Genomic DNA, 143,163 nt, shown 5'->3' with positions numbered 1-143,163 from the left:
CCTACTGCTCAATCAATCTCTCTCTCTCTCTCTCTCTCTCTCTCTCTCTCTCTCTCTCTCTCTCTCTCTCTCTCTCACACACACACACACACACATACACACCATATCTCTTGCTAGACTCATGCGACCGTCCCTTTTCAACTGTCTCACACCCAGCTGCTTAGGAACAATATTTTGATTTATAAGCTGTGTTAATTAATACTTCTTTCTCTGAAACCTGACTCCCTCCAGGAAGGTTTTCTGTTTTTACTTTTCTAGACAGGGTCTCTTTGAGTAGGGCCTGGTTGTTTTCTGGAACTCACTCTGTAGACCAGGCTGGCCTTGAACTCAGAGAGATCCACTTGCCTCTGCCTCCCTAGTGCTGGGATTAAAGGCGTGCGCCACCACTGCCCGGCATTCTGTCTTGAGACAAGGCCTTACTATGCATAGTCCAGGCTGACCTCAAACTTGCAGCAGCCCTCCTACGACACCCGTCCAAGTGTTGAGAATGTCGCTGCGTGCTACCATGGCTGATTATGCGGGAGACCTTGTTGCACCTGGAGGCACACAGGCACAGGCAGGCGAGACGTCATCAAACTGTCCCTGAAGGTTCAGCTCTGACTTTGAGCTTTGCTTACATGAGGATGACAACAGCTGAGAAAACAGGCTTAAACAGATTTGGGAAGGAGTCCAGGAAAACCAAAGCCTGTTTCCTGATTCTTTAGTGTATGCTGCAGAGAGAGCACACCTCCTAAGTGTGCATCCTAAGGCTACAATGGTGTGCAGAGGATTGTAAATGGAGCTGGGTGTCTCACAGGGGAAAAAGATTGCTAAGGAACCTGAAGTACAAATGTTTGTTCATGCAGACTTCTTTCTTTCTTTCTTTCTTTCTTTCTTTCTTTCTTTCTTTCTTTCTTTTTTTTTTGAGACAGGGTGTGGGAAGGATTGTAGGCATTATCCCAGGTGAAGGCGCTTGGAAACACCACGGATACCCCACTGAGACTGACATCATCATAGACTGAGTGGAGCCATCCTGGGTTCTGGAATTCACGAAAAGGACACCAGACTGGGACTCTGCCAGGTTATTGTGTTTCTAAACGAACATCGATGGGAGGAAGGGTCCTGAGAGGAGACTGGCCGTTGTGCCTTAGAGAGAGACTCAGACGGAGAGGAGAGGGGAAGGCTGTAGGTTCGGAGCAGGAGCGCCTGTGGATCCTGGAAAGGTTGAGCGTATAGGCCGGACCAGCATGCGGGCGAGATACACCTGGGGATCTGTCCCGTGGAACAGACTCTGGAAGGTTTATTCTTGTTTCCCTCCAACCTTTTCTCCCTCTTGTATAGGATAGTTGGGTTGTATAATAAAGTCTAATTGTTAAGAAACGGAGCCAACAGCAGGGTCCTACTACGTAGCCTTGGCTCACCTGGAACTCACTGTATAGGCCAGTCTGGCCTCCAACTCACAGAGCTCTGACTGCCTCGAGTGTGCAGATTTCTTGGATGCCACAGTCATCAGGGTCATGGCCATATCTGTGGCTCCCGGCAGTGGTTTCCTGAATGATGGCCAAGTGGTTGAGTGGTCCAAGCCGTGGGATAACCCGAGGTACAGATGCTCAAGGTCTAAAGAATATAGTTGTGGTGGCACTTGGTTTTTAAATCCTTTTGAGGGGACTGGAGAGATGGCTCAGTGGTTAAGAGCACTTGTTCTTACAGAGGACCTGCGTCCAGTTCCCTAGCACCCACGCAGCGATTCACAAGCGTCCATTACTCCAGTTCCGTGAGATCTGGTACCTGACCTCAGTTCTGACCTCTGTGGGCACCAGGGATGCATGATCATGATCCGGCGCAGACCAAGATGCAGGCAAAGTAATGATACACACAAAATAAAAATGGATACATTTTAAAAGGCTCTATTTAAAGGGATTAAATTGAGAGATAGTACAAGAGAGAGCACGGGGGGGGGGGGGGGTGTGTGTGTGGGTGGGGTGGGGGGGTGGGGGGAGGGAGCAAAGGAGGGAGGAACAGAGGTGGGGAAAGTGAGAGAGAAAGCGAGATAGGAGAGAGAGTGACACACAGAGAGGATACAGGTGCAGGTTACGGGAGTTGATTCTCGCCTCCTGTCACGTGCGTGCGTCCTGGGGATAGAGCTCAGGTCATAAGACTTTACAGCAAGTACCTTTGCCTGCTGAGCTACCCTGACAGTCTGATGATTAGGTTTGTTGTTGTTGTTGATGGCTTTTTTTTTTTTTCGTGACAGGGTTTCTCTGTGTAGCCCTAGCTGTCCTGGATCTAGCTCTCTGTAAAAGACCTGGCTGGCCTTGAACTCACAGCGATCTGCCTGCCCCTGCCTCCCGAACGCTGGGATTTAAAGGTGTGCGCCAGCACACCCAGCCTGATGATTAGGTTTAATTGCCAGTTTGACACAAGCCCGAGCCACCTAGGAAGAGTCTCAGTGAGGGATTGTCCAGATTAGGTTGGCCTATGAGCATATCTGTGGCACATTATCTCGATCGTGTGGATTGCAGTAAGAAAACCTGCTCACTGTGGGTGGCATCATCCCCTAGGCAAGGAGATCTTGGACTGCATGAACTTAGAGAGGGGACCGAGCACTTGCAGGCATTGCTTGCACTCATTTTCTCTTTGGATGTGACTAATTGCTTCCAGTTCCCCCGTTGGCTTCTCCACGGTGATGGGCTACAACTGTTGTTTAGTGATTTATTTCAAGATTACAAGCGCCCATCTTGGAGCGGAAGCTTGTTAAGACACAGAGAATATTAAAAGGGAGGTGAAGCCACAGGGTGGCCTAAGATAGTAGTTCTCAACTTTCTTAATGTGTCCTTTTAATACAGTTCCTCATGTTGTGGTGAGCCCCCTCCCCTCACCATAAAATTGTTTTCAGTGCTTCTTCATAACCGTGTTTTTCGATACTGTTATGTACATATATGTAAATATGTGATATGCAGAAAATCTGATACACAACCCCTGTGAAAGAGTCATTTGGCCCCTAAAGGGGTCTCAGCCCACAGGCTGGGCATCACTGGTCTATGGGGATGTGAAATATTCCATTCTGCAGGGGGGGATACTATTAAGCCCATGAAGTAAACTACTCAATAGCTTCAGGAAGTCACTGGAACTTACCAGATTCACTAGGCCCCATCCTCTCCAAACATATATGACCAATAAAGACTGCCAAGAGACAGTCTCAGAGAAGCCAGAGTTCCCGGGAGAAGCACAGACCAGCCTCATTGCCAGTAAGAGGCTCAGACTAGCTGAGCTAACTGCAAAGAGACAATCTCCAGACTATTGGGATTGCCCGCAGGCTGTGTGGCGGGCTCCAGGTTCCCAGCTTTCATGCGCTCTCGTCATCCATGCTGTGGTAGACTTTCGTAATGAAACTGCCTTTGAGTCATTTCTGTCCCTGAAAGTAAACGCTTACCCATACTCCTGTAAATAAAGCCAGTGAAACAAATTGGTTCACCAAGATGGACTTTGGTGGTATTCTTCCTTTGATCTGTCGATGGTTCCCTAACTGGGGTGAGCCGATGTTTGTTCACGTCTCCCCAAGAACAGAGACACGCAACAGAGACCTGGTTAGTATAGGCCTGACAAAACCTTTTCTCTCTTAAAGTTGCTTCTGTCAGGGTATTTTTCTTACCGCACCAGAAATGAAACTAGGACAGCATCTTTGAGAAAATATGAACTCACACCTTTATGATGTCCCAAGGGTTTAGAGTGCCTTTCTCTGCCGCGCTAGGTGTGAGGGTAGGTTGTGAAGGCTTGCAGGTTAATCAATGAGGAGTTTTACAAGGCAAGGTGATTTGACATTGAGAGCGACCCCGGGATTGGTAGTCAAGTCTTCTCTCCCCACACCTGGTCCTTGGATTCTTGCTGGCTGTTGTACAGCTGCCCAAGGAAGACCTCGCTGGGGGTCGATGGCTTCTGAAGTGTTCGACTCTTCACGTGTCTGCCAGGGAGGGTAGCCTACTGGGGCCGAGTCACTCCATGGCTTTCAGCTCTTGCTTTCCTTGTCTCCTCCCACTGCACCAAGAGAGACTGGGACAACCCACTGTGTCCTATGTGGCAGAAGTAGGGCTCTCCGTCCTGCCGGGGGACTTCTACCTCCACCCAGGATAGGTAAGTGCCATTTCCATTGGGGAAAACACCGCTTTCTGACTCCGATGCCAGCATCTTGCTGGCCCGGTTCCAGTACAGACTAATTCTTGGTGGGTAGAAGTCATAGGCCAGGCATCTGAATATCCTGTTTCCTCCTGGGGCCACACGGCTGGTGAGTGTCACAGTGGGAGGAGCTGTGGAGGGATAAAGTGTGGACATTGAGAACTTAAGGTGGGCTTTTTCCTGTCATGCCTTTTTTTTTTTTGTCCCTAACTCCTTGGATGACCATCTGGTCTGAATCTGCCAAGAGACCTTTGTGAAGTCCAGGAAGGGCTGAGGCGACTCTTAAGCCTTCCCTGCTGGGTTATATGGCATGCCCACAGCTACTTTCTTACTCCCTGCCTCACCTTATGGTGTATTGACATCTGATGGCCACTGATTGGAACTAGGGTTGGGGAGCTCGCTCAGTGGGTAAAGGGCTTACTGCATGGACATCGTGATCTGAGTGTGGCTCCCCAGAACACATGTAAACGTTGGATGCAGTCATGCACGTCTCTAGTCCCAGAGCTCATGGGTAACAGAGACAGAGAGATTCCTGGAAGTTGGTGGTGGGCAGGTTAGCTTTGTGTCTCAAACAAGGTGGAAGGTCAACAGCTGAGGTTGCCTTCCAATCTCCACACATGCACCAATCATACAAGTATACCCATACATACATACATACATACATACATACATACATACACACACACACAGAGATAACAAAACATAGAGACAGGATGCACACACACAGCTAAAATATAGAGACTATATAGCTTAGGCTGGCCTTGAACTTGTGATGTCTTCCCCTGAGTGCTGGGATTACTGACTTGTCCCACCATGCCCAAATTTTGAGTGTCTTGCATGTGCTTTAATAGGCCAACCCCGGTCACCAGAATCTCAGCCCAGCTTCTTAGTTCTATCCACATCTCTGTCCATCAAGTTTTTTCCTGTTCTAAATAGTCTTTCTTGCTGTTCTCCAGTGGAGGCCTCAGTGTCTAGAACTTCATTCTGCTCCTGCTTCTTCATCCTCCCTAGCCAGATGTTTTCTACTCTCTCTCTCTCTCTCTCTCTCTCTGAACAAGACATGAGGCATCACTGTATTGAGGAACCACTTTGGAGTTTGGAATCTGAAATATGGAATTTGAGTGCCTGCTGAAGCCAAGTGCCAGTTCTTTCTTTCTTTGTCCCTCCCACCCATCTTTCTGAGATAGGGTCTAGCTGGCCTGGTGCTTGTCATGTAGGCTGGCCTTGTACTCAGGACAATCCTCTAGCTGCAGCCTCCTGAGGGCTGGGATTATAGCATGTTCTGCAAAGTGAGGGTTGTTTATGGAACCTTGCAACTGACCCAATTTTGTTCCTGACTTTTTCTTTTAGTGCTGAGGATTGAATCCAGACTCCTGTACATCCTAGACAGTGCTCTACCACTGAGCCACGCCCCCAGCCCCTCACTGGGGGGTTCTAGGCAGGGGTTCTACCACTGAGCCACGCCCCCAGCCCCTCACTGGGGGATCTAGGCAGGGGCTCTACCACTGAGCCACGCCCCCAGCCCCTCACTGGGGGATTCTAGGCAGGTGCTCTACCACTGAGCCACACCCCAGCCCCTCACTGGGGGATTCTAGGCAGGGGTTCTACCACTGAGCCACGCCCCCAGCCCCTCACTGGGGGATCTAGGCAGGGGCTCTACCACTGAGCCACGCCCCCAGCCCCTCACTGGGGGATTCTAGGCAGGTGCTCTACCACTGAGCCAAACCCCAGCCCCTCACTGGGGGATTCTAGGCAGGGGCTCTACCACTGAGCCACACCTCCAGCCCCTCACTGGGGGATTCTAGGCAGGGGCTCTACCACTGAGCCACACCCCAGCCCCTCACTGGGGGATTCTAGGCAGGGGCTCTACCACTGAGCCACACCCCAGCCCCTCACCGGGGGATTCTAGGCAGCTCTACCACTGAGACACACCCCAGCCCCTCACTGGGGGATTCTAGGCAGCTGCTCTACCACTGAGCCACACCCCAGCCCCTCACTGGGGGATTCTAGGCAGGTGATCTCCCTTTGAACTAGACCTTCTAGCTTTTCCAATCTAAAGTTGGTTCTCACATTCTGTGTTCAGAAGGAATGGATCCTAGTATATGAACCCTGGGGAATTAATGGACTAACAGGGTTGATAAGGCAACCTGCCATGATCCCCTACAACCGAGATTACCATGCTTTTTTAGTTAGTTCGAGGAGCAGATCATAAAAGCAGTGCATACCTTTTCGGTCCAGGTAAGAGCTGCTGTAGTTCAGGTACCTCCTCAGCATGGCAGGGCACTCCTCTTCCAGGTACGCCTTGGCGCGCTGCGTGTAGACCCTTTCTGCCTCCCACTTCCGCTTGGTGTTTGCAGCTGCTGGGTCTAAGGGGATCCAGGCTGGGATTTCTTTGTTGAATTCAATGAAGTCCTGTCCGTCGTAGGCGTACCTCCAGAATGCCCCGCTGCTTCTGTTGTTTGAGATCTTGCAACCGAACATTCCCTGAAAGGTGTGAGACCCTGAAGCCTCCCCGATCCCACAGGGAGTCAGTCAGATGGATGCCAACTTCAGCCGAGTGACCTTCATGCTTAGCACATCTAAACACTCAATTCTTTTTTGCTTTTTAAAATATTTATTTATTTATTATGTATACGGTGTTCTGCCTGCATGTAATGACTGGACCTCAGAAAAGGGCATCGCATCTCATTATAGATGGTTGTGAGCCATCACGTGGTTGCTGGGATTTGAGCTCATGACCTTTGGAAGAGCAAGCAGTGCTCCCAACTTCTGAGCCAACTCTCCATGCCGAACACTCAGTTCTTTAACTTGGCAAACAGGTTGCTAGCCAGGCACACAGCAGAGGAAGAAACTATGCGGCTGGGTGTTTCAGACCACTCTGAGAGGAAACACATTCTCCTCCCCACCTTTCTAGACCAATCTGGCCTCGAACTCACAGAGATCCACCTGACTCTACCTTCCAAGTGCTGGGATTAAAGGCATGTGCCACCACACCTGCCTGGAAACCCATTCTTTATAGTTAGAGAAGTTAAAAAAATTATGGACAGATTTCAAGTCTACATCCGTCTGCATCTGAAGAGCTCATGTGATAACCTCAGATAGTCTAGGTACCAAGGATTACTTTGAATTTTTGACTCTCTGTCTTCATTTCTCTAGTGCTGGGATTAGGGATGTGTGAGACCAGTTTTATGTGCTGCTGGGAACTGAACCCAGGACCTCTTGTGTGCTAAGCAAGCACTCAGATTTCAGAGTTTTTTTTTGTTTGTTTGTTTTTGCATCATCTCATATAGTGAACCTATAGGTGTTTTAGTGGATGGTGAATTCTTCAGAATTAAACACAATCACACTGGACTCCATTTCCAAATTAAACCGGAATTGTTCATGGTTTCTTATAGATTATAGAAGTTTCCACTTACTGCTTCTATGTTGCATCCAAATCATTACTCTCTACGTGTTTGGATCGTTTCCTACCTTTCAGGGGTTAGCATCTTACTTATTTGTTTGTTTGTTTTTTCGAGACAGGGTTTCTCTTCTGTGTAGCCCTGGCTGTCCCAGACTCGCTCTGTAGACCAGGCTGGCCTCAAACTCACAGTGATCCTCCTGCCTCTGCCTCCCGAGTGCTGGGATTTATAGGCCAGCACCACCACTGCCTGGCTTATTTGTTTGGTTTTGAGACAGGGTCTCACTTTGTAAGAAGATGTGAGATCCCAGGTTGGCTTGAATCTCAGTGTGTGTAGCCCACATAGTGACAACCTCACAGCTTTCTCACTGTCTCAGCTTCCTGGGTGCTGGAGTCACTGATAAGTCACCCCCCTCCCATGTTTACCCCAACCCTCTCTAGCCTTAGCCCCATTGCCCACGAACAGCGACTCTTACAGAGGGTGACCCACCTGCCACAGGTCAGTCCGATTACAACAGCAGATGTTTACTCAGACCTGAGTGTTGCTCTTGGCACATGCTCTAAAAGCTCTTAGGATGTCTGGACTTAAATCCCAGATCTCGCCCTGGCCCACCTGCCTGCCTTGTTGCATGAACTATGAAATACTGTTAAGTTTAAGTGAAATACTTAAAAAAAGAAAATCCCTGAAATGACAAGAGACTTAATTTCTTTTTTTTTTATTAATTAAGTAATTGTGGCACGAGTGTGTGTGTGTGTGTGTGTGTGTGTGTGGCTCTCTCTCTCTCTCTCTCTGTGTGTGTGTGTGGTATAAGTGCATGAGTGTGCATGCAGATTTGTGTACCCATGCATGCACACTCAGACCCCAGAGGATGATTCTAGGAGGTTCTCCTCGATTGCTCTTGTCCTGCACAGTGTTGCCTCTGATACCTTCTCAAGTGGGTGGGGCAGGAAGATGAAGTCTCAGTGATGCCTGGGTAAGAAGCCACTCGGGTACCACTTCCCCGCAGTGGCTCTCACCCTTCCTCATGCTGTGTCCCTTTAATACAGCGCCTCCTGTTGCGGTGACTCCCCCACCCCCAACCATAAACTCATTTTTGTTCCTACTTCATAACTGTAATTTTGCTACTGTTGTGAATCATAAGGCAAATATCTGGTATGAGACCTCCCCCCACCCCCGCCTCCCCACATCCCTCCAAGTGGGTCACAACGTGGAGGTCCAGAACGGCTGCTTTAGGAGTTGAGGTCTGGAGAGAGGATGGAGGAAATCATGGGGAAGGAGGAGGCAGATAGATGAACCTGTCCACTTCTACCGGTGCTTCCCGCCCCTTCTGTGTCCGTGCACGAGGGCGTGTGTGTGTGTGTGTGTGTGTGTGCGCGTGTGTGTGCGCGCGTGCGCACGCGCGCTCGTATATGTGAGTACATGCGCGTGCATATGTGTGTGCATGTGCATGTATGCGCGTGTCCGTGCATGTGTGCATGCGTGTGCGTGCATATGTGTGTGCGTGTGCATGTGTGTGCGTGTCCATGTCCGTGTGTGTGTGTGTGTCTAGTTCTATCCTTTCCACTCAGGCTCACCCGGTTGCCCCAGGTAAGACAGTCCAACTCATGTGTCTGAAACAGCTCACTGACCTTCAGTGTCGTTGTAATAGTCCATGATGTCTCTCAGCGTCACGAGGAAGATTTCCTCCCTGGCCCTCTGAAGCTGGCTCTCCCTCCCCCACTCCTCCATCCTTTCCACCTGACGCCACGGCCCCACAGGCTCCGCCTTCCCGCTGTTGCTGTTGTAGTGGAAGAAGGTGTGGTCGTTGAGAAACGCGGTGGCCTGAAACCTTGGCGTGCCTTTGCTCGGCCTGGACAACCCGGTGTAGAGGAAGACCAGAGAGTAATCTCCTGCGGAAGAGGAGAAGATTTTGAGGAGCGGGGTTTCTGCATACGAGGCCCACCATGGAGCTGCAGAGCCCCCGGAGGGAGGGCTTGGGCCGGGAGCCTCTTCCTCCCCTGCTCTTGCCTGCAGCCCCACACCGTGGGAGGTTCACGCACGTGAGAGGGCCCTGCTTTTACTCAGGATGGCATGCCAGAGATTGTTTTGTGTTATCTCCACACTGTATTCCTCTACTTCGCGTTTAGAATTATTTGTGCGGTTGTATGTATGTGTGTATGTGTGTGTGTGTTGCATGTGTGTGTTGTATATATGTGGGTGTATGTGTGTTGTGTGTGTTGTATGTATGTAGGTGTGAGCATATGTGCATGGTGGAGAGCTCAGATGTCAAATTGGGATGTCTTCCTCTTCACTCTCCATCTTTTTTTTTTTTTTTTTTTTTTAGTTTTTCGAGACAGGGTTTCTCTGTGTATACTTGACTGTCCTGGACTCACTTTATAGACCAGGCTGGCCTCGAACTCAACACGATCCACCTGCCTCTGCCTCCCGAGTGCTGGGATTAAAGGCATGCGCCACCACCGCCCAGCTTTTTTTTTTTTTTAAAGATTTATTTATTTATTATGTATACAACCGTATGCCTGCATGTGTGCCTGACCGCTGGAAGAGGGCACCAGATCTCACTACAGATGGTCGTGAGCCACCATGTGGTTGCTGGGAATTCAACTTAGGACCTCTGGAAGAGCAGACAGTATTCTTAACCTCTGAGTCATCTCTGCAGCCCCCTTACCTTATTTTTTAGAAATTATTATTATTATTATTAATTTTTTTATTGTATATCTGTTCTTGTGAGTTTGAGCCCATGTAATGTACATGATGTAGAGGCCAGGGATGAAATTGGGATGTCTTTCTTCATCGTTCTCTTATTTTTTGGATTATATTCATTAGTGTATGTGTGTGTGTGCATGCGTGTGCATGTGCGTGTGTGACTTGTGCTTGCACATGCATGCATATGCCACTGTGTGTGTAGCAGGTAAAGACAACCTGTAGGATCTGGATCTCTCTACCATGTGGGTCTCAGGGCTCAAACTTAGTTATCAGGCTTGGTGGTAAGTTCTGTTACTGCTGAGCTATCCCTATGGTCTGCCACTTTAGTTTTTCAAAAATATATAGGGTCTCTCACTAGACTTGGAGTTCATCAGTCCATCCAGGCGTGGGCCATAAATGAGCTCTAGGGATCTGCCTCTGTCTGTCTCTGTCTGTCTGTGTCTGTCTGTCTGTCTGTCTGTATCTATCTATCTATCTATCTATCTATCTATTCATCCATCTATCACACACATATACATATATACATATGTACATATCTATATCTGTACTGCCTGGTTCTGTGTGTCAACTTGACACAAGCTAGAGTCATCAGAGAGGAAGGAGCCTCAGCTGAGGAGATGCCTCCATGAGATGCAGCTGTAAGGCATCTTCTCAGTTAGTGACCAATGGGGGAGGGTCCAGCCCACTGTGGGTGATGCCATCCCTGGGTTGGTGAACCTGGGTCCTATAAGAGAGCAGGCTGAGCAAGCCATGTGGAGCAAGCCAGTGAGCAGCACCCTTCTATGGCCTCTGCATCAGCTCCTGCCTCCAGGTTCCTGCCCTGCTTGAGTTCCTGTCCTGATTCCCTCCAGCGATGGACTATGCTCTGGAAGTATAAGCCAAATAAACCCTTTCCTCTCAACTTGCTTTTCGATTAAGGTGTTTTTATTCCAGCAATAGAAACCCTAACTAAGGCACTATTGCTCTTTCCACCCAGCATATATCCATCCACCTCTCCTATCCTGTCTTTATCCATCCATCCATGTATTTATCCCACTAGTTCTGTTTCTCTAGAGGCTCATTACCAAAGCAGATTTTTGGTATAGAATATACTTAACACTTAAATATATTTATTTTAAAAATCCGTGTGTGTGTGTGTGTGTGTGTGTGTGTGTGTTGCATGCATGTATGTGTCTGTGAAGTGCCCAAAGAGTCCAGAAGAGGGCGTCGGATCCCTTGGCACTAGATTTAACAAGCAGTTATAAGCTGCCACATGGATTCTGGGATTCAAACACAGGTCCTCTTCAAGAGCAACAAGTGTTCTTAACCACTGAGCCGTCTCTCCAGTCCCTTTAGAATATACTTAACTTCCTAAATACAATGCTTTATGATGAAGCAGACATAAATGACTATGTAACATTCTGTGAGCGTACCAACCAATGTCTTTAAGCTGGCACAGTCTAGAAATCGCCACCCATTCCCTGGAACTGGCTGTGGCTCTCCCTGGCATCCCTGCGCTCTTCCCTCTTAGGGACTCTTGCCTTATCTCACTGCTGAGGAAGGTCCTGGTTTCCTTATGGAGCCTTCCAACCTGCCTCTGGGTTTTCCCCTGGCATCCCTTTCGCTGTCCTCCATGGTCAGACAAATGTGTCCAGCCCATGGAGGAAGAAGAGAAGAGAGAGCAGAGAGTAGAGTGGTCCGTATTCAATTCCCCCGTCTGACTCGTCTGTAAGAATAACACACTTTCCAGGCGTCTACCGCCTACTTACCGTACAGACCTCCGCCCCACTGACGGCTGGGTGTAGTTCAGTTGGTAGGGGGCTTGCTGCACACGCATGAGGCCTACAATAAAGCCAGGTATAAAACACCCCCCCGCATGTAGCGTATGCTTGCCTTGAACTTTTAAACCTCCTCCCTCCAGCTTCCTTGAGCTGGGATTACAGGCGTGAGATACTTGGTTTATGTAGTGCCGAGGGATTGAACCCGAGGCTTCATGCATATGTGGCAAGCACCTTACCAACTGAGCCACGTTACCAGCTCTCTTCACATTCACGTTTTTTTAGGGTCTTACTTAACACAAGTCCAGTGACTCCCCGAATAAATCCCGGAAGGATGAGCTAAATTAACCGGCAACTTCGCAAAAACCCATTATTACTGGACATATGGAAATCCCAGGTACATGAGGGGTTTCTCCCGTGGTCTAGCGTTCTGTTGGCTGCTTTCACTTTGTTTCTCTCCCAACCTTCCTTTGTACTGACCACTCACCAGTCTCCTGAAGAACTGCAGGACCCAGCAGGAGAGGCAGGGACAACAGAACAGGTATCATCGCTGCGATAGTGCCCGGGTGGACAGTCTACACTTGGAAACTCGGCTCTTTCCCTGAGGCCTGGCATCCTGCCCGGGGGAGGTGATTCCACAGCCAATGAGAGTGCTTATAAGGGAATTCCTCCCCACACGGCGCCTGGAAACAGGCGTACAAACTGGCCGGGCAGAGGTGTGGCCACAGGTTTCACACACAAGGAGCTGCTAACTGACACCGGAGAAAGCCAGTGTAGGATTAAGACCCAGTGTGTCCCTCTGAGAGGACATCAGTGGGTGGAGGGAGGTCTGTATAGTAAGTGGTAGATGCCTGGGAGGGTGTGGTACTCTTACAGCGTACTGTGACATCCCCACCCTGGTGTCAGCAGGGGGACTTGGGTCTTATAAGACCGCATTGTAGGAATGAGTTCTTTCTCCTAGGTTAAGTTCTGAACACGCCCAAAGCGTGGGCCTGCTAGGCTACATCTTGTGAAATCGAGAGGAAACCTAAACCCACCCTTCAGCTTCCCTTGCTTTTAGCAGACTTCACTGATAGACCAGTTGAGACAGGATCCCACAGATTCCAGGCTGGCCTTCAACTTCACCGTGTAGCCGATTAATGATGCTAAACGCGTCTCCTTCCCAGAGGCCGGGGATTATAGGCATGCGCCACCACACTTGGTTTCTGCGGGCCTGGGGATAGAACCCGGAGCTTCAGGCATGCTAGGTGAGCACTCTGCCTACTCACCCTCCACCCCAGCCTCTTAACTGACTTTAAAGGTCACCAATTTCAGAAGTCACGTGGTGGAGCAGTGTAGTCTCCAATTAGTTTTGCTACGAATGCTAGAAAGCCATTGAAGGTGGAGGCTACGGCTGGCAAAGACCACCCCGACTAAGAGCTGCAGGGAAGACAGCAGGGAGCTAATTTACTCCAGATGACTGTGGGACACAGAGAAAAGCGAGTTCCCCCCTGGAACACTCTCTGCTGGCTTCAGTCAGAGATTCATCTACAGCTAAACTAGCAGGAAACCAATAGTGTATTTCTACTGTGTGAGCTGTCAAACCAGGGACTTTATTCCGGGTTTCTCTTGGTAGCAGGTTTATTGCATCCAGCTCCGGGTATTTGTTGGATTCTTAGGATGATGTCATGGTTAATATGATTGTCACTTTGGCAGGTATCGTGGAGACAGGCCTGTGGCATCTCTGTAAAGGGTTTTCTAGACTGGGTTAATTGAGACGCGGAGCCCAGCCCTCGACATGAATGGTACCATCCTATGGGCTGGGGTCTCCAACTCAGTGGAAAAGGAGAAAGTGAGCTGAACCCCAGCCAGTGTGTCTTTCTCTGCCCTCTGACCGCGGATGCAATGTGGTTAACTGCTTTGTGCTCCTGCCACCGTGCCTTCGGCACCAGGAGGGCGTGTGTCCTTGAACTGTGAGCCAAAGCTGACCCTTCCTTCCTTAGGTTGCATTTGTCAAGTAGTTTGTCACGTCAATAAGAAAAGTAACTAATACCACATCTAATCTATCTATCTAGCTGTCTTCTATCTCCACCACCGCCATCAGTCTCTCTCTCTCTCTCTCTCTCTCTCTCTCTCTCTCTCTCTCTGTGTGTGCGTGCATGCGTGTACATCCCACTGTGTCAGAGAAGACCTTGCAGGCATCACTTCTCTCCTCCCCCCATGTGTGTCCTTGAATATCAAACTCAGGTCTTCAGGCTTGTAGCCGGGCCGTCTGGCTGGCCTGATTTGTTTTTTTTTTTCCCCAACTTTTAGAGACATGGTCTCATTATGTAGCCCTGGTCTGACTGGCACTCTCCGTGTAGGCCAAACTGTCCTTAGATTCTCAGAGGGTATGCCTGCTTCTGCCTCCACAAGTGCGGAGATTAAAGGCATACACCACCATACCCAGCTGAAATGCATTTTTTAAGACAATGAATTTTATTATGTTTGTTTGTATGGTGTACTTGTTCATGTGTGTCCATGTAGGCATGCCATGGCGCACATGTGAAGTCAGAGAACAACTTTATTAATATTTTTTAAAAACAAACCAAAAGTATTTATTTATGTATTTAAAATAGTTTATTTAATTTTATTTTATGTGCATTGGTGTGGGGGTAAGGGTGTCAGATCCCTTGGAGCTGGAATTACAGACAGCTGTGAGCTGCCATGTGGGTGCTGGGAATTGAACCCGGGTCCTTTGGAAGAGGAGACAGTGCTCTTAACCACTGAGCCATCCCTCCAGCCCCAGAGAACAACTTTCAAGACTCAGTTCTCCCCTTCAACCATGTGGTTCTCAGGGATGAAACTTGGGTTACCAACTTTGGCAGCAGGCCCCTTTACTCCCTAATGCACTTTTTTTTTTTTTTAGGATCTCAAATATGCTTTATTTAAAGAATCAGTGTGGACATTTCTCAGTTTAAGTTGGTTTGACTTTCAGAGACTGCAATGGCTTGCGCTTTTCATTCAGAGCTTGAGTGAACTAAATACAGCTCTGTGTTTACACAATGTTGAGAGGACAAGGATCTCAGAGTTATTAACCAGGATGGGAGTCACTGGCTCACGACCACAGCCCCACACTGTATATTCTTGTGAGATTTTTTTGCCCATCCTCTCCAGAGTCTGGATCGTACTAAATGTATTTTATCTTGAATAACAGCGAAGACAAATATCCTTTTAGTAATAAGTTTCACCAGGGCTGTTTTTTGTGTGTGCCTGTGTGCACGTGTGCCTGTGCGCATGTGCGTGTGTGCACAGGCATGTGTGTTCGCGCGTCTGTGTGTGTGTGCAGTGTGTCATGTAGAAGACAACACGCAGGAGCTGCTCCTCCCCTTGTGGGTCCTTAGGTGTGGCATCACAGGTGCCTTTTCTCACCGAACTATCTCCCCGATTCTTCCCAGGTTATTTCTAGCAGGCAAGTAAACAAAAGCAGAGTACGCCACCAGAGTGAAGGGGCCTCAGCCGAGCCGCAATAGCTAGGGGCTGCCCTCAGTGTCCGGAACTAAGAGCCTCACTTCGCTGTTTCCCCTTTACCTGCTCAGCCTTGAGATGGTCTCCTCTTGGAAAAGGTGGAGAAGTCTCCCTCCCTCCCTCCCTCCCTCCCTCCCCCTCTCTCTCTCTCTCTCTCTCCCTCCTTCTCTCTCTCCCTCTCCCTCTCTCTCTCTCCCCCCTGCCCCCCCCCCCCCGTCCCTCTCTCTCGTACCGCAGCATACACATGGAGGTCAGAGGACACCTTGTGGAGTCAGTTCTCTCCTGCCGCTGGTTGGGAGGACTGAATTCCGGCCGTCAGGCCTGGCAACCCTTCCAGCTGGACCCTCTCACGGGCCCATAGCTGGAGGATCTCTCAGCGGTTGTCCTTACGTACAATCCAGCCTATTACAATGAGGTACATTAGACACAAGGTATGTATGAGAGCCTGGCAGAGGTAAGTGAATCTCTGAGTTCGAGGCCAGCCTGGTCTACAAAGTGAGTCCCAGGACAGCCAAGGCTACACAGAGAAACCCTGTCTCAAAAAACCAAAACGAAAACCAAGCAGACAAAAGAATGTGTATGAGGTATGTCTACACACAACACAGAATCAGCTTTACTAGGGGAGAGGGCAAGCATTTGTTGGGAAGCCTGCCGAAATGGGCTTTGATTTTTTTTTTTTTGGTAGAGCCCCGTCTTTCCCCTCATTTAGCTAGTGTGGCTACCCCATACTCAGCCTTAAGTCCTCTTATATGTCTCAGTGTTCACAGGCGTGTTCTTTTAATCCAGGCATTTCAGATCTTCCCCGCCTCGACCCTTGTCTGTGTGTGAGTGGGTGATGTGCACGTGCTCACGTGTGTGCACATGCTCACATGTGTGTCACCGCTTACATGTAGCTATCGGAGCACAGCCTTGTTTTGTGCCGGTTTTGGCTTCTATCTTGTTTGAGGTAGCGTCTTTCTCATTTGCCAGTATAGCCTCTAGGCTAGCTTTTGGGGGGGGGTGTCTCCATTCTGACCCCCCATCTCTCTGGAGCTAGAAGCACCGAGAGTACGGGTGTGCACGACTGCATCTGGCTTTCTGTGGCGTCTGGAGATCTGAACTCAGGACCTTGCAGTTGTGCAGGGAGCACCTAACCCACCTCCCCCAGCCCCCAGCAGTTATTTCAGGGGTAACGCTCTCCACTTCCTTAGAGAAAAGGGGGAAAGAAGGGCTGTCTAAGTACGGAACCAAAGCCGGTTCCTTCGAGACATTTTCTTTTTCACTTATGGATAAGGCATGGACCCCTATCACCGATAAAGCAGACTTTCATGTTGTTGGCCTTAGTTGACCTTTAGGCAGGAGTCGGGATTTCTTCTGGAATCCAGGCCTGGAGCTGAAGACAAGTGGATGCTGCTGTTTCCTCCCCTCTCCACCAGCAGATAGCACAAGTGCCAGGAAACCTGCTTCGCCCTCCCCCCACTGACCTTTATGGATGTGGCAATTGTTGTTCCTTTAATGTTTGTTTTCACTAGTTCATCCGCATGACTGGTTATTTCAGGAGGGTGTCTGGGTTACCGTGTCAGCTGCTGGGGACTGCCAGTTCTCTCTCTCTCTCTCTCTCTCTCTCTCTCTCTCTCTCTCTCTCGTGCATGTGTGTATACATGCTTATGGGGTCCAGAGGTTGAGGTTGATGTCTTGTGCCTGTCTCAACTGCTCCCCACTTTATGTTGAGACAAGATCTCTCACTGAACCTGAAGTTCACAGGTTTGTCTCGACTGGTTGGCCAGCAAGCCCCAGGCCTCTTCCTGTCTCCGCCTGCCCAGCCCGGAGATTACAGATAGGTGCTGTCTTGCTTGGCTTTTAAAAAATTGTTTTTACTTTTAACATTAAAAAAAAAATCAGACTTGGGCCCTAAAGTGTGCACAGCAAGTACGTTACTGACTGCGCCGCCTCCCCAGATGACAGTTTATGCTTTTGAGCATCTTTTGTGCCCACCTACCCACCCACTCTGCAGTTCACCTGGGAGAATTCATCCTTCCTACCTCCCAGCCATGACCAAGGTGCTTCAGAGACAGAACAAACCCCACTGGCCAGACTCTGACTCCAGCACCCGATGGGCCACCCACAGCTTCCCAGGGTCAGCACGGATAGCATCCTTCATCCTGCCCCTTAGAGGTCACACAGAGATCTTATCTGTACACATCTCACCTCAGGAGCCTTCTGCCACACCCGGCACACAGCCCAGAGTTGGAGGTTGGTGTTGGCGAGCCTGCCCTTTCCGGAACTTAGCTGTGGACCATAGAAAGGACACATCAAAGATCAATGACATTCTGATGCAACCCTGTTTTAGTCGATGGGAACAATTGATTTCCCCCCCCCTCCACTCACTTAGACAACAGATCCACCCAGCACAAAAGTGGAGGTGTGAGGGGAGGCAATTTGCCATGGGTCTTAGGCTCCCCTGCACGTTCTTGCTGGGCGTCTCAAGAACGCACGATCCGGGGCTGGAGAGATGGCCCGGTGGGTAAAGTTTGGATTCGCAGCACTTAGATAAAAGTTTACAGGTGGCTGTGTACACCTGTAATCCAGCACTAGATGGGGCTGAGTCAGGACCACCATGGGAATGGAGACAGGGCACTAGGGCCTGTTGGAGGCTTTCTAGGCAGCCACGTTAGCTGGTCAGCTCCAGGTTCAGTGACAGAACCTGGTTTAAAAACCAAGCAAGGAAGCTGGGCTTGATGGCACACACCTGTAATCCCAGCATTCAGGGAGGCAGAGGCAGAGGCAGAGGCAGAGGCAGAGGCAGAGGCAGAGGCAGAGGCGGAGGCAAGTAGATCTCTGAATTTGAAGCCAGCCTGGTCTATAAAGTGAGTCCAGGACAGCTAAGGCCAAACCAAGTAATCCTGTCTCAAACCAAAACAAAACATCAAGCAAGGAGCCAGGTGTACACCTTTAATCCTGGCCCAGGGAGGTGGAGGCAGGCAGATCTCTGTGAGTTTGAGGTCAGCCTACTTTATATAGCAAGTGACAAGCCAGGAAGGGCTACACAGTGGATCCTGTTGCCCAAACCAAAACAACCAATAAGGCAGAGAAGTGCTTGAGGAAGACCTTCTGACCTCTGCCTTCTACAAATGCCTGCATGGGCGAGTACAACCCGCGCACACACATGTGTATATTCATAACATCACACACACACACACACACACACACACACACACACACACACACACACACCACACACGAAAGCAAGACCCTCTCTGTCCGTCATCCAGGTCATTTCTCAGAGAAAGGTTTGCAGTGGAATGTTTCCAAACGCAAAGAAAATGCTGACTCCCGTTGCAAAAAGAACAGGTGTGTTTACCATTGTCTTCAAGCACGCTATTTAACCAAGTTTGGTATTTCTCCATTGCAACACACATCTTTCTCGTGCCCTCTTGGCTACAGAGGCACAGTATCAGGATTTCAGAAACCCAACGGAGCTCTGGCCAAGAGTGACCCACATGCTGCAGTTGATGCCTCAGTCCACAGGTCTTCATTTCTCAGCCGTTGTTTTCTTGTCTTGGGCTGTTGTCTTGCGAACACCAGCAGATTAACTTATTGGTTTGTAATTTCAGACCTCAGGGAGCACCTATGTCCTCTCTTGCTTACCTGCAGGCTTTGGGGTTCCTGCTGGTGGAAGGAGCATTGACTTGAATCAACCAGCTCCCTGTGATGGAGCACTAAGGGTTAACAAGGCGACAGTCCCTCCCCCTGCATATAAGTGAGGGTGAAATTTCAGGAGTAGACAAAGGCACTCTGGCCTTGGCTTGGCCTGGGCTTGCTGTAACTGCTAGGCAAACTGCGCAAATTTCCTGTGTAATTCTCTATAAAGCCACTAGGTGGCGCCAGATCGGGGGGGATGGGACCGGGTCAACTTCAAGGCCTGAGCAAAGAGCACTGTGGTGCAGTTTACCTAAACTGATGCTCTTAAGGTGCACCTGGGTTTTCTCCGATAAAGGCCTCGTGGGGACATGGGGGTGGCGCAATGACTTGATTTTGCCTGACTTTATGCTTCCTGACTTCACCGTAGACGAGTGCAGAATCTTTCCAAGTCCAGCTATTCGGATGGAACCTAGGGCCTCAAACAAGTGAGGGGAGCCGCCCTCTAACGCTAAGTTACATCCTTAACCTTTCTTGTTTTTCTCCTCCTCCTCTTCCTCTCCTCCTTTTTTTGTCTCCCCCACACCTTCCTCCTGCTCTTTCCCTGCCTCCCTCATCCTCCTCTTCCTCCTCTGTGTCTTTCTTTTGTTTTGAGCCTTAGGTAGCTCAAGCTGGTCTCCAGCTTGTACTGACCCCCTGCCTCAGCTTCCTGAGCAGCTGGGTTACAGGGCTGCACCGCCAGGCCCTGCTGGATCCCTCTAGGCAGCCTGTCTTCCAAAACACGTGCCGCAGAGAGTTTTGGTCCTGGGGTCCCAATGCTTCCGTGCTGGGCTCTGCTCAGTGTGGGAAGAGGAGAGTCCAGACCCTGGATTCCTCTTGGATCTCTGAGGTGGCTTTCCTAGAGGAACCATCCTTTCATGTCCCCATGGAATCCACCCTCAAACCCACTCTTTGCCCTCGGTTGGAACTGAGGTAGAGAAGAATACTCCTGACATCCCGTCGTCACTGGTTTCTAGCAGAATTGTCCCCAGCTCTAGTTACTGCAGCCCAGCTGGGAGGCAGGCTTAAAAAAAAAATACAGCTCTTCCCCTAAACATTTGTAAAATTGCTGGAGCTGGGGCTGAAGCTCAGTTGGTAGAGTACGTGGCCCCGGGTGCCAGCTTCCCCCACACCTGCTCTGTATAAAATAAAAATGCCCCCTCTGTCGGGGGAAGTAGGGGGCAGGAGTGTGTGTGTGTGTGTGTGTGTGTGTATGTGTGTGTGTGTGTGTGTGTGTGTGTGTATGTGTGTGTGTGTGTGTGTGTGAAAGCCAGAGGTTGGCATCTCTCCCTTTCCATCTTAATTTTTGAGACAGATCTCTCACTGATGCCAGTGCCCCACCCCCAGGCTAGTCTGACCGATGAGTGAGCCCCCAGAAATCCTGTAGTTTCCTCCTCGGTGCTGGGACTATAGGCTTGCTCTGCCATGCTTAGCTTTTTAAGTAAGTGTCGGGGATTGAACTCAGGTCCTCACGCTTGCAATGGGAGGTGCTTTACCAGCTAAGGCATTTCCCTAACTCCTTAACTTTTGTTGAAATAAGCCTATAAATCAATGTGGTTCATTATGACACTTTTCACATGAGTTGCTTCTGTTGCTCCCCCTCCCCCTCCGCTCTTTCTCTCCCTTCCTTGATCTCGCGCATGCCCAGTGGTTCTCTTTGCACTTGTGTCACACACACATTCTTTCACCTCCCGCTTTTCTTCTCAAAACCTTTTCTAGGTTCATGACCTATACCAACATTTATATCCACATAAATACATGTGTGCACGTGGGTACACACACACACATACACAATACATGTGTGCACACGGGTACACACACACATACACAATACATGTGTGCACACGGGTACACAAACAATACATGTGTGCACACGGGTACACACACACAATACATGTGTGCACGCGGGTACACACACACACACACACACACACACACACACACACACACACACACGCTAAGAGCTGGGGCCGCATATAAGAGAAAGCACACTGTGTTTGTCTTTATGAGTTGGGGCTATTTTGCTTGATCTAAGAATTTCCAGATTTCTGTGTGACGATAGGACCCGGGCTCACTGGAACCTTTTTCTAGGGCTAGGTCCCGGCACAGTTGCTATCCACTTCTGTTTATAGATATTTCCGCCTTTTGCTGACTGACCCTCCACACTTTTCCCTCCATGTGTCTGTCAATCTCCTTAAGTGCAAAATCACTCCTGGTGTGAGAACAAAGAGAAACAGAGAAGATCCCTCGTTCCTTTTGTTGTTGTTGTTGTTGTTGTTGAGATGTGTGTGTGTAGACTCTAGGGCAGGGCTTCTTAAACTTTCTAATGCCATGACCCATTAATACAGCTCTTCATGTTGTGGTGAGCCTCCCCCCACCCCCCCACCCCCCCCTGCACCCCTCACCATAAAATTATTTATGTTGTTACTTCATAGTTGTAGTTTTGCTACTGTTACGAATTGTAATGTAAACATCTGTGTTTTCTGAAGGTCTATGGTGGACCCTGTGAAAAGGTCACTCAAATCCTAAAGGGGTCGTGACCCACAGGTTGAGAACCTGTGTCCTCCGCGGCAGCGCTCCCTACCCTTGGGTGATGCTGTTCCCCTTGAGTACCCAGTTACCTCAGGCCCTGGCACACATCCCTACCATCTGGCTGTGGGAGGAGGCTGGTCTCATCTAGTGGGAAGAGGAGGGACAGTGGGGACATTATTGGTGGCATAAAGCCGTGCATTGAGAGCTTCCTGGCACCCAGCCTAAGAAAGTGACCATGAAAGAGAAGTTTGTCTTGGTGTTTTAACATCTCGACAGCAGCTTAGAAATAAAGAGGCAGGACGTCCCTCCCTCCAGCCTGCGGTGCCAACTGTGGCCTCCTCGTCTGATACCCACACTGACCTGGGCTGTGGATTTATAAATAGCGCTATTGAGGAATCAGGAAAAATTCATGCATTATTTAAAAACATGCTTACTGCCTGGGCCATAGGCATCTCCCTACTTTCCACCCCCAGTGCAGACATTTAAACTCTTTGGCTGGGCCATCCATGTCACCCCAAATGGTGGGGTCACAGCTCTTGGTTTCCACGTGCTTGCTCACCACGAGCAGAGCTGCCGATGTGCTTAGGACCCTTCTTCCTAAGAGGCGGCGTAGCAAGCGGGGCGGGGGGCGGTGGTGGTGGTGGAAATAGGAATCCTGAACTCTTCTTTGTTTACATTTTGCTTCTTCCATTCACTGTTTTAGTGACTTCTTCAGGTGATTTTTAACCTCCGCTATATTAGTTTTTGATAGCCTGAGGGTGGCGCATTAAGGTCCGCTTTCTGGACTTGGAAAGGGGGTAAAATGAGGTAATATTTGTGGCTGCTTAGGAAGGTGTCTGGTAAGTTCCTCTTATGCAGCCCACTCCTCTGACTCCCTCTCTTCCTTGTGATATCTTCTCCCTCCCCTCCCCTCCCCTCCCCCTCCCCTTCCCTCCCCTTCCCTCCCCTTCCCTCCCCTCCCTTCCCCTCCCTTCCCCTCCCCTTCCCTCTCCTCTCCTCCCTTCCCCTCCCCTCCCTTCCCCTCCCCTTCCCTCCCCTTCCCTCTCCTCTCCTCCCTTCCCCTCCCCTCCCCTCCCCTCCCCTCCCCTCCCCTCCCCTTCCCTTCCCCTCCCCTCCCTTCCCCTCCCCTTCCCTCCCCTTCCCTCTCCTCTCCTCCCTTCCCCTCCCCTCCCCTCCTCTCCCCACCCCTCCCCTCTCCTCCCCTCCCCTCCCCTCCCCTCCCCTTCCCTCCCCTCCCCTCCCCTCCCCTCCCCTCCCCTTCCCTCCCCTCCCCTCCTCTCCCCACCCCTCCCCTCTCCTCCCCTCCCCTCCCCTCCCCTCCCCTCCCCTCCCCTCTCCTCCCCTCCCCTCCCCTCCCCTCCCCTCCCCTCCCCTTCCCTCCCCTCCCCTCCCCTTCCCTCCCCTCCCCTCCCCTCCCCTCCCCTCCCCTCCCCTCCCCTTCCCTCCCCTCCCCTCCCCTCCCCTTCCCTCCCCTCCCCTCCCCTTCCCTCCCCTCCCCTCCCCTCCCCTTCCCTCCCCTCCCCTTCCCTCCCCTCCCCTCCCCTCCCCTCCCCTTCCCTCCCCTCCCCTCCCTCCCCTCCCCTCCCCTCCCCTCCCCTCCCCTCCCCTCCCCTCCCCTCCCCTTCCCTCCCCTCCCCTCCCCTCCCCTCCCCTCCCCTCCCCTCCCCTCCCCTCCCCTCCCCTCCCCTCCCCTCCCCTCCCCTCTCCTCCCCTCCCCTACTCTGCTCTCTCCTCCTTCCTTTTCCTTTTCCTCCTTCTGTTTTTGACTTTTTCCTGTCTCTGCTTTCCAAATTCTGGGATTATGCTCAAGAACACACTTGATTTAAGTGTTCTTTTACATCCATCCATCCATCCATCCATCCACCCATGTGTGTGTGTCTGCGCGTGCGCACGCGCGGGTGCAGGCGTGACTGTACACGTGCCTTGACATGAGTGTGGAGGTCAGAGAACAGCTTTTGGCAGTCAGTTCTCTCCTTCCTCCATGTTGTGCAATTTACAATCTTCAAGATTTATTTACACCAAATTCACTAACATTATTTATTATAGAAAAAAACCCTACAGGAGATGGAAAAAATAAATACACATAGAGTCACAAAATCAGACTCCAATTTACTCAGTCTGTGGACATTCAGAGACAAAGAGTGAACGATCGGAGCTATAAATGACATGAAATGTCGGTGCTAGCTCACACACCTGGGACCCATTCACACGTGTGCACATGTACGCACGCACCCTTGAGAGAGTGTAGTGCGATCACACTATTTCTCAGGGAATCTTTCTTTCAGTGGCTGGATCAGAAAGATGAGCATAATTAAATTTTATGATCGATATTTCTCAAGTGCTCATCAAAGGAGCTGACTGATTTGCATTAAAATTGACTATGTATTTATTTACTTTGCATGTATGCTATCACATAGTCTCACTAGACTTAGGAAAGTATTTATGATTCAAAAATTCTTTGTGAGCCAGGCATGATGACACGTGCCTGTATGCCCACTATTTGGGAGGTGGAGGCAGGAAAGTCAGTTCTGTGAGTGTGAAGCCAGCCCGAACTACATGAGGACAAACAAACAAACAAACCAACCAACCAAACCCAACCCAACCCAACCCAAAACTGGGCATGGCTCCTGCACAAGTTTAAACCAGATGTGTTCCTAGCCCCAAGATGGGAATGTGAACGTGGGCACCTTAACCAAGAATTTATCTTCAACTGGTACTCACTGGCAAAGGAAAAGTTACTTTTCTTCAATCAAGTATATTAACTGTACTTTAGAGTAGGCCCCATACTTGGAAATAATTGGCCACCTTAAAATGAACTCAATGGTATCTGTGTGTGTGTGTGTGTGTGTGTGTGTGTGTGTGTGTGTGTGTGTATTTTGGTTTCTATGTTTTGTGTTTGTTTTTGTGTATTTCTTATTTTTGTTTGGTTTGGTTTTGAAAAAGAGGGGAAGGGTATGGAGTTGGGTGTCTGGGGAGGTGGAGAGGATCTGGGAAGAGTTGGGGGATGGAAAGTGTGTGTTCAGGATATATTGTATGAATTTTTCAATTTAAAATAAAATAAGCAAATCTTTTTTTTTTAAAAGATAGAGTTTCTCCGTGTAACAGCCCTGGCTTTGCAGACCAGGCTGGCCTCAAACTTACAGAGATCCACCTGCCTCTGCCTCCCAAGTGCTGGGATTAAAGGGTGCACCATTACCCAACTCAAATAAATCTTTAAAATTAAAATTTATTTTTATTTTTTGGTTTTTTTTTTTTGGAGAAAGGATTTCTCTGTGTAGCCCTGGCTGTTCTTGAACTAGCTCTGCAGACCAGGCTGGCCAGAGCTTAACCTGCATCACTTTCAGAGTGCTGGGATTAAACACATGTACCACCACACCTGGCTAAAATACATAAATGTTAAAAAAAAAAAAACAACCTGGTCACACTGGGATGTGTTTGTAGCTCCAATATTGGGGAGACAGATGGGCTGTTGGCTACTTGATGAGTTACAAGCTAGCCGGAGACCCCGCCTCAAAAAACCAAGGTGGATAACTCCTGAGGAATGACAGACACCTGAGGTTGACCTCTGACCTCCACACCCAAACAGATACGTGTGCACACACATGCACTCATGCACACCTGAACATGCACATATCAATATTTGTAGTTTATATGGTTTCTTGGCTAAGAATTACCTTAGACTACAATAACCATCCAGATATATCAGTGGCATAAAACCAGATATGGTTATTCTCTTCCCTACAAAAGAAGTCAGGGTGTAAGCCCCCTGCATGCCCAGCTTTGCCCTTCCCCTTGCTTAGCTGTCTCTCTGGAGTGGGCACCTCAGCCCTCACTGGGGCAGGTGGAGAGGGGTTCGGCTTTCTGAGTTGCTGAGGGGGCAAGGAGCAGATTCCCATGCTGCTTTAAGAGTGACTATTTCTCCCAGCCATGAGGACAATGTGGAGTCACCATGAATTCTGGGGTGAGGGACACTGTTAACTGTTAAACAGACCTTCACATTTGTTTATTTTATGCATGTGAATGTTTTCCTGCAGGTATGTTGTGTGCCACAAGCATGTTTAGTGCCCGAGGAGGTCGGAAGAGGGCACTAGATCTCCTGGAACTGGAGTTATACAGACGGCTGGGAGCCGACTGCTGAGCCTTCTCCCCAAACTCCCTTCTTAGTTTTGTTTTTCTGAGACAGGGTTTCTCTGTGTAGCCTTGGCTGTCCTGGACTCACTTTGTAGATCAGGCTGGCCTCGAACTCACAGTGATCCGCCTGCCTCTGCCTCCCAAGTGCTGGGAGCGTCTCATACTTGCACACATTTAGTTGTGATTGTATTCGCTGTGCACTGTCCGTTCTTTTCTCTCCCCGACTCCTCTTCCCTACCTTCTTCCTGATTTGTCCCTTTGGTACTTCTCTCTCCATCTCTCTGTCTGTCTCTGTGTCTGTGTCTGTCTTTCTCTGTCTGTCCTTCTGTCTCTCTGTCTGCCTCTCTCTGTCTCTGTCTCTGTCTGTCTGTTTCTGTGTCTGTGTCTGTGTCTCTGTCTGTCTGTCTGTCTGTCTGTCCCTCTGTCTTTCTGTCTGTTTCTCTCTGTCTGTCTCTGTTTCTGTCCCTGTCTGTCACTGTCCGTCTGTCTGTCTGTCTGCCTCTCTCTGTCTATCACTGTCTGTCCCTCTGTTTCTCTGTCTGTCTCTCTCTGCCTGTCTCTATCTCTGTCCCTGTCTCTGTCTGTCTGTCTGTCTGTCTGTCTGTCTGTCTGTCTCTGCAAGTCTTGCACAGGTAACCCTGAGTTGATGGTTGCCATGTCATGTCCACAAGGCAGCATTTCATAGTGTTCCTCTCCATCCCCCGACTCCTACAATCTTTTTTCCCCACTTCTGAGAAGTCCCCCAGGCTTTGGAGGAACTGATAAAGATGTCCTGCTCAGGGCTGAGCCCCCAGCACCACTTACTTCAATAGTCATGAGTATCCGTGTAACAATGTCTCACAGCAAGAGGAAAGTTCTCTGTTCTAGGCTAGGGTGACACTAGTCTGTGGGTGTAAACACAAACAACCATTTTTTTTTAGCTTTTTCCTTTTATTAAAAATGGATTATTTTCCTTCATAAGCAGACTGACAGCATGGCTAGCTGGCAAAACATCAGTAGTAGCTTTCAAACTCCTAGGGCCTATGACTTCCCCAACGTAGACTTTGGACTAGGCTCAAGGTACTAAGCATGTTATTTTCTGTCCACACACTCAGGAGTCCCATAAAAGTGCTAAGCTGAAATATATAATATATGTGCAGAAGACCTGGTGCAGACCCATGTAGTAAACATAAACAACCATTAAGCAGCTGATCCTACAATATATCCTGATTACAGTTTCCCCTTCCCCCACTGCCCAGTTCCTCCCCCCTCCCCTCCCCTCTTGAGCCACTCCTTTTCCGTCTCTTTTTTTGTAGAGATGAAAAAACTCCATAAGAAGACCAACAGAGCCAACTAACCAGAGCCCAGAGGGGCCTGTGGAATCTGAAGCACCAACCAAGGACCATGGATGAACTGGACCTAGGTTCCCTACACAGACGTAGCCGACGGGCAGCTCAGGCTTCATGTGGCTTCATGTACTAGTAAAGGGTGCAGTGGCTGCCTCTGACATGGACTCTGTTGCCTGCTTTTTGACCCCTTCTCCGTGATGGGACTGCTTTACCAGGCAGGCCACAGGGGAAAGAGGACGAACTCAGTCCTGATGTGACTTGGTGAACTGGGGTGGGTGGGTGGGGGCTCCTTTTCTGAGGTACAGGGGAGAGGGCATGGGGGAGGGAGGGTGGGACTGGGAGGAGGGGAGGGAGGGGGCTATGACTGGGATGCAAAGTGAGTGAATAGAGAAATTAATTAATACAAAAGAAAAGAACAGGCTTCTAAGAGATAACATTCAAACAGGACAAAATAAAATATAATAAGATAAAACAACAACAACAACAACAACAACAACAACAACAACAACAAAACCCTCCATGACCTTGAGGCTGGACAGGGTAACCCAACAGAAGGAAAACAGCCCCAAAGGCAAGAACAAGGCCCAGAGACCCACTTGTTCCCGCCTTCAGTAGCATGCCTTCTAACACACAGACACACCCTTATGTGAGCAAACTCAACCCTGGGCTGCTTTGGCCCTACTTTCAGTTTTGAATGAGTGAGTTTATTAAGCACATAGCGAGTCAAAATAGATGAGTACATAGAAAGCAGTAGTTTGATGGGGATGACCGTCATCATCGTGGGGCTGACAAACATCCAGCAGGAAGTGACGAGGGAGAGACAGTCAGCTGGGGTTTCCCACAGACACGTTCCTGGGCAGAGCAGGGTGTCTCTTCTATTGAAGTTTTTTAAGTAAAAGAACCACAGGCCACTGGGTGAAGGTGGGCGGGGTGGGGGGGGGGAGAGGCGGTCCTTCCCAGGGAAGAATGCTCCAATAGGTTGTTCAGTGCCAAATGGTCATCCATAAAACCATACATACTATGGACTCAATAGGTTATATTTAAGAAGATACATGTATACACAAACGTGCATAACAATTGACTTAAAAAAAAGGGGCCGTGAATTTGATGGAGATCGGGGAGAGATATATGGGAGAATTTGACGGGAGAAAGAGAAAGGGAGAAATCTAGTTAAAATGGAATCTCAAAAGAAACACTAAAAGAGGAAAGAGAGGAGACAAATAATAGATAGAGGTGGCCTCATCAAATGGGGTGGTCACAAGATCCACCAGACACTGACTGGGGAAGTCGAGGCTGGAATTGTCCATTGAGCGTTCTCTCCCTGGCCGAGCTCCATGCCTGAGCTTCCAGCTCATCTTCTCCCGCTCTGGGTGGTTTTGCTGCTGCTGTATCTCCCCACAGTTTGTTTTCCTTCTAGCTCTTTTGAGGGAATCAATGTTTTTATTCTTTGTCCGTTTGCTATTGTTCCCTTCCCTCCCGGTCACAAGTCTGCGAAGGCAGCTCATCCCCAGACAAGGGGCCTCCGAGGACACTGAGGCAAAACACTCTTGGGTCTGAAATGGTAGAGAATAGCTGTGCTTCCACAGCCGGCCCCAGTGAGCTCAAGCGTCCCAAGACAATTACCCAATAGAACGCACATAATAAACCTTCATTTCCTTTCAGATGATCTCAAAAGCCCCCATTCACTTAGCGAATACATCCCGTGCCCTTAACACCCGAGTCATTCCAGAGCCCGTGCCTTGAGGGCAGGGTCGCCTGGTCCCTTCAGTTGGGAATTCTTTTATGCTGCTGTGAGCCTGCCAGAAATGAAAAGGAGAAGGCGAAAGGGTGGGCGGCTTCAGGAGGCAGGGCCATAGCGAGATCCTGGGCTCTGCAGGCTCCAGGGGGAGGATTCCTTTTGGCCTTTTTTTTTTTTCCTCTGTGGTTGATGCTTCTGCTTGGAGCCGCCAGGCAAGTACAGGTGAGTTCTTGGGCAGAGTGTATGGGCTTTGGTCGAAATCATCCTGGCCTCTGAAGAGGTCCCTCGGGTGGACACGTTCGTGATTGCTCAGGGATAGCTTTGAAATTCACGTAAGATCTAGAAGTCAGGGATGTGGCCCACGGTTCTGCGTCTCTCCTGATGCTGGGTTTGCACCTTCACGCTCAGGCTTTGAAGAGAAGCATCTCTGGATGCTTTCCAGGCCGCGTAAGTTGGGAGCAGTGAGTTCAGGATCGCACTGGCAGGTCCCTCCCCTCCTCATGGGTCCTTTTCTCTGCTGCTCCTTAACTTTCTGGGATGGATTCAGTCATTGGGGAAATCCTTCACCGCCCTCCCGCCTCAGTGTATGTGAGATGCTTTAAAAAAAATTCTCATTATAATCGTGATGGGATTTTAAATTTAGGTACTTGATAATCTGTTCAAATTCCAGGATTTTCTTTCCTTTTCTAATTCTGTGTGTGCTTGTTACTTCACTATCTACCTATTATCCCTCTGTCTGTGTGTGTCTATCATCTATCTATGTACCTATGTAACTATGTATGTATGTATGTATGTATGTATGTATGTATGTATCTATCTGTCAATCAATAACTATCTATAAATATTTATCTATCTGTCTATTTATCAATCAATCAATAACTATCAATATCTATCTATCTATCTGTCTGTCTGTCTATCTATCTATCTATCTATCATCTATTGAGGCACAGTCTCAAGTAGCCCAGACAAGCCCTAAACTCTTCTTTCCCAGTGTTAGATTCACAGGTGTGTAGCACCACACCTGGTTTATGCAGTGCTGTGGATAAAGCCCAGGGGCCTGTGCATGTGAGGCAGGCGTCCTTACCCACTGACCTACGTCCTCAGTCCTATCTGTGTTTTGATAACTAGCGTACAAAGTGATGTGTTTTATCACGGCACCTCACACATGCTTTGATTTGCTGAGATTTCTCCCCTCGCTTCCCTCTCACGCCCGGTTAGTCCCTTTCTCCCCTCATCAGCCCACGTTTGTTCTGCTTCCGTGTCACATCTGCTCTGTTCCCCTTCCCTTCCTCGCTCTCTTACGGCCTCTTTCCCTTCGAGTTTGATGTTTCTGGTTTCTAGGTATACTCCCATTTCTGGTTTTATGACCTACATCCGCACATATGTATATGTCTGCAAATGTTAAAACCCGGGACCTGCCTGTGAGAGAAAACATGCATTAACATGTCTTTTTGGGCCCTGGATACTTTGTTTAGTACGATACTTTCTTGTTCCGTCCATTTCCCTGTTGTTTCAGGGAACTAGTGGTTGATTGTAGCCTCTCACAGCGAATCAGGAGAGAATTCCCTACTTGTGCTATTGTGTTAGCGTTCAAAAAGTTTCAGACTCTGGGGCTGGAAAGAAGAAGCGGGGAGTTAAGTGCTTGCTGTGAGCGCATGAGGACCTGAGTTTAAATGCCCCAACCTCATGGGGCTGGAGGGATGGCTCAGAGGTTAAGAGCACTGGCTGCTCTTCCAAAGGTCCTGAGTTCAATTCCCAGCAGCCACATGGTGGCTCACGACCATCTATAATGTGATCTGGTGCCCTCTTCTGGCATGCAAGTGTACATGTAGGCAAAACACCGTATACATAAATAAATAAATAAATAAATAAAAAGGTGGGACATGGTAGAGCATACCTGTAATCCCAGCCATACTATGCTGAGAGGGTGGGCAGAGACTAGAGAATCCTTGGGCACCCATAGGCTAGCTAGCCTGGCATTCACAGTAGCAAACATAAACTCTGCCTTAAGCAAGGTGGAAGATGGAGGTTGACACAAAGGGTTTTCTTTTTTTAAAATTTTTTATTAAGTTATTCATATTACATCTCAATTGTTAGCCCATCCCTTGTATCCTCCCATTTCTCCCTCCCTCCTGCTTCCCCCCCCACTGCCTTTCCCTATGTCTGTGACTGAGGGGGACCTCCTCCCCCTGTATATGCTCATAGGGTATCGAGTCTCTTCTTGGTGACCTATTATCCTTCCTCTGAGTGCCACCGACACAAAAGGTTTTCTATCTCTGCATTCATACTATGGCAGGCAAATGCACCCTCCACATATCACACACACACACACACACACACACACACACACACACACACACACACGATAGAGACAGTTGCAGTTAGTTGATGGCACTGGTTTAGGGAAGTGGCAACAGCTGTCTCTCCTCACTAGCACTTACCCTGCTATCCACAACTAAGTGTAGCTCTCACCCTTTGTTTATCAAAGGAGCTTCTTACTTGCAGCAGGAGACATCACAGGAAGCTATGGCTAGTCAAAATGTAGAGAAACACCGACTGTCGGGTGCTCAGCCTGAGTTGATATATCTACAATACAACTTGAATACGTAAGGCCGAGGGAACACCTCACTTCGTAGCATATGATCATTTGGGACTGAGGAAGGGAAGATGTGCACGTCTTTCAGATAAACATCAGTGGTTCGAAGCAGCTGCTCAGCCCCAAGAAGGCTCCTAACAGGGTAGAGAGAATGATAGCAAAGTTGGTATTACAGCCAGAGAACTGGGACATTTCTGAAATTTGTGCTCTGTAATGGTTACCCCTCATCATGAGGGAGATAAATATTCAAAGAACAGAGGTGAGCAATGTGAATTTCTACCCTCATCTTGGGTTTGCTCCCCCCAAGCTCTATGACACTTAATCATAGCAAATTCGTGTTCGCAAGCTGGTAAGTCATGAAGAACATCAGACCAGAGTGAGTGCTGACCTCCGCTCTGCTTATCTCATCCCTTTTTAAAAAAAGGATTTGTTTTATTTTATGTGTGTGAGTGTACATTTCACGCATGTATGTATGTGCACCACATGCATGCCCCCACGAAGGCCAGAAGAGGGCGCTGGATCAGCTGGAACTGTAGTTACAGATGGTTGACACCTGCCATTGCAGGCGCTGGGTCCTCTGAAAGAGCAAGAAGTGCTCTTAACCGTTGAGTTATCTTTCCAGCCCCCTGTGGTGATAATTGTAATCAGCTTGACACAGACTAGACCCAGCTGGGGAGTGTTGAGGTCATGTCTAGGTCAGGTGGGCCAGGGAGCATGTCTGTGTGTGGTGTGGGAGGCAGTTGGTCTTGATTTCTTTCAATGACTTGGGAAGGCCCAGCTGGAAGGGGGTGGCACCATTCCCTGGGTTTGGGTCGCCTGGCTGTTCTAAGTGCTGGCTACATATACTTCCCTGCTATGATGGACTGTATTCTGCAATTGTGAGCCAGAAGACATCCCTTCTTCCTTAAGCTTTCCTTTTTTTTCCTTTCAGTACCTGAAATTAACCTAAGACACCGACATAAATTCGTATTATTCTCTTACAGTTCCTTAGCTGGTCAATAGGGGGCTCCAGAGACTTGGAATTAAGTATGGTTTGTGTGGGTGTCCTCACAGAAGTCCATACATAAAGACTTGACCTTTAGGGTGATCATATTAGAAGGCGCTGTGGACCTGAAAGAGCTGTTGTCTCGGGCTAGACAGATGGTGTTGTGGTTAAGTGCTTGCTGCTTCTAGCGGACCTGGGTTTGGTACCCCAGTGTCCATGTCCGGTGACTTACAATCACCTGTAACTTCAGCTCAAAAGGATCTGATGCCCTCTTTTGGTCTCTATGGTTAGGTATGCACACACTCATGGCATATACACAGAGAGACATACCCACATACGCATAAAAATAAATATAAGAGGTGCAGTCTAGTGGGAGGCCTTTAGTTCACTGGAGATCTGTTCCGTGTGTGTGTGTGTGTGTGTGTGTGTGTCTGTCTGTCTGTCTGTCTGTCTGTCTGAGTCTCTCTCTCACTATGTAATGTACACCGGAGCTCAATGCCATGTGTCATTCTTGGGAGCCATTCACCTTGGTTTTGGGACAGGATCTCTTGTTGGTGGAAGCTCTCTAATTGACAAGAATCCTCCTGTCCCTGGCTCCCTAGCAGTGGAGTTTCAAGCGTAGACCACCACACTCAGCATTTTTTTTTCACGGGCTCTGAGGATTAAGCTTGGGTTTTCACGCTTGTGTGGCCCTTTAATGACCGAGCCAACCCACCATCCATGAAAGCATGCTCTTATAGGGACCATGGGGTTCTGTCCATCCTCCCTTCTCCTTGGTTTAAATTTTTTTTTTTTTTTTTGCTCCAACATGCCCTCCTCCTCACTGCCATCCAAGACATGACATGTTCAGTCAATGAATGGCCAACGAATTCACCAAAGTCTGTGCTTATTTCCCTCGGAGTTCTAACCTCCCCAACTGTGAGCTAACTAAACCCGTGAGGTCTTTAAAGGCAGTTAACTCAGGCATTGCGCAGTAGGCATGCAAAGCTGGCTAGATGGTGTCTGATTCACTTCGGAGAGGAACGAAAAGGCTTTGCAGACCCTGGGTTGCAAGTGAACCAGACAGGCTGACGCCTCCTTTAAAGGACAGTGAGACTAACTGTACTAACTGTTCTCTGCTCAGCTCCAGGATGTGTGGCAGGTCCCTGAGGCAGCTATTGGCTAAGGAGAGCCAGCATTCCACCCCCGTGGGGCGCTTCCTGCTTCCGGTGCTCGTCGGGTTCCGCATCCTGATTCTGGTTTCCAGTGGACCCGGAGTCTTTGGTGATGATGAGAACGAATTCATGTGTCACTTAGGGCAGCCGGACTGCAAGACTGTTTGCTATGATATCTTCCGTCCTCTTTCCCCGTTGCGCTTCTGGGCCTTCCAAGTCATCCTGCTGGCTGTGCCCAGTGCGCTTTACGTGGGTTTCACTCTGTATCATGTGACTGGACACTGGGAGGAAGCAGGAAATCAGAGCAAGGAGCAAGAGGCCCGGCTTTGCAAGGACCATCGTGGCAAGGATGTCTCAGGGGCTGGGAGCCTCAAGCTTCTCTGGGCCTATGTGGCACAGCTTGGGGTGCGGCTGGTCCTTGAGGGAGGGGCCCTGGGAGTTCAGTACCATCTGTATGGCTTCAAGATGCCCAGCACTTTTACATGTCGTGAAGATCCTTGCATTGGCAGCACAACCTGTTTCCAGTCGCACCCGTCTGAGAAGACCATCCTCCTCAACGCCATGTTTGGGATCAGCGGTGCCTGCCTCTTATTTATTTTCCTGGAGCTTTTCCTTTTGGGTTTAGGGAGGGTTTGGAGGATGTACAAGCACAAACTTCCCTTCTCAAAGAATGTGCCAACCTCAAAAAGCTCCATAAGATGCAAGGACACAGCTGATGACTTGACAGTGGTGGAGACAAAAGAGCCATTTTGAGAAACAGGTGAGGACCCTCCTGACAGTCATCTGTCCCTGTCTCTTATGTCTTTGTGTTGACAAGCCTTATCCAGGTTAAGCATACATCCTCTGGGGCATACAGCTCCCTGTTACAAAGTGTAGATAACCCGTTTCCACAAAATGCATCCTAAAGATAATTACTCCTTGCTTTAAATTTTATGTATGCATGTGCATCATTGTGGGCTTGTGCACGTGAGTGCAAGTGCCTATGGAGACCGGAAGAGGGTGGTAGATCTCTTGGAGCTGGAGTCAGTTGTGAGAGGCCCAATTTGTTTGCTGGGAAGCAAACTTGGATTCTTTGCAAGAGCATATTATGTACTTTTAACCACTGGGCCATCCCTCCAGCTCCAAGATGTATTTCTTTTAAAAGGAAGAAGTGTTTACTTTGATTCACCAGTTTGAGTACAGTCTCTCATGGGGGAGAAGGCATTCGAATATGTATATGAGCCAGGTAGCTCTGGCTGTCCTGGAACTTGCTGTGTAGATCAGGCTGGCTTTGAACTCACAGAGTTCAAAGTCTGCCTCTAACTCCCAAACGCTAAAAGCATGAACCAGCACACCTGGCTGAGGCAGCTGTATTTTGATCACTGTCCACAAACCACCTCCTGATACCTCTCCCTGTCAGTTGCATGGCTGCTTGCAGTAGACCGTGGTGAGTAAGCCAGTCCATGTGCTGCCTGCCTTTTCATTTGACCAAGTCCTCAGGTTCCGCTTGATTTCTGCTTTGCAGAGCTATAAAGCCACCTGGCCCGTCTTCAGAAAATGCCATGACTGGGTCTTCTTCAGTACATCCAGTAAGGAGGCCGCTGAGATGGTACAGTGGGTAAAGTCGCTTGCCACCAAGCCTCAGGAGCTGAGACCGATTTCCAGAACCCACACAGAGGAGGAAGAAAAAACCAACCACACAAGTTGTCCTCTGACCTCTGATCTCCACATACATGCTATGGTGTGCACGCGTACACACACACACACACACACACACACACACACACACACACGATCATGATAAATAAAATAATAAAAATCTCAGAAAACAACAAAAAATTCCTGCATCAGTTAAGTTTCACGTCAAATTTCTTCTCTCTCCTGTTTCTCTGCTAAACATAAGCAAACACCAAACTATTTTCTGTTCTAATGGATTATCCTACTCTGGGGTTTTTATAGAGATGGAATTATACAACGTGCTTATTGGTCACTTACTGTATATTTTGTAGAAAAGACCAAGTCCTTTGTCAAATAAAATCAGGGTTGTTTATATTTTTGGCATTGTAAGAAGTCTATACATTATGAGTGTTAGATGCTTATCAAATGAGTAATTCCGTAATATTCTCTTCTATTCCGTAAGTTGTCGTTCATTTTTTTTCTGAGTAGTATTCCTTTATCATTATAAGTTCTTTGTTAATTCCATACATGTATACAGTGTAATTTGGTCCAGTCCACCCCTGTACCGCTGTCTAACTCCTCTTGTGTCTCCTGTCATGTCCCTATCCCGATTTTCTGTCCTTTTATTTTCTCTGTAACCCACTGAGTACAAAATCAGAGCTACCCTGGGTGTGAAGCCGTCTACTGGAACACGGTCTACCTACCCGATGCCACGCCTCTGAAGAAAATGGACTCTTCCTCCCCCAGCATCTGTCCACCGCTAACCTTTCCTCAGCTGTACGTAGTTCCTCACGCATCCATGCTGGAGCGCTGAGTGTCTTGAAGTTGTGCAGGCGGCCACTGCTTCTGTGAGTTCATGAGTGCCACACATCCCTGTTGTCGCCCGAGGACATTGTTTCAGAGCAGATCTCCCAGAGCGCTGGCTCTTAATATTTTACCATCCTATTTCCCCATCTTCTCTAATGTTACCTCGAGCTTTGGGGACAAGGGTGTGATGTAGATGTCTCATTTGGGGCTGAGTGCTCTACAGACACATGGTCTGTGCATTTGGACAACTTGTGAGTCTGTATATTGACCACTGTCCGCTGTAAAAATGAATTTCTGTGGTGGGGACTGATAACTGACTTAATCTGTTAGTATAAAGAATCATTTGGAAGACAATTTGATACTATGTCAGTTTAGCAATCTAGTAGTAATAGACTTTTCTTTAGAGCTGTTGAGCTCTCCAAGATGGGTTCTTGGCCAGTTACAGTACCAGGCGTGAATTTTCCTGTAGAATGGATCCCCAATCTAATCAGAAAGCAGTGGGTTACTTCTGTAACTCTATACCACTGTTGCACCCATGGGTATGTCTTGTGAGGCTGACTGTTGTAACTCACAGGATTGATAAATGAGTAAGAGTTTTGATGACTGGAAAGGCTAAACATCAGGGAAATGGCAGCGTTCTTTGATACACAGAAGTTTTTCATTTTGGTGAAGTCTAATTACTCATTTTTCTTTTGGTGTTTGTGATTTTGGTGCTACAGTTAAAAGTTCGTTGTTTCACACAAAACACAAAACTTTATACCTGTGTTTCCATCTAAGCTTTTTATACATTTTTTTTGGGAGACAGGTTTTCTCTATGTATCCTTGGCTGTCTTGGACTCGCTTTGCAGACCAGGACGGCCTTGAACTCATTGAGATCCACCAACATCTGCATCCCTGAGTGCTGGGATTAAAGGCATGTGCCACCGTGCCCAGCTAGAATTTTATACTTTTGACATTTACATTTTTGTCTCTGATCTCTTACTGAGTGGGGAAAAAAAGGGCAAAGATGACATTACCATTCTTATTGGAAACAATGTAAATGAGTAAAATATTTGAAGTGTAAAAAGGGAAAAAAATCCCGTTAATCTATAGTATTACAACGGACAGGAATAGCGCTCAAATATAAAGGCAAAAGAAAGGCCTTTGTCTTGATGTGATGGTATGTATGTACCGGGCTTCATTTTTATGTTTTGTACGCAGTGTTTGGTTGGTGTCCCTTGGAGGCCTGCAGTTTTCTGAGGAGAGGTGGAGGGGGGGCTTTGGGGAAGAAAGGAGGCATGGAGAAGATGCTGGGGGGAAGGAGGAGAGGGAAGAGAAACTTCCAGCAGGATGTAATATATGGAAGAAGAATAAAAAACCATTTAAAATGAAAAAAAAAACCCAACTCCCAATGCAAATAAAGAGCATTGTTACATGGTTACCCTAAAATTTTTTTTTAAAGGATGGAAATGTCCACCAAATAGAAGGGGAAATGTGTATGCATTCACTGTGGAATATTGTTCACGCTCAAAAAAAAAAATAGGATATTCTGTGACATCATGGATGACCCTGGAAGGCATATGTTACATGAAATAATCCAGGTCCAAGGGAAGACACGACGGCAAACACTTCACAAGTGGAACACGGAAAATTCAAACTCATAAACAGAGAGACTAGAGTGTTTATTGCCTGAGGCTGGGACATAGAAGGGCTGGGGAGATGTTAGTCAAAGAACACACATTTCAGTGAAACAAGGAGAAAAAGTTCAAGGGCTATATAGTAGATGACAGAGATTAAAGTCACAGTATTGAGCATTGCTAGGGGGTTCTGGTCACAAAAGAAGTGTAAGTATATTAGGTAATGCACAAAGTAGGTTTATTTTTTACAATCCTACATGTGTACACACATCAAAACATCATGTTGTACATACTAAATACTCAACAATTAATGTGTTTCGAATGATTAGGAAATTTTTTTTTGTTATTTTTACCACATTCAAATGGATACATTAAAAAAGAAAAGCATTTGTAAGTAAAATATAAGGTAAATGTTTATAGGTGACTACAACTTCAGTAAGTGTTGGTGATCTTCTGTTTTAGTTACTCTTTTCCTGCTGTGATAAAACACCATGATCAGGGCTGGAGAGATGGCTCAGGTTAGGAGCACTGGCCGCTCTTCTGAAGGTCCCGAGTTCAATTCCCAGTACCCACATGGTGGCTTACAACCACCTGTAATGAGATCCGGTGCCTTCTTGTGGTGGGCGGGCACACGTGTGGGCACAATACTGTATAAATAATAAATAAATCTTAAAAAAAAACCATGATCAAAGCAATTTGTAAAACTTTGACCTGCTTTATCTAAGGCTCACAATTCTAGAGGGTTAGCGTCCCATAACCACCACCCAGATGTCACGGGCTTACGCGGGCCTGAAATAAACCACTGAGGATCAGATTCTCCAAGTTTGAACTAGCACTGGTTCCTGAGCCATGCTGAACGTCTGGCTTCTTGCAGATCACCCCTCTGCAGGCCCATGAAGGTGTCGGTTCGGTCCAGCAATTTCCTGGTGATAATTAACTCAGCCCTCTGTGCACAATAAAGCACAAAATAATCTAAATAAAGATCAGATGTGACTACATCAAAGCTCTTCGTAGAGTGTATGTGATGCCTTCCACAAAGGTAGGTTCTATAGCTTGACTACATGTAACACCTATCCACACAGATAGTTTCTGTAGAATGACTGAGAAAAACAAACTTTCGGCAAGGGTCTCTGGGGGAGGGCTCGGTATCATCTCTGGCCATGTAGATGACCAAAGCTGTCCAAGGCCACCAAGTTAGAAAACATGTCTGATCCCAGCCCTTCTGGGAGCACAACAGGTATTGCATTCCTTCTCTTGAAAGAACCACCCTGTGTCCTTAGCATTCCAGCTCTCCACACCTTGTGGTTGTCTGTGAATGCAAAGGTCTTTGTGCCTCCCGCATCCTACACATACTACGTGAGGTAATCCCTTACGACAGATCTCACACAAGTGTAAGCACAGAAGTACATATAGAGACATTTTATTGGTTCTGTTTCTTTGGAGAACTATAGACAAGTAATTTCATCAACTATATAAATAACCAGAGATAGAGCATGTCGAGTTTGTAATGTATTTACAAGTCAAATTCTTGGCAACAGCAGCTTTCTTTATCATTTGGAAATGACTTTATTCCTTGCTTTTATTTTATTTTATTTTATTTTTTTAAATGTATTTTTTATTAATTTATTCATATTACATCTCAGTTGTTAGCCCATCCCTTGTATCCTCCTGTTCCTCCCTTCTTCTCACGTCCCCCCTACTCCCCTCCCCTATGTCTGTGTCTGAGGGAGACCTCCTGCCCCTGTATATGCTCATAGGGTATTGCTTTTAAAATTAGTTGAGGCAGCCGGGCGGTGGTGGTGCACGCATTTAATCCCAGCACTAGGGAGGCAGAGGCAGGTGGATCATGTGAGTTCGAGGCCAGCCTGGTCTACAAAGTGAGTCCGGGGCAGTCAAGAAACCCTACACAGAGGAAAAAAAATTAAAACTAGTTGAGGCTTCATGAGTAAGATGGCAGAGTTGAAGGTGGCTCCAGGGGACTTTAGTAAAAGAAAAGAGTCAGAATAAGAAAGAAAAAAAAACTTTAATCCAGAAAGAAAGAGCTTCAGAAATTCACAACGGCAGGATTAGGTTATGTGAAAACTATATTGGGGCGATGCATTCATGAGAAGTGATCCAAGAGCTAATGCTTCTAGTTATTGATGGCTTAAAGGTAAGAGCATTCGTTGGTCTTGCAAAAGCCCAGAGTTGGAAGGCTCACAGCTGCCGGTTACTCCAGTTCTAGGGGATCTGACACTCTCTGTGGTCACTGGGCTTATGTGCACAACATACTCATCCACAGGCACCTTCCTCCCTCAGGATGATTAATATGCAGATCCTCTGCTGTACAGTTTGCAGTGTAGTGGTTACATCTCACAGTTACAACACGTGGGGAAGGCAACTCCCACTACGAAACATCAGCTAGAACACCAGTTAACCCGGTGAGTGGGGTGTGATAGGTCAGAGGGTAGGCTTTCATCGTCTCACTGCAACATCTCTGCTTCCTGGAAGATGATCTCTCTCTAAAGTCAGAGGGAGTAGGTCCCAGGGATCAGGCCCTTGAAGGGCATATTTTATTTCCTAACTTCTTGTGTCTCTTCCTAACGGCCATGAGGTGAGTGGCTATGCTCCACCACATGTTCCTGACTCACTATATTCCTAAAAAAACCAACAGATTCTAAATGACTATGGGCTAAAACCCTGAGAAAAGGAGCCAAAATAATTTCTTCATGTAAACGTATTTTTTCCTCAGGTCTCTAAGCAAAAGAAAACTGTCTAATGCAAATGGCCGAGAAATAAGGTAGCTGCTGTCTCTATACCTAATACTGTGAAAAAAAAATCTCATGGGACCTTGGTTCTTCAAGAGCTTTGTGATAGGTACCCAAGGTGTTTGTGTTAGAAAATAGAAGGCAAAACCAAAGAATCTGAAGTCAGAGAGATTTCAATGGAAGTTAGAAACTTATTTTGGAAAACCCAAGGGCTCACACCACCTGAGTAGTGAGAGAATTTGTATTACAGGTTAGGGGAGTGTATTCGGTTAAGAGTTAGAAAGGGGACTGTTGTGTGGGGACAGATGGCTTTATTTCCTCTTCCTGAAAAGAGAATGGTTCTTGCGGTTTGGTCAATTATAAAGACCTTGCAATGTTTTGTAGAATACTCTGTGCCAATCTTAGAACCAGAAGTTCAGGTTAAGTTTCTAAGATGGTGGCAGTTGTTCTATCAGTTTGGATAACGGAAATCCTATTAGAATAGTAGAATTATACATTATACGTGTAGTCAATTCATCCTTCAAGGGCTCTTTGATGGCTTGGTCAAAAAACATCAGGATTTTACTCAAATCAGATTAAGGCAAATCCTACTCAAATAGACATTCTGGAAAACTACAATTGCAGCCACTAGGTGAGAAGGTCTCTCCTCAATGCTTTCTTCAGAGCCTTAGCCACATCCTTATTGCGTAGAGTGTAAATCAATGGATTCAGAGTGGGAGTAATGATGCTGTAGAAAACAGAACCAACTTTGTCCTGCAATGGGGTGCGCTGGGACCTAGGTCTCATATAGGAGAATATGCATGCACCAAACCAAAGGGAAACCACCATGAGGTGAGAGCTGCATGTGGCAAAGGCATTCTTCTTACTCCCAACTGAACGCATCCGAATGACGCTGTGGAGAATGAATCCATAGGATGTAGAGACAAGAATGATGGGGAGGAGGAGAAGTATCACGCTACTGATGTACACTGTGTTCTCATACACAGTGATGTCCCCACACACCAGCTTCACAACAGCTGGAAATTCACAGTAGAAGTGGTGGATGACCCTTGACCCACAGAAACGGAAGCTCATCAAGATGGCCGTGTGGATTAGGGAGTTCACAGATGCACCCAACCATGACATGACAGCCATCATCACTCCCACTCTTGTGCTCATGAGCACAGTGTAGTGTAAGGGGCGGCAGATGGCAACATAGCGGTCATAGGACATGAGGGCCAGGAGGACACACTCTGCACCACCCAGAGACAGATAGAGGAAGTGCTGGACCCCACAGCCCACAAAGGAGATGGACTTCTTGCCAGACAGGTAGTTGCAAGCCATCTTGGGGATGGTTGTAAAGACGTGCATCAGATCCATGAGGGACAGCTGGCTGAGCAGGAAGTACATTGGTGTGTGCAGACGGGAGTCATAGCAGATGAGGAGGATGGTGAGGGTGTTGCCACTCACTGCAGTAAGGAAGACCAGCATGGTGAAGAGGAAAAGACAATGGTGGTTGAAGGAGTCATCGAAGAGCCCTTGAAGGATGAAGTCTTCCAGAGAGGTCTGGTTCCACCTCCACATGCTCCCTTTCTCATTTCCTGAGGGAACAGAGATAAGACAGAAGGGCGATGCAAGAAACACAACTCCACAATAGAAACTTCCTCTCTCAGGAAAAATGTGAAGATTTTTTCTCTTTGTTTTGCATATTGTTAAAAATGTTGTATAGACTCATTTGACATATACGGTGTCAAATGTAAACATTTTTGTACAAGTATATGTTTATTTCTAATTTTCCAACAGCTCTAATTATCCAAATGACATTTTAAAAAAGAGAAACCTTTAAAAAAATCTCCCTTCAAAATCATTATCACTGAGAAGTTCCAGAATACCTACATTTTGTTGAAAGCCCGGCATGGGGGCTGAGGCAATACCTCCACACATGTGATGCAAGGTGCCATGGAAGCCACACCACCCAAAGTCGATCCCAGAGACCCGTGTGAAGCTTTTCACATGTGGATGGGGAGGCGTGCTGTGAAATGCTGACTTCTGGACATGGTAAGGATGCTGCAGTCATGTACCCCCTGCAATTGTGATTAGCTTTGTCAAGCCAACCAAACCAACCAGAATTCCATCAAGGAGTGTGAACCAGACCGAGCTACAAACACAAGAGAGGAAGTGGACGTGAAGGAGGGAGAAGAATGTGTTCAGGCACTGGAAGGAAGGAGTCAAGATAGGATTGTAGCCTTTCCTCACCCAAGCTTCCGTATCTCTGCCTCATCCAGTCCTCACCTGAATACTAATAAGATTAGCTGCTAGATTTCCATGGTCAAGTGTGACTCAAAAAATGAAAAAGGAAAAAAATCTAAATTAATATTGCAAGTCTCTCTCCCTCTCTCTCTCTCTCTCTCTCTCTCTCTCTCTCTCTCTTTCTCTGTCTCTCTGACTCTCTCTCTCTCATAGCAATTTCCTCCTAAGTGAAACACTCCCTCAGTGAAGGAGAGAAGAACCTCCTGAAACTTAGGAACTAAACAAATTTCACACATCTAGGAAAGCTGAAACTTCCAAGAGTCTTAAGGGTCCCTTCCCAAGGATGTGTTAACAGTAAGCATCTGCTGGGGCAGAAGACTCTGACCAGCCAAGTTGCTAAGAAGAGACTCTCCTACCGCTGGGGCAGCCTGCAGGTCATGCAGAGAGCTTCAGAGCACTGTAGATCTCATGAATCTTCCCCGGTGTTGGGATAAGCTTTTCTGATGTGCTGCTACTCTTCAGTTCATCCTGCTCCTGCAAGTAGCCACTCTCCCAGACTCCGATAAACTCATTGTCTCACCAAATTGAACTTTGGTGTAATCATTTCTTTGGTCGGTCGTGGATTCTATGGAGACTAGACACTGTGTATGTGTGTGTGTGTGTGTGTGTGTGTGTGTGTGTGTGTGTGTGTGTCATGTGTTCCTGGGGAAAATTCTCACCGACACTTAATCACAATCTCCTAAGATCATCCTACATTCCAGATGGTTTATGTTTTCAAGCAAAGAACCCAGAACTAAATGCATTTTTCAAAGTGTGTTTTAACCAACAAATTGTGGTTCACTGATGAAGGCAGCTGAACATTGCAACTTTACAGCCGTCACCATACAATGTTATCTCAGTCTCACCCTATGGGGATTAACATATGAACCTTGAGTTCAGAAGGTGGTTCACTGGTGAAGGACCCTTCCTCTAGGCTTGAAAATCAGAATTTAATACTCAAGGTCCAAGTGATGGAATAAAAAAAAACAAAGTCCTACAAGTTGTCGTCTGACCTACATATACATAACATGACAGGCCATGCACACACATAATTAAATCAATACATACATACATACATACATACATACATACTTATGACAAGTTTTAGAGGCATGGACTAAGTTCTCCTATGCTACCTCTAATTCTCTGAGCAGCTGAGCTTTCTGCGCACACACGTACTTATCCACACACTCTTCTCATTCTCATTTCCCACTCATGTCCATCCAGTGGTCTCAGTGGACACCCACACCAGAAGTACATCATTTTCTGCTTCCTTGCTATATTTATCCCCTACGGATTCCTAGTATTCTTCTTCTGGCCCTTCAAAGACATTTTTCTCTGCCTTCTCAGGAAGCTGTCCACCTGTGTTGCCGCAATGACACCCCACAACACATGAGAAAGCTGACAGGGGCCAAATCACTTATAAGGGTTTCCAAGACACCACAAGCCCAATACGATCATACCTGGAATTTCCTCAGCAGAGATCTGGGCTCAGGACAAACATATGTGTGTAATGAAGCTGGCAGGAGAGTCCATCCTCCCCCAACACTGGCTACTCTTCCTTCCAAACAAGCTTTTCCTGAGGTTCACATTACACTTCTATCTCCAACCCCGGAGATAGTCACTAACAAGTGGAGTTTCAATAATTACCCCAATAGCAGCATCACAGGAAAAGCAGAACCTATGGTTCTGTATCACTTCCCACAGCCAGCGTTCACACTCGGAACCCTTCCAGCAAATAGCAGGACAATCTCACTGATGTCTATATCCTTGTCAGCCTATTGACAGGGTGGACTGAGCAACAAGGTTTCTTCCACACTTGGGAGTTGGGCAGTGCAGTCATGCAGAATGCTTCCTCTGACTCTAAGCCTCTATTGCAGACCTTTCTAACCCAGCTCAAGTGTAGGGCAATGGGAATTTTCAGGGATGTGACACAGTTTCAATCATCACATTCCCAGGAAAAAGTAGGATCTGGATTTCCCTGATGTTTTAGATACTTAAAAGTCTCTTCTTAGAGCTAACCTCGCATCCTTCTATTATGAAGGTTTAATTCAGTATATCCAGTCAAGAAGCCCCTTTCAGACTGTACAAGTGTTTCCTAACTGTAGCTAAAGACACCAGAATGGACATGGCCTGGCGTGAGCCAGCCATGAGGGAAGAAGAGCATCTTCTATTAGAAATGAAACCGCTGCAAGCCCAGAGGGCCTACGATGACAGCTAAGCCAATTTGACAAAGCTGAATTGACAACGTGGGGAATTTCCCACAAAGGACACATCCTGGATCTCTTCTGGGAACACTTACCAGAGACACTAACTATTATTTGCTCTTCACTGTGAGAAATGAATTCCCTAAGACTTTATTTACTTGGAGATTGTTTGTGGGGTCACAGGAATAAGGTATCTGGAAATAGTTTGCCCTGGGGACAATGTAGGACGATTCTCACTAGGGATCAATTAACCATAATGAACATTTGCTGGAGTTATGTGTTCTGTTTTGGAATAAAGATCTCTCTTGCCTCTTTCCATCCAACCATCCTGACAAACCCTGAGCAAACATCTAATGAAGAGGGGTTCTCTAGAGTGCAAAGAAGCAAACAGCACATTGATCTCTGTATTGCAAGACTCAAGAGAATCAATCAGTCACAGTGCCTGCAAGTCTCAGTACTGTCAGATACTGCTCACGTGTAAGCCATCATCCTGTGGGAGGAAAGAAGCTTTGGCTGTAACTTAGTCTACCAGATAGGCTCAAGTCTCCCCATCCCGAGAGGCTATAAACTCCATAGATAGGGTCTATTGGAAATCAGCCTACCACAGGCTTTTAACACTAACTCTCCATAGAGTGATGCAACTCCACACTCTCGATAGATGACAGTGCCCTGGCCACTGTACCCCTCACAACCCTATGTTATAGCTACTTAAACTTTTTTACAGGACATTTCTGATCAAGAGAAAGCAAGTGGGCCTAATAGAAGAGGACATATGTCCTAAGTCCAAGTACGGGGGAAGAATGAAGGCAAGAAGACATCTGCAAATTGCTAGCAAGCCAGCTCATGTCAATTAGTGGGCTGCAGGTTCCACGAAATGTACTGTCTCAGTAATATTATGTGTCCACTAAGAATGTAACATTTATATAATTCCTGATTGTGTCATGGCTTTTTTTTGCTATAGGTAGTCTATTGTATATATGTGTAATAAGTTAAATATATATGTAAATCTTTTAAAAGTTTATTTAACAAAAAAAATCAAGTGTCAAGGGGCTAATGACATCTTCTGTAAACCTATAATCTCCACGTGTACTGTCAGACACTCATGTTCACGAAGGTAAACATGTACACACAAATAAAGACTGGTCCTGGAGGCTGTCTGCCAACCCCCACACTGTGGCTTGGTGTCCAAGTGCTCCATGGCTTTTGTTTTACTTGTTTTCAGGATCCAGAAATAGCCCAGTCACAAAAATAGGCCACTTCTCATGATGGAAGCTGGCTATAGCACTCTGAAATTTGGGGCACAGTGAATTTGATTTCTGCTGCAATGCTAGCCTGTCACACAGGAAAAGTGACTCACACCCCAATCTCCACACTGGATTTAAGGCTTGTAAAACCTTAGTTTGCTCCTGTGTGTAAACCTGCCTGGCTCACCTGTTGTGTGTAGCTCTCTCTCTCTCTCTCTCTCTCTCTCTCTCTCTCTCTCTCTGTGTGTGTGTGTGTGTGTGTGAATGTGCACATATACATGTGTTACCCGTGTATGTCTACAGGTGTGGAGACCAGAGGTGGTAGCCAGCTTCTTCCCCAGTGGAACTCCATCTTGTTTGCTGTAGACAGTTTCTCAATGAACCTAGCGTTTACTGATATTACTAGGTTGGCTGTCCAGGAAGCTTCTGGGATCATTCTGTCTCCACATTTTCAACTTGCAGCTGGGGAGATAGGGTATACGTGACTATGGCCAACTTTTAACATAGGTACTGTAACTTAGTCTGTCGAGTGCTTGCCTAGGTACTGTAACTTAGTCTGTAGAGTTCTTGCATAGCATACATGGAGCTTGGAGGTCAAACCACATCACACATACCAAGTTGGATGTCACAGGCTTAAAATCCCAAGTGGAGAAAGCTGCTGAACTGTTAGAATGCATTAGAAGATGCTGTGGAGATTGAATCCATAAGCTGCAGAGATGAGAATAATGGGGAGGAGAAGACGTGTAACAGTGCTGACGTACACTGTATTCTCATACACAGTGATGTCCCCACACACCAGCTTCACAACAGCTGGAAGTTCACAGTAGAAGTGGTGGATGGCCCTTGACCCACAGAAACCATAGCTCATCAAGATGGCCGTGTGGATTAGGGAGTTCACAGATGCACCCAACCATGACATGACAGCCATCATCGCTCCCACTCTTGTGCTCATGAGCACAGTGTAGTGTAAGGGGTGGCAGATGGCAGCATAGTTGTCATAGGACATGAAGGCCAGGAGGACACAATCTGTGGCACCCAGAGACAGATACAGGAAGTTCTGGGTGGCACAGCCCACAAAGGAGATGGACTTCTTGCCAGACAGGTAGTTGGTAGCCATCTTGGGGATGGTTGTGAGGATGTTCATCAGATCCATGAGGGACAGCTGGCCGAGCAGCAAGTACATTGGTGTGTGCAGACAGGGGTCATAGCAGTTGAGGAGGATGGTGAGGCTGTTGCAACTCACTGTGGTAAGGAAGACCAGCATGGTGAAGAGGAAAGGACAATCGTGATTGAATGAGTCATCGAAGAGATCTTGAAGGATGAAGTCTTCCAGAGAGGTCTGGTTCCACCTCCTTGTGTTTACCTGTGGGTTACAAATAGGGGTAGAATTTATTCAGAAAAGGTCCTCAGGTAGGAAGAGAGAAAAGAGTCAGATGTAGAAAAACATCTGCAGTAGAGATTCATAGAGTTGGACATGGGCGAAGGAAGAGGTGGAAGTCTGTGTGCATGAACCGATTCAAAAGATTATGTGTAGATATCTTGAGTGTTTTGGAGCAATCAGGCTAAATCTGAGGAAAGTGGATTTCATTTTTTTCTTTGCTTTATTTATTCCGTGTGTGTGTATGTGTGTGTGTGTGTGTGTGTGTGTGTGTGTGTGTGTGTGTGTGTGAGAGAGAGAGAGAGAGAGAGAGAGAGAGAGGGAGAGAGAGAGAGAGAGAGAGTGAAACGGAGAGAGACAGAGACAGAGAGACAGACTCACTATATAGTTATCATCCTCCTGAACTCATTATGTAGACCAGGCTGGTCTGGAACTCATAGAAATCTGCCTGAGTTTGCCTCAGAAGTGAGGGATTAATGGCCTGGGCCACCACACCTATGTGCTGCAGGATCTTGATCGCAAAGGCTGTGCCATGCCCAGAAGCCAACATTTGCAGAACTTTCCTTTGTCTTCTGGCTCTTACACACAACACCTGTCCTTTCTTACATGATAACGCCAGAAGCACAGGAGTGCTATGAATGTTCCTTTTAGCAGTGGGCACTGATCTATCACTCATTCTTGGCCCACTTAACTACTGAGCCACCTCCTCAGCCTCATCCTAGGTATTTTAGAAACTATGTAGAATTGGAATATTTTTCAAGGTTTTTTTTTTTGGAAGTTCATTACTGGCACATAGAAAAGCTGCTAATTCATTGGTGGTAGATGGCTCAGTCAGTAAAGTGTTTGTCACATTAATATAAGGACCTGAGGTCAATCTCAAGCACTCACCAAGGGGTCAGCATGGCATGATGTGCTTGTCATTCTAGCCTGGGGGAGGTGGAAAAACGCAAGTCATGGGGCTCACTGGCCAATAAGTGAGCTGCAAGCTCAATATGAGATTCTGTCTCAAAAATAAGTTGGAAGGGCTGGAGAGATGGCTGAGTGGTTAAGAGCATTGTGTGCTCTTCCAGGGGTCCTGAGTTCAATTCCCAGGATCCACATGGTGGCTTATGACCACCTAAAATGAGATCTGGTGCCCTCTTCTGGTGTGTAGGCATGCATGCAGGCAGAACACTGGAGATGCAGTGCTGGAACCTGGAGTAACCAGAACCTGGCACCTCAGCAAGAGCCAGAGCCCCGAAGCCTTTCCTTGAGCTGTTCTCTCTAGGAGCATCTCTAAGTGCAGCGATGATGGAGTGTTGGTTTGCATGTTTGCTTTGTGCACCACAGAAATACCTGGAGTTCCTGGAAGAGGGCATCAGATCCCCCTCAAACTGGAGTTACAGATAGTTGTGAGCCACCATGTGGGCACCGGGAACTGAACTTGGCTTTTTAACAAGGTCAGTTAGTGTTCTAATACACTGAGTCATCCCCACAGCTGAAAACTTTTGATATCTAGGAAGAAGCTGCTCCACATTACATCCTTTATAAAAAGTTGAATTGATTTTGTGTGTGTGTGTGTGTGTGTGTGCGCAAATGTACTTAATGAGGCCAAATATGAATGTCAGCTGTTCTCCTTACTCATTTTCCAACTTTTTTTTTTAAGATTTGTTTATTTACTGCATCTCCAGTGTGGCTCTCTCTGAAATGGACTCTCTTGACAGTTTTTCAATCACTTCTGCCTGGCAGGACTTCCCTGACAGGCCAGAGGGGAAGAGGGCATGTTCAGTCCTGATATGACTTGATGAGCCAGGGAGGACTGGAAAGGGGGCTCCTCTTTTCTGAGGAACACGGGAGAGGGAAGTGGGAGAGGGCGGAAAGGTGGCACTGAGAGGTGAGGAGGGATGGGGCTAAGACCAGGATGTAAAGTGAATAAACAAACAAACAAATAAATAAACCTTTATAAAAGGGGAAAACCCTCAAGTACCAGCACCACCTATTGAGACTATGGAGAAGGAGAACACTCTTCCGCTGCTGGTGGGAGTGTAAATTTGTATAACCACTTTGGAAAGTGATCTGGTGGCTTCTCAGAAAATTAGGGACAGCTCTACCTCAAACCCAGCAATACCACTCTTGGATATATATCCAAAAGACACTTTATCATACAACAATGACATTTGCTCAACTATGGTCATAGAGCATTATTTGTAATGGTCAGAATCTGGAAACAACCTAGACGTCCCTCAACCAAAGAATGGATAAAGAAACTGTGGCACATCTATACAATGGAATAGTATTCAGCTATAAAAACTAAGGACATCATGAAATAGATGGAGCTGGAAAAGGTCATTCTGAGTGAGTTAACCCAGACCAGTAGGACACACATGGTGTATACTCACTTAGAAGTGCATATTAGGCACACAATAGAGCATAACCACACTACTCTCCACAGACCTAAAGAAGCTAAGTAACAAGGAGGACCTTAGGGAGGATGCTTACTTTTCATTCTGAAGGACAAATAGAATAAACACTGGAAACCATTGGAGAGAGGAAACAGCACTGGAGCCTACCATAGAAGTCTTCTGAAAGACTTCACCCAGCATGGGATCGAATCAGAAGCTGAGTCTCACAACCAAACTTTGTGCAGAGCACAGGGAGTCATATGGAAGAGTTGAGGGTCAGATAGAAGGAGCCAGAGACGTCAGGAGCTCCACAGAAGACCAACAGAATCAACAAATCTAGGCCTGGGGAGTGGGGTGTGGAAACTGATGCACCAAACCAGGACCATGCAAGGAGAGCACCTAGGACCCCAAATCAGATGTAGCTGATAGACAACTCAGTGTTTATAACAGCCCCAACTAAGGAAAGTAGGGCATGGCATGTCCCTGCCATGGGCTCTGTCACCTACACTTTGATCACTTCCCCCTGGTGAGGTGCTTGCTCATGCCACAGAGGAAGAGGATGCAGGCAGTCCTGATGAGACTTGATAGGCTGGGGTCAGTTGGTAGGGTTGAGAGAGACCCCTCCTCTCTGATGACCAGGGTAGAGGAATTGGGGGAGGAGGGAAGAGGGAAGAGGGAGAGAGATGGTTCCAGGAGCAGATGAGAGAGGGGGCTACAAGTGGAATGCAAAGTGAAGAAAAATTTTAAATAAGAGAAAAAGAAGGCAATTTAAAACTACAAAAATTGAATGAAAGTAAAAATACAGCCAGGCATGGTGGTACATGCCTTCCATCCCAGCATTCAGAAGGTACAGGCCGGCAGATCTCTGTGAGTTCAACGCCATCATGGTCTATGGAGCAAGTCCGGGTCAGCCAGGGCTTGTTACACCCTAACCCAAAAAACACAAAGAAAGAAAAAAAAAAGGAGAGGGAGAGAGAGAGAGAGAGAGAGAGAGAGAGAGAGAGAGAGAGAGAGAGAGAGAGAGAGAGAGAGAAATATAACACACCCAAACTTGTGGAGGAAATTCTAAGAGAGAAGTTCGTTGCACTAAGTACCTACATGAAAACAATAGAGAGCTCTTGAATCAATAACTCAATGATAGACTTTGAAGTTCTGGAGAAACAATAAAAATAAATTCCAAAAATTTATGGATCAGAAGCAATAAACTTAGGCCAGAAATTAGTAAAAAATAAAGCAGTATAGCAAAAACTAAAAATATATACCACGAGACTGTAAAACCCAAAAGAAAGAAATGAAAATTTCTTATTTAGGCAGAATTATGTCACTCCACCCACCTTTTTCTCTCCCAAAATCTCCCAGACACCTCCCTTGAAATTCCCTGCTATGACCCCCACTCTCAAGTTGATAGTACTTTTTTAAAACACTTAGTTACTTATATTAAACTTGGTATGAACACAAATGATAATGAGGTTTGAAAATGAGCAGGGTCTTGACATTTTCATAACCTTTTTACTTGGATTTTTAAAGTTAATCTCTTTAATTTTTAAAAATTTAAATAATTGGGGTTAGGGATTTAGCTCAGTGGTAGAGCGCTTGCCTAGTAAGCGCAAGGCCCTGGGTTAGGTCCTCAGCTCCGGAAAAATTTAAATAATTGATTCAGATTACCTCTCAATTATTATCCCATCCCTTGTAGTCTCCCATTCCTCCCTCCCTCCCACTTTTACCCTATTCTCCTCCCCAATATCTGTGACTGAGGGTGACCTTCTCCCCCTCTATATGATCATAGGCTATCAAGTCTCATCTTGGTAGCCTGCTATTCTTCCTCTGAGTGCTACCGGGGTCTCCCCATCAGAGGGACATGGTCAAATATGGGGCACCGGAGTTCATGTGAGAGTCATTCTCCACTCTACAGTCAACTGTGGACAATGTCCTGTCTATTGCCTAGATTTGATTAGGGCCTGGATGCTTACTGCATGTATTGTCCTTGGTTGAGGCAGTAGTTTGAGCAGAACCCCTAGGCCCAGATCTGCATGTCATAATGTTCTGCTTGTCGGTTTCTAGGACCCTCTGGTTCCTTCTATTTCCCCATTCTCCTATGCTTCTCTCACCTAAAGTCCCAATAAGATGTCCTCTCATCTATCCCAATTTTCTGGTAAATGAGGTCTTTCATGGGTCCTGCCACTTGGGCTAGTGTCTAGATATAAGTGAGTATATACCATTTGAATCTTTCTGCTTCTGGGTTAACTCACTCAGTATGATCATTTCTACTTCCATCCATTTGTCCACAAATTTTGGGATCTCTTGTTTTAATAGCTGAGTAGCATTCCACAGTGTAAATGTACCACAGTTTCTTTATCCATTCTTCTACTGAGGGACGCTTAGGCTGTTTCCATGCTCTGGCTATTATGCATAAGGATGCTATAAACATGGTTGATTATATGTCATTGGTGTGTGCTGGAGCATCTTCTGGGTATTTCCAAGGAGTGTAATATTATATTTTCAACATACAGAAATCAATAAATACAACCTACTGAGTCCATTATTGCTGTTTGTTCATATATAGTTTCAAGGCAGACCACTCTGATCTGAAAAACTAGTAATGGGGTTCATTATTTACCCACTATTGCTGTCATCACCCCAGAGATTCAGAGACAGTGCAACATACAAAAACATAATCAACCACATAAATATCCTAAAACAGTAAAAAGCTGCATGATTATCTTATTAGATGGAGAAAAGTCCAACATACATTAATAAAATAAAACCCATGAGAGACTAGTGACACAAGAAATACACGTCAACATATGAAAGACCATTTAGGAGCTGGAGAGATGGCTTAGTGTTTGAGAGAGCTGGCTGATTTTCCAAAGGACCTGTGTTCAAATCCCAGCACCCACGTGGTAGCTCACTACTGTTTTGTAATTGCAGCTCCAGAGACTTGACACCCTCACCCAGACACACATGGAGGCAGAACACTAATGTAAATTTAAAGAAGAAAGACCATTTATAGCAAGCCAATAGCCAACATCACGCTACACAGAAAGAAACTCGATTCATTTCCATTAAAATCCGGAGAAGGCAGGGGCTGGAGAGATGAGTGAGAAGTTAAGAGCACTGGTTGTTCTTCCAAAAGACCCAGGTTCAATTCCCAGCACTTACATGAGAGCTCAAAGTGTCTGTAACTCCAGTTCCAGAGGATGCAGCAACCTCACACAAACATACATGCAGGTAAAACATCAGTGCAAAAAAATTTTTCAGGAACAAACAAGGATGTCCACTCCTGCCATACTTACTCCAGACAGTGCTTGAAGCCTTCTCTAGAGCCCATCATGGTGGATGCTAAAACTTTGGGGAATCCCATTAGCCTTTACATGTCTTCTTGGCAGTTGACTCGTTGGTTGGTTTAGTTTGGGTTGGTTAATTTTGAGACTGAAACTCACTCTGTACTTGATGATGAATATAAACTTTTAATCTCCATGAGTTCTGAGATCTACTATCAGGCCCAAATCCACTCTCTTCTGGAGAGGTAAGCCAGGATTTCATGAATGCTAGGCAAAAAACTCTACCAACTGAGCTCCATTCCCTATCCCACGTTTAAATTTAAAAAAAATTTTTTTTGGATTGTGTTTGGGTTTTGGTTTTACTTTATTTTAATGTCCTTCAAGACTTCATGATGTGTACCCAAGGTGTTTGTGTTAGAAAATTGAAGGCAAAACCAAAAAATCTGAAGTCAGAAACCAATCAATGGAAGTTAAAACTTATTTTGGAAAAGCTGAGGGCTCACACCACCTGAGGACTGATAGAATTTCTCTAACAGGTAATGGAAGTTTATTCAGTTAAGAGGGGGAAATGGGGACTGTGTGTCTGGACAGATGGTTGAATTTCCTCTTCCAGAGAAGAGAATGGTTCATGTGTTTTGGTCAATATTGAAAAACTTGGAGTGTTTTGTAGGATACTCTGTGCCAATCTTAGAGCCAGAAGATCCAGTTAAGCTTCTAGATGGTGGCAGTTGTTCTATCAGTTTGGATAATGGAAATCCTATTAGAATAGTAGAATTACACATTATCTATGTTATTGATGCGCTAATCAAAAAACATCAGGATTTTGCTCAAATCAGATTAAGGCAAATCCTACTCACGTATACATTCTGGAAAACTACAATGCAGCCACTAGGTGAGAAGGTCTCTCCTCAACAGTTTCTTCAGAGCCTTAGCAACATCCTTATTGCGGAGGGTGTAAATCAATGGATTCAGAGTGGGAGTAACAATGCTGTAGAAAACAGAGCCAACTTTGTCCTGCAATGGGGTGCGCTGGGACCTAGGTCTCATGTAGGAGAATATACACCCACCAAACCAAAGGAAAACCACCATGAGGTGAGAGCTGCATGTGGCAAAGGCATTCTTCTTACTCCCAACTGAACGCATCCGAATGACGCTGTGGAGAATGAATCCATAGGATGTACAGACAAGAATGATGGGGAGGAGGAGAAGTATCACGCTGCTGATGTACACTGTGTTCTCATACACAGTGATGTCCCCACACATCAGCTTCACAACAGCTGGAAATTCACAGTAGAAGTGGTGGATGACCCTTGACCCACAGAAACGGAAGCTCATCAAGATGGCCGTGTGGATTAGGGAATTTACAGATCCACTCAACCATGACATGACAGCCATCATCACTCCCACTCTTGTGCTCATGAGCACAGTGTAGTGTAAGGGGCGGCAGATGGCAACATAGCGGTCATAGGACATGAGGGCAAGGAGAACACACTCTGCACTGCCCGCAAACAGATAGAGGAAGTGCTGGACCCCACAGCCCACAAAGGAGATGGACTTCTTGCCAGACAGGTAGTTGCTAGCCATCTTGGGGACAGTGGTGAGGACATGCATCAGATCCATGAGGGACAGCTGACTGAGCAGGAAGTACATTGGTGTGTGCAGACGGGAGTCATAGCAGATGAGGAGGATGGTGAGGGTGTTGCCGCTCACTGCGGTAAGGAAGACCAGCATGGTGAAGAGGAAAAGACAATGGTGGTTGAAGGAGTCATCGAAGAGCCCTTGAAGGATGAAGTCTCCCAGAGAGGTCTGGTTCCACCTCCACATGCTCTCTTCCTCACCTCCTGTGGGAACAGAGATAAGACAGAAGGGTTATGCAAGAAACACAACTTCACAATAAGAACTTTCTATGCAGCAAAAAATGTGAAGTTTTTACCTTTCTTTTGCACATTTTAAAAAATATTGTATAAATTCATTTGAGATATACTGGATCAGATGTAGACATTTTTGTACAAGTATATATCTATTTATAATTTTTGAAGATATATTGTCTGCACATAAGAAACTGTCAGGAGAGAAAGTTGCTATTTCTGCACCCTTCTTTCCTTAAAAGATTAGCGAGTTTTGGTCCTACATTGGACAGTCATATAAGTCACTGAATTTCATATTGTTTAAGTACACTTTGAAGCAATGGCTCTCAGTCTTCCTATTAGTGAGTGAGACCCTTTAATATAGTTTCTCATGTCGTGGCACGGCCAAACCATAAAACTTTTTGTTTCTATTTCATAACTTTAATTTAGCTACTGCTGTGAATCGTAATGTAAATATTTTTGGTTGTAACCCACAGGTTGAGAGCTGATGGTTTAAAGAAACACATGACTAGTAAGACGAAACATAACAAAGCACCTATGTCCATGCTCCAGAAAATGAGTCAGAGATATATCCAGCTTATATTCGTGCCCATAAAATTGTGAATCATGAACAAGAGAAAGGATTGTAGCCTTCTTCAGCCAATCTTTGGTTTATCCAGTTGTCACCTGAATACAAATAAGATAAGCTCCTTGATTTCCATGGTGAAATATGACTCAAAGAAAAGAAAAAAGAAAGAAAAATATAAATTGATATTACAACTCTCTCTCTCTCTCTCTCTCTCTCTCTCTCTCTCTCTCTCTCTCTCTCTCTCTCCCTCTCTCTCTCCCTTGTAGTAATTTCCTCCTAAGTGAAACACTCCCTCCATAAGGAGAGAAGAGCCTCCTGAAATGTAGGAACTAAACAAATTTCACCCATCTAGAAAAGCTGAAATTTCCAAGAGTCTTAAGGGTCCCTTCCATTTCCAAGGGTGTATAAACAGTAAACATCTGCAGAGGCAGAAGACTCTCTCCAGCCAAGTTGCTAAGAAGAGACTCTCCTACCGCTGGGGCAGCCTGCAGGTCATGCAGAGAGTGTCAGAGCACTGTAGATCTCATGAATCTTCACCGGTGTTGGGATAAGCTTTTCTGATGTGCTGCTACTCTTCAGTTCATCCTGCTCCTGCAAGTAGCCACTCTCCCAGACTCCAATAAACTCATTGCCTCACCAAATTGAACTTTGGTGTAGTAATTTCTTTGGTCTGTCATGGATTCTAGGGAGAGTAGACACTGTGTGTGTGTGTGTGTGTGTGTGTGTGTGTGTGTGTGTGTGTGTGATGTGTTCCTGGGGAAAATTCTCACAGACACTTAATAACGATCTTACTTACAAGGGTTTCCAGGACACCACAAGGCTAATATTATCATACCTGGAATTTCCTCAGCAGAGATCTGGGCTGAGAACAAACATATGTGTGTAATGGAGCTGGCAGGAGAGTCCACCCTGAAACACACACACACACACACACACACACACACACACACACACACTGGCTACTCTTCCCTCCAAACAAGCTTTTCCTGAGGTTCACATCACACTTCCATCTCCAACCCTGGAGATAGTCACTAACAAGTGGAGTTTCAATAATTACCCCAATAGCAGCATCACAGGAAAAGCAGAACCTATGGTTCTGTCTCACTTCCCACAGCCAGCATTCGTACTTGGAACCCTTCCAGCAAATAGCAGGACAATCTCACTGACGTCTTTATCATTGTCAGCCTATTGACAGGGTGGACTGAGCAACAAGGTTTCTTCTACACTTGGGAGTTGGGCAGTGCAGTCATGCAGAATGCTTCCTCTGACTCTAAGCCTCTATTGCAGACCTTTCTAACCCAGCTCAAGTGTAGGGCAATGGGAATTTTCAGGAATGTGACACAGTTTCAATCATCGCATTCCCAGGAAAAAGTAGGATCTGGATTTCCTTGATGTTTTAGATACTTAAAAGTCTCTTCTTAGAGCTATCCTCGCATCCTTCTGTTATGAAGGTTTAATTCAGTATATCCAGTCAAGAAGTCCCTTTCTGACTGTACAAGTGTTTCCTAACTGTAGCTAAAGACACCAGAATGGACATGGCCTGGCGTGAGCCAGCCATGAGGGAAGAAGAGCATCTTCTATTAGAAATGAAACCGCTGCAAGCCCAGAGGGCCTATGATGACAGCTAAGCCAATTTGACAAAGCTGAATTGACAACATGGGGACTTTCCCACAAAGGACACATCCTTGATCTCTTCTGGGAACACTTACCAGAGACACTAACTATTATTTGCTCTTCACTGTGAGAAATGAATTTCCTAAGACTTGATTTACTTGGAGATCATTTGTGGGGTCACAGGAATAAGGTATCTGGAAATAGTTTGCCCTGGGCCCAATGTAGGACGATTCTCACTAGGGATCAATTAACCATAATGAACATTTGCTGGAGCTATGTGTTCTGTTTTGGAATAAAGATCTCTCTTGCCTCTTTCCATCCAACCATCCTGACAAAGCCTGAGCAAACATCTAGTAAAGAGGGTTTCCCTAGAGTGCAAAGAAGCAAACAGCACATTGATGTCTGTATTGCAAGACTCAAGAGAATTAATCAGTCACGGTGCCTGCAAGTCTCAGTACTGTCAGATACTGCTCATGTGTAAGCCATCATCCTGTGGGAGGAAAGAATCTTTGGCTGTAACTTAGTCCACCAGATAGGCTCAAGTCTCCCCAACCCGAGAGGCTATAATCTCCATAGATAAAGTAGATTGGAAATCAGCCTACCACAGGCTTTTAACACTAACTCTCCGTAGAGTTCACCAGTGATGCAACTCCACACTCCCCATAGATGACAGTGCCCTGACCACTGTACCCCTCACAATCCTATGTTATAGCTAGTTAAACTTCTTTGCAGGACATTTTCTGATCAAGAGAAAGCAAGTGAGCCTAATGAAAGAGGACATATGTCCTAAGTCCAAGGACAGGGGAGGAATGAAGGCAAGAAGACATCTGCAAATTGCTTGCAGGCCAGCCCATGTCAATTAGTGGGTTGCAGGTTCCATGAAATGTACTGTCTCAGTAATATTAAGTGTCCACTAAGAATGTAACATTTATATAATTCCTGATTGTGTCATGGCTTTTTTGCTATAGTCTGTTGTATATATGTGCAATAAGTTAAATATATATATATATATATATATATATATATATATATATATATATATATATATAAACTTTAAAAAATTTATTTAACAAAAATATTAGGTGTCAAGGGACTTAAGACATCTTATGTAAACTTAAAATCTCCACATGTACTGTCAGACACTCATGTACACAAAGGTAAACATGTATACACAAATAAAGACTGATCCTGGAGGCTGTCTGCCAACCCCTAAACTGTGGCAAGGTGTCCATGTGCTCCCTGGCTTATGTTTTACTTGTTTTCAGGATCCAGAAATAGCTCAGTCACAAAAATAAGCCACTTCTCATGATGAAAGCTGGCTATAGCGCTCTAAAATTTGGGACACAGTGAATTTGATTTCTGCTGTAGTGCTAGCCTGTCACACAGGAAAAGTTACTCACACCCCAATCTCCACACTGGATTTAAGGGTTGTAAAAACCATAGTTTGCTCCTGTGTGTAATCCTGCCATTCTTTTGATATTAAGGGTGCCTGGCTCACCTGTTGTGTGTAGGTGTGTGTGTGTGTGTGTGTGTGTGTGTGTGTGTGTGTGTGTGATGAATGTGCACATATACATGTGTTACCCAATATGTCTACAGATGTGGAGCCCAGAGGTGGTAGCCAGCTTCTTTTCCAGTAGAACTCTATCTTGTTTGCTGTAGACAGTTTCTCAATTAATCTAGAGCTTACTGACATTACTAGACTGGCTGTCCAGGAAGCTTCCGGCATCATTCTGTCTTCCCATTACCTACCTGCAGCTGGGGAGATAGGGTATACATGACTATGGCCAACTTTTAACATAGGTACTGTAACTTAGTCTGTTGAGTGCTTGCCTAGCATACGTGGAGCCCCCAGGTCAAACCACATCACAAATATGAAGTGGGATGTCACAGGCTTATAATCCCAAGCAGAGAAAGCTGCTGAACTCCCAGAATGCATTAGAAGATGCTGTGGAGAATGAATCCATAAGTTGCAGAGATGAGAATGATGGGGAGGAGAAGACGTGCAACAGTGCTGACATACACTGTGTTCTCATACACAGTGATGTCCCCACACACCAGCTTCACAACAGCTGGAAGTTCACAGTAGAAGTGGTGGATGACCCTTGACCCACAGAAGGGGAAGCTCATTAAGATGGCCCTTTGGATAGGGGGTTCACAGTTGCACCCAACCATGACATGACAGCCATCATCACTACCACTCTTCTGTTCATGAGCACAGTGTAGTGTAAGGGGTGGCAGATGGCAGCATAGCGGTCATAGGACATGAAGGCCAGGAGGACACACTCAGCACCACCCAGAGACAGATAGAGGAAGTGCTGGGTGGCACAGCCCACAAAGGAGATGGACTTCTTGCCAGACAGGTAGTTGCTAGCCATCTTGCAGACAGTTGTGAGGAGGTGCATCAGATCCATGAGGGACAGCTGACTGAGCAGGAAGTACATTGGTGTGTGCAGATGGGAGTCATAGCAGATGAGGAGGATGGTGAGGGTGTTGCCGCTCACTGCGGTAAAGAAGACCAGCATAGTGAAGAGGAAAAGACAATGGTGGTTGAAGGAGTCATCAAAGAGCCCTTGAAGGATGAAGTCTTCCAGAGAGGTCTGGTTCCACCTCCATGTGTTTACTAGTGGGTTACAAATAGGGGTAGAATTTATTCAGAAAAGGTCCTCAGGTAGGAAGAGAGAAAAGAGTCAGATGAAGAAAAACATCTGCAGTAGAGATTCATAGAGTTGGACATGGGCGAAAGAAGAGGTGGAAGTCTGTGTGCATGAACCGATTCAAGAGATTATGTGTAGATATCTTGAGTGCTTTGGACCAATCTGTATAAATCTGAGGAAAGTGGATTTCATTTTTTCTTTGCTTTATTTATTCCGTGTGTGTGTGTGTGTGTGTGTGTGTGTGTGTGTGTGTGACAGAGAGAGAGACACACAGAGAGAGAGAGAGAGAGACAGAGACAGAGACAGAGACAGACAGAGAGACAGACTAACTATACAGTTATGAACCTTCTGGAACTCATTGTGTACCAGGCTGGTCTGGAATTCATAGAAATCTGCCTGACTTTGCCTCAGAAGTGAGGACTTAATGACCTGGCCACCACACCTATGTGCTGCAGGATCTTGATCGCAAAGGCTGTGCCATGCCCACAAGACAACATTTGCAGCACTTTCCTTTATTTTCTGGCTCTTATGCACAACACTTGTCCCTTCTTACATGATAATATCAGAAACACAGGAGTGCTATGAATGTTCTTTTTAGCAGTGAGCACTGATCTATCACTCACTCTTGGTTGCTTTAACCACTGTGCCACCTCTGCAGCCTCATCCTAGGTATTTTATAAACTATGTAGAATTGGGATATTTTTCAAGGTTTTCTTCTTCGGAAGTTCATTACTGGCACATAGAAAAGCTACTAATTCATTGTTGGTAGATGGCTCAGTCAGTAAAATGTTTGTCACACTAGTATAAGGACCTGAGTTCAATCTCAAGCACTCACCAGGGGGCCAGCGTGGCAGCATGTGCTTATCATTCCAGCCAGGAGGAGGTGGAAAAAGGCAAGTCATGGGGCTCACTGACCAATCAGTGAGCTCCAAGCTCAATATGAGATTCTGTCTCAAGAATAAATCGGAAAGGACTAGAGAGATGGCTGAGTGGTTAAGAGCACTGTCTGCTCTTCCAGGAGTCCTGAGTTCAGTTCCCAGAAACCACATGGTGGCTCATGACCACCTAAAATGAGATATGGTGCCCTCTTCTGGTGTGCAGGCATGCATGCAAGCAGAACACTGGAGACAAAGTAAATAAAGAAATCATAAAAAAAAATAAGTTGGAAAATGAGTAAGGAGAACAGCTGACATTCACATTTGGCCTCATTAAGTACATTTGCGCGCACGTGTGCATGCACACACACACACACACACACACACAAATAAAATAAATTCAACTTTTTAAAAAGGATGAAACGTGGAGCAACTTCTTAGATAACAAAAATCTTCAGCTGTGGGGATGACTCAGTGTATTAGAACACTAACTGACCTTGTAAAAACCAAGTTCAGTTCCTGGTGCCCACATGGTGGCTCACAACTCTCTGTAACTCCAGTTTGAGGGGATCTGATGCCTTCTTCCAAGAACTCCAGGTATTCCTGTGGTGCACAAAGCAAACATGCAAACCAACACTCCATCATAAAAGTATATACTTAAATAAAATAAAATTGTAGACTGCCACTTAGATGCATGGGGTGAAAGAAAGGGCCTGGGGTTGTGTGGAGTCTTGTCTCCCCTCTGGTTTATGATGCTACTGAGTCTGCACTGGACTAGTGCTGTAAGGCGCGGCCACACCCGATAATGGCGGCGACCTTTACTATTTGTCGGCAACCATTACCGCTCCCGCACATGCGCAGACATAAGCCCTCTCAATGCACCCCTCCCGAACAGGGGTATGCAAATGAAGCACTCCAACACAGCCCTCTGGACTGCGGGCATGCTAATGGGGCATGCTAATGAGGCATGCTAATGAGGCATGCTAATGAGGCATGCTAATGAGGCATTCAAATGCAACCAATGAGACTTTGAAATGCCACATACAGACAGTATTTAAACAACGTGCTTGTGGGCATTCGGGGTCTTTCGCTTCAGCTTCAAGGGCGCTCCCAATAAAGCGCGATTGAGAAGGATCCTGGTGTCTGCGTCATTCCTGCCGGTGGGAGGGCGCGACAAGTGCTGCCTTCCACAGAATGCTGTGTCCCAGGAGAGCTGTGTTCACTTTAGTAGCGTTTCTTCTTTGCACATCAGTGACATCTCATAGCCACACTTGGCCTTCCACAGACTAGGCAGGCTCTCTGACTAATCACATCCCACCCAGTGGCTTAAGTGGAATTCTAGCTGAGGCTTGGACATGGGTATGCCTCCCTCATGTGTTGTAGCTGTGAGATGTAACCACTGCACTGAAAACTGTACAGAGAGAAGATCTGAGTATGTCTTTTTTTTTGATACAGGGTTTCTCTGTGTGTATTCCTGGGTGTCCTGGACTCACTTTGTAGACCAGGATTGCCTCGAACTCACAGGGACCCACCTGCCTCTGCCTCCTGAGTGTTGGGTTAAAGGTGTGTACACCCAGTGAAGGTCTGCATATTAATCACCTGTGAGAAGGAGACACCTCTGTATAGGTGTGTTATGTGCATAAGCCTGTCACCACAGAGGCCAAAAGAGATGTCAGATCCTCTAGAAGTGGAGCTATAGCAGTTGTGAGCCTTCCAACACTGGTGCGCTGAAAGAACAGCAATGGAGGTATCTTCATGCCTGATCTCAAAATGTACCACAGAGCAGCAGTAACAAAAGGTGTATGCTACTGTATAGAAACAGGAGGATAGAGTGATGGAATCAAATTGAACACCCAGAAATAAACCCACACACTAATGGCCACTTGATCCAAAACCATACAAATGGAAAAAAGATATCACCGTCAACAAATGATGCTGGTCTAACTTGATGTCTTCATGTAGAAAAATGAAAACAGATCCATATTTATTACCCTGCACAAAGTAAAGTTCAAGTAGATCCAGGAGCCTAATATAAAACAATAAAACTATTAGAGGAGAAAGTGGGAAAGAGCCTTGAACTCATTGGCAAAGGAGACAACATCCTTAACAGAACACAAACAGCTCAGCCTTTATGATTAACAATGAATAAATGGGGCCTCATGAACCTGAAAAACTTCTGTAAAGTAAAGAACAGTATCAATAAAACAAAATGACAGCCTACAGACTGGGAAGAGAATGCACCAACCCTACATCTGACAGAGTGTTCACTTTAGTAGCTTTTCTTCTTTGCACGTGAGTGACATCTTTTAGCCACACTTGGCCTTCCACAGTCTAGGCAGGCTCTCTGACCAATCAGATACCATCCACTGGATTAACTGGAATTCTGGACAGAATGGTAATATCTAAATTACATAAAGAAGTCAAAGTAGTAAACTCCGACAAACAAAATAATCCAAATAAAAAAGAGAGTACAGAGCTAAGCCGAATTCCCAGCAGAGGAATATCAATGGCTGAGCAACACTTAAAGAGATGTTCAGTATCTTTAGTCATCAGGGAAATGAAAATCAAAATGACTCTGAGATTCCAGCTTATACCCACCGGAATGGCTAAGAGAAAAGACTCAAGGTACAGCACATGCTGGTGAGGATGTGGAGAAGGGAACACTCTTCCACTGCTGGTGCAAGTGTAAACTTGTAGAGTCACTTGCAAATAAAGCTGGTGCTTTCTCAGCAAATTGGGAATAGCTCTACCTCAAGACACAGATATACCACTCCTGGGTATATACTGAAAAGACGCTCAATCATACAACTTGCTCAACTATGTTCATACCAGTTTTATTCATAATAATCAGAATCTGGAAACAAGCCAGATGTCCCTCAACCGAAGAATAAAAAAGTAAAGAAACTGTGGTACATTTACACAAAGGAATACTGTTCAGCTATTAAAAAGAAACCATGAAATTTGCAGGCAAATGGAAGGATCATCCGGGGTGAGGTAACACAGACCCAGAAAGACACACATGGTATGTTCTCAGTTATAAGTGGATTTTAGCCATAAAGTACAGGATAGCCATACTACAATGCACAGAACCAAAGAGGATAAGTAACAAGAGGGATCCAAGGGAGGATGCTTAAACCTCACTCAGAAAGGTTTAGACAGGGCTAGTGGTTGAAGAGAGGGAACAAAGTAGGACAGGAAACACTGCGAGATATGAGCAAGGAGAGCAGACCTGGGGAGAGCAGGGACTGGAGGACAAAAGGTCTGTGGAGAAAAGAGAAACTTTTGGCAGTTTCCATGACAACCTGGAGACCTAAGTCATGGCAGGCACCCAGGGGGATGTGAGAGAGACTCTAGATGAGATTCCAAGTACCAGGGGTATTGACTCAGTTTTCTTAAACAATATATTTTATTACAAACTTATTAAGTGAGCATACATCCCTTATAACCCGACTAACTGAAAAAATAGGAGAAGAGGATTAAAGAATACCTAAACGATAAGGATTATCAGTTCTGAGGACTGACTCTCCTGGCTTGGTCAGCAGGATTTCTTCTGCTGGAACCTGGAGTAACCAGAACCTGAACACCAACTCACTCACAAAAACTTTGACCCAAAATTCACCCTGCCTAGAAGATGTACAGGGATAAATATAGAACAGGTATAGAAGAGATTGAGGGAAGGTTAAAACAATGCCTGGTCCAGCTCAAGACCCACCTCATGGGAGAGAAACAACCCCTGACATTGTTAATGATAGTCTGCTATGCTTGCAGACAGGAGACAATCAGAGCTGTTCTCTGAGAGGCTCTACCCAGCTGTGCCTCCAAGCAGATGTTGAGACTCACAACCAAACCTTGGTCAATGTGTAGGGACCCTTGCGGTAAACTGGTGGCAAAAAGAGAGAAAAGGCCCTGGAGGTGACAGGAGCCTCACAGGAAGACCAACTGAGCCAACTATGCAGGGCCCTGAGGGACCTGCGGACACTGAAACACAAGGCAGGACCTAGCATGGACTGGATGTAGGCCCCTACAAAGATGTAGTTGAAGGCCAGCTCAGGCTTCATGGTGGGTCCCCTAGTAAGGAAAGTGATGGCTCTCTCTGACAGTTTTTCAATCACTTCTGCCTGGCAGGACTTCCCTGACAGGCCAGAGGGGAAGAGGGCATGTTCAGTCCTGATATGACTTGATGAGCCAGGGAGGACTGGAAAGGGGGCTCCTCTTTTCTGAGGAACAGGGGAGAGGGAAGTGGGAGAGGGCGGAAAGGTGGCACTGAGAGGTGAGGAGGGATGGGGCTAAGACCAGGATGTAAAGTGAATAAACAAACAAACAAATAAATAAACCTTTATAAAAGGGGAAAACCCTCAAGTACCAGCACCACCTGTTGAGACTATGGAGAAGGAGAACACTCTTCCATTGCTGGTGGGAGTGTAAATTTGTATAACCACTTTGGAAAGTGATCTGGTGGCTTCTCAGAAAATTAGGGACAGCTCTACCTCAAACCCAGCAATACCACTCTTGGATATATATCCAAAAGACACTTTATCATACAACAAGGACATTTGCTCAACTATGGTCATAGGAGCATTATTTGTAATGGCCAGAATCTGGAAACAACCTAGATGTCCCTCAACCAAAGAATGGATAAAGAAACTGTGGCACATCTATACAATGGAATAGTATTCAGCTATAAAAACTAAGGACATCATGAAATAAATGGAGCTGGAAAAGGTCATCCTGAGTGAGTTAACCCAGACCAGTAGGACACACATGGTGTATACTCACTTAGAAGTGCATATTAGGCACACAATACAGCATAACAACACTACTATCCACAGACCTAAAGAAGCTAAGTAACAAGGAGGACCTTAGGAAGGATGCTTACTTTTCATTCAGAAGGACAAATAGAATAGACACTGGGAATCATTGGAGAATGGAAATAGGACTGGAGCCTACAATAGAAGTCTTCTGAAAGATTCTACTCAGCAGCGGATCGAATCAGAAGCTGAGCCTCACAACCAAACTTTGTGCAGAGCACAGGGAGTCATATGGAAGAGTTGAGGGTCAGATAGAAGGAGCCAGAGACGTCAGGAGCTCCACAGAAGACCGACAGAATCAACAAATCTAGGCCTGGGGTAGGTTGTGTGGAAACTGATGCATCAAACCACGACCATGCAAGGAGAGCACCTAGGACCCCAACACAGATGTAGCTGATAGACACCTCAATGTTCATATTGGCTCTGACTAAGGCAAGCAGGGCATGCCCCTGCCATGGGCTCTGTCACCTACACTTGGATCACTTCCCCCTGATTGTGTGCCTTATCATGCCACAGAGGAAGTGGATGCAGGGAGTCCTGATTAGACTTGATAGGCTGTGGTCAGTTGTTAGGGTTGAGAAGGGCTCCTCCTCTCTGAGGACCAGAGTAGAGGAATTAGGGGAGGAGGGAAGAGGGAAGGGGAAGGGAAGGTGGTACCAGGAGCAGATGAGAAAGAGGGTTACAACTGGAACATAAAGTGAATAGAATTTTTAAATAAGAAAAAAGAAGGCAATTTAAAACTTTCAAAAATTGAATGAAAGTGAAAATACAGCCAGGCATGATGGTGCATGCCTTCAATCCCAGCATTCAGAAGGTAGAGGCTGGCAGATCTCTTTGAGTTCAAGGCCATCATGGTCTATGAAGGAAGTCAAGGTCAGCCAGGTCTTGTTACACAGAGAAACCCTGCCTCAAAAAAACCCAAAGGAAAAGAGAGAGAGAGAGAGAGAGAGAGAGAGAGAGAGAGAGAGAGAGAGAGAGAGAGAGAAGAGGGAGGAGGGAGAGGGAGAGTTGGGGGGAGGGGGAGGGAGAGGGAGAGGGAGAGGGAGAGGGAGAGGGAGAGGGAGAGGGAGAGGAAGACGGAGAAGGAGAGGGAGAGAGAAACATAACATACCCAAACTTGTGGAGGAAATTCTAGGAGGCAACAAGTTCATCGCACTAAGTACCTACATCAGAACAATAGAGAGCTCTAGAATCAATAACTCAATGACACACTTTGGAGTCTAGAGAAACAATAAAAATTAATACCAAAAATTTATGGATCAGAAGCAATAAACTCAGGGCACAAATTAGTAAAATAAAAAAAAGCAGTACAGCCAAAACTAAAAATATATACTACCAGACTGTAAAACAGAAAAGAAAGATATGAAAATTTCTAATTTAGGTAGAATTATGTCACTCCACCCACCTTTTTCTCTCCCAAAATCCCCCAGACACCTCCCTTGAAATTCCCCGCTATGACACCACTCTCAAGTTGATAGTACTTTTTTTTTTTAACACTTAGTTACTTATATTAAACTTGGTATGAACAATATTTAGTACTCTACACAAATGATAATGAGGTTTGAAAATGAGCAGATTCTTGACATTTATCTAACCTTTTTACTTGGATTTTTCAAGTTAATCTCTTTAATTTTTAAAAATTTAATTAACTGATTCAGATTACCTCTCAATTATAATCCCATCCCTTGTAGTCTCCCATTCTCTCTCCCTCCCACTTTACCCTAATCCCCTCCCCAATATCTGCGACTGAGGGCTACCTCCTCTTCCTCTATATGATCATAGGCTATCAAGTCTCATCTTGGTAGCCTGCTATTCTTCCTCTGAGTGGTTCTGGGTCTCCCCATCAAAGGGATGTGGTCAAATATGGGGCACCGGAGCTCATGTGAGAGTCATCCCTCGCTCTCCACTCACCTGTGGAGAATGCACTGTCTATTGCTTGGATCTGGATAGGGCTTCAGTGCTTACTGCATGTATTGTCCTTGGTTGGTGCAGTAGTTTGAGAGGAACTCCTAGGCCTGAATCTGCACATCATAATGTTCTGCTTGTCGGATTCTAGGACCTGCTGGTTCTTCCTATTTCCCCATTCTCCCATACTTCTCTCACCTAGAGTCCCAAGAAGATGTCCTCTCATCTATCCCAATTTCCTGGTAAATTGGGTCTTTCATAGGATACGCCCCTTTGGCTAGTGTCTATATATAAGTGAGTATGTACCATTTGAGTCTTTCTGCTTCTGGGTTAACTCACTCATTATGATCATTTCTATTTCCATCCATTTGTCCACAAATTTTGGGATTTCTTCTTTTTAATAGCTGAGTAGTATTCCATAGTGTAAATGTACCAGTTTCTCTATCCATTCTTCTAGTGAGGAACACTTAGGCTGTTTCCATGTTCTGGCTATTATGAATAAGGCTTCTATGAACATAGTTGAACATATGTCTTTGTTGTGTGCTGGAGTATCTTCTGGGTATATTCCAAGGAGTGTAATATTATATTTTTAACATACAGAAATCAATAAATACAACCTACTGAGTCCATTATTGCTGTTTGTTCATATATAGTTTCAAGGCAGAACACTCTGACCTGGACAGCTAGTAATGGGGTTCATTATTTACCCACCGTGATTGGTATCACCCCAGAGATTCAGAGATAGTCCAACACACAAAAACATAATCCACCACATAAACATCCTAGATACAAAAAAGCCACATGATCATCTCATTAGATGGAGAAAAGTCCAACATATGTTAGTAAAATCAAATGCATGAGAAATTAGCGATACAAGGAATATCCGTCAACATAGGAAAGACCATTTAGAGGCTGAAGAGATGGCTTAGTGTTTGAGAGAGCTGGCTGCTTTTCCAAAGGACCTGTGTTCAAATCCCAGCACCCACGTGGTAGCTCACTACTGTTTTGTAATTCCAGCTCCAGGGACTTGACACCCTCACACAGACATAGATGGATACAGACTACTAATGTAAATTTAAAAAGAAAGACCATTTACAGCAAGCCAACAGCCAAAATCATGCTAAACAGAAAGAAACTTGAATCAATTCCATTAAAATCAGGAGCAAGGAAGGTGCCTGGAGAGGTGAGTCAGCAGTTAAGAGCACTGGCTGTTCTTCCAGAAGACCCAGGTTCAATTCCCAGCACTTACATGAGAGCTCAAAGTGTCTGTAACTCCAGTTCCAGAGGATGCAGCAACCTCACATAAACATACATGCAGGCAAAACATCAGTGCCAAAAAAAATTCAGGAACAGGGCAAGGATATCCACTCCTGCCATACTTACTCCAGACAGTGCTTGAAGCCTTCTCTAGAGCCCATCATGGTGCATGCTAATACTTTGGGGAATCCCATTAGCCTTTACATGTCTTCTTGGCAGTTGACCCGTTGGTTGGTTTTGTTTGGGTTGGTTAATTTTGAGACTGGCCCTCACTCTGTACATGATGATGAATATAAACTTCTGATCTCCATGAGTTCTGAGATCTACTACCAGGCCCAATTCCACCCACTCCTGGAGAGGTAAGCCAGGATTTCATGAATGTTAGGCAAAAAACTCTACCAACTGAGCTCCATTCCCTATTCCTCCTTTCAAAAGTTTTTTTTTTTTTGGTTTTTCGAGACAGAGTCTCTCTGTATAACCTTGGCTGTCCTGGACTCACTTTGTAGACCAGGCTGGCCTCGAACTCACAGCGATCCACCCGCCTCTGCTGGGATTAAAGGCGTGCGCCACCACGCCCGGCTCAAAAGTTTTTATTTCTTTATTTTTTTGTATTCGATTTGTGTTTTGGTCTGACTTTATCCTTAGTTGTTGAAGAGCTTCATCATATGTACCCAAGGTGTTTGTGTTATAAAATAAAAGACAAAACCAAAGAATCTAAAGTTAATGGAAGCTAAAAACTTATTTTAGAAAACCCAAGGGCTCACACCACCTGAGTAGTGAATGAATTTCTCTAACAGGATATGAAATTTACTGAGTTAAGAGGGGGAAATGGGGACTGTGTGTGGACAGATGATTGAATTTCTGCTTCAGGAAGTTCATGTTAAGCTTCTAAGATGGTGGCAGTTGTTCTATCAGATTGGATAATGGAAATACTATTAAAATAGTAGAATTACACATTATCCATGTTATTGATGCGCTAATCAAAAAACATCAGAATTTTGCTCATATCAGATTAAGGCAAATCCTACTCAAATATACATTCTGGAAAGCTACAATTGCAGCCACTAGGTGAGAAGGTCTCTCCTCAACAGTTTCTTCAGAGCCTTAGCCACATCCTTATTGCGGAGAGTGTAAATCAAGGGATTCAGAGTGGGAGTAACGATGCTGTAGAAAACGGAACCAACTTTGTCCTGCAATGGGGTGTGCTGGGACCTAGGTCTCATGTAGGAGAATATGCATGCACCAAACCAAAGGGAAACCACCATGAGGTGAGAGCTGCATGTGGCAAAGGCATTCTTCTTACTCCCAACTGAACGCATCTGAATGACGCTGTGGAGAATGAATCCATAGGATGTAGAGATAAGAATGATGGGGAGGAGAAGAAGTATAATGCTGCTGATGTATACTATGTTCTCATAGGCAGTGATGTCCTCACACACCAGCTTTACAACAGCTGGATATTCACAGTAGAAGTGGTGGATGACCCTTGACCCACAGAAACGGAAGCTCATCAAGATGGCCGTGTGGATCAGGGAGTTCACAGATGCACCCAACCATGACATGACAGCCATCATCACTCCCACTCTTGTGCTCATGAGCACAGTGTAGTGTAAGGGGCGGCAGATGGCAACATAGCGGTCATAGGACATGAGGGCTAGGAGGACACACTCTGCACTGCCCACAAACAGATAGAGGAAGTGCTGGACCCCACAGCCCACAAAGGAGATGGACTTCTTGCCAGACAGGTAGTTGCTAGCCATCTTGGGGACGGTTGTGAGGACGTGCATCAGATCCATGAGGGACAGCTGGCTGAGCAGGAAGTACATTGGTGTGTGCAGACGGGAGTCATAGCAGATGAGGAGGATGGTGAGGGTGTTGCCACTCACTGCGGTAAGGAAGACCAGCATGGTGAAGAGGAAAAGACAATGGTGGTTGAAGGAGTCATCGAAGAGCCCTTGAAGGATAAAGTCTTCCAGAGAGGTCTGGTTCCACCTCCACATGCTCTCTTCCTCACCTCCTGTGGGAACAGAGATAAGGCAGAAGGGTGATGCAAGAAACACAACTTCACAATAAGAACTTCCTATGCAGGAAAAAAGTGAAAATTTCCCCTTTCTTTTGCACATTTTTTAGAAATATTGTATAAATTCATTTGACATATACTGGATCAGATGCAGACATTTTTGTACAAGTATTTATCTATTATACTTTTTCAAGATACATTGTCCACATATAAGGAAATGTCGGGAGGGAAAGGTGGTATTTCTGCACCCTGCTTTTCTTAAAAGATTAGCAAGTTTTAGTCCTACATGGGACAGCCATATAAGTCACTGAATTTCATAGTGATCAAGTACAGTTTGAAGCAATGGTTCTCAACCTTCTATTAGTGATACCCTTTAATATAGTTCCTCATGTCATGGCAACTCCAAAGAATAAAACTTTTTGTTGCTACTTCATAACTGCAATTTAGCTACTGCTGTGAATTGTAATGCTGATATTTTTGGTAGAAACCAACAGGTTGAGATCTGATGGTTTAAAGAAACATGACTAGTAAGACGAAACATAACCAAGCATCTATGTCTGTGCTCCAGAAAATGAGCCAGAGATGTATCCAGCATATATTTGTGCCCATAAAATTGTGAATCATGAACAAAAGAAACTAGGATTGTAGCCTTTCTTCAGCCAAGCTTCCCCATTTTTTGCTTTATCCAGTCCTCACCTCTCTCTTCCCTCTCCCTTCTCCCCCTTCTCTCTCTCTCTCTCTCTCTCTCTCTCTCTCTCTCTCTCTCTCTATCTATCTATCTCTATCTCTATCTCTCACTCTCTCTCTCCCTATCTGTCTCTGTCCCTCAAGCAATTTCCTCCTAAGTGAAACACTCCCTCCATGAAGGAGAGAAGAGCCTCCTGAAACTTAGGAAGTAAATCAATTTCACCCATCTAGGAAAGCTGAAATCTTAAGGGTCCCTTCTGTTCCCTAGAGTGTGTAAACAGTAAACATCTGCTGGGGCAGAAGACTCTGACCAGCCAAGTTGCTAAGAAGAGACTCTCCTACCGCTGGGGCAGCCTGCAGGTCATACAGAGAGCTTCAGAGCACTGTAGATCTCATGAATCTTCCCCGGTGTTGGGATAAGCTTTTCTGATGTGCTGCTACTTTTCAGTTCATCCTGCTCCTGCAAGTAGCCACTCTCCCAGACTCCAATAAACTCATTGTCTCACCAAATTGAACTTTAGTATAATCATTTCTTTGGTCTGTCATGGATTCTAGGGAGAGTAGACGCTGTGTGTGTGTGTGTGTGTGTGTGTGTGTGTGTGTGTGTGTGTGTGTATGTGATGTGCTCCTGGAGAAAATTCTCACGGACAATTAATAGTTATCTCCTAAGATCATCATATCTTGCAGATGGTTTATATTGTCAAACAAAGAACTCATAGCTAAATTCATTATTCAAAGTATGATTTAACCAACAAATCATGGCATCCTGACAAAGGCAGCTCAACATCTCAACTTTAGCTATCACTATACAATGATTTTTCTGTCTCACCCTATGAGGATTAACACATGAACCTTAAGTTCAGAAGGTGCTTCATTGGTGAAGGAACCTTCCTCCAAGTTTGATAATCTGAATTTAATACTCAGGGTCCAAGTGATGGAAGAAAAGAAACAAACTCATACAAGTTGTCCTCTGTCCTACATACGCTTAACGTTGACCGGCATGCACACACATATATACATACATACGTACATACATACAACAAATTTTAGAGGCATGGACTAAGTTCTCCTATGCTACCTCTAATTCCCTGAGCAGCTGAGCTTCCTGCGCACACACGTACTTATCCACACACTCTTCTCATTCTCATTTCCCACTCATGTCCATCCAGTGGTCTCAGTGGACACCCACTCCAGAAGTACATCATTTTCTGCTTCCTTGCTGTATTTCTCCCCTAAATATTTCCTAACATTCCTCTCCTGGCCCACCAAAGACATTTTTCTCTGCCTTCTCAGGAAGCTGTCCACCTGAGCTGCCTCAGTGACACCCGTGACACATGAGAAAGCTGACAGGAGCCAAATTACTTATAACAGTTTCCAGGACACCACAAGCCTAATATTGTCATACCTGCAAATTCCTCAGCAGAGGCCTGGGCTCAAAACACAAATATGTGTGCAATGGAGCTGGCAGGACAGTCTACCCCCCCCCCCCACTGGCTACTCTTCCCTCCAAACAAGCTTTTCCCGAGGTTCACATTACACTTCCATCTCCAACCCTGGAGATAGTCACTAACAAGTGGAGTTTCAATAATTACCCCAATAGCAGCATCACAGGAAAAGCAGGACCTATGGTTCTGTCTCACTTCCCACAGCCAGCGTTCACACTCGGAACCCTTCCAGCAAACAGCAGGACAATCTCACTCACGTCTATATCATTGTCAGCCTATTGACAGGGTGGACTGAGCAACAAGGTTTCTTCCACCCAAGGGATTTGGGCAGTACACTCATGCAGAATGTTCCCTCTGACTCTAAGCTGCTATTGCAGACCTCTCTAACCTAGCTCAAGAGTAGGGCAATAGGAATTTTCAGGGATGTGGCACAGTTTCAATCCTCACATTCCCAAAGCCAGGAAAAAATAGGATTTGGATATCCCTGATGTTTTAGATACTAAAAAGTCTCTTCTTAGAGCTATCCTCGCATCCTTCTATTATGAAGGTTTAATTCAGTATATCCAGTCAAGAAGCCCCTTTCAGACTGTACAAGTATTTCCTAACTGTAGCTAAAGACATGGCCTGGTGTGAGCCAGCCATGAGGGAAGAAGAGCATCCTCTATTAGAAATGAAACTGCTCCAAGCCCAGAGGGCCCACGGGCACAGCTAAGCCAATTTGACAAAGCTGAATTGACAACGTGGGGACTTTCCCACAAAGGACACATTCTGGATCTCTTCTGGGAACACTTATCACAGACACCAACTATTATTTGCTCTTCACTGTGAGAGATGAATTCCCTAAGTCTTGATTTACTTGGAGATTGTTTGTGGGGTCAAAGGAATAAGGTATCTGGAAATAGTTTGCCTTGGGGCCAATGTAGGAATGTTCTCACTAGGGATCAATTAACCATAATGAACATTTGCTGGAGTTATGTGTTCTGTTTTGGAATAAAGATCTCTCTTGCCTCTTTCCATCCAACCGTCCTGACAAAGCCTGAGCAAACATCTAATGAAGAGGGTTCCCTAGAGTGCAAAGAAGCAAACAGCGCATTGATCTCTGTATTGCAAGACTCAAGAGAATCAATCAGTCATGGTGCCTGCAAGTCTCAGTACTGTCAGATACTGCTCACGTGTAAGCCATCATCCTGTGGGAGGAAAGAAGCTTTGGCTGTAACTTAGTCCACCAGATAGGCTCAAGTCTCTCCATCCCGAGAGGCTATAAACTCCATAGATAGGGTCGATTGGAAATCAGCCTACCATAGGCTTTTAACACCAACTCTCCGTAAGAGAGTCCACCAGTGATGCAACTCCACACTCACCACAGATGACAGTATCCTATCCACTTTACCCTCTGTATCCTAATCTTATAGCTACTTAAACTTCTTTGCAGGACATTTTCTGATGAAGAGAAAGCAAGTGGTCCTAATGTAAGAGGAAGCATGCCCTAAGTCCATGTGCTCCCTGGCTTTTTTTTTAGACTTATTTTGAGAATCCAAAAATAGTTCAGTCTCAAAAATAGGCCACTTTTCATTATGGAAACTGGCTATGGCACTCTAAAATTTGAGGCACAGTGAATTTGATTTCTGCTGCAGTGCTAGCCTGTCACACAGGAAAAGTGACTCACACCCCAATCTCCACACTGGATTTAAGGCTTGTAAAACCTTAGTTTGTTCCTGTGGGTAAACTTGCCGTTCTTTTGGTAGCAAGGGTGCTTGGCTCACCTTGTGTTTATAGGTGTGTGTGTGTGTGTGTGTGTGTGTGTGTGTGTGTGTGTGTGTGTGTGCATGTGTGTGTTATGAATGTGCATATATGTATGTATTAGCCATGCATGTCTATAGATGTGGAGCCCAGAGGTGGTAGCCACCTTCTTCCTTAGTAAACTCCATCTTGTTTGCTATAAACAGTTTTTCAATGAACCTAGAGCTTACTGATATTACTAGACTAGCTGTCCAGGAAGCTTCCGGGATTATTCTATCTCCCCATTTCCTACCTGAAGCTGGGGCGATAGGTGTACATGATTATATCCAACTTTTGATGTAGGTGTTGTAACTTAGTCTGTAGAGTGCTTTCCCAGCCCACATGAAGCCCCAAAGTCAAATAGCATCACACACACCAAGTGGGATGTCACATGCTTATAACCGCAAGTAGAGAAAGCTGTTGAACTCCCAGAATGCATTAGAAGACACTGTTGAGAATGAATCCATAAGCTGCAGAGATGAGAATGATGGGGAGGAGAAGACGTGCAAGTTTGCTGACGTACACTGTGTTCTCATACACAGTGATGTCCCCACACACCAGCTTCACAACAGCTGGATATTCACAGTAGAAGTGGTGGATGACTCTCAATCCACAGAAATGGAAGCTCATCAAGATGGCCGTGTGGATTAGGGAGTTCACAGATGCACCCAACCATGACATGACAGCCATCATCACTCCCACTCTTGTGCTCATGAGTGGCAGATGGCAACAAAGTGGTCAGAGGACATGAGGGCCAAGAGGACACACTCTGCACTGCCCACAAACAGATAAAGTGCTGGACTCCACAGCCCACAAAGGAGATGGACTTCTTGCCAGACAGGTAGTTGGTAGCCATCTTGGGCATGGTTGTGAGGACGTGCATCAGATCCATGAGGGACAGCTGACTGAGCAGGAAGTACATTGGTGTGTGCAGACAGGAGTCATAGCAGATGAGGATGATGGTGAGGCTGTTGCCACTCACTGAGGTAAGGAAGACTAGCATGGTGAAGAGGAAAAGACAATGGTGATTGAAGGAGTCATCAAAGAGCCCTTGAAGGATGAAGTCTTCCAGAGAGGTCTGGTCCCACCTCCATGTGCTCCCTTCCTCATATCCTGAGCAAACAGGAAGAGGACAGGACTGTGATGCAGAAACTACAACTTCAGAAATAATATATATTGTAAATATATATATTTACAATGTGTATTGTTTCTTTGCTTTTATTGTTTTACATATTTGTATAATGAGTTTAGTCATTTCCCTGCCTGTTTCAGTGCTCTTAACCACGGAACCATCATATCTCCAACCTTAAGACCCTTTTTTTTGCATTTTATTTATTTACTTTAGGTAGCACACAAAGAAATAGAGGTTTTTTTTCCCTTCTTTTTACTTTTTTTTCTTCTCTTGACTTTGAAATCGTTGATGATCAGTCACATATTATCTTTCGAATCTTTTTAAAAAATTAATTTTTATGCACATTGGTATTTTGCCTGTATGTGGGAGGGTGTCAGATCCTCTTTTAACAGTGCTAGGAATTGAACCTTGGTCCTCTGGAAGAGCACCCAGTGCTCTTAACCAGTGATCCAGGATTCAAAACAGATATGGCTGGACATGAACCAAGCACAAGGAAAGAGGAGCACCAACTATGACATGAGGAATGGAATGGTCCCCATCTTGGAGGACTTATGATTTCTGCTGGGACAGACAGACAATGTGTAAATGGCATCTGGGATTTTCACCCAAATGACACATCTTGGAACTTTTCTGGGAGATATTACCCATGACACTAATTAATTTACATTCCTCACACAGAGATAAGGACCCCTAAAGATTTTATTCAAACTTTTCTATGTTGGAGTGAGGGAAATGAGTTATTTTGGGGAAGTTGACTCTGATGATAACATGGGACCATTCTCTCTGGAGACCAACTAACTTTACAGAGAAATCACTCTAGTGTCTCTGGCTTGTTTTTCATTTTTAAATCCAGGCCTTTCTCATAATTCTATATTCTACTATTTAAGAACAGTTTGAGAAACATCTATTCTTTCTCACACAGTGGACCAGCTTGAGGGTTTCACCAAGGGCCCTATTATAGAAATGAAGTCATAAAATGGAGACAAGTCATTTCCACCCTCACTTTTGATTATATCTCATTTGTGTAGAATACATGGCCAAATCTCAATTGTGTAGAATACATGAGCAAATTATGTCAAGTGACGCTTTGTCTATGGGTCAAACAAGCAAATGTCATATCCCTTCATGTTTTTATTTACTGTCATCTATTTCCCATACATTGATTTCCTTCTCATTGTAAAGCTACAATGAAGAAGCCATATGGGATCAGATCAAAGAAATTGTGCTATAGAAACACAATGGTGTTTTATTCAGCCATAACAAATTACAAGTGTATGTCATTAGCCAAAAAACTATTGTCCTGTAGATCATGTTAAGTGAAATAAGCCAGACTCAGAAAGAAAAATATCTTCTTTTGTTTGAAGAATCTAGATTTTTAATCTATATAACATATGTGTATATATACATGTGTTATATACTTATGATAAGAGAGTAAAATGTGCTCTATTGTAGGGAATAAGGACAACAGTGGGGGAGGGGCAATAAGAGATATTAATGCAGTAAAATGAGTAAAATACAATTGAATGTGTGTATGCAAAGGTCATTATAATAGCCACCATTTTAATGAGGCATGGTGGCAAGTGCCTGTAATGCCAGCTCTGTGGGAGGAAGAGACAGGCAGATCTCCATGAGTCTGAGGCCAGCTTGGTCCACAAACCAACCCTTGGATAGCCAAGGTTACACAGAGAAACCCTGTCTCAAAAAAAGAAGGAAAAAAGAAGAAAAAAAGGAAAAATCTATTATTTTGTGTGTTAACTAAAGTAAATAAACAAAATGCATGGAAAGGGGTCTTAAGGCTGAAGATATGATGGTTCAGTGGTTAAGAGCACTGAAGCAGGTAAGGAAATGACTAAATTCATTATACAAATGTGTAAAACAATAAAAAAATAATAAAAGCAAAGAAACAATGCACGTTGTATCCAGGACAGCCAAGGCTACACTGAGAAACTCTGTCTCGAAAAAAAATGCACATTTATAAATACATATGTATGTACATCTATACAGACAGACATGTTTGTACTTCATAATGAGAAAAGAAAATATAAAGTTTTTATGTTTTGGAATGTTAGAGTGGACTTGCTCTATAAAGTTCAATTATTTGAATAATTTGAGATGTTAAATACTTAGAAAGAGATGTCAACTTGTATCAAATGTCCACATTTGAGGGTTGAAATGATGACTCAGTACTTAAGACCACTGGCTACTCTTCCAGACGACTTAGATTTGATTCCCAGTGCCCACATGGTAGTTCACAATCCTGTGAATCTCTGGTTCCAGGGGATCCAACACACTTTTCTGGCCTCCTCATGCACTGAATGCATGTGGTACACTGACAACAGATAAAAGAAGCATCCATACATACAAAATAAAATAATAAAAAAGAAATGTGGAGTGGAAACTGGATCACCTGCCTGTTGCAGGGAAATACTCCCTGATCCCCACAGGCAAGGGCACCCGACCTATAATCAGTCATCAACTATCCATTCTCAACCAGGGAAGGTCACTAAAAGCTACCTCCCAACATCAGAGACACCAAAATGACAGGAGGACAGCGAAAGAATGCTAACAAAACCCAAAACAATTTGGCATCTCCAGATCCAAGCAATCCCAATGAAAACAACCCGGAGAACCCAAAAACAATCGATATACAAGAAAATGACCTCAAGTCCTTAGTAAGGAAGATGATAATGGAAGAAATGAATAAAATCTGTAAACAAATGCAGGAGGAGGCAAACAAGAGGGCTGAAGATTTAAAAGAGTCATATAAAGAGGCACTTGAAGAATTTCAGAAAAACACAAATAACCAGATGAAGGAAATCATTAAAGCAGTTCAAGACCTGAAGATAAAAATGGAAGCTATGATAAAGGAACACACAGAAGAAAACCGTGATTGAGAGGCATCAGAGAAGAAAGCAAGCATCTCAGAGATGACCTTATCTAACAAAATGCAAGAAATGGAGGAATGACTATCGGGACTTGAAGATACAATCATAGAACTCGAAACAACCATCAAAGAAAAGGCTAAATCTGAAAATTTTCCTAACACAGAACATCCAAGAAATCAAGAACACCATGAAAAGATGAAACTTGAGAATAGGTATTGAGGAAAGAGAGGACAACCAACTCCACAGCCCAGAACATATCTTTAACAGAATCATAGAAGAAAATTTCCCCAATATGAAGAAGGTGATGCACACGAGCATACAAGAGGCCTACAGAACACCAAATAGAATGGACCAGAAAAGAAAATCTTCCCACCACATAATAATAATAACACAAAATATACAGAATGAGGAAAAATGTTAAAAGCAGCAAGAGAAAAAGGCCGAGTAGCATATGATGGCAAACCTATCAGAATTACTCCCGACTTATCAGCAGAAACCATGAAAGCCAGAAGGGCCTGGACAGAAGTCTTGCAAACCCTAAGAGAACACAGATGCCAGGCAAGATTACTATATCCAGCAAAACTATCAATAACCGTTGATGGAGAAAACAAGATATTCCATGACAAAAACAAATTCAAACAGTACCTAGCCACAAATCCGGCTTTACAAAAGTTACAAGAAGGAAAACTCCACCCCAAAGGGTCAAATTACAACCAAAACTACATAGGAAATAGATAACTACACCACCGCAAAATCACAGCATCACAAAATCTTGACTGTAACAAATAGCAAAAATGAAGGGATTTAGCAGTCACTGGTCATTAATATCTCTCAATATTAATGGTCTCAATTCTCCAATAAAAAGACACAGACTAACTGAGTGGATGTACAAACACAACCAACATTCTTCTGCATTCAAGAAACACATCTCAACCACAAGGACAGACATTGCCTCAGAGTAAAAGGTTGGGGAAAAATATTTCAAGCAAATGGTCACAAGAAGCAAGCTGGGGTAGCCATTCTAATATCTAATAAAATAGACTTTCAACTAAAATCAATCAAAAGGGATGAGGAAAGACACTTCATACTCATCAAAGGTAAAGTCAGCCAAGAAGACATCAGATTTTGAACATCTATGCTCTTAATACAAGGGTACCCACATTTGTAAAAGATCTATTAACAAAGCTTAAACCACTCATCAGTCCCTACACATTAATAGTGGGAGACTTCAACACCCCACTTTCACAGAAGGATAGGTCTTTGAATAAAAAACTAAGCCAGGAAATAACTTCATTAACCAATTTCATGAATCAAATGGGTCTAACAGATATCTACAGAAATTTTCACCCAAATGCAAAGGATTATACCTTGTATCTTATCAGATCACCATGGTCTAAGGCTGGACTTCAACAACAACAGAAATAACAAAAAGTCTACTCACACATGGAAACTAAACAACTTTCCACTTAATGACACATGGGTCACAGAAGAAATAAAGGAAGAAATAAAAGACTTCCCAAAATTCAATGAAAATGATGGAAAAATATAGCCAAATTTGTGGGACACATTGAAAGCAGTGCTAAGAGGAAAATTCATAGCACTAAGTGCCTTTAAAAAGAATATGGAAACATTCCATATAAACAATGTAATGACACATCTGGAAGCCCTAGGAAAAAAAGCAGAAACACCCAAGAGAAGTAGACTTCTGGAAATAATCAAACTCAGGGCAGAAACCAATAAATTAGAAACAAAGAGAACAATTCAAAGAATCAGCAAAACCAAGAGCAAGTTCTTTGAGAAAATTAACAAGATAGACAAACTGTTAGCCAAACTAACTAAAAGACAGAGAAATGCTATCCAAATCAACAAAATCAGAAATAAAAAAGGACACATAACAACAGACACCGAAGAAATACAAAGAATCATAAGAACCTACTTTAAAGGTATTTATGCCACAAAATTTGAAAATCTAAGGGAAATGGACAACTTTCTCGACAGATTCCATTTGCCAAAATTGAATCAAGATCAGATAAACAAATTAAATAGACCTATTTCGCCTAGAATTAGAAGCAATCATTGATAGTCTCCCAACCAAAAAAAAAGCCCAGGACCAGATGGTTTCAGGGCAGAATTCTACCAGTCCTTCAAAGAGATGCTAGTACTGATACTCTTCAAGCTATTCCAAAAGATAGAAATGGATGGTACGTTACCAAACTTTTTCTTTGAGGCCATAGTCATGTTGATACCTAAATCCCACAAAGACTCAACAAAAAAAGAGAATTTCAGACCAATTTCTCTTATGAACATCGATGCAAAAATACTCAATAAAATACTTGCAAAAGGAATATGAGAACATATCAAAGGCATCATTCACTATGACCAGGTAGGCTTCATTCCAGGCATGCACGGATGGTTTAACATATGGAAATCCATCAATGTAATCCACCATATAAAAAAACTGAAAGAGAAAAACCACATGATCATCTCCTTAGATGCAGAAAAAGCATTTGACAAAATTCAACACCCATTCATGTTTAAAGTTCTGGAGAGATTGGGAATACAAGGTACATACCTAAACATAATAAAGACTATATACAGCAGGCCAATAGCCAACATTAAATCAAATGGAGAGATACTCAAGGAAATCCCTCTAAAATCGGGGACCAGACAAGGCTGCCCACTTTCTCCATATCTCTTCAATATAGTACTGGAAGTTCTAGCCAGAGCAATAAGACATCAAAAGGAGATCAAGGGGATCCAAATGGTAAAGGAGAAGTCAAATTATTCCTATTTACAGGTGACATGATAGTGTATATAAATGACCCCCAAAATTCCACCGGAGAACTCCTACAGCTGTTAAATACCTTCAGCAAATTGTCTGGATACAAAATTAACTCAAAAAGTCAGTAGCTTTCCTATATACAAATGACAAACATGCAGAGGAAGAAATTAGGAAAACTACACCCTTCACAATAGCCACAAGCAATATAAAATATCTAGGAGTAACTCTAACCAAGCAAGTAAAGCACTTATTTGAAAAAACCTTTAGATCTCTGAAGAAAGAGATTGAAGATAACATCAGAAGATGGAGGGATCTATCTTGTTCATGGATCGGGAGAATTAACATAGTAAAAATGGTCACATTACCAAAAGCAGTTTACAGATTCAAGGCAATCCATATCAAAATACCTACAAAATATTTTGAAGATATTGGAAAATCAATTCTCAACTTCCTATGGAGAAACAAAAAACCCAGAATAGCAAAAACAACCCTATACAATAAAAGATCCTCTGGAGGAATCTCCATACCCGATCTCAAGTTGTCCTATAAAGCAACAGTAATTAAAACAGCATTGTACTGGCACAGCAACAGGCTGGTTGATCAGTGGAATCAAATCAAAGACCCAGAAATGAATCCACACACATTTGCTCACTTGATTTTTGACAAAGAAGCCAAATCTATTCAATGGAAAAAGGATAGCATCTTTAACAATGGTGCTGGTCTAACTGGATGTCTACATGTAGAAAAATGCAATTAGACCCTTATTTGTCACCATGCACAAAACTCAAGTCCAAGTGGATTAAAGACCTCAACATAAAACCAGAGACATTAAATCAGTTAGATGAAAAAGTGGTGAAGAGCCTGGAACACATTGGCACAGGAGACAACTTCCTGAACAGAACACCAACAGCCCAGGCCTTAAGGTCAACAATGAATTAATGGGATCTCATGAGGCTGAGAAGCTTCTGTAAGGCAGAAGACACTGTCAACAGAACAAAGCAACAGCCTACAAGACTGGGAAAAGATCTTCACCAACTCTACATCTGACAAAGCTCTAATATCCAAAATATATAAAGAACTCAAGAAATTAAACACTACCAAACCAAATAACCCAATTGAGAAATGGGGCTCAGAACTTAACAGAGAATTCTCAACAGAGGAATATTGAATGGCTGAGAAACACTTAAAGAAATGCTTGACCTCATTAGTCATCAGAGAAATGCAAATCAAAACAACACTGAGATTATATCTTACACCCATCAGAATGGCTAAGATAAAAAACTCGAGTGACACCACATGTTGGCAAGGATGTGGAGAGAGTGGGAATGCAAACTAGTACAACCACTTTGGAAATGTACCTGGTGCTTTCTCAGAAAAATGGGAATAGGGCTCCCTCAAGAACCAGCTATTCCACTCCTTGTAATATACCCAGAAAATGCTCTACCACACAACAGGGATATATGCTCAACCATGTTTGTAGCTGCCTTATTGATAATAGCCAGAACATGAAAACAGCCTAAGTGTCCCTCAGTAGAAGAATGGATAAAGAAACTGTGGTGCATTTACACAGTGGAATACTATTCAGCTTTAAAACAAGGAATTCCAGAAGTTTGTGGACAAATGGATTGAACTAGAAATTATCATAATGAGTGAGTTCACCCAGAAGCAAAAAGAGACAAATGGTATGTACTCACTTATATAGAGACACTAGCCCAAGGGGCATGTCCCATGAAAGATGTTACTTATCAGGAAAGTGGGTCAGAGGGGAAGACATCTTATTGGGACTTTAGGTGAGAGAAGCATGGGAGAATGGGGAAATAGAAGCATCCAGAGGGTCTGGGAAACCTACAAGAAGAACATTATGACAGGTGGATCTGGGTCCTGGGGTCCTTCCTGCTCAACTGTGGCACCAGCCAAGGAAAATATAGGCAGTAAACTTCGAACCCCTACCCAAAACTAGCCGATTAACAGGACATTCTCCACTGTTGAGTGGTGAGTGAGATCTGACTTTCATACAAACTCTGGGTCCCCATTTCTGACCACGTCCCCTTGATGGGGAAGCCTGGTGGCACTCAGAGGAAGGATAACAGATCAGCAAGAAGAGACTCGATGTCCTATGAGCATATACAGGGGGAGGAGGTCCCCTTCAGTAACAGATATAGAGGAGGGGAGTAGGGGGGAAGCAGGAGGGAGGGAGGAATGGGAGGATACAAGGGATGGGCTAACAATTGAGATGTAATATGAATAAATTAATTAAAAAAGAAATGTACACATATAACAGTGCTTAGCATATACAACAAATATGCACAATGAAAATAAAAATGAAATACAAATTATCTTCCTAAATTATTTCTGAAGTTGTAGTTTCTGCATCACAGTCCTGTCCTCTTCCTGTTTGCTCAGGACATGAGGAAGAAAGCACATGGAGGTGGAACCAGACCTCTCTGGAAGACTTCATCCTTCAAGGGCTCTTTGATGACTCCTTCAACCACCATTGTCTTTTCCTCTTCACCATGCTGGTCTTCTTTACTGCAGTGAGCGGCAACACCCTCACCATCCTCCTCATCTGCTCTGACTCCCATCTGCACACACCAATGTGCTTCCTGCTCAGTCAGCTGTCCCTCATGGATCAGATGCACGTCTCCACAACAGTTGCCAAGATGGCTAGCAACTACCTGTTTGGCAAGAAGTCCATCTACGTTGTGTGCTGTGGTATCCAGCACTTCCTGTATCTGTCTCTGGGTGGTGCAGAGTGTGTCCTCCTGGCCTTCATGTCCTATGACTGCTATGTTGCCATCTGCCACCATTTACACTACACTGTGCTCATGAGCAGAAGAGTGGGAGTGATGATGGCTGTCATGTCATGGTTGGGTGCATCTGTGAACTCCCTAATCCACACGGCCATCTTGATGAGCTTCCGTTTCTGTGGATCAGGAATCATCCACCAGTTCTACTGTCTTTTAATACATTCTGGGAGTTAAGCAGCTTTCTCCACTTGGGGTTATAAGCATGTGACATCCCACTTGGTATGTGTGATGCGGTTTGACTTTGGGGCTCCGTGTGGGCTGGGAAAGCACTCTACAGACTAAGTTACAGTACCTACATCAAAAGTTGGGCATAGTCATGGATACTTATAGCCCCAGATGCAGGTAGGGAATGGGGAGACAGAATGATCCCAGAAGCTTCCTGGACAACCAGTCTACTAATATCGGTAAGCTCTACGTTCACTGAGAAACTGGCTACAGCAAACAAGAAGGAGTTCCACTGGGGAAGAAGCTGGCTACCACCTCTGGGCTCCACATCTGCAGACATACATGGGTAACACATGTATATGTGCACATTCACACATACACACACACACACACACACACACACACACACACACCTACACACAACAGGTGAGCCAGGCAGGTTTACACACAGGAGCAAACTATGGTGTTTACAAGCCTTAAATCCCATGTGGAGATTGGTGTGTGAGTCACTTTTCCTGTTGACAGGCTAGCACTGAGCAGAAATCAAATTCACTGTGCCCCAAATTTCAGAGTGCTATAGCCAGCTTCCATCATGAGAAGTGTCCTATTTTTGAGACAGAGCCATTTCTGGATCCTGAAAACAAGTAAAACATAAGCTAGGGAGCACAGGAACACCTTGCCACAGTGTGGGGGTTGGAAGGCAGCAACCAGGATCAGTCTTTATTTGTGTATACGTGTTTACCTCTGTGTACACCAGCGTCTGACAGTACATGTGGAGATTGTAGGTTTACATAAGATGTCATTAGTCCCCTGACACTTATTATTTTTTATTAAATAAACTTTTTAAATTTTTTACATATACATTTAACTTATTACACATATATACAATAGACGACCTTTAGCAAAAAGAGCCATGACACAATCCAAAATTATATAAATGTTACATTCTTAGTGGACACTTAATATTACTGAGACAGTACATTTCATGGAACCTGCAGCCCACTAATTGACATGGGCTGGCTTGCAAGCACTTTGAAGATGCCTTCATGCCTTTGTTTCTCCTCTGTACTTGGACTTAGGACATACTTCCTCTTCCATTAGGCCCACTTGCTTTCTCTTGATCAGAAAACGTCCTATAAAGAAGTTTAAGTAGCTATAACATAGGGTTGTGAAAGGTACAGTGGCCAGGGCACTGTCATATATGGGGACTGTGGAATTGCATCACTGGTGAACTCTCAGGAGAGTTGGTGTTAAAAGCCTGTGGTAGACTGATTTCCAGTAGACCCTATCTATGGAGTTTATAGCCTCTCGGGATGGGGAGACTTGAGCCTATCTGGTGGACTAAGTTACAGCCAAAGCTTCTTTCCTCCCACAGGATGATGGCTTACACGTGAGCAGTATCTGACAGTACTGAGATTTGCAGGCACCATGACTGATTGATTCTCTTGAGTCTTGTAATACAAAGATCAATGCACTGTTTGCTTCTTTGCACTCTAGGGAACTCCTCTTTATTAGATGTTTGCTCAGGCTTTGTCAGGATGATTGGATGGAAAGAGGCAAGAGAGATCTTTATTTCAAAACAGAGCACATAACTCCAGCAAATGTTCATTATGGTTAATTGATCCCTAGTGAGAACATTCCTACATTGTCCCCAAGGCAAACTATTTCCAGATACCTTATTCCTGTGACACCACAAACAATCTCCAAGTAAATTAAGTCTTAGGGAATTCATCTCTCACAGTGAAGAGCAAATAATAGTTGGTGTCTCTGGTAAGTGTTCCCAGAAGAGATCCAGGATATGTCCTTTGTGAGAAAGTCCCCATGTTGTCAATTCAGCTTTGTCAAATTGGCTTAGCTGTGTCCATGGGCCCTCTGGGCTTGCAGTGGTTTCATTTCTAATAGATGATGCTCTTCTTCCCTCATGACTGGCTCACGCCAGGCCATGTCCATTCTGGTATCTTTAGCTACAGTTAGGAAACACTTGTACAGTCAGAAAGGGGCTTCTTGACTGGATATACTGAATTAAACCTTCATAATAGAAGGATGCAAAGATAGCTCTAAGAAGAGAGTTTTAGGTATCTAAAACATCAGAGAAATCCAAATCCTATTTTTTCCTGGGAATGTGATGATTGAAACTGTGTCACACCCCTGAAAATTCCTATTGCCATACTCTTGAGCTGGGATAGAAAGGTCTGCAATAGAGGCTTAGAAACATTCTGCATGACTGTACTTCCCAAGTCCCACGGGTGGAAGAAACCTTGTTGCTCAGTCCACCCTGCCAATAGGCTGACAACGATAAAGACATCAGTGAGATTGTCCTGCTATTTGCTGGAAGGGTTCCGAGTGTGAACGCTGGCTGTGAGAAGTGATGCAGAACCATAGGTTCTGCTGCTCCTGTGATGCTGCTATTGGGGTAATTATTGAAACTCCACTTGTTAGTGACTGTCTCCAGGGTTGGAGATGGAAGTGTGATGTGAACTTCAGGAAAAGCTTGTTTGGAGAGAAGAGTAGTGTGTGTGTGTGTGTGTGTGTGTGTGTGTGTGTGTGTGTGTGTGTGTGGTGTGTCACGGTGGACTGCCCTGCCAGCTCCATTGCACACTATGTTTGTTCTCAGCCCAGGTCTCGGCTGAGGAAATTCCAGGTATGATAATATTGGGCTTGTGGTGTCCTGGAAACCCTTATATGGAATTTGGCCCCTGTCAGCTTTTTCATGTGTCCCAGGGTGTTATTGAGGCAACACAGGTGGACAGCTTCCCGAGAAGGCAAGGAAAAATGTCTTTGAAGGGCCAGAAGAAGAATACTAGGAAATTTGTAGGGGAGAAATACAGCAAGGAAGCAGAAAATGATGTACTTCTGGTGTGGGTGTCCACTGAGACCACTGGATGGACATGAGTGGGAAATGAGAATGAGAAGAGTGTGTGGATAAGTACGTGTGTGCGCAGGAAGCTCAGCTGCTCAGAGAATTAGAGGTAGCATAGGAGAGCTTAGTCCATGCCTCTAAAACTTGTCATAAGTATGTATGTATGTATGTATGTATGTATGTATGTATGTATGTATTGATTTAATTATGTGCATGCGTGGCCTGTCATGTTATGTGTACGTAGGTCAGAGGACAACTTGTAGGAGTTTGTTTGGTTTTTTTTGCTTCCATCACTTGGACCCTGAGTATACAATTCAGATTGTCAATCTTCGAAGAAGGTTCCTTCACCAGTGAACCACCTTCTGAACTCAAGGTTCATATGTTAATCTTCATAGGGTGAGACTGAGATAACATTGTATGGTGATGGCTGTAAAGTTGCAATGTTCAGCTGCCTTCATCAGTGAACCACAATTTCTAGGTTAAAACACACTTTGAAAAATGCATTTAGTTCTGAATTCTTTGTTTGAAAACATAAGCCGTCTGGAATGTATGATGATCTTAGGAGATCGTTATTAAGTGTCAGTGAGAATTCTCCCCAGGAACACATGACACACACACACACACACACACACACACACACACACACACACACACAGCATCTACTCTCCCTAGAATCCATGACAGACCAAGGAAATTACTACACCAAAGTTCAATTTGGTGAGACAATGAATTTATCGGAGCCTGGGAGAGTGGCTACTTGCAGGAGCAGGATGAACTGAAGAGTAGCAGCACATCAGAAAGCTTATCCCAACACAGGTGAAGATTCATGAGATCTGCAGTGCTCTGATGCTCTCTGCATGACCTGCAGGCTGCTGCAGTGGTAGGAGAGTCTCTTCTTAGCAACTTGGCTGGTCAGAGTCTTCTGCACCTGCAGATGTTTACTGTTTACACACCCTTGGTGTTGGAAGGGACCCTTAAGATTCTTGGAAGTTTCAGCTTTCCTAAATGGGTGAAACTTGTTTAGTTCCTAAGATTCAGGAACCTCTTCTCTCCTTCATGGAGGGAGTATTTCACTTAGGAGGAAATTATTAGAAAGGGGAGAGAGAGAGAGAGAGAGAGAGAGAGAGAGAGAGAGAGAGAGAGAGTTGAAATATCAATTTGGATTTTTCTTTCTTTTTTCTTTTTTTGAGTCATACTTCACCATGGAAATCTACCAGCCAATCTTTTTTTTAAATATTTTTTTATTTATTTGTTCATAGTACATCTTGATTGTTAGCCCTTCCCCTGTTTCCTCCCATTCTTCCCTCCCTCCCACTTCCCCCCTTCTCCCCTCCCCTATGTCTGTGATTGAGGGAGACCTCCTCCCCCTATATATGCTCTTAGAATATCGAGTCTCTTCTTGGTAACTTGCTATCCTTCCTCTGAGTGCCTCCAGGCCTCCCCATCCAGGGGATGTGGTCAGAAAAGGGGCACCACAGTTCCTGTGAGAGTCAGATCTCCCTCTCCACTCAACGGTGGAGAATATCCTGTTCATCGGCTAGGTCTTGGTAGGGGTTCGAAGTTTACTGTCTATATTCTCCTTGGCTGGTGCCTTAGTTTGAGGAGGACCTCAGGACCCAGATCTGCCTGTCATAAAGTTCTTCTTTAGGTTTCCAGGACCCTGTGGGACCTACTATTTCCCCATTCTTCCATGCTACTCTTGCCTAAAGTCTCAATAGGAAGTCCTCTCCTCTGACCCACTTTCTTGGTAAGTAAAGTTTTTCATGGGACGTATCCCTTGGACTAGTGTTTTGATATAAGTGACTATATAACGTTTGTCTCTTTTTGCTTCTGGGTGAACTCAGTCATGATAATTTCTAGATCAATCCATTTGTCCACAAATTTTGGGAGTTCCTTGTTTTTAATAGCTGAGTAGTACTCCATAGTGTATATGTACCACAGTTTCTTAGTCCATTCTTCTGCTGAGGGACACTTAGGATGTTTCCATGTTCTGGCTATTATGTATAAAGCAGCTATGAACACGGTCGAGCATATGTCCCTGTTGTGTGGTAGGGCATTTTCTGGGTATATTCCAGGGAGTGGGATAGCTCGGTCTTGAGGAAGCCCTATTCCCATTTTTCTGAGAAAACGCCAGATAGCTTTCCAAAGTGGTTGTACTAGTTTGCATTCCCACCAGCAATGAAGGAGTGTTCCTCTCTCTCCACATCCTCGCCAACATGTGGTGGCATTTGAGTTTTTTATCTTAGCCATTCTGATGGGTGTAAGGTGGAATCTCAGTGTCGTTTTGATTTGTATTTCTCTGATGACTAACGAGGATGAGCATTTCTTTAAGTGTTTCTCGGCCATTTGATATTCCTCTGTTGAGAATTCTCTGTTAAGTTCCAAGCCCCATTTTGCAATTAGGTTGTTTGGTTTTGTGGTGTTTAATTTCTTGAGTTCTTTATATATTTTGGATATTAGAGCTTTGTCAGCTGTAGGGTTGGTGAAGATCTTTTCCCAGTCTGTAGGCTGTCGCTTTGTTCTGTTGACAGTGTCTCCTGCCTTACAGAAGCTTCTCAGCCTCATGAGGTCCCATTTATTAATTGTTGACATTGAGGCATGGGCTGTTGGTGTACTGTTCAGGAAGTTGTTTCCTGTGCCTATGTGTCCCAGGCTCTTCCCCACTTTTTCCTCTAACTGAACTAATGTCTCTGGTTTTAAGTTGAGGTCTTTAATCCACTTGGACTTGAGTTTTGTGCATGGTGACAAATAAAGGTCTAATTGCATTTTTCTACATGTAGACATCCAGTTAGACAAGTACCATTTGTTGAAGATGCTACCATTTTTCCATTGAATAGATTTGGCTTCCTTGTCAAAAATCAAGTGAGCAAATGTGTGTGGATTCATCTCTGGGTCTTCAATTTGGTTCCATTGATCAACCAGCTTATTGCTTTGCCAGTACCATGCTGTTTTAATTACTGTTGCTCTGTAGTACAGCTTGAGATCAGGTATGGAGATTCCTCCGGAGGATCTTTTATTGTATAGGATTGTTTTTGCTATTCTGGGTTTTTTATTTCTCCATATGAATTTGAGAATTGATCTTCCAATATCTTCAAAATATTTTGTAGGTATTTTGATAGGGGTTGCATTGAATCTGTAAATTGCTTTTGGTAAGATGGCCATTTTTACTATGTTGATTCTCCCGATCCACGAACAAGTTAATCCCTCCATCTTCTTATGTCATCTTCAATCTCTTTCTTCAGAGGTTTGAAGTTTTTTTTGAATACGTCCTTCACTTGCTTGGTTAGAGTTATTCCTAAATATTTTATATTGTTTGTGGCTATCGTGAAGGGAGTAGTTTTCCTAATTTCTTCCTCTGCCTGTTTGTCATTTGTATACAGGAAAGCTACTGACTTTTTTGAGTTTATTTTGTATCCTGCCAATTTGCTGAAGGTGTTTATCAGCTGTAGGAGTTCTCTGGTGGAATTTTGCGGGTCACTTATGTACACTATCGTATCATCTGCACATAGGGATAATTTGACTTCTTCCTTTCCCATTTGGATCCCCTTGATCTCCTTTTGATGTCTTCTTGCTCTGGCTAGAACTTCAAGAACTACATTGAAGAGATATGGGGACAGAGGGCAGCCTTGTCTGGTTCCCGATTTTAGAGGGATTTCCTTGAGTATCTCTCCATTTAATTTAATGTTGGCTGTTGGTTTGCTGTAAATAGCCTTTATTATGTTTAGATAAGTGCCTTGTATTCCCGACTCTCCAGAACTTTAAACATAAATGGGTGTTGGATTTTATCAAATGCTTTCTCTGCATCTAAAGAGATGATCATGTGGTTTTTCTCTTTCAGTTTGTTTATATGATGGATTACATTGATGGATTTCCATATGTTAAACCATCCCTGCATGCCTGGAATGAATCCTACCTGGTCATGGTGAATGAGGTCTTTGATATCTACCAGCCCATCTTATTAGTATTCATGTGAGGACTGAATAAAACAAAGATAGTGAAGCTTGGGTGAAGAAAGGCTACAATCCTAATTTCTCTTGTTCATGATTCACAATTTTATGGGCAAAAATATATGCTGGATACATCTCTGGCTCATTTTCTGGAGCACAGACATAGATGCTTTGTTCTGTTTTGTCTTACTGGTCATCTGTTTCTTTAAACCATCAGCTCTCAACCTGTTGGTTTCTACCAAAAATATCTGCATTACAATTCACAGCAGTAGCTAAATTGTAGTTATGAAGTAGCACCAACAAGTTTTATGGTTTGGGGTTGCCACGACATGAGGATCTATATTAAAGGGTCTCACTAATAGGAAGATTGAGAATCATTGCTTCAAACTGTACTTAAACAGTATGAAATTCAGTGACTTTTATGACTGTCCCATGCAGGGCCAAAACTTGCTAATCTTTTAAGAAAAGAAGGGTGCAGAATACCAACTTTCCCTCCTAACAATTCCTTATGTGTGGTCAATGAATCTTGAAAAATTATAAATAGATATATACTCATACAAAAATGTCTATATCTGATCCAGTATATGTCAAATGAATTTATACAATATTTTTAAAAAGTGCAAAAGAAAGGTAAAAACTTTACATTTTTTCCTGCATAGGAAGTTCTTATGGTGAAGTTGTGTTTCTTGCATCACCTTCTGTTTTATCTCTGTTCCCACAGGAGGTGAGGAAGAGAGCATGTGGAGGTGGAACCAGACCTCTCTGGAAGACTTCATCCTTCAAGGGCTCTTCGATGACTCCTTCAACCACCATTTTCTTTTCCTCTTCACCATGCTGGTCTTCCTTACCGCAGTGAGTGGCAACACCCTCACCATCCTCCTCATCTGCTATGACTCCCGTCTGCACACGCCAATGTACTTCCTGCTCAGTCAGCTGTCCCTCATGGATCTGATGCACGTCCTCACAACTGTCCCCAAGATGGCTAGCAACTACCTGTCTGGCAAGAAGTCCATCTCCTTTGTGGGCTGTGGGGTCCAGCACTTCCTCTATCTATTTGTGGGCAGTGCAGAGTGTGTCCTCCTAGCCCTCATGTCCTATGACCGCTATGTTGCCATCTGCCGCCCCTTACACTACACTGTGCTCATGAGCAAAAAAGTGGTAGTGATGATGACTGTCATGTCATGGTTGAGTGGATCCATAAATTCCCTAACCCTCACACCCATTTTGATGAGCTTCCATTTCTGTGGATCCGGAATCATCCACCACTTCTACTGTGAACTTCCAGCTGTTGTGAAGCTGGTGTGTGGGGACATCACTGTGTATGAGAACACAGTGTACTTCAGTAGCGTGATACTTCTCCTCCTCCCCATCATTCTTGTCTGTACATCCTATGGATTCATTCTCCACAGTGTCATTCAGATGCGTTCAGTTGGGAGTAAGAAGAATGCCTTTGCCACATGCAGCTCTCACCTCATGGTGGTTTCCCTTTGGTTTGGTGGGTGTATATTCTCCTACATGAGACCTAGGTCCCAGCGCACCCCATTGCAGGACAAAGTTGGCTCTGTTTTCTACAGCATCGTTACTCCCACTCTGAATCCATTGATTTACACTCTCCGCAATAAGGATGTTGCTAAGGCTCTGAAAAAACTTTTGAGGGGAGACCTTTTCACCTAGTGACTGCAATTGTAGTTTTCCAGAATGTATGTTTGAATAGGATCTGCCTTAATCTGATTTGAGTAAACTGCTGATGGTTTTTTGATTAGTGCATCAATAACATGGATAATGTGTATTCATACTATTCTAATAGGATTTCCATTATCCAAACTGATAGAACAACTGCCACCATCTTAGAAGCTTAACCTGAACTTCTGGTTCTAAGATTGGCACAGATTATTCTACAAAACATCCCAAGTTTTTGAATATTGACCAAACCAGAAGAACGATTCTCTTCTCTGAAAGAAGAAATTCAACCATCTGTCCAGACACACAGCCCCCGTTTCCCACTTTTAACTCAATAAACTTCCATATCCTGTTAGAGAAATTCTATCAGTCCTCAGGTGGTGTGAGCCCTCAGGTTTTGCAAAATAAGTTTTTAACTACCATTGATTGGTTTCTGACTTCAGATTCTTTGGTTTTTGCCTTCAATTTTCTAACAGAAACACCTGGGTACACATCATGAAGCTCTTGAAGGACATAAAAAAAATAAGACCAAAAAAATTTTTTTTGAAAGGAGCGATAAGGAATGGAGCTCAGTTGGTAGAGTTTTTTGCCTAGCATTCATGAAATCCTGGCTTACCTCTCCATGAGTGGGTGGAATTGTGCCTGGTAGTCGATTTCAGAACTCGTGAAGATCAGAAGTTTATATTCATCATCATGTACAGAGTGAGTTCCAGTCTCAAAATTAACCAATCCAAACAAAACCAAGAAGACATGTAAAGGCTAATGGATTCCCCAAAGTATTAGCATCCACCATGATGGGCTCTAGAGAAGGCTTCAAGCACTACCTGGAATAAGCATGGCAGGACTGGACATCCTTGCCCTGTTCCTGATCTTATTTTTACACTGATGTTTTGCCTGCATGTATGTTTGTGTGAGGTTGCTGCATCCTCTGGAACTGGAGTTACAGACTCTTTGAGCTCTCATGTAAGTGCTGGGAATTGAACCTGGGTCTTCTGGAAGAACTGCCAGTGCTCTTAACTGCTGACTCATCTCTGAAGCCCCTGCCTTCTCCTGATTTTAATGGAAATAAATCGAGTTCCTTTCTGTGTAGCGTGATGTTGGCTATTGGCTTGCTATAAATGGTCTTTCTTCTTTAAATTTACATTAGTGTTCTGCCTCCATGTGTGTCTGTGTGAGGGTGTCAAGTCCCTGGAGCTGGAATTATAAAACAGCTCACATAGTGAGCTACCATGTGGGTGCTGGGATTTGAACACAGGTCCTTGGAAAAGCAGCCAGCTCTCTCAAACACTAAGCTATCTCTCCAGCTCCTAAATGGTCTTTCATATGTTGATGTATATTTCTTGTGTCATTAGTCTCTCGTGGGTTTTATTTTATTAACGTATGTTGGACTTTTCTCCATCTAATAAGATGATCATGCAGCTTTTTTCTGTCTTAGGATATTTATGTGGTGGATTATGTTTTTGTATGTTGGACTATCTCTGAATCTCTGGGGGTGATGACAGCAATAGTGGGTAAATAATGAACCCCATTACTAGTTTTTCAGATCAGAGTGGTCTGCCTTGAAACTATATATGAACAAACAGCAATAATGGACTCAGTAGGTTGTATTTATTGATTTCTGTATGTTGAAAATATAATATTACACTCCTTGGAATATACCCAGAAGATGCTCCAGCACACACCAAGGATATATGCTCAACCATGTTTATAGCAGCATTATTCATAATAACCAGAACATGGAAACAGCCTAAGTGTCCCTCAGTAGAAGAATGGATAAAGAAACTGGTACATTTACACTATGGAATGCTACTCAGCTATTAAAACAAGAAATCCCAAAATTTGTGGACAAATGGATGGAAGTAGAAACAATCATAATGAGTGAGTTAACCCAGAGCAGACTCAAATGGTATATACTCACTTATATCTAGACACTAGCCCAAGTGGCAGGACCCATGAAAGACCTCACTTACGAAGAAATTGAGATAGATGAAAGGACATCCTATTGGGACTCTAGGTGAGAGAAGTATAGGAGAATGGGTAAATAGAAGGAACCAGAGGGTCCTAGAAACCGACAAGCAAAACATTTTGACATGCAGATCTGGGCCTAGAGGTTCTGCTCAAACTACTGGACCAACCAAGGACAATACATGCAGTAAGCATCCAAGCCCTACTCAGATCTAGGCAATAGACAGGACATTCTCCACAGTTGACTGGAGAGTGGGGAATGACTCTCACATGAACTCCGGTGCCCCATTTTTGAACACGTCCCTTTGATGGGGAGACCCAGAAGCACTCAGAGGAAGAATAGCAGGCTACCAAGATGAGACTTGAAAGCTTATGATCATATAGAGGGGGAGGAGGTCGCCCTCAGTCACAGATATTTGGGAGGGGAATAGGGTGAAAGTGGGAGGGAGGGAGAATGGGAGACTACAAGGGATGGGATAATAAATGAGATGTAATCTGAATCAAATAATTAAAAATTTAAAGTTAAAGAGATTAACTTGAAAAATCCAAATAAAAAGGTTATAAAAATGTCAATAGCCTGCTCATTTTCAAACCTCATTATCATTTGTGTACAGTACTAAATATTGTTCATACCAAGTTTAATATAAGTAACTAAGTATTTTTAAAAAAGTACTATCAACTTGAGAGAGGGGTCATAGCAGGGAATTCCAAGGGAGGTGTCTGGGGGATTTTGGGAGAGAAAGGGATGGGTAGTGTGACATAACTATTTAAATTAGAAAATTTCATTTCTTTCTTTTGGGTTTTACGCTTTGGTGGTATCTAGATTTTTACAGTTTTCACTGTACTGCTTTTTTAATTTACTAATTTGTGGCCTGTGTTTATTGCTTCTAATCCATAAATTCTTGGTATTAGTAAGGTACTTAGTGCAATGAACTTGTAGTCTCTTAGATTTTCCTCCACAAGTTTGTCTATGTTCTCTCTCTCTCTCTCTCTCTCTCTCTCTCTCTCTCTCTCTCTCTCTCTCTCTCTCCTTTTCTTTTCTTTGGGTTTTTTTGAGGCAGGGTTTCTCTGTGTACCTAGCCTTGGCTGACCTGGACTTGCTCCATAGACCATGATGGCCTTGAACTCACAGAGATCTGCCAGCCTGAGCTTCTGCGTGATGGGATGGACGGCGAGCACCACCATGCCTGGCTGTATTTTCACTTTCATTCAATTTTTTGAAGGCTTTAAATTACCTTTTTATTTTCTTATTTAAAACATTTGTTCACTTTTCATTCCAGTTGTAGCCCCCTCCCTCATCTGCTCCTGGTACCACCCTCCCTCCCTCTTCCCTCTTCCCTCCTCCCCCAACTCCTCTACTCTGGTCCTCAGAGAGGAGGAGCCCTGCTCAACCCTCATGATGTCCTTGGTTTTTATTTTTTATTTTTTTTCTTGGGTTTATAAGTGTGTGACATCTCACTTGGTATGTGTGATGCAGTTTGACCTCAGGGCTCCATGCGTGCTAGGCAAGCACTCTACAGACTAAGTTACAGCACATACGTCAAAAGCTGGGCATAGTCATGTATACGTATCGCCCCAGTCGCAGGTAGGAAATGGGGAGACAGAATGATGCTGGAAGCTTCCTGGACAGCCAGTCTAGGAATAGCAGTAAGCTCTAGGTCCATTGAGAAACTGTCTACAGCAAATAAGATCCAGTTCCACTGGGGAAGAAGCTGGCTACCACCTCCGGGCTCCATATCTCTAGACATACATGGGTAACACATGTCTATGTGCACATTCATCACACACAGACACACACACACACACAGACACACACACAGACACACACACACACACACATGCCTACACCCACAAGATGAGCCAGGCACCCTTGGTATCAAAAGAATGGCAGGTTTACACACAGGAGCAAACTATGGTGTTTACAAGCCTTAAATCCAGTGTCGAGAGTGGTGTGTGAGTTACTTTTCCTGTGTGACAGGCTAGCACTGCAGCAGAAATCAAATTCACTGTGCCCCAAATTTCAGAGTGCTATAGCCAGCTTCCATCATGAGAAGTGGCCTATTTTTGTGACTGAGCAATTTTTGGACCCTGAAAACAAGTAAAACATAAGTCAGGGAGCACATGAACACCAAGCCACAGTTTGGGGGTTGGCAGACAGCCTCCAGGATCAGTCTTTATTTGTGTATACGTGTTTACCTTCATGAACATGAGTGTCTGACTTACAGAAGATGTCATTAGTCCCTTGACACTTAATATTTTTTTATTAAATAAACTTTAAAACTTTTTACATATATATTTAACTTATTACACACATATACAATAGACTACCTATAGCAAAAAGAGCCATGACACAATCCAAAATTATATAAATGTTACATTCTTAGTGGACACTTAATATTATTGAGACAGTACATTTCAGTGGAACCTGCAGCCCACTAATTGACATGGGCTGGCTTGATAGCAATTTGCAGATGTCTTCTTGTCCTCATTTCTCCCCTGTACTTGGACTTAGGACATACTTCTTCCATTAGGCCCACTTGCTTTCTCTTGATCAGAAAATGTCCTGCAAAGAAGTTTAAGTAGCTATAATATAGGGTTGAGGAGGGCACAGTGGTCAGGGTACTGTCATCTATGGGAACTGTGGAGTTGCATCATCGGTGAACTCACAGGAGAGTTGGTGTTAAAAGCCTGTGGTAGACTGATTTCCAATCTACCCTGTCTATGGAGTTTATAGCCTCTCGGGATGGGGAGACTTGAGCCTATCTGGTGGACTAAGTTACAGCCAAAGCTTCTTTCCTCCCACAGGATGATGGCTTACACATGAGCAGCATCTGACAGTACTGAGACTTGCAGGCACTGTGACTGATTGATTCTCTTGAGTCTTGCAATACAGAGATCAATGCGCTGTTTGCTTCTTTGCACTCCAGGGAACCCCTCTTCATTAGATGTTTGCTCAGGCTTTGTCAGGATGATTGGATGGAAAGAGGCAAGAGAGATCTTTATTCCAAAACAGAGCACATAACTCCAGCAAATGTTCATTATGGTTTATTGATCCCTAGTGAGAACATTCCTACATTGTCCCCAGGGCAAACTATTTCCAGATACCTTATTCCTGTGACCCCACAAACAATCTCCAAGTAAATCAAGTCTTAGGGAATTCATCTCTCACAGTGAAGAGCAAATAATAGTTGGTGTCTGTGATAAGTGTTCCCAGAAGAGATCCAGGATGTGTCCTTTGTGGGAAAGTCCCCATGTTGTCAATTCAGCTTTGTTGGCTTAGATCAGCTGTCATCGTAGGCCCTCTGCACTTGGTGCAGTTTCATTTCTAATAGAAGATGCTCTTCTTCCCTCATGGCTGGCTCATGCCAGGCCATGTCCATTGTGGTGTCTTTAGCTACAGTTAGGAAAAACTTGTACAGCCAGAAACGGACTTCTTGACTGGATATACTGAATTAAAGCTTCATAATAGAAGGATGCGAGGTTAGCTCTAAGAGGTTTAGATATCTAAAACATCAGGGAAATCCAAATCCTATTTTTTCCTGGCTTTAGGAATGTTGTGATTGAAACTCTGTCACATCCATGAAAATTCCCATTGCCCAGCTCTTGAGCTGGGATAGAAAGGTTTGCTATGGAGGCTTAGAGTCAGAGGGAACATTGTACATGACTGCACTGCCCAACGCCCATGGGTGGAAGAAAGTTTGTTGCTCATTCCACCCTGCCAAAGGCTGACAAGGATATAGATCTGAGTGAGATTGTTGTGCTGTGTTCTGGAAGGATCCAGAGTGTGAACGCTGGCTGTGGGAAGTGATGCAGAACCATATGTTCTGCTTTTCCAGTGATGCTGCTATTGAGGTAATTATTGAAACTCCACTTGTTAGTGACTGTCTCCAGGGTTGGAGATGGAAGTGTGATGTGAACCTCAGGAAAAGTTTGTTTGGAAGGAAGAGTAGCATGTGTGTGTGTGTGTGTGTGTGTGTGTGTGTGTCAGGGTGGACTCTCCTGCCAGCTTCATGGCACACATGTGTTTGTTCTGAGCCCAGATCTCTGCTGAGGAATTTCCAGATATGATAATATTGGGCTTGTGGTGTCCTGGAAACCCTTATAAGTAACTTGGCCCCTGTCAGATTTCTCATGTGTCGCCGGGTGTTATTGAGGCAACACAGGTGGACAGCTTCCTGAGAAGGCAGAGAAAAATGTCTTTTAAGTGCCAGAAGTAGAATGTTAGGAAATATTTAGGGATTAAATACAGCAAGGAAGCAGAAAATGATGTACTTCTGGAGTGGGCGTCCACTGAGACCACTGGATGGACAGGAATGAGAAATGAGAATGAGAAGAGTGTGTGGATAAGTACGTGTGTGCGCAGGAAGCTCAGCTGCTCAGGGAATTAGAAAATAGTTAGAGGGAGCATAGGAGAAGTTAGTCCATGTCTCTCAAAATTGTTGTATGTATGTATATATCTATGTATGTATAGAGGTGTGTGCTTGGCCTGTCAACGTTATGTGTATGTAGGTCAGAGGACAACTTGTAGGATTTTGTTTCTTTTCTTCCATCACTTGGACCCTGGGTATTAAAATCAGATTGTCAAACTTGGAGGAAGGTTCCTTTACCAGCGAACCACATTCTGAACTTAAGGTTCATGTGTTAATCCTCATAGGGTGAGACAGAGAAATCATTGTATAGTGATAGCTAAAGTTGAGATGTTGAGCTGCCTTTGTCAGGATGCCACAATTGGTTGGTTAAATCATGCTTTGAATAATGAATTTAGTTCTGAATTCTTTGCTTGAAAACATAAACCCTCTAGAATATATGATGATCTTAGGAGATTGTTCTTAACTGTCAGTGAGAATTTTCCCCAGGAACACATCTCACACACACACACACACACACACACACACACACACACACACACACACAGTGTCTACTCTCCTTAGCATCCACGACTGACCAAAGAAATTACTACACCAAAGTTCAATTTGGTGAGACAATGAGTTTATCGGAGTCTGGGAGAGTGGCTACTTGCAGGAGCAGGATGAACTGAAGAGTAGCAGCACATCAGAAAAGCTTATCCCAACACCGGGGAAGATTCATGAGATCTACAGTGCTCTGATGCTCTCTGCATGACCTGCAGGCTGCCCCAGCGGTAGGAGAGTCTCTTCTTAGCAACTTGGCTGGTCAGAGTCTTCTGCCCCAGCAGATGTTTACTGTTTACACATCCTTGGGAAGGGACCTTTAAGATTCTTGGAGGTTTCAGCTTTTTAGATGTATGAAATTTGTTTAGTACCTAAGTTTCAGGAGCCTCTTTCCTTCTTCATGGAGGAAGCATTTCACTTAGGAGGAAATTGCTATGAAAGAGGGGGGGGGAAGGGAGAGAGACAGAGGGGAGAGGGAGGTGAAGACTGGATAAAGCATAGATAGGGAAGCTTGGCTGAAGAAAGGCTACAATCCTAATTTCTCTTGGTTATGATTCACAATTTTATGGGCACAAATATATGCTGGATATATCTCTGGCTCATTTTCTGGAGCACAGACATATATGCTTTGTTATATTTCTTTTTTTATATTCTTTTTTTAAATTAATTTATTCTTGTTACATCTCAATGGTTATCCCATCTCTTGGATCCTCCCATTCTTCCCTCCCTCCCATTTTCCCCTTATTCCCCTCCCCTATGACTGTTCCTGAGGGGGATTACCTCCCCCTGTATATGCTCATAGGGTATCAAGTCTCTTCTCGGTAACCTGCTGTCCTTCCTCTGAGTGCCACCAGGTCTCCCCCTCCAGGGGACATGGTCAATTGTGAGGCACCAGAGTATGTGAGAAAGTCATATCCCACTCTCCACTCAATTGTGGAGACTGTTCTGACCATTGGCTAGATCTGGGTAAGGGTTTAAAGTTTACCACCTGTATTGTCCTTGGATGGTGCTTTAGTTTGAGCAGGACCCCTGGGCCCAAATCTGCCTACCATAAGGTTCTACTTGTAGGTTTCTAGGACCCTCGGGATCCTTCTACTTTGCTATTCTCCCAGGCTTCTCTCATCCAGAGTCTCAATGGGATGTCCTCTCCTCTGTCCCAGTTTCCTGGTAAGTGAAGGCTTTCATGGGACATGCCCCTTGGGCTAGTATGCAGATATAAGTGAGTATATGCCATTTGAGTCTTTCTGCTTCTGGCTTAACTCACTCATTATGATCATTTCTAGCTCAATCCATTTGTCCACAAATTTCGGGAATTCCTTGTTTTTAATAGCTGAGTAGTATTACATAGTGTATATGTACCACAGTTTTTTTTATCCATTCTTCTATTGAGGGACACTTAGGCTGTTTCCATGATCTGGTTATTATGAATAAGGCTGCTATGAACATGGTTGAGCAAATTTTCTTGTTGTGTGCTGGAGCGTCTTCTGGATACATTCCAAGGAGTGGAATAGCTGGGTCTTGAGGAAGCCCTATTCCCATTTTTCTGAGATAGCACCAGATAGATTTCCAAAGTGGCTGTACTAGTTTGCATTCCCACCAGCAATGAAGGAGTGTTCCTCTCTCCCCACATCCTAGCCAGCATGTGGTGTCACTTGAATTTTTGATTTTAGCCATTCTGATGGGTGTAAGATGGAATCTCAGAGTTGTTTTGATTTGCATTTCCCTGATGACTAAGGAAGTTGAGCATTTCTTTAATTGTTTCTCAGCCCTTTGATATTCCTGTGTTGAGAATTCTCTGTTTAGTTCCAAGCCCCATTTTGCAATTGGGTTGTTTGGTTTTGTGGTGTTTAATTTCTTGAGTTCTTTATATATTTTGGATATTAGAGCTTTGTCAGCTGTAGGGTTGGTGAAGATCTTTTCCCAGTCTGTAGGCTGTCGCTTTGTTCTGTTGACAGTGTCTTCTGCTTTACAGAAGCTTTTCAGCCTCATGGGGTCCCATTTATTAATTGTTGACATTAAGGCCTGGGCTGTTGGTATTCTGTTCAGGAAGTTGTCTCCTGTGCCAATATGTTCCAGGCTCTTCCCCACTTTTTCTTCTGACTTAGTGTCTCTGGTTTTATGTTGAGGTCTTTAAGCCACTTGGATTTGAGTTTTGTGCAAGGTGACAAATATGGGTCCAGTTGCATTTTTTACACATAGACATCCAATTCGACCAGCACCATTTGTTGAAGATGCTATCCTTTTTCCATCGAATGGATTTGGCTTCTTTGTCAAAAATCAAGTGACCATATGTGTCTGGGTTCATATCTGGGTCTTTGATTCGATTCCACTGATCAACCAGCCTGTTGCTGTGCCAGTACTATGCTGTTTAAATTACTATTGCTTTATAGTACAGTTTGAGATCAGGTATGGAGATTCCTCCAGAGTACCTTTTATTGTACAAGATTGTTTTCACTATTCTGGGTTTTTTGTTTTTCCATATGAAGTTCAGAATTGAACTTTCAATGTCTTTAAAAAATTGTGTAGGTATTTTGATAGGGATTGCATTGAATCTGTAGATTGCTTTTGGTAGGATGGCCAGTTTTACTATGTTAATTCTCCCAATCCATGAGCAAGGAAGATCTTTCCATCTTCTCATGTCATCTTCAATCTGTTTCTTCAGAGTTTTGAAATTTTTTTCAAACAAGTCCTTCACTGGCTTAGTTAGAGTAACTCCTAAATATTTTATATTGCTTGTGGCTAATGTGAAGGGTGTGGTTTTCCTAATTTCTTCCTCTGTAAGCTTGTCATTTGTGTATAGGAAGGCTACAGACTTTTTTGAGTTAATTTTGTATCCAGCCAATTTGCTGAAGGTGTTTATCAGCTGTAGGAGTTCTCTGGTGGAATTTTGAGGGTCACTTATGTAGACTATCATATCATCTGCAAACAAGGATAATTTGACTTCCTCCTTTCCCATTTGAATACCCTTGATCTCCTTTTGTTGTCTTATTGCTCTGGCTAGAACTTCGAGTACTATATTGAAGAGATATGGAGAGAGTGGGCAGCCTTGCCTTGTTCCTGATTTTAGAGGAATTTCCTTGAGTATCTCAGTATTTACTTTGATTTTGGCTATTGGCTTGCTGTATGTAGCCTTTATTATGTTGAGGAAAGTGCCTTGTATTCCTGATCTCTCTAAAACTTTAAACATGAATGGGTGTTGGATTTTATCAAATGCTTTCTCTGCATCCAAAGAGATGATCATGTGGTTTTTTATTTTCAGTTTGTTTATGTGGTGGATTACATTGATGGATTTCTGTATATTAAACCATCCCTGCATGCCTGGAATGAAGCCTACTTGGTCATGATGAATGATATCTTTGATGTGCTCTTGTATTCTTTTTGCAAGTATTTTATTTAGTATTTTTGCATCGATGTTCATAAGAGAAATTGGTCTGAAATTCTCTTTCTCTGTTGAGTCTTTGTGAGGTTTAGGTATCAATGTGACTATGGCCTCATAGAATGAATTTGGTAATATTCCGTCCATTTCTATCTTTTGGAGTAGCTTGAAGAGTATCGGTATTAGCTCGCCCTTGAAGGTCTGGTAGAATTCTGCACTGAAACCATCTGGCCCTGGGCTTTTTTTGGTTGGGAGACTATCAATGATTGCTTCTATTTCTGTAGGGGAAATGGGACTATTTAGCTTGTTTATCTGTTCTTCACTCAACTTTGGCAAGTGAAATTGATCAAGAAAATCGTCCATTTCCCTCAGATTTTCAAATTTTGTGGCATATATGCCTTCAAAGTAGGATCTTATGATTCTTTGTATTTCTTCAGCGTGTGTTGTTATGTCTCCCTTTTCATTTCTGATTTTGTTGATTTCAATACTGTCTCTCTGCCTTTTAGTTAGTTTGGCTAACGGTCTGTCTATCTTGTTGATTTTCTCAAAGAACCAGCTCTTGGTTTTGTTGATTCTTTGGACTGTTTTCTTAGTTTCTAATTTGTTACTTTCACCCCTGAGTTTGCTTATTTCCAGACGTCTACTCCTTTTGGGTGTTTCTGCTTCTTTTTTTTCTAGGGCTTCCAGTTGTGTCGTTAAGGTGCTTATGTGCGATGCCTCCAATTTCTTTTTAAAGGCACTTAGTGCTATGAATTTTCCTCTTAGCACTGCTTTCAATGTATCCCACAAATTTGGGTATGTTGTTCCTTCATTTTCATTGAATTTCAGAAACTCCTTGATTTCTTTCTTTATTTCTTCCCTGACCCAGGTGTCATTTAGCAGAGAGTTGTTTAGTTTCCACATACGTGTAGGCTTTTTGTTATTTCTGTTGTTGTTGAATTGCAACCTAAGAACATGGTGATCTGATAGGATACAAGGTATTATTTCAATCCTCTTGTATCTGTTGAGGCTTTCTTTGTGACCTACGATGTGATCAATTTTGGAGAAGGTTCCATGGGGTGCTGAGAAGAAGATATATTTTTTCTTGTTTGGGTGAAAGGTTCTATAGATATCTGTTAGATCCATTTGACCCATGGTATTGGTTTATGATGTTATTTCTCGGTTTAGTTTCTGTTTCAATGACTTATCCTTCAGTGAGAGTGGGGTGTTGAAGTCTCCCACTACTATTGCGTGGGGATCGATGTGTGGTTTAAGCTTTTTTAGCAAATCTTTTACAAATGTGGATGCCCTTGTATTGGGAGCATAGATGTTCAGAATTGTGATGTCATCTTGGTTGACTTTACCTTTGATGAGTATGAAGTGTCCTTCCTCATCCCTTTTGATTAAATTTGGTTGAAAGTCTATTTTGTTCGATATTAAAATGGCTATGCCTGCTTGCTTCTTGTGGCCATTTGCTTGGAATATTTTTTCCCAACCTTTTACCCTGAGGTAATGCCTATCATTATGGGTGAGATGTGTTTCTTGAATGCAGAAGAAGGTTGGATCTTGTTTATGCACCCATTCAGTTAGTCTGTGTCTTTTTATTGGAGAATTGAGACCATTGATGTTGAGAGATATTAATGACCAGTGACTGTTAAGAGTCTTAATTTTGATGTTGGTTCCAGTCGAGCATTTGTGTAGTTGTGTTTTTGCCATGGTATAGTTATCTATTTCCTGAGTAGTTTTGGTTGTAGCTTGACCCTTTGGGATGGAGTTTTCCTTCTAGTACCTTCTGTAAAGCTGGATTTGTGGATAGGTACTGTTTGAATTTGTTTTTGTCATGGAATATTTTGTTTTCTCCATCAATGGTTATTGATAGTTTTGTTGGGTAAAGTAGTCTGGCCTGGCATCTGTGGTCTCTTATGGTTTGCAGGGTCTCTGTCCAGGCCCTTCTGGCTTTTATGGTCTCTGTTGAGAAGTCGGGTGTAATTCTGATAGGTTTGCCATTAAATGTTATTTGGCCCTTTTCCTTTGCAGCTTTTAATATTTTTTCTTTGTTCTGTATGTTTTGTGTTTTGATTATTATGTGACGGGCAGTTTTTCTTTTCTGGTCAATTCTATTTGGTGTTCTGTATGCCTCTTGTATGTTTATAGGCATCTCTTTCTTTAGATTGGGGAAATTTTCTTCTATGATTTTGTTGAGAATAGTTTCTGGGCCTTGGAGTCTGATATCTTCTCTTTCTCCAATGCCTATTATCCTCAGATTTCTTCTTTTCATGGTGTCCTTAATTTCTTGGACGTTTTGTGTCAGGAGTTTTCCAGATTTGGCATTTTCTTTAATGGTTGCTTCAAGATCTGTGATTGTATCTTCTAGACCTCAGATTCATTCTTCCATCTCTTGGATTCTGTTAGAAAAGCTCACCTCTGTGTTGCTCACTTTCTTTTCTGAGGTCCCACGTTCTCGTTTTTCTTCTGTCTGTGTGTTTATCATTGAATCCATTTTCGTCTTCAGTTCTTGAACTGATTTTTTAAATTTCTTTCATCTGATTGTTTGTATATTCCTGAATTTCTTCCATTGCCTCTTTATAGGTCTTCAGATCTTGAACCGTTTTATTTCTTTCTTTCATCTGGTTTTTTGCATTTTCCTGAAATTTTTCCAGTTCCACTCTATGTGCTTCTTTTATGTCTCTCACCTGTTTGTCTGCATCCTCCTGTATTTGATTATGATTTTTATTTGTTTCCTCATTACTAAGGATTTGAGGTCATTTTCTTGTATTTCCTTTGTATTTGAGTTCTCTTTGTTGTTTTGTTTGGGATAGCTGGAAACTGGAGATGCCATGTTATTTTGGTTTTTTTTGCGTATGCTTTTACACTGTCCTTTAGACATCTTGACATCTTTGTTTTTGTTGGGTAGCTTCCAGAGTTGGATGGAGGGAGTCTGATGATAGATTCACTTGTTTTCTCATGATTTCCCTAGGCTGGAAGCTCTGATACTTCACAGGTGTGTATGGCAGGAGGCTAGCCCTGTTGTTTTGGACTATCACAGCCAGTGATCCTCAGCTCTCCTGTGCTGTGGGTCCTGTAATCGTTCTGGGTCTTTGAATGAACGTTGGGTCAGGCCAAGGTATCCACAGCCTTCTGGGTTCCCTGTCAAATTCAGCCAGGGTCACTGGGTCCAAACCACGCGCGGAGCTCAGCTAGATTCTCAGGGCCTGAACTGTCTGCCGAGCTCAGCTAGGGATTCTGGGCCCAAAATGCACACAGGGTCCAGCCAGAATTTTTGGGCTGGGACTGTGCACAGAGCTCTGCTAGGGGCTTTTGGCCCAAAGTGCGTTCTATGGTCAGCTATTGACTCAGGGCCTGATCCATCTGCCCAGCTCAGCCAGGAATTCTGGATTCAAACTGCCCACTGTGTCCAACCAGAGTCTTAGAGCCGGGACTGTGCCACAGGCTCCCCTAGAGTCTTTGGGCCCAATCTGTCTGCCAAGCACAGTTAGGGACTCTGGCCCCAAACTGCACGCCGGGCCCCACCCGAGTCTCCGGGGAGGAATTGTGTACTGAGCTCAGCCAGGGACTCTGGACTCACACTGCACGCTGAATTCAGCCCAGGACTCCGGGCCTATACTACGTGGTTAGTCCAGCCAGAGTCTTGGAGCCGTCGAGCCTGTGCGCACAGCCCAACTAGAAATCTCTGGGCCCAATCTGCCCAGCAAGTCCAGCTAGGGCCTCTGGGCTGAGAACCGCGGCTGCGCTGAGCTGGCGCTTAGGGTGAAACTGAGTGATCCGCCCAGCCTGCGTCACAGCGGGAGAACTATGGCTGCGCTGAGCTGGTGCCCAGGGTGAAACTGAGTGATCCACCCAGCCTGTGTCACAGCCGGAGAACTGCGGCTGCGCTGAGCTGGCGAGTAGTATGAAACTGAGCGCTCCGCCTAGCCTTTGTCCCAGCAGGGGATCTTTGTCTGCGTTGAGCTAGTGCCTGGGGGCAGAATTGCTTGCTGTGCTAAGTCAGCATCTCCACGCACTATGCACTGAGCTGACCCCAGGACTCTGGGGCTGAACTGTCCGCCGAGTCCAGTTTGGGTCCCAAGGCACCATGCGACCCAAATCCTGTCCAGAGTCCCCTCTCCTGCAGCAACTCCCGCTGGCCACCACACTAATCACCTCCACTGGAGGGCTCAGAGATGCAAACCTCAGCCACTACCGCAGCTCCTGCTGGTGCCACTGGTGCGTCTGCTGCTGCTGCTGCCTCCGCCACTGCCGCTCTGATTTGAGAAAATCGCGCGCTCCTCCTGTGTGCAGGGGCACAGAAGTCCTCCACATCCTGGTCCCTCCGAACCGTGGAGCACACCTGCTGCCGGGGTGTGGGGACCTTGGTGTTCCTGGCTCAGAGATCTATGCAATTCCCTGAATTGTTCATTGGAGCTTTGGAGCTTCCAAACACGGTCCACACTGCTCGCCGCCATCTTGGATCCTGTGTTATATTTCATCTTACAAGTCATGTGTTTCTTTAAACCATCATCTCTCAACGTGTGGGTTACCACCAAAAATATTTGCATTACTATTCAAAGCAGTAGCTAAATTGCAGTTATGAAGTAGCACCAACAAGTTTTATGGTTTGAGGTTGCCATGACAAGAGGAACTATATAAAAGGGTCTCACTAATAGGAAGATTGAGAACCATTGCTTCAAACTGTACTTGATAAATAAGAAATTCGGTGACTTATATGACTGTCCCATGTAGGACCAAAACTGGCTAATCTTTTAAGAAAGGAAGGGTGCTGAAATACAAACTTTCCCTCCTGACATTTCATCACGTGTGACAATGTATCTTGAAAAATTATAATAGATATATATTTGTACTAAAATGTCTACATCTCATCCACTATATGCCAATGAATTTATACAATATTTCTAAAAAATGTGCAAAAGAAAGGGGGAAAACTTCACATTTTTTCCTGCATAGGAAGTACTTATTGTGAAGTTTGTTTCTTGCATCACCCTTCTGTTTTATCTCTGTTCCCACAGGAGGTGAGGAAGAGAGCATGTGGAGGTGGAACCAGACCTCTCTGGAAGACTTCATCCTTCAAGGGCTCTTTGACGACTCCTTCAACCACCGTTGTCTTTTCCTATTCACCATGGTGATCTTCCTTACTGCAGTGAGTGGCAACAGCCTCACCATCTTCCTCATCTGCTATGACTCCCGTCTGCACACACCGATGTACTTCCTGCTCAGTCAGCTGTCCCTCATGGATCTGATGCACGTTCTCACAACTGTCCCCAAGATGGCTACCAACTACCTGTCTGGCAAGAAGTCCATCTCCCTTGTGGGCTGTGGGGTCCAGCACTTCCTCTATCTGTCTCTGGGTGGTGCAGAGTGTGTCCTCCTGGCCCTCATGTCCTATGACCGCTATGTTGCCATCTGCCACCCCTTACACTACACTGTGCTCATGAGCAGAAGAGTGGGAGTGATGATGGCTGTCATATCATGGTTGGGTGCATCTGTGAACTCCCTAATCCACACGGCCATCTTGATGAGCTATGGTTTCTGTGGGTCAAGGGTCATCCACCACTTCTACTGTGAATATCCAGCTGTTGTGAAGCTGGTGTGTGGGGACATCACTGTGTATGAAAACATAGCATACATCAGCGGTGTGACACTTCTCCTCCTCCCCATCATTCTTGTCTGTACCTCCTATGGATTCATTCTCCACAGCGTCATTCAGATGCGTTCAGTTGGGAGTAAGAAGAATGCCTTTGCCACATGCAGCTCTCACCTCATGGTGGTTTCCCTTTGGTTTGGTGCGTGCATATTCTCCTACATGAGACCTAGGTCCCTGCGCACCCCATTGCAGGACAAAGTTGGCTCTGTTTTCTACAGCATCATTACTCCCACTCTGAATCCCTTGATTTACACTCTCCGCAATAAGGATGTGGCTAAGGCTCTGAAGAAACTGTTGAGGAGAGACCTTCTCACCTAGTGGCTGCATTGTGGTTTTCCAGAATGTATATTTGAGTAGAGTTGGCCTTAAACTGATATGAGCAAAATTGGTTAGTGCAACAATGATACGGATAATGTGTAATTCTACTATTCTAATAGGATTTTTATTATCCAGACTAATAGAACAACTGCCACCATCTTAGAAGTGTAACAGGAACTTCTGGTTCTAAGATTGGCACAGAGTATTCTACAAAACATCCCAAGTCTTTGAATAGTGACTAAAACACAGGAACCATTCTCTTCTCTGGAAGAGGAAATTCAACCATCTGTCCACACACACAGTCCCCATTTCACACTCTTAACTCAGTAAATTTCATATCTTTTTAGAAAATTCTCTCACTTCTCAGGTGATGTGAGCCCTTGGGTTTCCTAAAATAAGTTTTTAACTTTCACTGACTTCAGATTCTTAGGTTTTGCCTTTTCTTCTAACACAAACACCTTGAGTACATATGATGAAGCTCTTCAACAACTAAGGATAAAGTCAGACCAAAACCCAAACCGAATCAAAAAAAAAAATTTTTTTTGAAAGAAGGGAATAGGAAATGCAGCTCAGTTGGTAGAATTTGTGCCTAGCATTCATGAAATCCTGGCTTACCTCTCCAGGAGTGAGTGGAATTGGGCCTGGTAGTAGATCTCAGAACTCATGGAGATCAGAAGTTTATATTCATCATCATGTACAGAGTGATGTCCAGTCTCAATATTAACCAACCCAAACTAAACCAACCAACGAGTCAACTGCCAAGAAGACATGTAAAGGCTAATGGGATTCCCCAAAGTATTAGCATCCACCATGATGGGCTCTAGAGAAGGCTTCAAGCTTTGTCTGGAATAAGTATGGCAGGAGTGGACATCTTTGCCTTGTTTCTGAACTTTTTTTTGCACTGATGTTTTGCCTGCATGTATGTTTGTATGAGGTTGCTGCATCCACTGGAACTGGAGTTACAGACACTTTGAGCTCTCATGTAAGTGCTGGGAATTGAACCTGGGTCTTCTGGAAGAACAGACAGTGTTCTTAATTGCTGACTCCCCTCTCTATGCACCTGCCTTGCTCTTGATTTCAATGGAATTGATTCAAGTTTCTTTCTGTTAAATGATTTTGGCTGTTGGCTTGCTGTAAATGGTCTTTCTTTTTAAATTTACAATAGTGGTCTGCATCCATATATGTCTGTGTGAGGGTGTCAAGTCCCTGGAGCTGGAATTACAAAACAGTAGTGAGTTACCATGTGGGTGCAGGGATTTTAACACAGGTCCTTTGGAAGAGCAGCCAGCTCTCTCAAACACTAAGCCATCTCTCCAACTCCTAAATGGTCTTTCTTTTCTTTTTTTTTTTTTTTTTGGTTTTTCGAGACAGGGTTTCTCTATGTATCCTAGGCTGTCCTGGACTCACTTTTGTAGACCAGGCTGGCCTCGAACTCACAGCGATCCGCCTGCCTCTGCCTCCCGAGTGCTGGGATTAAAGGCATGCGCCACCACGCCCGGCTTCTAAATGGTCTTTCATATGTTGACATATAGTCCTTGTAACACTAGTTTCTTGTGGGTTTGATTTTATTAACATATGTTGGACTTTTCTCCATCTAGTGAGATGATCATGTGGCTTTTTTGTATCTAGGATGTTTATGTGGTGGATTATGTTTTTTTTATGTTGGACTATCTCTGAATCTCTGAGGTGATACCAATCATGGTGGGTAAATAATGATCCCCATTACTAGTTATCCAGCTCAGAGTGTTCTGTTTTGAAACTATGTATGAACAACCAGCAATAATTGATCCAGTAGGTTGTATTTATTGATTTCTGTATGTTAAAAATATAATACTACAGTCCTTGGAATATACCCAGAAGATGCTCCAGTACACACCAAGGACATATGCTCAACCATGTTCATAGAAGCCTTATTCATAATAGCCAGAACATGGAAACAGCCTAAGTGTCCCTCAGTAGAAGAATGGGTAAAGAAACTGTGGTACATTTACAGTATGGAATACTACTCAGCTATTAAAAAGAAGAAACCCCAAATTTGTGGACAAATGGATGGAAGTAGAAATGAACACAATGAGTGAGTTAACCCAGAAGCAGAAAGATTCAAATGGTATATACACACTTATATATAGAGACTCGTCCAACGGGCATGTCCAATGAAAGACCTCACTTACTAGGAAATTGGGATAGATGACAGGAAATTCTATTGCGACTCTAGGTGAGAGAAATAAGGGAAAATGGGGAAATAGAATAAACCAGAGGGTCCTAGAAACTGACAAGCAAAAGATTATGATGTGCAGATCTGGGCCCAGGGGTTCTGCTCAAACTACTGCACCAACCAAGGACAATACATGCAGCAAGCATCCAACCCCTACTCAGATCTAGGTAATAGGGCATTCTCCACAGTTGAGTTGAGAGCAGGGAATGACTCTCACACAAACTCTGGTGCTCCATATTTGACTGCATACCTTTGATGGGGAGACCCAGAAGCACTCAGAGGAAGAATAGCAGGCTACCAAGATGAGACTTGAAAGCCTATGATCATATAGAGGGGGAGGAGGTCGCCCTCAGTCACAGATATTTGGGAGGGGAATAGGGTGAAAGTGGGAGGGAGGGAGAATGGGAGACTACAAGGGATGGGATAATAAATGAGATGTAATCTGAATCAATTAATTATGAATTTAAAGTTAAAGAGATTAACTTGAAAAATCCAAATAAAAAGGTTATAAAAATGTCAATAGCCTGCTCATTTTCAAGCCTCATTATCATTTGTGTACAGTACTAAATATTGTTCATACCAAGTTTAATATACATAACTAAGTGTTTAAAACAAGTACTATCAACTTGAGAGAGGGGTCACAGCAGGGAATATCAAGGGAGGTGTCTGGGGGTTTTGGGAGAGAAAAGGTGGGTGGAGTGACATAATTCTATTTAAATTAGAAAATTTCATTTCTTACTTTTGGGTTTTATGGTTTGATGGTATATATATATATATATATATATATATATATATATATATATATATATATATATATATATATATTTTACAGTTTTCGCTGTACTGCTTTTTTTTTTTTTTACTAATTTTTGGCCTGAGTTTATTGCTTCTAATCCATAAATTTTTGGTATTAATTTTTATTGTTTCTCAAGAGCTTCAAAGTGTGTCATTTAGTTTTTGATTCAGAAGCTCTCTGTTGTGTTGATGTAGGTACTTAGTGCAATGAACTTGTTGTCTCTTAGAATTTCCTCCACAAGTTTGAGTATGTTCTCTCTCTCTCTCTCTCTCTCTCTCTCTCTCTCTCTCTCTCTCTCTTCTTTTCTTTTGGCTATTTCAAGGACGGGTTTCTCTGTGTAACTAGCCCTGGCTGACCTGGAATTGCTCCGTAGACCCTCCTGGCCTTGAACTCACAGAGATCTGCCAGCCTTTATCTTCTGAGTGGTTGGATGGAAGGCGTGCACCACCATGCATGGCTGTATTTTCACTTTCATTCAATTTTTGAAAGTTGTAAATTGTCTTCTTTTTTTCTTATTAAAAAATTTTATTCATGTTACATTCCAATTGTAGCCCCATCTCTCACCTTCTCCTGGTACCATGCTCTCTCCCTCTTCCCTCTTCCCTCCTCCCCCAATTCCTCTACTCTGGACCTCAGAGAGGAGGAGCCCTTCTCAACCCTACCAACTGACCCCAGCCTATTAAGTCTCATCAGGACTGGCTGCATCCTCTTCCTCTGTAGCATGATAAGGCACCCCACAATAGGGAAGTGATCCAAGTGTAGGTGACAGAGTCCATGGCAGGGGCATGCCCTGCTTTCCTTAGTCAGGGCCGATATGAACACTGAGTTGTTTATCAGCTACATCTGAGTTGGGGTCCTAGGTGCTCTCCTTGCATGGTCCTGGTTTGGTGCATCAGTTTCCACACCCCAGCCCCAGGCCTAGATTTGATTCTGTTGGTCTTCTGTGGAGCTCCTAACATCTCTGGCTCCCTCTATCTGCCCCCTAACTCTTCCATATGCCTCCCTGTGCTCTGCACAAAGTTTGGTTGTGAGACTCAGCTTCTGATTCGATCTGCTGCTGAGTGGAGTCTTTCAGAAGACTTCTATGGTAGACTCCAGTCCTGTTTCCTCTCTCCAAAGGATTCCAGTGTCTATTCTATTTGTCCTTCTGAACAAAAAGTAAACATCCTCCCTAAGGTCCTCCTTGTTACTTAGCTTCTTTTGGTCGTTGGATAGTAGTGTTGTTATTCTCTATTGTGTGCCTAATATGCACTTCTAAGTGAGTATACACCATGTGTGTCCTACTGGTCTGGGTTAACTCACTCAGGATGACCTTTTTTAGCTCCATCTATTTCATGATGTCCTTGGTTTTTATTTTTTATTTTTTTTTAGTCCTTTGTTTTTATAGCTGAATAGTATTCTATTGTATAGATGTACCACTTTTTCTTTATCCATGCTTTGGTTGAGGGACGTCTAGGTTGTTTCCAGATTCTGGTTATTACAAATAGTGCTTCAATGACCATAGTTGAGCAAATGTCATTGTTGTATGGTAGAGTGTCTTTTGGATATATATCCAAGAGTGGTATTGCTGGGTCTTGAGGTAGAGCTCTTCCCAATTTTCTAGGAAGGCTCCAGATAACTTTCCAAAGTGGTTATCAAAATTTACACTCCTACCAGCAATGGAAGAGTGTTCTCCTTCTCCATATTCTCAACAGGTTGTGCTGGTACTTGAGGATATTCCCCTTTTTAAACGTTTATTTATTTATTTATTTATTTATTTATTTATTTATTCATTCACTTTACATTCTGATCTTAGCCTCATCCCTCCTCACCTCTCAGTGCCACCTTTCCTCCCTCTCACACTTCTCCCTCCCCTGTTCCTCGGAAAAGCGGAGCACCCCCTTCCAGTCTTCCCTGGCTCATCAAGTCATATCAGAACTGAACATGCCCTCTTCTGCTCTGGCCTGCCAGGGAACTCCTGTCAGGCAGAAGTGAATGAAAAACTGTCAAGAGAGTCCAGGTCAGAGAGAGCCCCCACTTTCCTTAATAGGGGACCCACATGAAGCCTGAGCTGGCCTTCAGCTACGTCTTTGTATGGGGCCTAGGTCCAATGCATGCTACATCCTTGCCTGGTGCTTCCATCTCAGCAGGTCCTCAGGGCCCTGCTTAGTTGGCTCAGTTGGTCTTTCTGTGAGACTTCTGTCACCTCCAGGTCCTTTTCTCTCCCCCCCCCCACTTTTCTGCAAGGTTCCCTACACATTGCCCAAGGTTTGGCTGTGAGTCCCAACATCTGTTTGGAGGCACAGCTTGGTAGAGCCTCTCAGAGGACAGCTCTGATTGACTCCTGTCTGCAAGCATAGCAGAGTATCATTAATAATGTCAGTGGTTGTTTCTCTCCCATGTGGTAGATCTCAGGTTGGACCAGGCATTGGTTAAATCTTCCCTCAATCTCTTCTAGACCTGTTCTATATTTATCCCTGCTTGCAGGCAGAGTGAATTTTGGGTCAAAGTTTTTGTGAGTGGGTTGGTGTTTCCCTCCCTCTACTAGGAGATTTGTCTAATTAGAGGTTGTCATCTTCAGTCTATACGGTGGCTGTGAAGGAGAGATAAACCTGTTTTTGTTATGATCCCACGAGTGGGATCAGAAATGTCTTGTGAGAACAGGTGAAATTAATCAACTAGGAGACAAACCACCTCATTTATTAGTTTGATTGTTGCCAGCTGATAAGATCCGGTGAACAAACTCTGGGAGGAGACATATAAATGAGCCCAAAACTGGAGGCAGGGCCTTTGTAGACTTGGGAAAGTTTTGGCTGGCCATTCATCGCTGCCACTTCGAGATCTCCTAGAAAGAACAGCTCAAGGGAAGTCTTCAGGGCTCCGGCTCCTGCTGAGGTTCCAGGTTCTGGTTACTCCAGGTTCCAGCAGAAGAAACCCTGCTGACCACGTCAAGAGAATCGATCCTCGGAACTGATATCCTTATCATTTTTTATTCTTTAATCATATTGTCCTATTTTTTCAGTTAGTCTGATTATAAGAGATGTATGCTGACTTAATAAGTTTGTAATAAAATATATTGTTTAAGAAAACTGAGCCAACAGCCCTGGTACTTGCACTCTCATCTAGAGTCTCTCTCACATCCCCCTGGGTGCCTGCCATGACTTAGGTCTCTAGGTTGTCATGGAGATGCCCCTGCTAAAAGTTTCTCTTTTTTCCACAGACCTTTTGTCCTCTGGTCCCTGCTCTCCCCAGGTCTGCTCTCCTCGCTCATATCTCTCAGTGTTTCCTCTCCTACTTTGTTTCCTCTCTTCAACCACTACCTCTGTCTATTCTATTTCCCCTTTCTGAGTGAGGTTTAAACATCCTCCCTTGGATCCCTCTTGTTACTTATCCTCTTTGGTTCTGTGCATTTTAGTATGACTATCCTGTACTTTATGGCTGATATACACATATTAGTGAGAACATACCATGTGTGTCTTTCTGAGTGTGGGTTACTTCACCCAGGATGATCCATCCATTTGCCTGCAAATTTCATGGTTTCCTTTTAATAGCTGAATAGTATTCCTTTGTATAAATGTACCACAGTTTCTCTATTTTTTTATTCTTCGGTTGGGTGACATCAGGGTTGTTTCCAGATTCTGATGATCATGAATAAATCTGGTATGAACATAGTTGAGCAAGTGTCCTTGTTGTATGATGGAGCATCTTTTGGGTATATACCCAGGAGTGGTATATCTGTGTCATGAGGTAGAGCTACTCCCAATTTACTGAGAAAGCACCAGATTTATTTGCAAGTGGTTGTGCAAATTTGTACTGTGACCAGCAGTGGAGGAGGGTTCTCTTCTTCACATCTGCACCAGCATGTGCTGTAACTTGTGTATTTTACCTTAGCCGATGCCATGGATATAAGGTGGAATCTCAGAATCATTTTGATTTTCATTTCCCTGATGACTAAAGGTATTGAAAATCTCTTTAAGTGTTGCTCAGCCATCAAGATTCCTCTACTGGGAATTTGGTTTAGCTCTGTACCCCCTTTTTTATTTGGATTATTTTGTTTGTCGGCGTTGAATATTTTGGGTTCTTTATGTAATTTGTATATTGCTGCTCTGTCTGATGTAGGCTTGGTGGATTCTCTTCCCAGTCTGTAGGCTGTCATTTTGTTTTATTGATGGTGTTCTTTACTTTACAGCAGCTTTTCAGGTTCATGAGGCCCCATTTATTCATTGTTATTCATAAAGCCTAAGCTGTTTGTATTCTGTTAAGGAAGTTGTCTCCTGTGCCAATGAGTTCAAGGCTCTTCCCCACTTTGTTTTCTAATAGTTTTATTGTTTTATATTAGGCTCCTTGATCTACTTGAACTTTAGTTTTTTTTTGCAAGGTAATAAATATGGATCTGTTTTCACTTTTGTACCTGGAGACTTCCAGTTAGACCAGCACCATTTGTTGAATATGCTGTCTTTTATCCGTTTGTATAGTTTTGGATCCAGTGGCCACTAATGTGTGGGTTTATTTCTGTGTCTTCAATTTAATTCTGTTAATCTATCCACCTGTTTCTATGCTTGTAACATGCAGTTTTTATTACTGTTGCTCTGTGGTACAGTTTGAGATCAGGCATGAAGATACGTCCATTGCTGTTCTTTCAGCGCACCAGTGTTGGAAGGCTCACAAGTCCTGTAGCTGCTCTTCTAGAGGATCTGACACCTATTTTGGCCTCTGTGGTGACTGGCTTATGTGCATAACACACCTATACAGAGGTGTCTCCTTCCCACAGGTGATTAATATGAAGATCTTAATGGGGCATGTACACCTTTAATCCAACACTCAGGAGGCAGAGACAGGTGGATCCCTGTGCGTTCCAGGCAAGCCTGGTCTACAAAGTGAGTCCAGGACAGCCAGGAACACACACAGAGAAACCCTGTGTCAGGAAAATAAGCAGATCTTCTCTCTGTACAGTTTTCAGGGTAGTGGTTACATCTCACAGTTACAACATATGGGGGAGGTACTCCCATGGCCAAGCCTCAGCTAGAGTTTCACTAAAGCCAGTGGGTGGTATATGATTGGTCAGAGAACCTGCTTAGTCTGTGGAAGGCCAAGTGTGGCTAGGAGATGTCACTGACAGGAGAAGAAGAAAAGCTACTAAAGTGAACACAGATCTCCTGGGACACAGAATTCTGTAGAAGGTAGCACTAGTCGAACGTGGACTCAGTAGCATCATAAACCAGAGGGGAGACAAGATTCCACACTCCACCAGGCCCTTTCTTTCACCCCATGCATCTAAGTGGCAGTCTACAATTTATTTTATTTACATATATACTATTATGTTTGAGTATTGGTTTGCATGTTTGCTTTGTGCCCCAAAGGAATACCTGGAGTTCTTGGAAGAAGGCATCAGATCCCCTCAAACTGGATTTACAGATAGTTGTGAGCCACTATGTGGGCACTGGGAACTGAACCTGGCTTTTTTACAAGGTCAGTTAGTGTTCTAATACACTGCGTCATCCCCACAGCTGTAGATTTTTTTAAATACATTTTTATTAATTTATACATATTACATCTCAGTTGTTAGCCCATCCCATGTATCCTCCCATCCCTCCCTTCCTCCCACTTCCCCCCCCTACTCTTCTCCCCTATGTCTGTGTCTGAGGGGGATCTCCTCCCCCTGAATATGCTCATACGGTATCAAGTCTCTCCTTGGTGACCTATTATCTTTCCTCTGAGTGCCACCAGGCATCTCCATCCAAGGGACATGATCAAATATGGGGCACCAGAGTTTGTGTGAGAGTTAGATCTTCTTCTCCACTCAACAGTGGAGAATGTCCATCGGCTAGTCCGGGTAGGGGTTCAAGGTTTTTACTGCCTATTTTTTCCTTGGCTGTTGCCACAGTTTGCGGAGGACCCCAGGGCCCAGACTCGCCTGTAGTTTTCCAGGACCCACTGGATCCTTCCATTTCCTCTTTCTCCCAGGCTTCTCACACCTAAAGTTTCAATAGGATGTCCTCCCCTCTTACCCATTATTCTGGTAGGTACAGTTTTTCATGGGGACGTACACCTTGGGCTAGTGTCTCGATATAAGTGAGTATATACCATTTAGGTCTTTTTGCTTCTGTGTGAACTCACTCATTATGACAATTTCTAGTTCAATCCATTTGTCCACAAATTTTGGAAATTCCTTGTTTTTAATAGCTGAGTAGTATTCCATAGTGTAAATGTACCACAGTTTCTTTATCCATTCTTCTGTTGAGGGACACGTAGGTTGTTTCCAAGTTCTGGCTATTATGAATAAGGCAGCTATGAACATGGTTGAGCATATGTCCCTGTTGTGTGGTAGTACATCCTCTGGGTATATTCCAAGGAGTGGAATAGCTGGGTCTTGAGGAAGCCCTATTCCCATTTTTCTGAGAAAGCACCAGATAGCTTTCCAAAGTGGTTGTACTAGTTTGCATTCCCACCAGCAATGCAGGAGTGTTCCTCTTTCTCCACACCCTCGCCAGCATGTGGTGTCAGTTGAGTTATTGATCTTAGCCATTCTGATGGGTGTAAGATGGAATCTCAGTGTCGTTTTGATTTGCATTTCTCTGATGACTAAGGAGGTCGAGCATTTCTTTAAGTGTTTCTCAGCCATTTGATATTCCTCTGTTGAGAATTCTCTGTTTAGCTCTGCGCCCCATTTCTCTATTGGGTTATTTGGTTTGGTGGTGTTTAATTTCTTAAGTTCTTTATATATTTTGGATATTAGACCTTTGTCAGATGAAGAGTCGGTGATGATCTTTTCCCAGTCTGTAGGCTGTCGCTTTGTTCTCTTGACAGTGTCACCAGCCTTACAGAAGCTTCTCAGCCTCATGAGGTCCCATTTATTAATTGTTGATGTTAAGGCCTGGGCTGTTGGTGTTCTGTTCAGGAAGTTGTCTCCTGTGCCTATGAGTTCCATACTCTTCCCCACTTTTTCCTCTAACTGGGTTAATGTCTGTGGTTTTAAGTTGAGGTCTTTAATCCACTTGGACTTGAGTTTTGTGCATGGTGACAAATAGGGGTCTAATTGCATTTTTCTACATGTAGACATCCAGTTAGACCAGCACCATTTGTTGAAGATGCTGTCGTTTTTCCATTGAATGGATTTGGCTTCTTTGTCGAAAATCAGGTGAGCAAATGTGTGTGGATTCATCTCTGGGTCTTCAGTTCGATTCCATTGATCCACTAGCCTATTGCTGTGCCAGTACCATGCTGTTTTAATTACTGTCACAGCTGTAGATTTTTGACATCTAGGAAGATGCTGCTCCACATTACATCCTTTTTAAAAAGTTGAATTTATTTCATTTGTGTGTGTGTGTGTGTGTGTGTGTGTGTGTGTGTGTGTGTGTGTATGCAAATGTAGTTAATGAGGCCAAATGTGAATATCAGCTGTTCTCCTTACTCATTTTCCAACTTATCATTATTTTTTAATAATTTCTTTAAATACAAGTCTCCAGTGTTCTGCTTGCTTGCATGCCTGCACACCAGAAGAGTGCACCAGATCTCAGTTTAGGTGGTCATGAGCCACCATGTGGTTTCTGGGAATTGAACTCAGGACCTCTGGAAGAGGAGACAGTGCTCTTAACCCCCAGCCATCTCTCCAGCCCTTTCTGATCTATCCTTGAGACAGAATCTCATATTGAGCCAGTGAGCCCCATGACTCACCTTTCCCCACCTCCTCCTGGCTGGAATGACAAGCACATGCTGCCACGCTGGCCCCTTGGTGAGTGCTTGAGATTGACCTCAGGTCCTTATACTAGTGTGACAAACACTTTACTGACTGAGCCATCTACCAGCAATGAATTAGTAGCTTTTCTATGTGGCGGTAATGAACTTCTGAAGAAGAAAACCTTGATAATATCCCAATTTTACATAGTTTCTAAAATACCTAGGATGAGGCTGGAGAGGTGTCTCAGTGGTTAAGAGAACTTGCCACTCTTTCAGAGGACCAGAGCTTACACACATGGAATATTCTCTGTCTCTCTGTCTCTGTGTGTCTGTCTCTCTGTCTCTGTCTTTGTGTCTCTCTCTCCATCTGTCCCTCTCACTCACACACTCACAGGACAGCCTGTCCTGGGTATCCTCTCACTGAGGCTCCTTCCCAGGTGGTTCTAATTTGGCTCAAGTTGACAATTACAATTATCACCCCGAGTGGATGGGAAGAGAACTTGTTGCTCTTGCAGAGGAGCAGCACACACAAAGGTGGGCTTCAACCATGTGGAACCAAAGTTCCAGAATCAGTGTTCTCTTCTGGTCAAGGTGGAGGCATGCATGTGGTGCACATTCATAATTGCATGCAAATTTACACTCACACACATAAAATATAATAATTCCTTCTTTAAAAAACTAAAACCCTCACAATATGTGTGGACAAAGGATCTAGAAAGTAATGTGGTGAGATAAACAGAGCGGAGGTCAGCACTCACTCTACTCTGATGTTCTCTAAGACTTACCAGCTTGGGAACAAGAACTTGACAAGATTAAACGGCAAGGGCTTGGGGGCAAGCCCAAGGTGAGGGTAGAAATTCCAATTTCTAATTTTCGTTCTTCAGTGTTTGTCTCCCTTACGATGAGGGGTAACCATTACAGAGGGGAGATTTTAGAAAGTTGTGGCCATAATCCCAAGTTTTCTCTCATTACCTCTGCCCTAGCAGGAACCTACATTGGTGCTGAGCAGCTGCCTAGAACCACTGATGTTTATCGGAAAGATTGACACACCTTCCCTTTCTCAGTCCCAAATGACCATGTGCTATGATTTCAGTGTTGGTGTCTTACCCTAGGTCAGAGGATGGGAGGGAAAGATGGAAGATTCCAGCCATGGAATCTTCACCCAAGGAGAGAGAAAGCTCAATGAAGAACTCCAGGAGTCTGCCTCGACTTCCCAGTCAGGGTCTGGTAGACCTCATTTGATCAGGCTGCCTCTATTATTTCTTCCTTCTCTTTCCTCTTTTAGTTTTCCTTCTGAGATTCTACTTTAATTAGATTTCTCCCTTCTCTTTCTCCCTCCGGTTCCTCCCATAAACCTCTCCTGATCTCCATCAAGTTCATGGCTTTTTCCATAAATTGTTCTGCATGTTTTTGTATATACCCTGTTAAACATAGGTAATTGATTCCATAGTATGTATGTTTTTATGGATGACCACTTGGCACTGTCTCCCTCCCCAACTCACCTTTACCCAGTGGTCTGTAGTTCTTCCTGCCCAGGAATGTGTCTGTGGGAAACCCCAGCTGACTGTCTCTCCCTCGTCACTTTCTGGTAGATGTTTGTCAGCCCCACGATGATGATGGTCACATCCCCATCAAACTACTGATTTCTATGTACTCATCTATTTTGACTCACTATGTGCTTAATAAACTCACTCATTCAAAACTGAAAGTAGGTCCAAAGTAGCCCAGGGTTGAGTTTGCTCACGTAAGAGTCTGTATGTTAGAAGGCATGCTACTGAAGGCGGGAACAAGTGAGTCTCTGGTCCTTCTTCTTGCCTTTGGGGCTCTTTTCCCTCTGTTGGGTTACCCTGTCCAGCATCCAGGTGATGGCTTTCACTTAATCTTGTCATGTTTGGATGTTATCTCTTAGACACCTGTTGGTGGTTTTTTTCCACTAGGAACAAAAAAAGAGAGAGCAAAAATGAGTGGATCGGGAGGTGAGGTGAGGAAAACTGGCCAGTGGAGGAAGGGGGAACTGTAATCAGGATAATTTGTCGGAATCGCTGCTCAGTGGTTGTTTATATTTATTACATGGATCTGCACCAGGTCCTCTGCATATATATTATAGATTTCAGCTGAATTCTTTCATGGGACTCTTCATTCTGTGAACAAAGAATGCATGCCTACTAACTTGACCTTAGTCTAAACTCTATGCCTGGGAGGCTCATAGGCCCTAGTAGGAAACTGAAAAGACTAACAACCCAGTCTCCATCTTAGGCTTTCCCCTCACACATCCTAATACACAGATGCCTTCAGTTCAGGGAAGGCAGAAGGACCACTTAGTAGTCAAGGACAGACATATGTCCCCAGACCCAAGATAGATTGCAATTTGCAGACTCCACACACTGCTGACTCCTTGGTCCTTATAACCTCCTACCAATTCATACTTTGTTAAAAATAATGAGTCCACCTGGTACTGACCAGTCCAGAGAAGGCTGCCCTCCCACCTTATTGTACATGCCTTTCTGATAATGATTTTTTGCTTTAAAAAGACAGTAAGGAGCTTGCCCTTTATCAAGGTTTACAAACCGCATCCCTGGAGATCTGCCTGCCTCTGCATCTAGAGTATTGACATTAAAGGTTTGTATTACCACACTAAGCTCGTCGTTCCCCTATCAAATGTTTCTTGTATTAAAGAAACTGGGTAGGAAAGATGGAAAGAAATAAAATAAAAACAGAATTTCTGGGGTCTGGAGAGATGACTCAGCAGTTAAGAGCACTGAGTGTCCTTCCAGAGGACACAGGTTCAATTCCCAGCCCCACATGGCAACTCACAACTGTTTGTAAGTCAAGTTCCAGGGGATCTGACACTCTCACACAGACATGCATGCAGGCAAAATACCAGTGCACTTAAAAAGAAATTTAAAAAGTTAGAATAAAAAAGAAGAGAGTCTCTGACCCCAAACTACCTTCTAGATATTTATGCTTATTGTCATAGAGAGGTGCTACTCTTCACCTTAATAAAAGACATTTTCTTCAAGAAGTGGCCATGTATATAGAGACACCTGACTGCTCAGGGGCTGAGAATGAGTGATAGACAGTGCTCACTGCTAAAAGGAACATTCATAGCACTCCTGTGCTTTTGGCATTATCAACTAAGAAAGGACAGGTGTGTGTAAGATCCACAAGGTAAAGGAAAGTGATGCAAATGTTGTCTTGTGGGCATGGCACAGACTTTGCAATCAAGATTCTGCAGCATCTGGGTGTGATGGCCCAGGACATTAATCCCTCCCTTCAGAGGCAAAGTCAGGCAGATTTCTATGAGTTCCAGGCAAGCCTGGTCTACATAATAAGTTCCAGGAGAGTTGTGACTATATAGTAGGTCTCTCTCTGTCTCTCTCTCTGTTTCTCTCTGTCTCTGTCTTTGTCTCTGCCTCTGTCTCTGTCTCTCTCTCTCTCTATCACACACATACACATACACACACACACACACACTCACACACACACACACACACACACACACACACACACACACAGAGAGAGAGAGAGAGAGAGAGAGAGAGAGAGAGAGAGAGAGAGAGAGAGAGAATAAAGCAAAGAAAAAATGAAATCCACTTTCCTCAAATTTATTTATTGTTCCAACTAGTCAAGATATCTACACATAATCTTTTGAATCGGTTCATACACACAGACTTCCACCTCCTCTTTCACGCATGTCCAACTCTACAACTGTCTACTAGAGATGTTTTTCTTCATCTGACTTTTGTCTCTCTTCCTACCTGAGGACCTTTTCTGAATAAATTTCTATCCCTATTTGTAACCCACAAGTAAACACATGGAGGTGGAACCAGACCTCTCTGGAAGACTTTATCCTTCAAGGACTCTTTGAGGACTCCTTCAACCACCATTGGCTTTTCCTCTTCACCATGCTGGTCTTCCTTACTGCAGTGAGTGGCAACAGCCTCCCCATCCTCCTCATCTGCTATGACTCCCGTCTGCACACACCAATGTACTTCCTGCTCAGTCAGCTGTCCCTCATGGATCTAATGCACCTCCTCACAACCATCCTCAAGATGGCTACCAACTACCTGTCTGGCAAGAAGTCCATCTCCTTTGTGGGCTGTGCCACCCAGCACTTCCTGTATCTGTCTTGGGTGGTGCAGAGTGTGTCTTCCTGGTCTTTATGTCCTATGACTGCTATGCTGCCATCTGCCTCCCCTTACACTACACTGTGCTCATGAACAGAAGAGTGGGAGTGATGATGGCTGTCATGTCATGGTTGGATGCATCTGTGAACTCCCTAATCCACACAGCCATCTTAATGAGCTTCCCCTTCTGTGGGTCAAGGGTCCACCACTTCTACTGTGAACTTCCAGCTGTTGTGAATCTGGTGTGTGGGGACATCACTGTGTAGGAGAACACAGTGTATGTCAGCACTGTTGCACGTCTTCTCCTCCCCATCATTCTCATCTCTGTAGTTCATGGATTCATTCTCCACAGCATCTTTCTGATGCATTCTGGGAGTTCAGCAGCTTTCTCTGCTTGGGGTTATAAGCATGTGACATCCAACTTGGTATATGTGATGTGGTTTGACCTCCAAGCTCCATGTATGCTAGGCAAGCACTCTCCAGACCAAGTTACAGCACATATGTCAAAAGTTGGCCATAGTCATGTATACGTATCGCCGCAGCCGCAGGTAGGAAATGGGGAGACAGAATGATCCCGGAAGCTTCCTGGACAGCCATTCTAGGAATATCAGTAAGATCTAGGTCCATTGAGAAACTGTCTACAGCAAACAAGATCCAGTTCCACTGGGGAAGAAGCTGGCTACCACCTCTGAGCTCCACATCTGTAGACATACATGGGTAACACATGTATATGTGCCCATTCATCACACACACAGACACACAGACACACAGACACACACACACATGCCTACACCCACAAGATAAACCAGGCACCCTTGGTATCAAAAGAATGGCAGGTTTACACACAGGAGCAAACTATAGTGTTTACAAGCCTTAAATCCAGTGTGGAGAATGGTGTGTGAGTCACTTTTCCTGTGTGACAGGCTAGCACTGCAGCAGAAATCAAATTCACTGTGCCCCAAATTTCAGAGTGCTATAGCCAGCTTCCATCATGAAAAGTGGGCTATTTTTGTGACTGAGCTATTTTTGGACCCTGAAAACAAGTAAAACATAAGTCAGGGAGCACATGAACACCTAGCCACAGTGTGGGGGTTGGCAGACAGCCTCCAGGATCAGTCTTTATTTGTGTGTACGTGTTTACCTTCGTGAACATGAGTGTCTGACTTACAGAAGATGTCATTAGTCCCTTGACACTTAATATTTTTTATTAAATAAACTTTTTAAATTTTTACATATACATTTAACTTATTACACATATATACAATAGACTACCTATAGCAAAAAGAGCCATGACAATCCAAAATTACATAAATGTTACATTCTTAGTGGACACTTAATATTATTGAGACAGTACATTTCATGGAACCTGCAGCCCACTAATTGACATGGGCTGGCTTGCTAGTAATTTTTTTTTCAGGATGAAAAAATAATTTTATTGACATTTCATGCCTATTTAACATCCTTATTTTTGAAAATAAAAGTGAACACTGTCAACCCATTCCATTCTTGTCTTCAGTTCTGTGAGTAGACTTCTTTTTTTTCCTAAGTGTTTATTTTTTGAGATTACATAATTTAAGCTTTCTATTTATTTCCTCCAAACCTGTTCAGATATTCTTCCTTGTTCTTTTTCAAATTAATGTTTTCTTTTCTCACTAACTATTGTTTTTTTTCCTCCTTTATTAATTTATTCTTGTTACATCTCAATGGTTATCCCATCCCTTGTATCCTCCCATTCTTCCCTCCCTTCCAATTTCCCCTTATTCCCCTCCCTAGCAATTTGCAGATGTCTTCTTGCCCTCATTTCTCCCCTGTACTTGGACTTACGACATACTTCCTCTTTCATTAGGCCCACTTGCTTTCTCTTGATCAGAAAATGTCCTGCAAAGAAGTTTAAGTAGCTATAATATAGGGTTGAGGAGGGCACAGTGGTCAGGGCACTGTCATCTATGGGAACTGTGGAATTGCATCACTGGTGAACTCACAGGAGAGTTGGTGTTAAAAGCCTGGGGTAGGCTGATTTCCAGTAGACCCTATCTATGGAGAGTATAGCCTCTTGGGATGGGGAGACTTGAGCCTATCTGGTGGACTAAGTTACAGCTAAAGCTTCTTTCCTCCCACAGGATGATGGCTTACACGTGAGCAGTATCTGACAGTACTGAGACTTGCAGGCACTGTGACTGATTGATTCTCTTGAGTCTTGCAATACAGAGATCAATGCGCTGTTTGCTTCTTTGCACTCTAGGGAACCCCTCTTCATTAGATGTTTGCTCAGGCTTTGTCAGGATGATTGGATGGAAAGAGATAAGAGAGATCTTTATTCCAAAACAGAACACATAACTCCAGCACCTGTTCATTATGGTTAATTGATCCCTAGTGAGAACATTCCTACATTGTCCCCAGGGCAAACTATTTCCAGATACCTTATTCCTGTGACCCTCCAAACAATCGCCAAGTAAATCAAGTCTTAGGGAATTCATCTCTCACAGTGAAGAGCAAATAATAGTTGGTGTCTCTGGTAAGTGTTCCCAGAAGAGATCCAGGATGTGTCCTTTGTGGGAAAGTCCCCATGTTGTCAATTCAGCTTTGTTGGCTTAGATCAGCTGTCATCGTAGGCCCTCTGCACTTGGTGCAGTTTCATTTCTAATAGAAGATGCTCTTCTTCCCTCATGGCTGGCTCATGCCAGGCCATGTCCATTCTGGTGTCTTTAGCTACAGTTAGGAAAAACTTGTACAGCCAGAAACGGACTTCTTGACTGGATATACTGCATTAAACCTACATAATAGAAGGATGTGAGGTTAGCTCTAAGAGGTTTAGATACCTAAAACATCAGGGAAATCCAAATCCTATTTTTCCCTGGCTTTGGGAATGTTGTGATTGAAACTCTGTCACATCCATGAAAATTCCTGTTGCCCAGCTCTTGAGCTGGGATAGAAAGCTCTTCAATGGAGGCTTAGAGTCAGAGGGAACATTGTACATGACTGCACTGCCCAACACCCATGGGTGGAAGAAACTTTATTGCTCATTCCACCCTGCCAAAGGCTGACAAGGATATAGATCTGAGTGAGATTGTTGTGCTGTTTTCTGGGAGGATCTAGAGTGTGTACGCTGGCTGTGGGAATTGATGCAGAACCATATGTTCTGCTTTTCCAGTGATACTGCTATTGGGGGTAATTATTGAAACTCCACTTGTTAGTGACTGTCTCCATGATTGGAGATGGAAGTGTGGTGTGAACTTCAGGAAAAGTGTTTTTGGAAGGAAAAGTCGCACGCGCCTGTGTGTGTGTGTGTGTGTGTGTGTGTGTGTGTGTGTGTGTGTCTGTCAGGGTGGACTCTCCTGCCAGCTTCATGGCACACATGTGTTTGTTCTGAGCCCAGATCTCTGCTGAAGAAATTCCAGGTATGATAATATTGGGCTTGTCGTGTCTTGGAAACCCTTATAAGTAACTTGGCCCCTGTCAGCTTTCTCATGTGTCGTGGGGTGTTACTTAGGCAACACAGGTGGACAGCTTCCTGAGAAGGCAGAGAAAAATGTTTTTGAAGGCCCAGAAGTAGAATGTTAGGAAATATTTATGGATTAAATACACAAAGGAAGCATAAAATGATGTCATTTTGGTGTGGGTATCCACTGAGACCACTGGATGGACACGAATGAGATATGAGAATGAGAAGAGTGTGTGGATAAGTACGTGTGTGTGTAGGAAGCTCAGCTGCTCAGGGAATTAGAAAATAGTTAGTGGTAGCATAGAACTTAGTCCATGTCTCTAAAAATTGTTGTATGTATATATGTATGTATGTTCGTATGTGTGTATATATGTGTGTGCTTGGCCTGTCAACGTTATGTGTATGTAGGTCAGAGGACAACTTGTAGGATTTTGTTTCTTTTCTCCCATCACTTGGACCCTGGATATTAAAATCTGATTGTCAAACTTGGAAGAGGGTACCTTTACCAGCGAACCACATTCTGAACTTAAGGTTCATGTGTTAATCCTCATAGGGTGAGACAGAGAAATCATTGTATAGTGATAGCTAAAGTTGAGATGTTGAGCTGCCTTTGTCAGGATGCCACAATTTGTTGGTTAAATCACGCTTTGAATAATGAATTTAGTTCTGAATTCTTTGCTTGAAAACATAAACCCTCTAGAGTGTATGATCTTAGGAGATTGTTCTTAACTGTCAGTGAGAATTTTCCCCAGGAACACATGACACACACACACACACACACACACACACACACACACACACACACAGCATTTACTATCCTTAGAATCCACGACAGACCAAAGAAATAATTGTACCAAAGTTCAATTTGGTGAGACAATGAGTTTATTGGAGCCTGGGAGAGTGGCTACTTGCAGGAGAAGGATAAACTGAAAAGTAGCAGCACATCAGAAAAGCTTATCCCAACACCGGGGAAGATTCATGAGATCTACAGTGCTCTGAAGCTCTCTGTATGACCTGCAGGCTGCCCCAGCGGTAGGAGAGTCTCTTCTTAGCAACTTGGCTGGTCAGAGTCTTCTGCCCCAGCAGATGTTTACTGTTTCAACACTCTTGGGAATTGAAGGGACCCTTAAGATTCTTAGAAGTTTCAGCTTTTGTAGATGTGTGAAATTTATTTAGTACCTCAGTTTCAGGAGCCTCTTCTCTCCTTCATGGAGGGAGTGTTTTTCTTAGGAGGAAATTGCTGTGAAAGAGAGGTGGGGGGGGGGAAGGGAGGGAGACAGAGGGGAGAGAGAGGTGAGGAGTGGATAAAGCAAAGATAGGGAAGCTTGGCTGAAGAAAAGCTACAATCCTAGTATCTCGCGGTCATGATTCACAATTTTATGGGTACAAATATATGCAGGATATATCTCTGCCTCATTTTCTGGAGCACAGACATAGATGCTTTGTTATGTTTCATCTTACTAGTCATCTGTTTGTTTAAACTATCGGCTCTCAACCTGTGGGTTACCACCAAAAATCTTTGCATTATGATTCACAGCAGTTGCTAACTTGCAGTTATGAAGTAGCAACAAAACGTTTTATGGTTTGGGTTTGCCAGGACATGAGGAACTATATAAAAGGGTCTCACTAATAGGAAGACTGAGCACCATTGCTTCAAACTGTACTTGATCAATAAGAAATCCAGTGACTTATATGACTGTCCCCTGTAGGACCAAAATTTGCTTATTTTTTTTAAGAAAAAAAGGGTGCTGAAATACAAACTTTCCCTCCCGACATTCCCTTATGTGCGGACAATGTATCTTGAAAAATTATAATAGATAAATACTTACACAAAAATGTCTACATCTGATCCAGTATATGTCAAATGAATTTATACATATTTTAAAAAATGTGCAAAAGAAAGGGGGAAAACTTCACATTTCTTCCTGCATAGGAAGTTCTTATTGTGAAGTTGTGTTTCTCGCATCACCCTTCTGTCTTATCTCTGTTCCCACAGGAGGTGAGGAAGAGAGCATGTGGAGGTGGAACCAGACCTCTCTGGAAGACTTCATCCTTCAAGGGCTCTTCGATGACTCCTTCAATCACCATTGTCTTTTCCTCTTCACCATGCTGGTCTTCCTTACTGCAGTGAGCGGCAACACCCTCACCATCCTCCTCATCTGCTCTGACTCCCGTCTGCACACGCCAATGTACTTCCTGCTCAGTCAGCTGTCCCTCATGGATCTGATGCACGTCCTCACAACTGTCCCCAAGATGGCTACCAACTACCTATCTGGGAAGAAGTCCATCTCCTTTGTGGGCTGTGGGGTCCAGCACTTCCTTTATCTGTTTGTGGGCAGTGCGGAGTGTGTCCTCCTAGCCCTCATGTCCTATGACCGCTATGTTGCCATCTGCCACCCCTTACACTACACTGTGCTCATGAGCACAAGAGTGGGAGTGATGATGGCTGTCATGTCATGGTTGAGTGGATCTGTGCACTCCCTAATTCACACGGCCATCTTGATGAGCTTCCCTTTCTGTGGGTCAAGGGTCATCCACCACTTCTACTGTGAATATCCAGCTGTTGTGAAGTTGGTGTGTGTGGACATCACTGTGTACGAGAACATAGCATACATCAGCAGTGTGACACTTCTCCTCCTCCCCATCATTCTTGTCTGTACATCCTATGGATTCATTCTCCACAGCGTCATTCAGATGCGTTCAGTTGGGAGTAAGAAGAATGCCTTTGCCACATGCAGCTCTCACCTCATGGTGGTTTCCCTTTGGTTTGGTGCATGCATATTCTCCTACATGAGACCTAGGTCCCAGCGCACCCCATTGCAGGACAAAGTTGGCTCTGTTTTCTACAGCATCGTTACTCCCACTCTGAATCCCTTGATTTACACCCTCCGCAATAAGGATGTGGCTAAGGCTCTGAAGAAACTGTTGAGGAGAGACCTTCTCACCTAGTGGCTCCATTGTAGTTTTCCAGAATGTATATTTGAGTAGAGTTTGCGTTAATCTGATTTGAGTAAACTGCTGATGGTTTTTTTTATTAGCGCATCAATAACATGGATAATGTGTAATTCTACTATTCTAATAGGATTTCCATTATCCAAACTGATAGAACAACTGCCACCATCTTAGAAGTGTAACAGGAACTTCTGGTTCTAAGATTGGCACAGAGTATCCTACAAAACATTCCAAGTCTTTGAATAGTGACTAAACACAAGAACCATTCTTTTTTTCTCAAAGAGGAAATTCAACCATCTGTCTACACACACAGTCCCCATTTCACCCTCTTAACTCAGTAAATGTCATATCTTGTTAGAAAAATTCTCTCACTTCTCAGGTGGTGTGAGTCCTTGGGTTTCCTAAAATAAGTTTTTAACTTCCATTGACTTCAGATTCTTAGGTGTTGGCATTTATTTTCTAACACAAGCACCTTGGGTATATATGATGAAGCTCTTCAACGACTAAGGATAAAGTCAGGCCAAACCCAAACCTAATAAAAAAAATAACTTTTGAAAGAAGAAAATAGGGAATGCCGCTCACTTGGTAGAGTTTTTGCCTAGCATTCATGAAATCTTGGCTTACCTTTCCAGGAGTGGGTGGAATTGGTCCTGGTAGTAGATCTCAGAACTCATGGAGATCAGAAGTTTATATTCATCATCATGTACAGAGTGAGGTCCAGTCTCAAAATTAACCAACCCAAACTAAACCAACCAACGAGTCAACTGCCATGAAGACATGTAAAGGCTAATGGGGTTCCCCAAAGTATTAGCATCCACCATGATGGGCTCTAGAGAAGGCTTCAAGCTCTGTCTGGAGTAAGTATGGCAGGAGTGGGCATCCTTGCCTTGTTCCTGAACTTTTTTTGGCACTGGTGTTTTGCCTGCATGTATGTTTATGTGAGGTTGCTGTATCCACTGAAAGTGGAGTTACAGACACTTTGAGCTCTCATGTAAGTGCTGGGAATTGAACCTGGGTCTTCTGGAAGAACAGCCAGTGCTCTTAACTGCTGACTCACCTCTCCAGGCACCTGCCTTGCTCCTGATTTTAATGGAATTGATTCAAGTTTCTGTTTAGAATGACTTTGGCTGTTAGCTTGCTGTAAATGGTCTTTCTTTTTAAATTTATATTAGTGTTCTCCCTCCATCTATGTCTGTGTGAGGGTGTCAAGTCCCTGGAGCTGGAATTACAAAACAGTAGTGAGCTACCATGTGGGTGCAGGGATTTTAACACAGGTCCTTTGGAAGAGCAGCCAGCTCTCTCAAACACTAAGCCATCTCTCCAGCTCCTAAATGGTCTTTCATATGTTGACATATATTCCTTGTAACACTCGTTTCTTGTGGGTTTAATTTTATTAATGTATGTTGGACTTTTCTCCATCTAGTGAGATGTGATTATGTGGCTTTTTTGTATCTAGGATGTTTATGTGGTGGATTATGTTTTTATATGTTGGACTATCTCTGAATCTCTGGGGTGATGCCAGTCATTCTGGGTAAATAATGATCCCCATTACTAGTTATCCAGCTCAGAGTGTTCTGCCTTGAAACTATGTATGAACAACCAGCAATAACTGATCCAGTAGGTTGTATTTATTGATTTCTGTATGTTAAAAATATAATACTATAGTCCTTGGAATATCCCCAGAAGATGCTCCAGCACACACTAAGGACATATGCTCAAGCATGTTCAAGAAGCCTTATTCATAATAGCTAGAACATGGAAAAGCCTAAGTGTCCCTCAGTAGAAGAATGGGTAAAGAAACTGTGGTACATTTACAGTATGGAATACTACTCAGCTAGTAAAAAGAAGAAACCCCAAAATTTGTGGACAAATGGATGGAAGTAGAAATGAACACAATGAGTGAGTTAACCCAGAAGCAGAAAGACTCAAATGGTACATACACACTCATATATAGAGACTCGCCCAATGGGCATGTCCAATGAAAGACCTCACTTACCCGGAAATTGGGATAGATGACAGGACATTCTATTGGGACTCTAGGTGGGAGAAATAAGGGAAAATGGGAAACTAGAAGGAACCAGAGGGCCCTAGAAACCGACAAGCAAAAGATTATGATGTGCAGATCTGCGCCCAGGGGTTCTGTTCAGACTACTGCACTAACCAAGGACAACACATGCAGTAAGCATCCAATTCCTTCTCAGATCTAGGTAATAGACAGGGCATTCTCCACAGTTGAGTTGAGAGCAGGGAATGACTCTCACATGAACTCTGGTGCCCCATATTTGACCACATCCCTTTGATGGGGAGACCCAGTAGCACTCAGCGGAAGAATAGCAGGCTACCAAGATGAGACTTGATAGCCTATGATCGTATAGAGGGGGAGGAGGTCACCCTCAGTCACAGATATTTGGGAGGGGAATAGGGTGAAAGTGGGAGGGAGGGAGAATGGGAGACTACAAGGGATGGGATAATAAATGAGATGTAATCTGAATCAAATAATTAAAAATTTAAAGTTAAAGAGATTAACTTGAAAAATCCAAATAAAAAGGTTATAAATACATCAATAGCCTGCTCACTTTCAAGCCTCATTATCATTTGTGTACAGTACTAAATATTGTTCATACCAAGTATAATGTATGTAACTAAGTGTTTAAAACAAGTACTATCAATTTGAGAGAGGGGTCACAGCAGGGAATTTCAAGGGAGGTGTCTGGGGGTTTTGGGAGAGAAAAAGGTGGGTGGAGTGACATAATTCTATTTAAGTTAGAAAATTTCATTTCTTACTTTTGGGTTTTATGGTTTGATGGTACATATTTTTTTTACAGTTTTCGCTGTACTGCTTTTTTTTTTTTTTTTTTACTAATTTGTGGCCTGAGTTTATTGCTTCTAATCCATAAGTTTTTGGTATTAATTTTTATTGTTTCTCAAGAGCTTCAAAGTGTGTCATTGAGTTTTTGATTCAGAAGCTCTCTGTTGTGTTGATGTAGGTACTTAGTGCAATGAACTTGTTGTCTCTTAGAATTTCCTCCACAAGTTTGGGTATATTCTCTCTCTCTCTCTCTCTCTCTCTCTCTCTCTCTCTCTCTCTCTCTGTTTGTCTCTCTCCTTTTCTTTTCTTTTGGCTATTTCAAGGACGGGTTTCTCTGTGTAACTAACCCTGGCTGACCTGGACTTGCCCCATAGACCCTCCTGGCCTTGAACTCACAGACATCTGCCAGCCTTTAGCTTCTGAGTGCTGGGATGGAAGGCGTGCACCGCCATGCCTGGCTGTATTTTCACTTTCATTCAATTTTTGAAAGTTTTAAATTGCCTTCTTTTTTTCTTATTTAAAAATTTTATTCACTTTACATTCCAATTGTAGTCCCATCTCTCATCTGCTCCTGGTACCATGCTCTCTCCCTCTTCCCTCTTCCCTCTTCCCTCCTCCCCCAATTCCTCTACTCTGGTGCTCAGAGAGTAGGAGTTATTCTCAACCCTACCAACTGAACGCAGCCTATCATGTCTCATTAGGACTGCCTGCATCCTCTTCCTCTGTGGCATGATAAGGCACCCCACAATAGGGAAGTGATCCAAGTGTAGGTGACAGAGTCCATGGCAGGGGCATGCCCTGCTTTCCTTAGTCAGAGCCGATATAAACACTGAGTTGTCTATCAGCTACATCTGAGTTGGGGTCCTAGGTGCTCTCCTTGCATGGTCCTGGTTTGCTGCATCAGTATCAACACCCCACCCCAGGCCTAGATTTGTTGATACTGTTGGTTATCTGGTGGAGCTCCTAACGTCTCTGGCTCCTTCTATCTTCCCCCCAACTCTTCCATATGACTTCCTGGGCTCTGCACAAGTTTGATTGTGAGACTCAGCTTCTGATTCTGTCCCTGGCTGGTTGGAGTCTTTCAGAAGACTTTTATGGTAGGCTCCAGTCCTGTTCCCTCTCTCCAATGGATTCCAGCGTTTATTCTATTTGTCCTTCTGAACGAGAATTAAGCATCCTCCCTAAGGTCCTCCTTGTTACTTAGCTTCTTTAGGTCTGTGGAGTGTAGTGTGGTTATCCTCTATTGTGTGCTTAATATGCACTTCTAAGTGAGTATACACCATGTGTGTCCTACTGGTCTGGGTTAACTCACTCAGGATGACCTTTTCAAGCTCCATCTATTTCATGATGTCCTTGCCTTTTATTTTTTATTTTTTTTGTCCTTCATTTTTATAGCTGTATAGATGTACCACAGTTTCTTTATCCATTCTTTGGTTGAGGGAGGTCTAGGTTGTTTCCAGATTCTGGTATTACAAATAGTGCTTCAATGACCATAGTTGAGCAAATGTCCTTGCTGTGTGGTAGAGTGTCTTTTGGATATATATCCAAGAGTGGTATTGCTGGGTCTTGAGGTAGAGCTTTTCCTAATTTTCTGAGAGGGCTTCAGATCACTTTCCAAAGTGGTTATCGAAATTTACACTCCTACCAGCAATGGAAGAGTGTTCTCCTTCTCTATATTATCAACAGGTTGTGCTGGTACTTGAGGGTATTCCCATTTTTAAATGTTTATTTATTTATTTATTTATTTATTTATTTATTTATTCACTTTACATTCTGGTCTTAGCCTCATCCCTCCTCACCTCTCAGTGCCACCTTTCCTCCCTCTCACACTTCTCCCTCCCCTGTTCCTCGGAAAAGGGGAGCCCCCCCTTCCAGTCTTCCCTGGTTCATCAAGTCATATCAGGACTGAACATGCCCTCTTCCACTCTGGCCTGTCAGGGAAGTGCTGTCAGGCAGAAGTGAATGAAAAACTGTCAAGAGAGTCCAGGTCAGAGAGAGCCCCCACTTTCCTTAATAGGGGACCCACATGAAGCCTGAGCTGGCCTTCAGCTACGTCTTTGTATGGGGCCTAGGTCCAATGCATGCTACATCCTTGCTTGGTGCTTCTGTCTCAGCAAGTCCCTCAGGGCCCTGCTTAGTTGGCTCAGTTGGTCTTCCTGTGAGGTTTCTGTCACCTCAAGGTCCTTTTCTTTCCTCCCCCCCACTTTTCTGCAAGGTTCCCTACACATTGCCCAAGGTTTGGCTGTGAGTCCCAACATCTGTTTGGAGGCACAGCTGGGTAGAGCCTCTCAGAGGACAGCTCTGATTGACTCCTGTCTGCAAGCATAGCAGAGTATCATTAATAATGTCAGTGGTTGTTTCTCTCCCATGTGGTAGGTCTCGGGTTGGACCAGGCGTTGGTTAAATCTTCCCTCAATCTCTTCTAGATCTGTTCTATATTTATCCCTGCTTGCAGGCAGGGTGAATTTTGGGTCAAAGTTTTTGTGAGTGAGTTGGTGTTTCCCTCCCTCTACTAGGAGATTTGTCTAATTAGAGGTTGTCATCTTCAGTCTCTATGGCGGCTGTGAAGGAGAGATAAACCTGTTTTTGTTATGATCCTAAGGGTGGGCTCAGTCTTATGAGAACAGGTGCAGTTAATCCTCTCGAAGACAAACCACCTCATTTATTAGTTTGATTGTTGCCAGCTGATAAGATCCCTTTAACAAACTCTGGGAAGAGACATATAAATGAGCCTAACACTGGAGGCGGGGCCTTTGTAGACTTGGGAAAGTTTTGGCTGGCCATTTACTGCTGCACTTTGAGATGCTCCTAGAGAGAACAGCTCAAGGGAAGGCTTCAGGGCTCCGGCTCCTGCTGAGGTTCCAGGTTCTGGTTACTCTAGGTTCCCTGCTGACCACGTCAAGAGAATCGGTCCTTGGAACTGATATCCTTATCATTTTTTATTCTTTAATCATATTGTCCTATTTTTTCAGTTAGTCGGGTTATAAGAGATGTATGCTCACTTAATAAGTTCGTAATAAAATATATTGTTTAAGAAAACTGAGCCAACAGCCCTGGTACTTGCACTCTCATCTAGAGTCTCTCTCACATCCCCCTGGGTGCCTGCCATGACTTAGGTCTCTAGGTTGTCATGGAGATGCCCCTGCTAAAAGTTTCTCTTTTCTCCACAGGCCTTTTGTCCTCCGGTCCCTGCTCTCCCCAGGTCTGCTCTCCTTGCTCATATCTCTCAGTGTTTCCTCTCCTACTTTGTTTCCTCTCTTCAGCCACTACCTCTGTCTATTCTATTTCCCCTTGCTGAGTGAGGTTTAAACATCCTCCCTTGGATCCTTCTTGTTACTTATCCTCTTTGGTTCTGTGCATTTTAGTATGGCTATCCTGTACTTTATGGCTGATATACACATATTAGTGAGAACATACCATGTGTGTCTTTCTGAGTGTGGGTTACTTCACCCAGGATGATCCATCCATTTGCCTGCAAATTTCATGGTTTCTTTTTAATAGCTGAATAGTATTTCTTTGTGTAAATGTACCACAGTTTCTCTATTTTTTTATTCTTCGATTGGGTGACATCGGGGTTGTTTCCAGATTCTGATGATTATGAATAAAACTGGTATGAACATAGTTGAGCAAGTGTCCTTGTTGTATGATGGAGCATCTTCTGGGTATATACCCAGGAGTGGTATATCTGTGTCGTGAGGTAGAGCTACACCCAATTTACTGAGAAAGCACCAGATTTATTTGCAAGTGGTTGTGGAAATTTGTACTGTGACCAGCAGTGGAGGAGGGTTCCCTTCTCCACATCTGCACCAGCATGTGCTGTAACTTGTGTATTTTACCTTAGCCGATGCCATGGATATAAGGTGGAATCTCAGGATCATTTTGATTTTCATTTCCCTGATGACTAAAGGTATTGAAAATCTCTTTAAGTGTTGCTCAGCCATCAAGATTCCTCTACTGGGAATTTGGTTTAGCTCTGTACCCCCTTTTTTATTTGGATTATTTTGTTTGTTGGCGTTGAATATTTTGGGTTCTTTATGTAATTTGTATATTGCTGCTCTGTCTGATGTAGGCTTGGTGGATTCTCTTCCCAGTCTGTAGGCTGTCATTTTGTTTTATTGATAGTGTTCTTTACTTTACAGCAGCTTTTCAGGTTCATGAGGCCCCATTTATTCATTGTTATTCATAAAGCCTAAGCTGTTTGTATTCTGTTAAGGAAGTTGTCTCCTGTGCCAATGAGTTCAAGGCTCTTCCCCACTTTGTTTTCTAATAGTTTTATCTTAGGCTCCTTGATCTACTTGAACTTTAGTTTTTTTTGCAAAGTAATAAATATGGATCTGTTTTCACTTTTGTACCTGGAGACATCCAGTTAGACCAGCACCATTTGTTGAATATGCTGTCTTTTATCCGTTTGTATAGTTTTGGATCCAGTGGCCACTAATGTGTGGGTTTATTTCTGTGTCTTCAATTTAATTCTGTTAATCTATCCACCTGTTTCTATGCTTGTAACATGCAGTTTTTATTACTGTTGCTCTGTGGTACAGTTTGAGATCAGGCATGAAGATACGTCCATTACTGTTCTTTCAGCGCACCAGTGTTGGAAGGCTCACAAGTCCTGTAGCTGCTCTTCTAGAGGATCTGACACCTATTTTGGCCTCTGTGGTGACTGGCTTATGTGCATAACACACCTATACAGAGGTGTCTCCTTTCCACAGGTGATTAATATGAAGATCTTAATGGGGCATGTACACCTTTAATCCAACACTCAGGAGGCAGAGGCAGGTGGATCCCTGTGCGTTCCAGGCAAGCCTGGTCTACAAAGTGAGTCCTGGACAGCCAGGAACACACACAGAGAAACCCTGTCTCAGGAAAATATGCAGATCTTCTCTCTGTACAGTTTTCAGGGTAGTGGTTACATCTCACAGTTACAACACATGGGGGAGGCACTCCCATGTCCAAGCCTCAGCTAGAGTTTCACTTAAGCCAGTGGGTCATATGTGATTGTTCAGAGAACCTGCTTAGTCTGTGGAAGACCAAATGTAGCTAGGAGATGTCACTGACAGGCGAAGAAGAAAAGCTACTAAAGTGAACACAGCTCTCCTGGGACACAGAATTCTGTAGAAGGTAGCACTAGTCCAACGTGGACTCAGAAGCATCATAAATCAGAGGGGAGACAAGACTCCACACTTCACCAGGCCCTTTCTTTCACCCCATGCATCTAAGTGGCAGTCTACAATTTATTTTATTTACATATATACTATTATGTTTGAGTATTGGTTTGCATGTTTGCTTTGTGCCCCAAAGGAATACCTGGAGTTCTTGGAAGAAGGCATCAGATCCCCTCAAACTGGATTTACAGATAGTTGTGAGCCACCATGTGGGCACTGGGAACTGAACCTGGCTTTTTTACAAGGTCAGTTAGTGTTCTAATACACTGCGTCATCCCCACAGCTGTAGATTTTTGACATCTAGGAAGAAGCTGCTCCACGTTACATCCTTTTTAAAAAGTTGAATTTATTTCATTTGTGTGTGTGTTTATGCAAATGTAGTTAATGAGGCCAAATGTGAATATCAGCTGTTCTCCTTACTCATTTTCCAACTTATTATTATTTTTTAATAATTTCTTTAAATACAAGTCTCCAGTGTTCTGCTTGCATGCATGCCTGCACACCAGAAGAGGGCACCAGATCTCAGTTTAGGTGGTCATGAGCCACCATATGGTTTCTGGGAATTGAACTCAGGACCTCTGGAAGAGGAGACAGTGCTCTTAACCACTCAGCCATCTCTCCAGCCCTTTCTGATCTATCCTTGAGACAGAATCTCATATTGAGCCAGTGAGCCCCATGACTCACCTTTTCCCACCTCCTCCTGGCTGGAATGACAAGCACATGCTGCCATGCTGGCCCCTTGGTGAGTGCTTGAGATTGACCTCAGGTCCTTATACTAGTGTGACAAACACTTTACTGACTGAGCCATCTACCAGTAAATGAATTAGTAGCTTTTCTATGTGGCGATAATGAACTTCTGAAGAAGAAAACCTTGAAAAATATCCCAATTTTACATAGTTTCTAAAATACCTAGGATGAGGCTGGAGAGGTGTCTCAGTGGTTAAGAGAACTTGCCACTCTTTCAGAGGACCAGAGCTTAAACACATGGAATATTCTCTGTCTCTCTGTCTCTGTGTGTCTGTCTCTCTGTCTCTGTGTGTCTGTCTCTCTGTCTCTGTCTCTGTGTCTCTCTCTCCATCTGTCCCTCTCACTCACACACTCACAGGACAGCCTGACCTGCATATTCTCTCACTGAGGCTCCTTCCCAGATGGTTCTAGTTTGGGTCAAGTTGACAATTATAATTATCACCCCGCGGGGATGGGAAGAGAACCTGTTGCTCTTGTAGAGGACCAGCACACAAAGGTGGGCTTCAACCGTGTGGAACTAAAGTTCCAGAATCAGTGTTCTCTTCTGGTCAAGGCAGAGGCATGCGTGTACTGCACATTCACAATTGCATGCAAATTTACACTCACACACATAAAATATAATAATTCCTTCTTTAAAAAACTAAAACCCTCACAATATGTGTGCACTAGGGATCTAGAAAGTAATGTGGTGAGATAAACAGAGCTAGGTCAGCACTCACTCTAGCCTGATGTTCTCTAAGACTTACCAGCTTGGGAACAAGAACTTGACAAGATTAAATGGCAAGGGCTTGGGGGCAAGCCCAAGTTGAGGGTAGAAATTCCAATTTCTAATTTTCGTTCTTCAGTGTTTGTCTCCCTTACGATGAGGGTAACCATTATAGAGGGAAAGTTTTCTCTCATTACCTCTGCCCTAGCAGGAACCTACGTTGGTGCTGAGCAGCTGCTTCGAACCACTGATATTTATCTGCATGATTGACACACCTTCCCTTTCTCAGTCCCAAATGACCATGTGCTATGATCTCAGTGTTGGTGTCTTACCCTAGGTCAGAGGATGGGGGAAAATTCACCCAAGGAGAGAAAGCTCAATGGAGAACTCCAGGAGTCTGCCTCGACTTCCCAGTCAGGGTGTGGTAGACCTCATTTGATCAGGCTGCCTCTATTATTTCTTCCTTCTCTTTCCTCTTTTAGTTTTTTTTGAGATTCTACTTTAATTAGATTTCTCCTTTCTCTCTCCTTCTGTTTCCTCCCATAAACCTCTCCCGATCTCCGTCAAGTTCATGGCTGTTTCCATAAATTGTTGTGCATTTTTGCGTGTACACATATATCTTGTTAATCATAACTAATTGAGTCCATAGTATGTATGTTTTTATGGATGACCACTTGGCACTGTCTCCCTCCCCAACTCACCTTTACCCAGTGGACTGTAGTTCTTCCTGCCCAGGAATGTGTCTGTGGAAAACCCCAGCTGACTGTCTCTCCCTCGTCACTTCCTGCTGGATGTTTGTCAGCCCCACGATGATGACGGTCACATCCCCATCAAACTACTGATTTCTATGTACTCATCTATTTTGACTCGCTATGTGCTTAATAAACTCACTCATTCAAAACTGAAAGTAGGTCCAAAGCAGCCCAGGGTTGAGTTTGCTCACATAAGGGTGTGTCTGTGTGTTAGAAGGCATGCTACTGAAGGTGGGAACAAGTGGGTCTCTGGTCCTTGTTCTTGCCTTTGGGGCTGTTTTCCTTCTGTTGGGTTACCCTGTCCAGCCGCGAGGTGATGGCTTTCACTTTATCTTGCCATATTTGGATGTTATCTTTTAGACACCTGTTGGTGTTTTTTTTTCCACTAGGAAGAAAAAAGAGAGAGAAAAGGAGTGGATCAGGAGTGGTGAGGTGAGGTGAACTGGCCAGTGGAGGAAGGGGAAACTGTAATCAGGATATATTGTAGGAATCGCTGCTCAGTGGTTGTTTATGTTTACTACGTGGGTTTGCACTAGGTATTCTGTATACATATTATAGATTTCCCCTGAGTGCTTTCATGGGACTCCTCATTCTGTAAAGAAGGAATGTATGCCTTATAACTTGACCTTAGTCTAAACTCTATGCCTGGGAGGCTCATAGGCCCTAGTAGGAAACTGAAAAGACTAACAACCCAGTCTCCATCTTAGGCTTTCCACTCCCACATCCTAATACACAGATGCCTTCAGTTCAGGGAAGGCAGAAGGACCACTTAGTAGTCAAGGACAGACATATGTTCCCAGACCCACGATAGATTGCAATTTGCTGACTCCACACAGTGCTGACTCCTTGGTCCTTATCACATCCTGCCAATTCCTACTTTGTTAAAATAATGAGTCCACCTGGTACTGACCAGTCCAGATAAGACTGCCCTCCCACCTTATTGTACATGCCTTTCTGATAATGATTTTTTTGCTTTAAAAAGACAGTAAGGAGCTTGCCCTTTATCAAGGTTTACAAGCCACATCCCTGGAGATCTGCCTGCCTCTGCATCTAGAGTATTGACATTAAAGGTTTGTACTACCACACTAAGCTTGTTGTTCCCCTATCAAATCTTTCTTGTATTAAAGAAACTGGGTAGGAAAGATGGAAAGAAATGAAATAATAATAGAATTTCTGGGGTCTGGAGAGATGACTCAGCAGTTAAGAGCACTGAGTGTCCTTCCAGAGGACACAGGTTCAATTCCCAGCCCCACATGGCAACTCACAACTGTCTGTAAGTCAAGTTCCAGGGGATCTGACACTCTCACACAGACATGCATGCAGGCAAAATACCAATGCACTTAAAAATAAATTTAAAAGATTAGAATAAAAAAGAAGAGAGTCTCTGGCCCCAAACTACCTTCTAGATAATTATGCTTATTGTCATAGAGAGGTGCTACTCTTCACCTTAATAAAAGACATTTTCTTCAGGGAGTGGCCATGTATATAGAGACACCTGACTGCTCAGGGGCTGAGAATGAGTGATAGACAGTGCTCACTGCTAAAAGGAACATTCATAGCACTCCTGTGCTTTTGGCGTTATGAAGTAAGGAAGGACAGGTGTGTGTAAGATCCACAAGGTAAAGGAAAGTGCTGAAAATGTTGTCTTCTGGGCATGGCACAGCCTTTGCAATCATGCTCCTGCAGCATCTAGTTTGGTGTCCCAGGCCATTAATCCCTCCATTCTGAGGCAAAGTTAGGCAGATTCCTATGAGTTCCAGAGCAGCCTGGTGTACACAATGAGTTCCCAGAGCGCCTCCCTCCCTCCCTCCCTTCCTCCCTCCCTCTCTCTCTGTCTCTCTCTTTCTCTCTCTCTCTCATATATATATGTATATATATATCATATATATCTATCCCCCCCCCACACACACACACAGAGAGAGAGAGAGAGAGAGAGAGAGAGAGAGAGAGAGAGAGAGAGAGAGAGAGAGAGAGAATAAATAAAGCAAAGAAAAAATGAAATCCACTTTCCTCCAATTTTTCGATTGGTCCAACCAGTCAAGATCTCTACACATAATCTTTTAAATCGGTTCATGCACAGAGACTTCCACCTCTTCTTTCAACAGTGTCCAACTCTATGAATCTCTACTGCAGATGTTTTTCTTCATCTGACTTTTGTCTCTCTTCCTACCTGAGGACCTTTTCTGAATAAATTTCTATCCCTATTTGTAACCCACAAGTAAACACATGAAGGTGGAACCGGACCTCTCTGGAAGACTTCATCTTTTAAGGACTCTTCAATGACTCCTTCATCCACCATTGTCTTTTCCTTTTCACCATGGTGATCTTCCTTACCTCAGTGAGTGGGAACAGCCTCAGCATCCTCCTCATCTGCTATGAATCCCATGTGCACACGCCAATGTACTTCCTGCTCAGTCAGCTGTCCCTCATGGATCTGGTGCACGTCCTCACAACCATCCCCAAGATGGCTTGCAACTACCTGTGCGGCAAGAAGTCCATCTCTTTTGTGCCTTTGGGGTTCAGCACTTCCTGTATCTGTCTCTGGGCAGTGCAGAGTGTGTCTTCTTGGCCCTCATGCCCTATGACCATTATGTTGCCATCTGCCGCCCCTTACACTACACTGTGCTCATGAGCAGAAGAGTGGGA

At 44.2% G+C, this 143,163-nt stretch overlaps 10 protein-coding genes and 3 pseudogenes across 14 annotated transcripts; 6 read left to right on the top strand and 7 right to left on the bottom strand.

Moving 5' to 3' along the window:
- Positions 1 to 3,660: 3,660 nt before the first annotated feature.
- Positions 3,661 to 12,627, bottom strand: AZGP1 (alpha-2-glycoprotein 1, zinc-binding). Its single transcript, XM_084763590.1, has 4 exons — positions 12,501 to 12,627; positions 9,182 to 9,442; positions 6,378 to 6,653; positions 3,661 to 4,283 (listed from the first exon to the last, which is right to left on the bottom strand). The coding sequence occupies exons 1-4, from the start codon at positions 12,559 to 12,561 to the stop codon at positions 3,958 to 3,960; spliced, it is 924 nt and encodes a 307-aa protein (XP_084619716.1). The 5' UTR covers positions 12,562 to 12,627; the 3' UTR covers positions 3,661 to 3,957.
- Positions 12,628 to 28,870: 16,243 nt separating this feature from the next.
- GJC3 (gap junction protein gamma 3) lies at positions 28,871 to 37,602 on the top strand. Of its 2 annotated transcripts, XM_084762934.1 has the most exons (4): positions 28,871 to 29,107; positions 32,413 to 32,447; positions 33,590 to 34,380; positions 35,125 to 37,602. In XM_084762934.1, exon 3 carries the CDS (start codon positions 33,597 to 33,599, stop codon positions 34,371 to 34,373), a length of 777 nt encoding a protein of 258 aa, XP_084619060.1. In that variant the 5' UTR covers positions 28,871 to 29,107; positions 32,413 to 32,447; positions 33,590 to 33,596; the 3' UTR covers positions 34,374 to 34,380; positions 35,125 to 37,602. The 2 variants fall into 2 exon arrangements, with proteins under 2 accessions (XP_084619060.1, XP_084619059.1); XM_084762933.1 differs by lacking the exon at positions 32,413 to 32,447 and having other exon boundaries at positions 28,872 to 29,107.
- A 3,471-nt stretch (positions 37,603 to 41,073) lies between these two features.
- LOC311587189 (olfactory receptor 2AE1-like) lies at positions 41,074 to 42,009 on the bottom strand (the record flags this gene model as incomplete). The annotated part of the gene is made up of 1 exon (XM_084763681.1): positions 41,074 to 42,009. The coding sequence occupies one exon, from the start codon at positions 42,007 to 42,009 to the stop codon at positions 41,074 to 41,076; it is 936 nt and encodes a 311-aa protein (XP_084619807.1).
- A 4,832-nt stretch (positions 42,010 to 46,841) lies between these two features.
- Positions 46,842 to 48,464, bottom strand: LOC311587188 (olfactory receptor 2AE1-like; the record flags this gene model as incomplete). Its single annotated transcript, XM_084763680.1, has 2 exons — positions 46,842 to 47,528; positions 48,432 to 48,464. The coding sequence occupies 2 exons, from the start codon at positions 48,462 to 48,464 to the stop codon at positions 46,842 to 46,844; spliced, it is 720 nt and encodes a 239-aa protein (XP_084619806.1).
- A 5,629-nt stretch (positions 48,465 to 54,093) lies between these two features.
- Positions 54,094 to 55,029, bottom strand: LOC311587187 (olfactory receptor 2AE1-like; the record flags this gene model as incomplete). Its single annotated transcript, XM_084763679.1, has 1 exon — positions 54,094 to 55,029. One exon carries the CDS (start codon positions 55,027 to 55,029, stop codon positions 54,094 to 54,096), a length of 936 nt encoding a protein of 311 aa, XP_084619805.1.
- Positions 55,030 to 59,065: 4,036 nt separating this feature from the next.
- Positions 59,066 to 60,811, bottom strand: LOC311587186 (olfactory receptor 2AE1-like; annotated as a pseudogene). Its single transcript has 2 exons — positions 60,745 to 60,811; positions 59,066 to 59,875 (listed from the first exon to the last, which is right to left on the bottom strand). The product of its transcript is annotated as an olfactory receptor 2AE1-like (transcript).
- Positions 60,812 to 69,818: 9,007 nt separating this feature from the next.
- Positions 69,819 to 70,754, bottom strand: LOC311587185 (olfactory receptor 2AE1-like; the record flags this gene model as incomplete). The annotated part of the gene is made up of 1 exon (XM_084763678.1): positions 69,819 to 70,754. One exon carries the CDS (start codon positions 70,752 to 70,754, stop codon positions 69,819 to 69,821), a length of 936 nt encoding a protein of 311 aa, XP_084619804.1.
- A 4,244-nt stretch (positions 70,755 to 74,998) lies between these two features.
- LOC311587183 (olfactory receptor 2AE1-like) lies at positions 74,999 to 76,465 on the bottom strand (annotated as a pseudogene). Its single transcript has 2 exons — positions 76,462 to 76,465; positions 74,999 to 75,798 (listed from the first exon to the last, which is right to left on the bottom strand). The product of its transcript is annotated as an olfactory receptor 2AE1-like (transcript).
- Positions 76,466 to 80,896: 4,431 nt separating this feature from the next.
- On the top strand, positions 80,897 to 84,465 carry LOC311587182 (olfactory receptor 2AE1-like; the record flags this gene model as incomplete). The annotated part of the gene is made up of 2 exons (XM_084763677.1): positions 80,897 to 80,903; positions 83,888 to 84,465. The coding sequence occupies 2 exons, from the start codon at positions 80,897 to 80,899 to the stop codon at positions 84,463 to 84,465; spliced, it is 585 nt and encodes a 194-aa protein (XP_084619803.1).
- A 7,536-nt stretch (positions 84,466 to 92,001) lies between these two features.
- On the top strand, positions 92,002 to 92,937 carry LOC311587181 (olfactory receptor 2AE1-like; the record flags this gene model as incomplete). Its single annotated transcript, XM_084763676.1, has 1 exon — positions 92,002 to 92,937. The coding sequence occupies one exon, from the start codon at positions 92,002 to 92,004 to the stop codon at positions 92,935 to 92,937; it is 936 nt and encodes a 311-aa protein (XP_084619802.1).
- Positions 92,938 to 108,214: 15,277 nt separating this feature from the next.
- Positions 108,215 to 109,150, top strand: LOC311587180 (olfactory receptor 2AE1-like; the record flags this gene model as incomplete). The annotated part of the gene is made up of 1 exon (XM_084763675.1): positions 108,215 to 109,150. One exon carries the CDS (start codon positions 108,215 to 108,217, stop codon positions 109,148 to 109,150), a length of 936 nt encoding a protein of 311 aa, XP_084619801.1.
- Positions 109,151 to 121,585: 12,435 nt separating this feature from the next.
- On the top strand, positions 121,586 to 129,389 carry LOC311587179 (olfactory receptor 2AE1-like; annotated as a pseudogene). The gene is made up of 3 exons: positions 121,586 to 121,607; positions 123,625 to 124,221; positions 129,383 to 129,389. The product of its transcript is annotated as an olfactory receptor 2AE1-like (transcript).
- On the top strand, positions 129,288 to 130,335 carry LOC311587178 (olfactory receptor 2AE1-like; the record flags this gene model as incomplete). The annotated part of the gene is made up of 1 exon (XM_084763674.1): positions 129,288 to 130,335. The coding sequence occupies exon 1, from the start codon at positions 129,400 to 129,402 to the stop codon at positions 130,333 to 130,335; it is 936 nt and encodes a 311-aa protein (XP_084619800.1). The 5' UTR covers positions 129,288 to 129,399.
- Between the last annotated feature and the right edge of the window lie 12,828 nt (positions 130,336 to 143,163).

The sequence above is a fragment of the Acomys minous genome, assembly GCF_964271855.1.
Source record: "Acomys minous genome assembly, chromosome: 16".
Taxonomy (NCBI): domain Eukaryota; kingdom Metazoa; phylum Chordata; class Mammalia; order Rodentia; family Muridae; genus Acomys; species Acomys minous.
This window is presented reverse-complemented; position numbering and strand designations above follow the sequence as displayed.

Excerpts from the sequence above, each read along its gene's own strand:
- GJC3 (XM_084762934.1), top strand. The coding sequence starts at position 33,597 with ATGTGTGGCAGGTCCCTGAGGCAGCTATTGGCTAAGGAGAGCCAGCAT.
- AZGP1 (XM_084763590.1), bottom strand. The coding sequence starts at position 12,561 with ATGATACCTGTTCTGTTGTCCCTGCCTCTCCTGCTGGGTCCTGCAGTT. Across the intron at positions 6,654-9,181 it reads CTATTACAACGACACTGAAG|GGTCTCACACCTTTCAGGGA; the intron begins GTCAGTGAGCTG and ends GGGAGGCTTCAG. Across the intron at positions 4,284-6,377 it reads CTCTTACCTGGACCGAAAAG|CTCCTCCCACTGTGACACTC; the intron begins GTATGCACTGCT and ends ATCCCTCCACAG.